At 44.1% G+C, this 113,800-nt stretch overlaps 3 protein-coding genes and 1 long non-coding RNA gene across 12 annotated transcripts; 1 reads left to right on the forward strand and 3 right to left on the reverse strand.

Annotated features, from left to right (window-relative positions):
• Positions 1-18,922: 18,922 nt before the first annotated feature.
• Positions 18,923-39,951, reverse strand: ACBD3 (acyl-CoA binding domain containing 3). 2 transcript variants are annotated; one of them, XM_074863845.1, is made up of 8 exons: positions 39,839-39,951; positions 31,134-31,275; positions 29,958-30,098; positions 29,042-29,200; positions 26,857-27,031; positions 23,251-23,443; positions 21,902-22,186; positions 18,923-21,022 (listed from the first exon to the last, which is right to left on the reverse strand). In XM_074863845.1, exons 1-8 carry the CDS (start codon positions 39,894-39,896, stop codon positions 20,811-20,813), a joined length of 1,365 nt encoding a protein of 454 aa, XP_074719946.1. In that variant the 5' UTR covers positions 39,897-39,951; the 3' UTR covers positions 18,923-20,810. The 2 variants fall into 2 exon arrangements, with proteins under 2 accessions (XP_074719946.1, XP_074719945.1); XM_074863844.1 differs by lacking the exon at positions 39,839-39,951 and adding an exon at positions 39,064-39,345.
• A 5,117-nt stretch (positions 39,952-45,068) lies between these two features.
• On the reverse strand, positions 45,069-66,310 carry LOC141941328 (uncharacterized). Of its 2 annotated transcripts, XR_012628280.1 has the most exons (3): positions 66,183-66,310; positions 48,435-48,542; positions 45,069-45,245 (listed from the first exon to the last, which is right to left on the reverse strand). It is a non-coding gene; the product is annotated as an uncharacterized LOC141941328 (long non-coding RNA). The 2 variants fall into 2 exon arrangements; XR_012628281.1 differs by lacking the exons at positions 48,435-48,542; positions 66,183-66,310 and adding an exon at positions 47,413-48,065.
• On the forward strand, positions 65,602-66,536 carry MIXL1 (Mix paired-like homeobox). Its single transcript, XM_074863846.1, has 2 exons — positions 65,602-65,910; positions 65,991-66,536. The coding sequence occupies exons 1-2, from the start codon at positions 65,602-65,604 to the stop codon at positions 66,417-66,419; spliced, it is 738 nt and encodes a 245-aa protein (XP_074719947.1). The 3' UTR covers positions 66,420-66,536.
• A 2,410-nt stretch (positions 66,537-68,946) lies between these two features.
• On the reverse strand, positions 68,947-108,695 carry LIN9 (lin-9 DREAM MuvB core complex component). 7 transcript variants are annotated; one of them, XM_074863854.1, is made up of 16 exons: positions 108,617-108,667; positions 102,670-102,715; positions 99,144-99,176; positions 98,011-98,105; positions 94,129-94,233; positions 92,059-92,192; positions 88,961-89,086; positions 84,147-84,304; positions 82,956-83,089; positions 81,854-81,973; positions 81,579-81,680; positions 75,858-75,938; positions 72,359-72,484; positions 71,793-71,975; positions 71,586-71,683; positions 68,947-70,333 (listed from the first exon to the last, which is right to left on the reverse strand). In XM_074863854.1, exons 4-16 carry the CDS (start codon positions 98,011-98,013, stop codon positions 70,228-70,230), a joined length of 1,476 nt encoding a protein of 491 aa, XP_074719955.1. In that variant the 5' UTR covers positions 98,014-98,105; positions 99,144-99,176; positions 102,670-102,715; positions 108,617-108,667; the 3' UTR covers positions 68,947-70,227. The 7 variants fall into 7 exon arrangements, with proteins under 7 accessions (XP_074719955.1, XP_074719954.1, XP_074719949.1 ...); XM_074863853.1 differs by lacking the exon at positions 102,670-102,715 and adding an exon at positions 101,743-101,807 and having other exon boundaries at positions 108,617-108,646; XM_074863848.1 differs by lacking the exon at positions 102,670-102,715 and having other exon boundaries at positions 108,617-108,695.
• Between the last annotated feature and the right edge of the window lie 5,105 nt (positions 108,696-113,800).

Here is a 113,800-nt window from a genome sequence, read left to right on the forward strand (position 1 = left end):
GCTGGGGACGAGGAGAACCACCTGAGCTTTGCTCTTCCAGCTTGAGGAAAATGCATATCCATCCCCAAGCTGGAGCTTGTGTGAGTAGATGTCATTTCTCCCTCTGACTCCCATGTCCCTGCTCAATACACCTGAGGGGAGGGTAGTGCTGTTAGTTTAAACTGTTAAACCTGCGCAAGGGGTCTTTGTCTCATGAAGAATGGTAAAAATGGGTAGGAAAAGTGGTGTTTAGTTCTGGGCTTCCAGAAGAGTACACCACCCAGATAAAACAACTTTCTCAGTACTTGAGCAGCAGAGGAGCCTCGTCCCCAGCCAGCCCGGCTGAGGTGGTACCAGTAAAACCTAGAGGTCCCCCTTGATGTAAGAGGTGAGGTCCAGCTGAACCTGGTCCTGCTCCTGTTCCTGCCTGCTGAGAGTGTGTCTGCAGTCAGCTTTGCCCAGGGCTCTGGGGTCACAGCAAATGGTCCCCCTAACCCTGCCAGTGCCCACCCTGTCACCCTCTCGCCAAGCAACTGGGTGATGGCTGCTCCTGCGGGCCAGGAGGTTTTGCGTCTGCAACAACGGCAGGTGACCAAGGCAAGCCCACCTGCAGCGTGCACAGTGTCAAAGCATCACCTACCGGGTACTGGGAAATAGTGTGGAAGGGATGGTGCGGGCTGTGTTTGTGATTTCTGAGCTCTGAAACCCTGTTTTACATCAGTGTTTCTCCACTCATTTTTCTTTGTATCTCTTTTCCCACCACATCCATACTGCTCTTCTTCCCGAGAACAGCTCAGGCAGGCTCTGCCAGGAGGGAGAAATATTGGACACCGTCTGGAGCTTGCTTTTAAGCAAGGTAAACAGGGAGCAGACAAGGTCTGCAGTAAGCTCTTTGGCACCACGTAGAACTGCCTTTATTTAGCACCACGGTGCTGCTGTCATCCTCAGGATGTAGCCTGGCACTAATTGCTTCTTCAGTTGGTTTAGTTATGATATGTTGGTCCCAATATGCTGCTGCTTTTATATCAGTAATGTGAAGATTCACACAGTACCTGTTGCTACATCCCATGGGTGCTGGGAGCTGCTGAACCAAGGTGCCAAATCTCAGCTCCTGAGTGAAACTTAGTAAGATGCTGAGCTATAGCTTTGGGGTGGAGGCAGCCAAAATAAAATTAAACAAGCCTCTACCCATCAGTACTTATACAATGCCGCAGTTGTGACTAGTGCTTCATGGGTTGAGGAAGAGTGTGTTGGAAGTGTTTTTATATCAAATAAACCCAGAACCAAGTACAACAAACCACAGGGTGGAGCAGAATGTGGCGGAGACACAAACAAGCAGAAGATGAGGATTGGGGAAAAGCTGCCTTGAGATGCAGTCAGTGATGGGGAGACAGACACCCAAACTCACCCCGTGAGCCCAGGAACAGGCTTTCCCTTCTGGTCTTGCCCTGAGAATGACTTTCTCAGCAGCTTTGGGCAAGTTGTATCACTTCTGGACTTCCCTTTTCTCTCCTAAAACCGAGGTTGCTGCTTTTATGCCTTTGCAGTGGTGCTGGGAGGACTGTTACTGTTTGCAGCACCCTAGACATGAGGGATTTAGCCCCCAAAATGCACCCTCTTCCTATTACAGGTCCTGTGAAAGCTGGAATAGGTGCTCCACTGTTCGCAGAGCAGGAATTCAGGTAGGACCATAGGGGAGGTCTCTCCTGGGCAGCTTGGAGAGGAGTGCACTCTTGCTGATGGAAATCTGCTTTCAGCAACGTTGCTGAACTCCCTGCTGCTTTAAATGCTAGCCTAGATGTTAATAGTGATATTATTACATTGCTGAAGAGATTCAAACAGCAGGAAATACACCCATGTTATTTAAAGGCAGCTAAATAAGCATATTTTATTTAATAAAGTGTTATAATGCTCTTTCGGCATTAGACCTGTCCTTGGTGTCACCAACGTCAGTTCCTGTGTCTCTGTTGGGTACAGAGCTGTGTGGTGCCGACGTCGGCAGCCAAAATGTTTTTTTTGATGAGGAACCAACATCTTTGGCTGAGGATTTTGGCTCCACTTTGTGATTGCAATCAGCCAGTGACAGTTGAAGATTATGACATTAAAAATATATTTTTTAACTACACTTAATTGATTCTCATGGGAAATCAGCATGCAGTGGGCCATTTACTCTCTATTTATCACTCTACTTTGCTAAATGAACAGCCCTGCTGTCTGCTACTGTATCTCCACTGTGATGGGTGAATCTCCTTGTACCTCAGTGATGCCGGCCTTTGATTTCAGGAGACAGAGGCTAACCCCAGCTGGGACAGTCAGCAGCCACCTGGTTCTTGCAGATGCCACTGGAGGACAAACACTGCTGGATGGTTTCAGTTATTCTGTGGATGCTGTGCTGTACCCTGCATCCCCATATTTCTTACTGCTGCTTTCCTTCTCCTGCCCCACTGCAGCTCTGTCTCGGAAGCCAGAGCCATGTGCGTGTCTCCAGGCTATACATTAAACTAGGCTTTCTGCGACTGTGGCTCTGCAATAAAGAAGGAGGAAAGCATGTCCCTGCTTGACTGATATGTAAAGCAGATGTTCAGTATCTAGACCTCATTTCAGGCAGGCAGAAAAGAGAAGGAAGGAGAAGAGGATGATTTTCTTTCCTCCCTAGCAGCCAATGATGCCCTTGCAAACCTGTGTTTGCGATGCCAGCCTGCAAATTCGGTGTTAACAGCTGTTCTTGATCTGCTGGCTGGATTGCAGGGATGCTACCTCCCAGGATATCTGAGCGTGTGTGAAGCTGGCTCCAGCTGCAGAGATGGAAAGGACTAAAAGGATGCTTTAAAGCCACTGAAGAAATGCTGAAAGAATATGCTGGAAGTTTGGGGGTTATTGGGCTGTGTCACATCTGAGCTGACCGCTTTAACTCCTTCAAGCTAGTCTCCTTTATATTTATTTCTTACAGAAGCAGCTCAGTTTTTCATAACTTTCCTGTCTGAAAGGCTTATTATTATCTGTTGTTGTTATTATTCTCCAAGGTTACACAGCATCTCTGCGGTAGAAATGCAGCCCTAAGAATGAGCTGACCCATCGTGGCTCTTGGTCCCATTTTTGCATCCATCCAGATACCTTTGCCCTCACCCACAGGCAGTAGCAACAGGGAAATGTCTCATTGACAGAGGGATGCAATAAGTGTTATTAATATAACAGGGATTTCTAGGCAGAAAGCAAGAGCTAGTTAATGTGGAAATGTGATCTAGTTAAATGGGGAGGCTAAAAATACCACTCTACCTGGGCTGGACACAGTTAAGATGATGTAGCTTGCTCTGCTTCATCTGAGGGGTGAGGAACAGAGCAGGAAGTTCTCAGCCCTGTGCTTCAGCTAAGAGGTCAGCCTTCCCCTTGCCAGGTTAATCACCCCTTTCCCGCCTTCATCTATGCAAACAGCTGTTAAAATAACCCCTCATGTTCCTATTTAAGTTGTCTTAACTGCACAAATTACTTCTATGTAGGTACAAGAAAGACAGCAGTCAAAATTATAGCCGATGGCTATTTGGAGAGCAGAGCATCCGTGCAGAGGGCTGGTAAATTCTGAGTATTCTGTGGAAGAAAATGGAAGGGCAGTGGTGCTCTTTTCAAGCTGTTCCAGAATAAATCCATCACTGAGAACTGCTTTAATCCGCACGCTTCATAAGGAAAAATTTCCTTTCAGCAGCAGCACAATGGTCACCACAATGGGATGTTAATAGTAAAAACCATCTCAGGGCTGTGCCAGACAGAGTCTGAATTTCACAGGATGCTGCAGGAGTGACAATCACCGGGCTGGTTTCCTCTGCTCGGCCACTGGGAAAATCAAAGAGCATCAGTTGTGGTGGCAATGGTGGAATCTGTTTTAGGTGAATGCTTCAACTTCCCATCATAATAAAAGGTTTCTCCCATACTAAGGTTTCTTCTTAGTCCTATATCCATGTGGAGGAGTGCCACTGGAGCCACGCTGGAAGCACAGCCATGGTGAGAAAAAAAAATCTCTGCTGGTTAATGCAGCAGCTGTTCCTCTTACCAGCAAGGCAAGGATGCGGCAGCACGCTGGTGGGGACCTGGCCAAGTCCTGCTCTCCAGCCAGCACTCCCTTTGCCTCACCTTCAGTGGGACTTACAAGAAAATAAAAGGTTATAATCATCTGGTGAGGGAAGGGCAGGTATTGAAGGGCCATACTTTCTACACATGATTGATGGCTCCAGTCAGTAAGGCTATGCAGCTTCACTGGGCATAAGGGACTGAACTGGATCCCATCAAAGGTGACAAGGGCTCTCTCAGCTTCGGTTTGTTCCCCCATCTCTGCATTTCAGAAAAGAGTAAACATTTTACAAGTTGAAGAAGATGGAAAAGAAAAAAAAAAACCCAAACCCTCTTTGATCAATTACTTTGCTAAAGTAGTTGAAAATTGCTCCTGCCCATTATGCATCTATTCTGGGAGCAGTGATACTGAGGAATGAGGAGTTGGGGTCTGCTATTTGGTGTGCACAGGGGCAGTTTGGGCAGCTTTCCCTTCTTTCAGCAATAAGGCAAAAAGAATTGGGGGTAAAGGACTCATCTGGAAGGAAAGGTGCCCGGGGCGCAGAGTCAATTCAGAGAGGTAATAGAGTGCCTGCACACAGGAAAAAAAGTGATTTAACAGAACACAGGTCTCCATTTCCAAAAGCGCAGAATGCCTCGAGCCTGGGGGGAGGTTTTCACAGGAGCTTGCCCCTTTAGCAGTGCTTCTGAGGGGAGCAGCCATCCCAGCACCTGCCTGGCTGGGCTCTGGCCACCGTGGTGCCAGGCACCGAGTGACAGCAAAGGCTGTGGCAGCTTTGCCACAGCACCCAGTGCTGATGACTCACCTGGAGAAACCAGCAGCTGGGGCTGAAAAGGAGGAGGTGAAGGGATGCGGAGGTGATTTTGGGTAGTGGGGGGAGAAACAGAGGGTGTTTGTTCAGCAGACGTGCTGAGGCTGCCCGGCACAGTTAAAGCTGGATCCCTTCCTTCCTCTGAGCCGGTCTCATCAAATGAAAACAAGAGGCCAGAGGCTGAGGTTTATGGCTGGTATGTCTGAAACAAATCAAAGGAAAGAATATTTGGCTTGTCCCAGTGTGGCAGGGAACATGCCAAGTCTTCTGTGTGGGAGCACGGCTGAGGTGTTGCTGCACACTGGGTTGGGGGTGGCAGGTCCTGGTGGGCAGGGACTGATGGCAACAGCAAAGGACGGGCCAGGAATCACAGGACCAGAGTTTAAAAAACCCCCACAGAATAGGCTACATAGCTCAGTGAGACAGGGTTGGGAAAGCAAAGCTGGATGTCACCCCAGGGGTCTGTGGTCCCGTTTAGGGACCTCCAGTTGCACTGTGCTGCTTATCTCCTGCCTTCCCAGCCCCTTCCCTGTCCTACCTCCCTCCTGCAGCAGAAGTTGGCTTTTCAAAAGGACAGAATTTTGGAGATGAGATGAAAACGGTCTTTCATTTCCTTCCATCTATGTGTGCTCACTCAGTTGTCTGCCTGACTTCCTAAGTCAGAATTTAGAACCTATCACCTCCTCCTCCTACCCCCCCAAATTTCCCTGCCTTGTAATTTGGGTTTTCCCTGGGGATTTTCCTACCTCTTGGCCTGTGAAATTTCCTGCTACGGGCATCACTTGAATTTACACACGCACTGCAAAGGCTGACAAGGGGGGATGAGAAGTGTGGCAGCCATGCAAGGGGGATATTGTTTGTATAAAGCTTCCAGAAATGGCAGCAGAGAGCTGAGCTGGATGGCAGGGATAGCTCTGCAGCCTGATCCCACCACGCTGGGACAGCTTTGAGATGGAGACAGGTACCAGGCTGGGGGAAAACATCTCTCCTCAGGCAAGTTGCTGGAGGAGCAGCAGAAACTCCTGTGCGAGCTGAACCGGACAGAAAGAAGCATTGTCGTGTCTATTTTAGGATTTTTGTGTTGCTGTTCCTCACCATCCTGTCCAAATACATCCCTTTAATGGATGTTGCCCGAGAGGAAGCACATACATTCTCCTGCAAGAGGGTGCCTGTGCCCGTAAGCCTGTTTTCCCAACACTATAAATTGGTCCTATAAAAGATGTTACCTCTCCTTGCCTCTCCTTAATAACTAGGTGCTGTGGCTGTAACAACACTTCACTGCCATCGTATTTTTCACCAGGGCTGCAGTCCCCCCTCTTTTTTCCTCCTGGGTACTGAACAGCTCTCAACAAAACCAGGCAGTTCAGCATCCCAGCACCCCAGTGCTGGTGGCAGCCGCTGGGTAGGGCAGGAGTGGTTGGGCACATGGATGTGCACAGAGGGGTCTGGTGAGCATGCTTTGGGAGGAGGTAGGACGCTGGGCATGGAGGGGAGGGCAGCAGCTGTGGGGCCACATAAGAACTTGAGAGATGGTGGGGTGGCTCAGGTGCTTGCTGTAAGGTCTTGGGCAGCCTTCCTGAGACCCGGCTCCACAGTCACGTGGGTAAAAACACTGTTTTTTCAGACTCACTCCCCTGTGATGATCTGTCACCATGTCACGGTGCTTCGTGGGGAGCCCAGCACTGAGGCAGAGCTGCACTGGAGGTTATGGGTTTGTCCTCAACTCAGCGTTCCTTGTGTGTGAAGAGCATCTTCGCCACCCTCACCAAGCAAAGGCAGTCAGCACATGCCTGGGGGATGGTGCTGCCCCGTGTCAAACAACTTGAATCTTGAGGTGACACAGAGCAGCGAGGGCAACCGGCTGGCACTGAGGCAGCCCATCTCCTTCCTGTTCCAGCCCCAGCATGCTCGTGGAGAGCACCAGAGACCCTGCTGATGGCCCTTGCAACTTGGAAGGGGAGTAGAAAGGGTGATGTTAAGTTTTATTTAAAAATGGTAAATGCCTGTTTCGCCGCCTCAAGTGACCAAGTGGGGAAGTGCTCATCTGCACCCAGTTCCCCCCCACCCACTGCCACTGGGACTACTAGCAAAGTTAGGTCCTCTCTGCATGACAGACATCCAAGTTGTGTCACCTGCTGGATCTTCACGTAGCTGCTACTTGGGGCTGCTCCTCTTCCTCGCACGCAAATCGTGTCTGGAAGTTCACATTTCCAGATTTCTTTTCTCTGAGGACCTCAGAGCCCTTTCACCGAACACTAAAGATGTGCTGTGTGCTCCTTCAAAATAAATGTATTCCTTCGGTGCACAGTGTGTAAGCAGAGTGCAGTATGGTTGCTGAAAATCTGTGCAAATCCAGTATCAGGGCATTGTATATTACAATAATAAAAGTTTAAAATAGACCCTTAGAGGTTATTCTTACAGCAGAAACTTTGAGGTATCCTTCAGTTGCTGGGTAAAGCCTTGGGGGGGACTTTCAGTCGTGGTTCACCTCTTCTTGTCTCACTTGTATGCATGGCCAAGTGCCTTGGAGTAATGTGGGGAGGCTATAAGCTAGTGAGGATTCATACATCTGGGGTCAATTGCATCTTTATACTCAGAAACGAGACTTAAACATGCTGATCCTCTTTGCCGTTCATTGTGTGAAGGAAAAAGGGAACATTTAAAAGGCAACAAATCCTGTCAGCTCACAGATGAAACATCCTGGCCAATAGGTTGAGCAAAACCAAGCAGCTGAAATGTTGTCTCTCTCTCACTTGAGTGTAGATTTTTTTTACAGAAGATACCACCCCCTTCTGATATGTTCATTCCCTCTCAGCTAAGCAGTGACCCTCCTGCTGCAACACTGCAGTAAGCTGCTGTCGACATCAGCCCCCTTGCTTTGTGCTATTACAGTAAAGCATGGCCAAGTATTTGCATGACGGCAGCTTTAATTAGCTAGTTTTCTGACGATGCATATAATCTTGTCATCTTCCTGAAAACTTAATTCTTTAACCCTCCACCCCTTTGTAACTAGCTAAAATGTTAACCATTAGTGCTCTAGGACTTATAAATATTTCTGTGTACAGTAGTGACACTGGGAAAACGCGACGTAGTTGTAGGTATTAGTGCTTCTTTGCCTGTCAGGGTATTTAAGTCTTAGGTGTGGGACGTGGGTGATTTAAATAATTCCCATAGATTCATCAGCTTCCCTTGTCACATGTATGGGGACAGGAGAAATCACATGTACAAGCATGCTTAACTAATGAGCTGTCTAACGAAGCGCCTTCGTCTACGGGCATTAATTGTCTACTGTCAAACAGATCAGGAAAAAAAAAAAGGTATAATCCCATGTCAAAGTTTCGTACTGTGTCCTGCCATCTCTGACGATGGCAGCTGGTCCCACCCCGCACGTGAGAGATGCTCCTAACATCATGTCAGTGTTCAGTGCATTTGTCCACCAGAGAAACGTAAGGGATCCGAGCAAAGCAAACCTGATTAGTAGGAAGCTGGTGAATAATAGGAATCAACTAAAAAACCCCTTTGTAGTCTGATAGGAAGAGGCTCATTTAACAAACCCCAATGAAAAGCTTTAATTCAGCAGCCTTGAGCAGGCGGTCGCCAGCCACACCAAAAAGAAGAAAACAAGGACAAATTTTATATAAGAAAAAAACAGTCACAATTTTTCATAGTTGCATGCACCAAACAGAGGCTTTCAAAAAAAAAAAAACGCTCTGACAACACACCTTTACAACACATAAGGGTCAAATATGTGTGATGCAGGGCCCTGCCTCTGCAGCAGGGCTGGCCAGCCACAGGCACTGCCTGAAGCAAACAGGGCTGCGGGGCCAGGAAACCAATGTGCCAGGCAGTGCTGCTTCCTAACAGCGTGGGTAAATCCAAAAATTTCTATGGAAGCAGGAAAAATGCTACCTACAATTTGCCCGAAACCTGTTCATCGGTCAGCAGCACTTTTGGGGCATGTGAAATGTCACCTGGTGCTGTTGGATGTGGGGAACCACGCTGGGGAGTCACACCAGCTCCTCCCGGCTTGCTGCAAGCAATTAAAAAGTATCTTCTGGGGCTCCAGCATTTTTGTCCCTTGGGTTGGGACCAAGTTATTAACCTGTGCATGATATTTCTCAACCCATAAGTAAGTAACCTGCCTCTCTGTTTTCCTCCTGGAGCAAAGGGGAGTGTTGAAATGAGGGTCCCCACAGGCTCAGAGGGGATGGATGGTGCTGGTGGCTGACTCCTCACCAGGCTGTTGGGAGGGGTTTTGCTGCTGGGGGTGGGGATGTAGCGACACCCGGAGAGCTTGGTCCATCTGTTTTCTAGGGTGTAGCACATATGTGTTTGGCATCCCCAAATCCAGGGCTCTTGACATGTCAGGTGGGATTTTTACTGTGCATTTGGACTGTGAGTTTCCATCTATTTCCCTGTGCTTTAATCGATTTCCATGGAGAATGTCTGGGGCCTCGGCCCTGCTCAGGCCAGGCTGGGCATCTCTCCCGTAAATGCTTCCTGACTCCCTGCGTGCGGGAAGTGGTTTTGGGGGATGTTGAGGAAATTCTTTGTCTCCGCTTCCTATTTCTCTTCCTGCTTGCTCCCTCCCAGCCAGGCGCGTGCGCTGCCGGCTCAGACAGCCTTGTGTTTCCTTGTTTTAGTCCACTTCTGGCCAGTTATACTTTATAACAGATGGAAAATGCTGGTTTTTTAATCGTTGTTGTTAGTCTGGGAGATACCCCGTGCGCTCAGGCATGTCCAGGCAAGGGTGAAGCGCTTCCCTGGCAAAGCATGGTGCCTTTTGGCCAGGCTGCTCCATCCTTCCCAGAGACCAGGGTGGCCCTTGCTCTGCAAAATGTCCTCCCCTTGGGGTGGTGGGGTACAGAGTGGGTTTGGGTGCAGGCTGAGGGCCTGACTCCTTCTACATGGCTAAATGGCTTTATTCCCACAAATAACGGGTGCTGGCAGGGTGCCAGCGCTGCCAAAATTCTGTCTGCTTCTGACACCATTGTGGCTTTTCCTCTGGTTTCCTTTGTTTGGGATTAAAAGGTCAATTACAAAAAAAAGAAATAAAATAACTTTCTGGACTAGCTGGTGCTCTAGAAACACCCCCAAGTGCCTGGGTACGTGTGGTGGGTCTGTAGCCACAAAGAAAAGGCTGTAGCTAACGTTTTCCCACCATGACCTGCTTTTGGCAGTGGCCTGCTCTGCTTGACCTGACTTGCATGATAAGCACTATGCCTTAGTGAGCCAAAAAATAAAAAGCCTTGAAAACTGGGATCCCTTGGTGTCTCAAATGAACCTTTAAAACCGCTGGGCACTTGTCAGGCTGTTGACTCGTGCATCGTGGGTGCAAGTCCAGGTCTCTGCACACCCCCACCAAGAGAAGAGGCTCACCCTGCAGCCCCAGGAGGGCCCCTCTTCCCCTCACCCCAGCTACAGCTGAGGCTGCTCCCAGTTTCCTTCTCCTGCTGTAAAAAGAAATGAAGGTTCAGCCTCGACGATATGTTTTTAGGGTTGGGATTTTTTTAAGCACAAAATTCCTGGGGAAACGTGCGTTTGTTTCCATGAGCTGCAGCACCAGCCACTGCTGAGAGGGCAGCAGCTTCCTGAGTTTGTTCAATAGTCACTTAAGCAGAGTAAGAGCAAGTTCCCCTGCTGCTAAGGCAGCTTTTAAAGAAAATTTCTTTCTTGTTGCTTAAGGTAAGGGAGGGACTTAATTTTCCTCCTGCAGATGCTCCCCCTTGCCTGTGCCCTGGGCCCCGGGCATCGCACTCACCATGTGCCTCTATTGCCTTAACAGAAGCTGCTGTGGCCAGCTCTGGCTCAGGGGTGGGATGGGATGGGGTGGGATGAGATGTGAAATCTATGGCTTCCCTGGTGTCAATTTTAATGAAAGAAAAGAATTTATTTTTCTTTCGACCAAAAGGAGCATCTGTGGGACCAGAAAGCCAGCAGCTATTCCTGGGTACTCGTGGCCTCAAAGGGAGAAAGGGCCAGAACTAAACTGCTTGTTAGGCAGTTATTTGCAGTGCTAGGATGTGGATTTGTGCTATGCAGAATGCATCTGTGCAGGGAGGAGGCTGGCGGCCGAGCTTGCATTGATGGCGATCAGGTAAGTGTGTGCAGCTCTGGGCTGGGAAAAAATGGGCATGTACATCAGTCCCATCCCATGGAGCCAGGAGCATGGCACCAAGCTGCAGCATTGGTGCAGCCCAGCGGGTGCAACCTGCTGCTTCCTTGTGGGCAAAATGTTACAATTCACTGGGAACCTGCTTGGGAATAAAATAAAATATTTATGAAGGGTAGGGAATAACAAGAGGGATGTGTTTGGCAGCCTGATGGCACAGAGCAGTTCGGTTTTATAGCTTATAATCCAGTAGTTACTGTATTGTGGTAGAAGAGATGCTAATGCTGCTGCTCCTCTGCCTCCAGCGCTGCTTCACGCACTGTGAAGCCACCTGAGCTTGTGTGGAAATAGAGCTGGGACGGCCCCATGGCAAAGGGGTCTTACTGTGGCTTGGCAAACCCTGGGCAAGCTCTGCTCCGTGTCTCATCCCCCCCATCAGCACCACAGGCATGCTGGTGACCCCAAGCATCACTAGGCTTGGTATCATTTTGGTGCTTCAACGTCTTCAGCTGAATTATTTTTTTTTCTAAGCATTTAGCCTGTACCTGCAGCTTTGATGATTAGCTGGTTTACATCAGAAATTGGTTAGGCTGAGTCTTTCCATGAGCCAAAAGGAGTCCACAGGAGGCTGATCACCAGGCATCTGCCTTTGCCAGGGGTCTTTTTCATTTCTATGCTCTATATATTGCCCCATGCAAAAATGGAGGATTACAGGGGAATTGGGATGGATAAACTGTGGAGCAACAGGAGGGAACACCAGCAATTTGGTAACTTCTCTCACCTACAGCTTCCCACGGGCTCTGTGGGTCTCCCGTCCATTCTGCCATGTCTCCACATCCCAGAAGCATTCACCTCCCTGCAGCAGACGGGGAGTCCAAGGCAGAGATGGCCAATACTTACTTGCTGGAGTCCAAAATATAATTTACAAATCCAAATTCTTTAACTACAGCCCCATCTAATGGTGCAATCCCAGCCGCTCCCTGTACAACGTTGGTGTCTGGTGGATGGGAAGCCTCCTCTGAGCTGGGGGTTTCTCGCTGGCGTGGCGTCGTGTGCCAGCAGTGCTGCTGGGCCAAATCCAGCCTGCCAAATATTTCTGGTCAGGAACACAGCAGCGGTGGGGGCTGCTGCTGTCACCACACGTGGACATGCTGGCAGCGCTGGCCGTGCCCCAGGCTGCTCCTTGCAACACCAGTATGGGGTTTCCCCCCCCTTTTTTTCCCCTTCCCTTCTCCCATTTTACTGGTGTGAAAAAGCATCATCGCCCACAGCTGCTTTGATGAGGCATGTTGGGCTCTGGGTCCTGTTGCCCGAGTGCGGCCGTGCCAGGCTGGACACTCTGGAGCCAGCCCAGGCGGCTGTTGGGAGCAGCAGGATTTGTGCTGTGGGAGCCTTGAGCTGGCTCTCCCCAAAGGCTCCCCCAAGGTTCTCTTCTGCACCCAGGCCGGCATCTGGCACATCTTTTGCTGGATGCCCATACCAGCACAGTGCCGAGCCAAGGGTACCAGCAGCCTGATGCCACCAGCGCTCCTGCAGAGGCCGTGGGGAAGGCGCAGGGGTGCTCCTCTGTGCATGTGAGCAGCACTGCAATTAAAGGAGAGCAATTAACAGACAGCCCTGTGATCCCTTGTCTGGGGGGTCCCTGCACGCACACAGGAGCACACGTGCACGTCAGCAGCAGCCCCATGGGACACGCCGTCCCGGCCACATGCCCTGACTGCCACGGGGATCGGGACGCTGCCTGCATCCCGGGCGGAGCCACGGGGGCTCAGCTGCCTCCCAGCCCTTTCCAGCAAGGAAAATGGGGAAAATTTCCAGCAATCTCATGGGGCGGTGGGGCTTGTTTTGCAAGGCTGGCTCAATTGGGCTGCTGCCTGGAGGACAGGGCCCTGCACCTGCCTTGTGCCTTGCTGGCTGAAGCATCCCTCTCCCTGCTTCTGCAGGCAGGGATGGGGTGGTGGTGGTACTGGTGCTGGGTATGGGGTTGCTGGTTGGGACAGTCCTGACCCCTAGGTGAGTGTTGCTGCTGCCTTTGGAGGACAGTTTCATGCCAGACAGGTTACCAGCTGGTTTATGGTGGGATTTTTTTTTTTTTTTTTTTAACTGCATCTGCACATGTCTTCAAATGGTGGTGATGGCTGAAACCCAACCCCTGGCGCCAGACACATCTGACCTTGTCATCCGGAGCCAAATCATGGTGTTGAGATGATCTAAAAGCAGGCTGGTAAGCCTGGTTCTGCTGTGTCCACCCCAGGGTGAAGAGAGGTGGGTGGGCAGGAGGCACCCTGCTGCCCTCTGTGATGGTGCGAGGATGCTTTAGCCATATTATCCTCCTTCCAGTGTGCTGGCCCGGTGTTTTACCCAGCCTGTCTGGGTAAGTTCATTAAGGACTTTTAGCTGCTAACAGTGTGGAGATGGAAAATAAAGAGGACGGATGCCCAGCAGGCACCCAGCCGCTGCGCTGCAGCTCCCCCGCCTTAAAAACAACTCCAGGGTTACAGCCAAGAGCGAGGTTTTTCCAGGTCTGGCTGAGAGAAATGCTTCTACCACTAGACAAAGCTGCTACTCCATGCAAGAGTTTTTTTACCCCACTTGCAGTTCTGGTGGGTATTCCCCTTTTCCCCCTCCACCCCATTTCTGCATGCATGAGGCTGTGCTCTGACTTCCCATGCGACACAGTCCCCAAGACCCTCATGCTGGTTGAGTCTGAGCAGGGATGGTGATGTTGGGCGTCTTGGAGAGGCCAGGGGGCATGTGGGCATTGGGAGATAGATGGCATCATCGGGCATCGTCCCTTTGGCTATGAACCGTGCACCATGGTGAGAGTGAGCCCCATCTCTCCCACAGCCCAACCCTAGCTTCAAGTTACACGCTAGCCCACAAAAGTACAGAAATCCAGCAAACCAACAGCGGAGCTTTCTGCTATTTCTCTTTTTTCCACTGTTTTTGGTCTTTGCCCTACCCTTGGTGCTGGGGAGGCGGGGGTTCTCCTACAGCCAGGGCCGGACCAGGCTGCTCTGGTGTGGCTGTGGCTTGTCGGGCTGGCACCTGCTGAGCCAGCCAGCCCCAGCCAGGCTGGGCATGCAGGCAGCTCCCTGCTCCCCTATGGTCTTCATTTGCTTCATGGCTGCTGCAAACCCCACCAGTGAGGCTGGGGAGAGAAACCCATCACACCTCCCTGTGGGCTGGCTGATTTCAGGGGAAGCAAAAAGCAGCTCTTTGTGGGGTCCCTGCTGTAGGGAGGGGAAGCTCGCTGCCCCAGCTCCCTGTTTATCCAGTACCGGCAGGCTGGCTACAAAAGACTACCTGTAAAAATTAGTTTTGGCACAAGCATCCCAGAGAGAGTCTTTGCCAAGGAAAAATATTGTCGATGGGCTCTAGGAAAACAGCATTACTCATCTGGGGGAAAATAACCCAGCCAGGTTGAGCAACCTGCACGGATTTATTTGGTGCAGCTTTATCTCCGACTGGCAGCAGCATGCCTGTGAAAGGATGGTGCTTTTCCTTGGTGTTACCCCATGCCACCCAGCTTGCCTCAGCTCGGGTTGGTGTAGGCTTGAGGTTCCCCACTCCCTGCCGAGGGACGCACTGGGCCAAAGGGGGAATTTGTGGGGCATAGCTGGCTGGGGCAGGGGGTGGTTTCTGTGCTGGGGCCATGCTGGGGTGCTGGAGGTGCTCCCAGTGCTCTGCTGTGCCAGGGCAAAGCCCAGCCCCGGGGCACTGGCTGGGGGAGGCTGAACTTGGCAATGAGCACAGCTGAAACCAGCACTAAAACATTTCCCACCTTGTTCTTCCCATCACTGGGCCTGCACTGAAGTCACTTCCTGTGCATATGAAGCAATCCAAGGCTTAATGAATAAATAATATTTTTTTTAGACATTAAAACCTCTGTTCTCTGCAAACCAGAACCAAATTTGACAAGCATCATGTAAAGCTCTGCTAGTTGCTCTGCACTTGTTCTTGACACAGACTGCAAATAACTTCCTGGTGTTTTACACCACATGTCAAAGACAAGAGCCTGAGAAATCAGATTCAAGTCAGTAAGTGACTGTTGAAGCCCTCCGATGCAAACTATGACAGCACTGCAGAGGGCAGAAAGACATTGCGTGGCTTATATTAGCTTGGAGACCCCTTCTTCTTCCCTGGCGTGGAGCCACACTTCGGCTCTGAGCACCCACAGAGTGCCAGCTGAGACACAAGGACTGTTTTGCTTCATCTGGTGTAAAAACCTGGCAATGAGGAACAGGGTTCATCTCCTGTAAAGCTGAAGTGCCCTTGTCTCGAAGGGGGATCAGGCCTGCAGGGCAGGGGTGCGTGGCCGGGGCAGGCCCGAGCCCTCGCTGCCCCTCGCCTGGGGCAGGGGGTGTAGCAAGTTGCACGGTCTCAGCCCCATGGCTCGGAGGCTGGGCTTGCAGGAAGGGGCATGAGCAGGGGCTTTTCTCAGTGTGATGCTGCAATATGCAATAAATATCAGAGTTTGTGTTAATTTTAATTTTAGTTTGTGGTTATTTCGAGAGTTACTTTTCCCTAGCAAGGTGGTGCATAAGGTCTATCCAGGCAGGTCTAGAAAGTAAGCCTGCGTCACAGCTGACTGCTCGTGGGGTGCAGGACGGGTTTGAAGGCCACAGCTGAGCCAGTTTCATAAGCAGCCGCAGCCAAACAGGCCCGTGCCCAGCTCCGCTGGGGCGGAGGAGGGTTTCACTGGGCTCCCTGCGGCTGTGTGGGCAGAGCTGCCCCTCAGTCTGTGCTGCAGAGTCCGTGGCAGGAGAGGAGCCGTGAGCTGGCCTGGTGGGGTGGCACAGGAGCTCCCATAGCCCTGGGGAAGGGGAGCTGTAAACTGACCAGGCCAAGGGAATCGGCTTTTTTCATCCAGACCATCTACTCTGTCAGGGGAGCAGAGCTGAGGGGCATTTCTGTTCAAATGCACTGTGAAGGGTAACACCAAACCTCCTCTTGGGCCCTGGCACAGACCAGCTGCCAGGTCAGGCGAGAACAGTGACTGTCACCAAGCTCTCTTCAAACAAAAAGGTTGTAACTTGAACACCGAGGAAAACGCTGAACTCAGAAGGAGATGTGGAGGCTGAAATAAGGGATTACTTCCCCAAATCTGACCACCAGTTCGGTGTGCCAGTGTCGAACACCCTAATTGAAAGGAGCAGGTTTCCCACTAGCTCCTTAAAGATGAAAATAGTAGAGGCCAGGAGGAGAAATTGTTATAGCAAACAAGTGTCACCTTGTTTTTCCTCATTCCTTGCAAGTTTCTTATGTTTAGGAAACCAAATGATGGCTGCATATGCAATATCTATATTGCATTGCAATATCTATATCAATACTAATCCAAATGTTTTAATATACTTATTTAAGCCAATCTGACGTTGTTCCAATGAAACACCTTTCAAAGGCCGTTGATGTGCAACTGGCAGATCTCGGATGAGCGGTATTCGGGGAAGGATTTGAGATACTGTTTCATGCTTTGCTTAATCTTCCAGTACGTGGTGCTGGATGTAGCTGAGGTGTGAGGTTAGAAGTTTTATTTTTTAAGCAATGGACCCAAAAGCACATAGCTCACATTTGTAACCTGCCTTATCAAACGGGCTGTCGGTGCAAACACCAGCCGCGTACCTAAGCTGAACACAAGCGAGCTGCTGTCGCAGAGCATGGGAGCAATATTACCGCAGGGACTTGTGCATCTCTACCACAAATTGCTTTCCACCGGCGCACAGTAAAGCAGAGACAAAAGTTTTCCCTTTTGTATGCTGCCTCCCCATGCAGCGAGCAGGAGTGAAAGCACAGACAGGCTGGCATGGAAGCTGAAAGCTCCTGCCACTGAGCTTAGTCTGCAAATGAACTAACAGCAGGAGCTGGGCTTATTAATTTCAACTGTATTGGGGGGCCAGGGGGGGAAGGTGGAATAGGGGAGGGGACATCAGAGCAGGAATAACTAGGAAGTAGCAGCTTGCAAGAGAGAAACTGTAATGTCCACGAATCCTGGGGGTACATGCATTTTAGCTGGGCTCTTGCTCTAGCTGGCACCTTTGAGCAGCACCACGTGTATGGGAGGTGCTGGCCCAGTCCCTGTGGTGTGTGGATGAGGCAGCCAAACGTGGCAGACGAGCTCAAGGAAGGGCAGGAGCTACAGGACCTGAACCCAGAGGCCAGGAACATGAGTCAAACAGGCTGGGAGGGATTAGATGTCTCGAGCAGGCATTTTCCAGCTTTCCCTTGCAGTCTTTTCACTGCAAGTGTAGCAGGGGATGGAAAGAAGAGGGTGGGGATCACAGGATCTGGTGCTAGAAAGAAGAGAGCAACAAGCTGTCAGAAAGCAGCCTTTACATTGCTCTTTTAGATTAATGAGGCTAAGAACTGCCCTGAGCTGTTACTCAGCCTGGAGAGGTGACTAGCACCTCGGTGAAGGACGGCTACTTCGCTTCTTTGTACTTCAACAGATCAATGCAGCCTACTCTGACAATTTCCAAAGCGACTGCATAAATAGGAGGAGGTAAAATGGCTAAACTATCCCTTAGACCTCCTTTGACAGGAAACAACTGATTCTTACAGTCCTGTCCATTACAGTTACTTTATCCATCAACTTCATGGTCGCATCCATCTGCGCTAAATCACACAGTGTTTAATCTGTGCCTTGCAAAGCAAAGTATAAGGCAGAGAGCACTAAAAGCCAAGGGGTGGGGAAAGACAGCAAAGGGGATAGGCAAGAATAATTTCACAGAGCAGCCAAGTGGCTTAATTAGCAAGTTGTTTCAATTGCACTGCTTATCCTTCAGGGACAGCAGAGTCAAGGAAGACCTTGCCTTGGCACCTCCCACGCAACTGCACCAGCAACACCCCTGTTGACAGGACTTCTGAAAGCGTCATTTCTAACAACGGTTTGTCCCTCAGATTATTTAGTTTTTCTCAAAGCACCAGTGTATTTGGAATTGAGCTTTGTCAACCTGTTAATGTTACATCACCTAGATTTATTGCCAGTGACTCGGCTCATTTCAGAAAGCGTTTACGATAACTCTCTTGTGGAAGAGCATTGCCTTAAGTGGGCTGCAAGGAGTACAGCCTGTCACTTTAATTAGAGAAAGGGGAATTTATACATGCATGAGACAGGTAAAATAGGCCCAGCTGGGGTAGGCTTGCTGCTGTAATTTGGTTTTCAATGCACTCGCACGCTCCAAGTGAAACTAGTTTGTAGCATACCCAGACTATATGGTACATTGAACTTCTCAGCGTCTCACTTCTAACCGTGCTGCGCTTGTTTTGTTCTCACTGAAGAGACTTCTGCTCCCCAGAGGAGATCTGGAAGCACGAGCTTGAGAGGCTGCTGTCTGCGGGGACAGATGGGGCCAATGGGACCTGGACCACAGATCAAACTAGTGCAAAACCCACTTCTGGTCTCAGCTCCAGGATAAGCTATGTAATAGTAACAGGTAAGCAGCAAAGGGTAATTTTGGTGAACAGAAGCCTTAGCATAACTTGTCTTTTTGCCTCTAGGTTCTTGCTTTTCTTGTTCGGTCTAAACCATGTGTGGTCCTGCCTGTCTCTTGTCCTTTGGGCCAAGGGCTTTTCAGGACAAGGCAGCCAGCCCCTACCGCCTCTTGGGGCTGGGTTCATTAAACCTCAGGGGGAAAGGTAGGCACTTTTCTCCTAGGCAGAAAAGAGCTTACAAGTTTTAGCTGCCCACATCCAACCCGTTCTCCTACCCTTTCAAAAATCCAACGCAACGATGCTGTTCAAGCTGGGCTCTTCTAATATTGACAGATGGTCTCATCCAGTGAGCTTGTGACATTTCTCATGCAGAGCCTCTGGCCCAAGTGATTTGGCTGCTAAGACCACAGAGTGTTAGCATGGTATTGAATTTTCAAAAATGAAAGGGAAGATGACAAGCTTATCTTAGCTGAATAGCCATACACAGCAATGCCAAGGTTTCCAAATTAATAAAAAGCCAACAGCATTACAGATAAATGTATTTTAATTAGGATTAAATACTATCTCAAGGTATCTTGAAATCGCACTTGTACTGTACTAATCAACAGCCAGAGGCAATAAAAAAAGTCTGAAAACGTAAAAGTTCTAACATCCAACACATGACAGTAAGTGCTGCCATTTAAAGCGACAAACACTGCTCCCAAGAACAGATATTCTTAGAGGAAAAAGTCGTAACATTTTTGTATGGACAAAAAAAAATTTAAATTGAAGACTGGAAGAAATATATTAGTGCCTGCCTTTTTAAAAGTTTTTTTTTTTTTACATTAAATACAGTTTTCTTTAAAAGCAAGGTACTTTCTAAATTCATGGTTTATATACTGTATGTACACAAGAGCAGAACATTTTACAGTTTTTGGATAAAGCAGCACTAACTAGCTATAAGCTGGTATGGTGTTGCTGAACCAAACGCAAGATGACAAGTTAAGCACTCTAGGAGAAGTATCTCCATGGTTGGTATGAGAAAAGTAAAGTATCATGTATGTACAAACTGATTATTCAAACAAACCCCACAAACTCAACATCATTTGCCATGGAACTGTACATGCTGCAGCTAATCAATGGAAGTCTTACTGCAAGAACTGATCTGACGGACTCAAAGTAACCATTTTTCTTTCAGTAACAAAGTGCAATACCCATGCAGAGAGCACTTACGCAAGTCGTCATTGCAACACATCACCCCTGGGGTGCAGGGCTCCAAGGAGAGCAGATTCTTACTGCAGCCTCAAGTCACTTTTCCACTATACAAAATATGAAATGCCCCAACCAAACCATATGAAACAGAGATTAAAGCTACATTATTAAGTATCTGTATGTGCACTCTGGCTTTCTGCAGACAGTTACAGATTAAAGCAGAAAGTTTGCACCCAAGTATCACCAGTTCAGACTAAAATGGACTGGCGGTGATTTCTATAATTAGTGCAACATTAACTCGTATACTTTATCAAAGTGATTTCCTGTTCTTCAGATGCACAATGTGCTTATTCAGGTTTTACAAAAACAGACAAACCAGAACATTGTGCAGAAAACTGGTTTCAGGTTTGTAGATATATATATATGTTTTTTTAAAGTCTACCCCATTAAAAACCCATCAAACTTAGAAATAGTTTGTGCCCTGGTTCAAAGTCAATTGCCCCCCAAAATGACTTCTTTTATTCTAGGGTTAGCAGCAGGGCAGAGAGATTAAGGTGGTTCTTGTTACATATACTTTTAATTATCATTCAGTTTACATCTTCAGAAGAGGTTATTTGCTGTACTTCCAGGATGCTGTTCATCCTTGTCTTAGTCACTACACTGGTTTAAGGAACTGAATGTTTCTTCTTTGAAGAGGACAGAAGCGAGACAACTTGTATCTAAACTGCATCAACGTAAAGTTTCAAGTTTTAATGGTGTAAAAATCTGACATTCAATTACAGTTAAGAGAAACTTGCTACACAGCAAACTGCATCCAAATCTACCAGTTATTGATGGGACCTTTAAATTAACCATTAACAAGTTATTCAAAGCATCCAGACCTGGAAACATCAGATCACCCAGTCAGTGAGCCAGCAACTCCCTCCCCCTTTTTCATGAGGCTTTACAAATGCAACTGATGTGACCTTAGCACTGGAGCCAATGACTTCCATTGGTTAACTCCAATACCCAAACGGGCTAGGGAGATCCTCTGTTAAGCCCAATGCAATATGCATTAGTGTCATGGAGCAGGAAGATCCCAGGGTCTACTTGTTAGAGTTCACACAAACCATACAGATACAGACAGGATAAAACACAGACTCAAAAGGATCCATTATGCTTGAAGAAAATTCCAAATAAAATGACATCTTCTGCACAGCCCAGCCTCAGACACAGCCACACCTTTATCTAGTATAATAAACTCTGTAGTAAACTGTTTTTGACCTCCATAGAGAGTAGGAGTTGTCAAATTTAAGAAGATAAACTCCTCTCCCTGGGTACTGGTGGCTGCCAGCATACACTTCTTCATGACAGTCTCGTCTGTACACAGGCACTATTTCATCTAGCTGAGGCTTGTTGGCATTCTTTTTGGCTTTTTCTTCACTGCTAGTATTTTCTGCAAGGAAAAAAAAAAAAAGGTGTCAGTTAACGAGAAAGTCAGACTGATCTGGAGTGGACAAGGCATTCTTTGTTAGTTTAGAAATCAGATGGGTCGAAGGGGTTCACACCAAGGCTGTGGCTAAAGCATTCAAAAGCAGGAGGAACAGTAAGCATGCTCATTTTATCATGGATTTTACAGTTTGATGTTAAAACTCACCACACCCATCTCCCCAGCACAGCTGGGTTAGTTTGTAGAGATGCCAAGCTCTAATTTTCATTAAGACATTACCCCACATTGACTGCTACTGATCTGACATCCTTACTACTACTGATCACTTAGTAGTAATATCCAGAAGGCTACTGCTTCCTATGTCAGAGCAGTTCCTTCTAAGCAAACCACATTCCAAACCAGTTTTTTCTGATAGTACACTAGACTCCCCTGTAGGTAAAGGCTGTGGCCCATGTCCTAGCCACTATCAGGAATTGCTCTTTTAAGCTGTTTTGCTGAAGACTCAAAGAATCTTCCTCCTTAGAAAAAGTTCATGAACAGCAGGGCAAGAGTTTTCTTAAGGTTTTCAGTGTGCAGATCCACTATGCCCTATTATGGCACAGCTTTCAATCTAGCTTACTGAAGAGCTGAACTGGACAAGAGGGCACACTAAGGAGTAAGTAAAACTTAGGAAAAGGATTTCTCCACTCTCAACTGCTTTAACCTGTGACCAAATGAGGTGACTGAAGTTACTTTCAGAATTACACTTCCTATTCAAAACTGAAGACAAGATTCCAGCTAGATGAAAGTTTGGAGAACTAGGAGTTTACAAAAAACAATCAGTTGGGTCTTCCCCCACGGCAAGCTCTGCAGGACTGGCAGTTTTACATAAATAAGCATGCTTACCTTCTTCTTCATCCTCATCATCACTGGATTCGCTGACATGCACACTGACTGCAGTATTAGGGGAGTCTGTCCATTCAAAATACACCCCAAAACCAATGTCATAATTGTCTGTAGCAAACTCCCAAAAGAGGTAAGACCCCTCTTCATGAGTTGGTACTCTAACTGTAACCACTTCTCCTCGGCCCACTGTGATCACAGAGTCTGCATCCTGCCGGATTTTTTCCTTGAAGTCTTTTATTTGGGGTCGTGTCCACATCGATGGGGCAGCTATCACTGGAACAGAATCTGGAGACAGGGGAGGAAATACTCCAGTTAAGCTTTGTTTCAGTTATTTATGCTGCATATCTAAGTGTGCCTTAGGGGCACTTGAGGACCACAAGCAGAGTTCCTTCCAAGTAGTTTATTTTATTTTTTAACTGAAGAAACATCTTTCACAGCTGAAACTTGCATGAAATGCGGTGCAAATTTAGATAAATCGCTGCACGCTTAAATCCTACCAGTTCACCCATCCACCACATTTAAACCAACAGTGCTTCTGCAGAAAAGACTCAGAAGACAGATGTACTGCTACAGGTGACAGGGTTACACTGGACAGAACTCTTCACTGAAAGGATCTTTAATGGGACAGAACCAGAGCTTGTGGATTTGTCTAGAAATTGTCAAGTATTGACTAAAATAACTGAACATCTCATTATGCAGACAGGGACTGTGCTAGTGGCAGTTCTATACTGGGATCCAAGCAAGTCTTTTGAGGACTACTGATTGCATACTGATGACTACTGAAAGCACAGAGGTAATACCCAGAAATACCAGGGATGAAAGAGCTGCTGGGAGGCTACGTTTCCTGCTCCACTACCACAGCTTCCCAGAAGCTGTCTGAGAAAGGTGGGAAATATAAGCAGACAGCAGTCCGGACTGCACATAGGACAGGGTTAAGCCACAGGTAGGACAGCAGAGTAAGAAGGATTTGGCTTTATTTTAATCTGCAAGGCTAAATCATTCAGTTTTGACCTGAGTTCAAATAAGATTGAACATACTTCTGCACAGAACAGCTTTCTGATAGAACTTTTATGCTCCTTTCCTTCAAGTCACGATTGAAAGGAGGTTCTGGATCCCAATCAATTTGCCTGAAATGCTTTTGCTGTTTCCTCTTTCCCTTCCCCCAAAGCTGGGTTTTGCCTGCACAATATTGTTCTCCGTTGAGAGAAACTGGGCCCAGGAATCAAACCTAGCTCTAGCATAGCCCAATGAAGCCAAACAAAGAGCCGCAGTAGCCATACTTAAGACATCTGACTCCTAAGAAAGGCTTTTGCTATTTATTTTTAATTAAGGCATCTAGCTAGTCCTACCTTTTGGTCCATTCTCCAGTGCTTCTTCCAAAGCCTCTGGATCCAGCTCTTTTTCAGGGCTGTCTGCATGTGCACTGGCCTGCCCATTAATAGATGGGGTGTCCCCTGGGGCAGGTGCATTCACCTTCGATGCAGTAGTCAGAGGTGTCCCTGTTGCTGCCACAACCGCCTCCTGCTGTTTTTGTAAGGCTGCCTAAAATGACAGAAATTAAGTCAAGTAAAACCAAAACCTCCCAAGATGTCTCCCTCTTCCAGCAGAAGGTACAAAGACACTTTAAAGAAAAAAATCTCTCCCTGCACTCCACAAAGAGGCTCGACACAAAAGGCCAGAAGCAGCACACATTAACCAGTGAGAATTACATGTACTTAGCAACAGGGGAAATGAAGTCACTTTGTTCTAGGCTGGTGGATACAACCAGAACAAAAGGATTCAACTTTCAAGTTAATCAGGGCACACACAAAATCTTGCACTTAACTGCAGAAATTCTGCATTTCAGTAATTCATATAATGTTTCTTTCAAAATTGAAAGTGACGACTTGTTTGCTGGTTTTTACCAGTGGGCTGAAAGGGTTCTAGCTCTAAAGAGAGCTGGAAGTATTTAAGGTCTATTAAGTACTTGCCAATTTGCGACTTATCTTGCTCAACAGGGTTCTCTATCAAATCCATGACGCCTGACAAAGGCAGTTATTTAATATGAAAGCAGGAAGTGTAAGAGCCACAAGGACTGCAAGTGGTCTGGGAGAAGAGTTATTAAAGCTCAGAGGTGCTGCTTTTAGAACATGACTTACGTACACTGAAACTCTTTAGATAGAATTTATCACTCTGTCCCTCTGCAAAGGATTAAATACACCTAAAAAGAGATTATACAAGGTAACAACCACCCTTTTGGATTTAAGCAGGATGCATTACCTGCTGAAGCCCCTTTAGCTTCAAGGCTTATTCCCCTGCCCCTAGTTATCAGTACAGAGATTACATAGGCTTTTTTGTTGGGACAGGAAAAAGGTATAATTGACAGAACCACTCTTTAAAGAATAACCGAATAAGCACATGATTTTGATGAATGAATGGGATATAGGTATCCTGAAGGAGTATGAAGACAATGTAGTCAAACGTTACTTAGATTTCAAATCTGAGCAATTGTACAGATGGTGCCCAGATCCACTTTGTACTACAGCAGTTCTATGCACTGAGACAACATAAAGTGGGAAGAACTTTCCTGGAAAACTATTGCATACATCCTTCTCAAAATTAATTGTATCACAAGCTGATCTGTAAGCAACCATGACAGAACAGCATTTTTTAACTACACTAATAGATCCCAAAGTGCCTGAGTTACAGGCATCTGAAAGGAAAGTATTCCTCAGAAGTTTTACAGAGGCTTCCTGAATGTTCAGGGAAGTCTGAAATAGGATTAGACAATTTTAGCTGTTACATGTTTCTTTTTCATCCTTTCCTCTACAAAAGTTGTCCAAACAGAGATTTGAAAGATAAGCTTCACTGTCTGGCAGACTTACTATTTTGTAAGCCACTATAAAGGAAAGGCTGTTTTGCCCAGATCTTGGAGGGCATTAGTCTTCTGTACGTAGAAAGCAGTCAGCCATGATTGAAAGGAGCAGTGCTGACAGCACTGAAGAAAACTGGCAGCAGCGTCTCTGACACCTGTCTCAAGGGAGTAGTATCAATTACAGAAGGCATCAAGGACAAGACTGATGAGGCTATAGCTTTTGCTTACCACTACGACACCAAAGCATTGGTACCAAGGTGGCACTAAGCTTCAAGAGTAACTATAACAGGGTAGGAAGCCTCTGACTTTCCTATAGCACTGCAACTCCATCCAATTGTGGTTTGGCTTGGATGGGACCTTTAAAGATCATCTAGTCCAACCCGCTTGCTGTGGGCAGGGACATTTTTCACCCGATCAGGCCACTCAAAGCTCCATCCAACCTGACCTTGAACACTTCCAATGATGGGGCATCCACAACTTCTCTAGGCAATGTGATCCAGTGTCTGACCATCCTCATTGCAAAACCATTTCTTCCTTATGTTCAATCTAAACCTACGCTCTCTCAGATTAAAACCATTGCTCTTCATCCTGTCACTATAGGCCCAGGTAAAAAGGTCTTTCGCTGTTTTTCTTATAAGCCCCCTTTAAGTACTGAAAGGCTGCAATAAGGTCTCCCTGGAGCCTTCTCTCCTCTGGGCTGAACAACCCCAACCTGCTCAACCTTTCCTCAGAGGAAAGGTGTTCCAGCCCTCTGACCATTTTTGTGGCCTCCACTGGACCTGCTCTAACAGGTCCATGTCTGTCTTGTACTGGGGACCCCAGAGCTGGATACAGGACTCCAGGTGGGGTCTCATGAGAGGGGAGTAGAGGGGGAGAATCACCTCCCTTCCTCAACCACGTGGCCACACTTTTTATGCAGCCCAGGATACAACTGGCTTTCTGGGCTGCAAGAGCCCACTGCCAGCTCATATCCAGTTTTTCATCCACCAGTATCCCCAAATCCATCTCCACAGAGGTGCTCCCAATCCATTCATCCCCCAGTCTGTACTGATATTGGGGACTGCCCCAACCCATGTGCAGGACCTTGCACTTGGCCTTGCTGAACTTCATGAGGCTCACATGGGTTCACATGGCTTCCTCCTTCCTTGGACAGTTCTTTGCTGAGGGCATCAGCCTCATCAAAATACAGATGATTTAACAGGAAATTGGTTACTGAATTTTAAATCTTTAGCTCAAGAACAACAGAACTCAAGCTGGGAGTTATAGGCCATTTAAGATTCAGGTCCTGCCCAGATAGGTCAGACGTACTAGAGTCTGAAGTCTGGCTTACATCTGTTTGAGACAGTTACAGATAGACATCCTTGAACTTTAAGATAGCTTGAGATGGGAATACAGCACATCTGTCAGAGATGCAAGACTCCCCTAAACTGACAAGTAGCCTTTCAAGCCCGAGCACAAAACCCTTGCAGAGGAGTAATGTACTACTGCCACCCATTGCTACCAGAAATATGAAAGTCTGTCCTCCCACCCAAATCACGAGCAGTCTATTGCAGGCAAGTAACTTAATTAGATACTGATGTCAGACAACAGATGCAAAAGGAGAAAAGTCAGTAGTCATCAGGTTGACTGGGAGGAGCAATCTCAAACCCAGTAGTGATGTGAGAGTGCTGCATGCGTGTTCAGCTGGAAATGCATGGCTGACCAAAGCCTGCTGCTCTGCACAGATCTTCAGGTGCCAGACCTACACGGAGAGTCGCTTGCATAGCTTGGTTTGTGCTCAGATGGACTGGTAGGTACTCCCATTAAATTACACATACAATAGATGCTGCAGCAGAGCGCTCCATATTTGGTCTCTCAAGAATAATATCAAACCAAGTAATTAGTAGAGGCTGCTTAGAATTTTCTTAGCTAAGAACTGCTTCAAGAAACTACTCAAAAAGATTAAATAAAGGGACTTTGGTGTTCGAATCTGAAGCCACATTAGTCACTAGGACACTATCCTTATAGCAATTATCTTTTCAAGGAGATAACAGCAGACAAGTTAACATCTCTCAGACAGCCTGGGACACAAAATCTAAGCTTCTCAGCTGGTCGGCCATACCTGTTGCTGTGCAAGCTGGACTTGATACAACTGCTGCATGTATTGTTGATAATGTTGTTCCTGGAGCTGCCGAATTAGGATCTGCTGCTGTTCATAGTTGCCCGGATACTGCTGGGCTGCATACTGCTGGAACTGAATGGCAGTCTGGGAGTTCAGCGCTGCCATTATCTGTTGCCTAGATTGGTGGGAGGAGAGTATGAAGATTACAAGCAGCTGAGGGTATTGGGGAAATCCCTGTACTTAAGTGATTTAAGTGGCCTCAAAGACAGTTAATTCAATTCCTGCAAAAACCAATTAAAACCAATCTACATAATAGAGCAGAACCCAGAGGTAATGCAAATGTGAATTTTGCCTAAAAAAATATGCTGAGAATATGAAGAAGGGAGCAACAATTTCTACCCAATGTTTGAAAACATCATATGGTAAAAAACCAAGAGCTCTTACATAATTCCCAATCTGTAGTCTGGTAAAGAGGTAGTGCTAGAAAAATGCATGACTAAATTTCTCAAACAACCAAGGGGAAAAAAAACCACATTTGGTTCCTCCGGAAAACATGCAGAGAGCACCCTTCTAGCAACCGTTCTACAAATATTGATAAGAACAAACCCTCTGTGGTACAGCACGCCAATGCTCTTTGGTAAATCTAAGAACAACACACCACATTACTATCTTAATTTCCCAGGACAGTATGCAAACTAATATGAAAATCCTGACTGACTGTGGCCTAATTCAGGAACGAAAAACAATGCTGCCAAATAGGGCATCTGTGCCTCCAATAAACACAACTGCTGAAACTTCAGGAGGAACACATGGGTTACTTACGCACAGACTCAGTTTTTCTCCTCTCTCCAAAGGACTAACAGAAGCTGTACAGTAAAATTACTAGCTAGATCCAGGGTTTGTCTCACATGTTATGTCCATCAGTGACCAGCTATTGATGCTTCAGAGGAAGAAAGAAGTATCACACATATGCAGGAGCAATTCTTTCCTTCCCACTCTTCCTTACCCAAAAATCATCCTCTAAAAGCTCCAGTATTAGACTGGTTTAGTATCCTAAAGGGCAGGACTTACTACTCTTCAGCAAACTATGACCAGTTTAGATGCACTTGGCCTGTATATACGTATTCACATTCCTTTTCTGACTAAACTCCTTATCTCTGTAACCTGCTACAAACACTCAGTACACAGCTGCTATTCATGTAAAAAATAATCTCTTAACTCCAAGGCATACCACGCTTCTTGTTACTTAGCACTGTGCAACGTTTTTTATTGTATTCTCTATATTTTACACTCCTCTGGCTCTCGTCATGTTAAACAGTAAAACTTGTGGATTAATTATTTTCTCCCTTCTCAAAACCACTACATAGCAAGCGCAGGATCTACTTCAGAGACATCCCCTGTGAAGACATTTTTATTATGGAAAATGGTTGCTGACTGATGTGGAACAACTCTGATGATTTACTATTCTCTTAAATATTATGTGTGCAAAGCTAGATCCATGTTTTCAGCACCTAGATGCTATGGGAACAATGAAATATAACTAGAGCTGTATATTCTAAGTAAACAATTTAATTCAGGCTACAAACAGAGGTTAAGTGCATTTGAACGTGAGTTTTAGAAATGTGGTAAGATCCAGTGATTGCCAGCATACAAATGAGATCTGCAGACACTTCACACTTCCTAGAAAGGGAGCACCGTCAAGGAGGTAGGGTTAGACTACCAAGTTAGGAAATTTCAGCCAAGCATTCAAAACACCCCACTGAACTGCAGTTATCCTTTTTTCAAGGCTCCATCTTCTGTGAAAGGATAGAAACGTTCAAGTCACAGTTCAAACAACACTTCCAGCTGGACACTTAGCTCTGCTCAGTTGAGTGCGGCATTAATCATTTAAGAAGCAGAGACACAAGTTTTTATGAGGTGCAGCCCTTGAACCCAACAATCTCCAGAGCTTCTCTTTAAAGAAAGCTTCTCTGGCACTTTCATTTGAGAAGGCCACATACAACAACACATTAGAATAATTACTCTCTGCAAACTGTGTCCATCTTAACTAAGGATGCATACATCATTGCCAGGCTCGAGTGCTCTGAACTTCAGGTATTCAATTTTAGCCTAACTTTTTAAACAGTTAGATACAATTGTCTCAAGTGCAAGTAATTTTCTTTGAAGTGTTGTTTCTGTTACTTACTTCTGTTGTTCCATCCGAAGTCGTTCCTCCTCTATTCTCCTCCTCTCTTCTTCTTCCCTTCTCAGTCTTTCCTCTTCTTCTCGCCTACGTTTTTCTTCTTCTTTTTGTAAACGCTCACGCTCCTCCTCTTCACGCCGCCTTCGTTCTTCCTCTTCTCTTCTGCAACATCCACTCAATAAGCTATTTCAGCATTCCTACAATCCTAGGACGAGTTATTTTCAACATGCTGTAACCTGACTTTTGCCTGCCCAATAAGGCTTTTTGTTTGGTATCATCTCCTCCCACTTAAATTGGCCTGGAGAAGTGTCTTATTGGACACAAGAAGAAAACATATTACTGTTTACTTTTACTGTACTCTGCAGTATGACAAGTGTAAACTCTGTATTATAATTTGATAATCATTCTAACCTGTTACTATACTATCTGTAGCAGAGAGCAGTAGAAAAAACTGCCTGGAAACCTTAAACACCTCTTTCAAGCTTCAACATATGTGCAATAATTACATGGATACTATAGTTTAATAATCACATGATATCATGCTATGTAAATGATAGTAGAAGACTGTCAAGTTGCTAACCGATACTAGAAGAGGAGTTTAAAGCACCTGACAGTTTCATGTTCTGCACACGTTTAGTCCACAGACATATTGGGGCAGACATTTTGTGAAGCATGTATTTCTTAAACATCTTAAGATGACAGCATTAGCAAAATTTAAAAAACTCCTTACATTCTAGGTGTCTTCACCTCAGAAACAATCATTCATTACTGGCAAAGTAAAAAGGCTTAGAGAGATCAAATGGTACCACAGCCTCCTAAACTTCAAGCACTTCTCTTCCCAAGACAACTTCAACCCAAGTTAGCTGTGACAAGAGTTATACTCTCAATATACTCCAACACCAAAGGACTCAAACATTACCTTTTCTTTTCTTGTTCTTCTTTCTCTATCTTGTGGGAAGTCACATACGTTGAAAACAAGTGGCAGCACCTATTCAGGAGCTTAACAAATTCTGTCATAGCTTTTTGTTTTGACATGTTTCCAAGGGCAGCCCATTCCTTCCTGAGAGAGAGAAATCAGCTGAAATAACAGAAGACTCAACTCTTTTCAAGTCAGTAGTGAACTCTGAGAACCCAGCAAAGAAAAAAAAGTTGGGACAGCAGGGATGAAACTTCATCATATGCAGTTTCAGAGAACCAACAACTTTTTCCCAAACAGTACAGTGCTCTCTTCTGCCTGCACCAGAACAACTCTTTCAGACATAACTGAGTGCTTCTATGAAATCTCATACATACCATCGACACTACTCAGAATTCTGAACTACGTCCAAAAATTTCCCAGCTACAAATGAACCTGAAATATTTTTTACCCTTCTTCCACTCTAGTTTGTGTAAAAAAAATGGATTCATTTTCCTGGATGAACAATCATGGTAACAACCATCGATTACAATGCTTCAGTTAGTTGAATGCAACAGCCTGGTTCTTCCTAAAGGAAAGCTATGTCCAGCTGGGCAAAAGCAGTGCACTGGGTCCAGCTCTGAGAAGCCAGTGCGGTGTTGCACATCGCCTTCAAACTAGAAATAGCAACAATGAACATCAGAAGTGCAGCCTGAACTACAAGGAATGCATGAGACATGCCAGAGACCGCTCAGATCTCATAAAAATTTACTCAGTTTGAATGCATCAAGTATCTGATTTCAGAAGTTATCTCTGGTATTAGCAAAAGCTACGGTGAATGCTGCTACCAATGGTAAAAGGCTTGGCCTGCTGTAACCCTGGTGTGGAGTTAGGATGAAACACAGGCCTGCCCATTAAGGCACAGCCAACCAAGTCTTAAACTGCTATGAGAAATTGGACTGTTGGCACAGCAGCTTTTCCTAATGTTGTTGAAAAAAACCAATAATCTTGTGTTAGCTCCTTTACTGAACCGTGACTCAGATTTCTAAGATGTATTTGAAGAGACCACTCTCACTTTCCAATACCATACACACATATTGAGGCAACCCACATATTTGTCGTCTTATTGCAGAAATTGGATGATGTTATCTTCAACAGGAAAAGCAGAGTTAAGACCAAGAAGAGCACCAGCCCTTTTACCTTCTATCATTCCCCAGCACATCAAAGAATCCAACTTCAGGGCAAGTGTCAGGGTTGTAAGGTCCTAGCAGAACCTGCTTATGCAGTGCCACAAGTTTGAGCTTTTCTTCATATGTTGGATGAAAGGCTTTGCCATCTTTTTCTGCAGAAAAAAAGAAAATTTCAATGTTGTGATTGAATGATTAAGCACAAGACAGCAAAGAGCATTTTGTATAACCACTACCATGATTTCCCCTGTAAAAAAGGAATAAGAAAGAGAAGTCACAACAGGTTACACAAATTAAGTCATTTCTGTTCAAATAGAAAATAGATCTGTCCAGAAGAAACACATCTACTTCAGCTGCTGAAATTTAATTGTGAAGTGTTTTCCATCATACCATCTAGAGTCATTCATTTATGTGATAACTTACTTAGCTAGTGAGTTATCACATAAATATTTATGTTAATTAGTTGAACATCATACCATATGGATCTATATCTCTGAAATATTTAAAAACCTTAACTTGAATTCAAATGTATCTGCCAAGTCTATTGTAGCGTGGATAGGAAGGATTTTCCACAAAGAAAGATGTGATGTTAACTTTATAAATTGCTCTCCTTTCACGCTCTTCACATTGATGAAAGCAGAAGAAACGTTTAAGGCAAGGAAAACTGCAGAGAGGAAAAATTAGAATTAAGGGAGAGTCTTCCTCGAGGGAATTCGATTGCTGCACTTTGCCAATGCAGCTGGAATAACGCCTCACAATGAAAGGTCTTAGAGGTGACTCCACCAGCACCAGCACGTACAAGAGCTCGGGACATAAGACGCAGGCAACATAAGCCTGAACATAATCAGAATTCCAATGGCTCCACACCAACACCTTCTGAAGTGGTCTCGGTTAGATCCTGCCACACATTTACTGGCAAGAAGAGACTTGCGTTGATTTAAAATTATATATGAATTAGTCAGCTAGGACTTACCTCAGCACATTTAAACTGTCAAAACAAATCAAAGAAACAGGCACTGCTATAAGTAATTACACTACTCATTAAGAAAAGACCTTTTTCTTGAACAGGAAAACAAATAAATAAGCGTCATCTCCTTTTGGAAGGACTGAAATGAGGAAGTTGTTGCCAGAGGTAAACAGTGATTTGGCATGACTGTACTACTAACTGCTCTCCATTTAGTCAGGAACTGCAGGCAGAGCTGCCACGAGTTTCCAGCTCTGCTTTGGAGCAAGTTGTTTACAGCCCCAATATGTACAGTGCAATTCACACCCAAATCTTAGGGCCGACATTTACATATTGTAAAATTGCTCGGCTGATGCTTGTGAACACAGTTATTAACAGGAAAAGAAGCAAATCTCAGAACAAAATGGGGGGGGAGTAAATACCTCTACTATGGCTTATTGAGAAACTCCAAGCAAAAACTTCGGAAACTTGGAAACAGCCCCAGAGGAAAAGTGTTTGCAGGTCACAGCAAGAAGCTGTATTTTTGACAGAGTAAGTTCGGTACATTACTGGACTTCGTTAAAACATCACAAGGAACCACTACATGCATGCCATTTGTTTTGAAGCCAGAATAAAAGAATTAGGAAGGTAAACATTTAATTACTTATTATCCCTTCCTAGACATCCACTTCACTCTTCCAGAATCTCAAGTATTTGCTCTTCTCCCAGTGTCACACAACCTTACAGCAAATATAGCTTCCAGCTTCAAAAACCAGAACCCTTTCTCCACAAAAATATTTATTTCCAAAAATACCTAGTGGGGTGGAGAAGGTGGGGGAATGTAAAGACTGAAGCAGAGTCTACTCAGTGGTATCCAGTGAAAGGACAAGAGGCAACAGACACAAATTGAAATACAGGAAATTCCACTCAAGCATAACAGGTGTCTTTTTTTTTTTTTAACCATGAGAGTGATCAAGCACTGGAACAGGTTGCCCAGAGAGATTCTGACGTCTCCATCCTTAGAGATATTCAAAACCCAAATGGACACAGTCCCAAGAAGCCTGCTGTGAACAGAAAGGCTAAACTTGACAATCCCCAGAGGTCCCTTCCCACCCCAACACGTCTGTGACCCTTAAAAGATGCAAACCACCATGTCCTGGTAAGGTCTCTCCCTGGGTCTCGGGTCTCTGCTCTCAGGCCACCCAAAGAGCCCTTTGGCTTTTCCTCAATTCTTCATACTTCACATTTAACTCAGAATTTGCTTATTTGGCAGCAAGCACTTTCATTAGCCTCAATAAACAGCATGCACTTTGAAATCATACTTAATATCCTGGGGCAGCATGCTTAAAAGCAAATCAATTGATAAGGGTACTACACTGAAATTCTGCCAGGCTTTTAAGTGAAGTACACTTCTCAAGGGGGTCCCTATGGCATAGTTTACCTTGCACAACCTGTATACCTACAGTTGTCTGCCAAAAACCATAACTATTTGCTGTACTAGACTGCAACCTAAGCCAGCTAACATCAACAGTATTTGAACTCATTTCTGAAGAGGGTTAAAGGGGAAAAAACCATCGTTTCCCATGCTATACACAGCACATCTGCATTTTCACAGAACGGAGAATTCAGACCTCAAGCCATAACTGTAGAGAGAAGCCAAAATCTGCATTTATGAAGAACGGTGACCCAAGGGATGAACAACAAACAAGCTAAGTAAGAGAGGAAAACAGACAGATGAGAAAAATATGAGACGGGCATTCAGTGACTTGTAGATAATGCAGATTAGAAGCAAACTCTCAGCAAAATATTTGGAGACAGTCAAGAGTGTGTAGTTGTATACTAGCTATTTTTCAGATGAATTCTTCAGCATGAGCCACACTGTATAATTATCCCAAAGGTTTGGAATTGTTGCCGTTAAACTGAACCAGAGGACCTGAAGCCATCTGCAGAGTCAAATATGCCAAAAAAGAACATTAGTGAGCCCAGACAAGTAGAAGTGCCAAATTTATTCAAGCATCCGTGAACGTACTATTTAAGCAGGTATTACCCACACATCTAATACTGCTGTCAGGAAGCTGAAGAACATCAAAGAGCTCTAGGGAACATATTGAGAAATCCAAAGGACGCACGCAGCAGTAGTACAGCAACTATACAACCCCTCCTATGCCCCTGGTATGCCTGACCCAACAGGGCCACTCAAAGCCTCAGCTTTCTTACAGAAGATTAGGAGGCTTTTTTCCTGACAACACATCAAACCATCGTTCACCCGAAATGGCAATTTCTCAAGTCAACTAAACTCTATGCTTAAGCAGCCACCACTAACAGATCAAAGTCAAGTGGTGATTAAAGGTAAGGTTACATGAACAAAGCAGGCTATGGACCTACGATGCTTTAGGCATTCTGCAGTAAGGGCCCATATATACACACACACATATATACACATGTACTTCACTAATGACATGAAGTAGCTCACCCAGACCACTGAGCAGGACCAGCTCCCACTTACTGCAAGCTCAGGCCTCACTGATGTGTGCCATGAAACCACAACACACCGTCACTGTGTTGTCAACCCTGAAAGGGAAATACCTGCACACCCAGTATCAGCTCTTCGTACTACAGTTCTCCTTGACAGTGGCTACTTTGTTTAGATGCCCACAAAACTGAGATCCACTGAGGGAAACTCAGCTGAATATTCCAGAAAACCAGTACTTAAAACACTAATAACCCTCCTTGCACTACAGGTAATTAACTGTATGCTTGCAGACCACTGTTTGTGTTGGCAGGCAAACACAGTGGGAAGATGAATCTATAACTAGTAATGAAAAGCAGGTAACAGAGGCTTATGTCACTATGTGGCACTGTACCATTGACGTGAATTGGTATAAAACCACAAATTTAGACTCAAGGGAGTTTAAGAAATATGTTCAAGAGACTGTATCATGCAAGATACTGTTAATCCTGTGTAACTTCAGACTTTCTTCCCCTGTAAGAAACATGGCACAATATGCTGCAGCTTCTACTCCAACTTCACCTACTGTGCTCACTCCAAACACTTAATTCCCATGGGATAGCATTCAGCAGTCATCTAGAAAAAGTCAGAAAACAGTTTGCGAAGTGTGATTTGTCACCTCATAGCTTTTAAAAGCAGAAGTCACATATGTTAATGCTATTCATTTGCAAAGTTTTAATGAGCGAGACCAAAACTGAGAAGTGCGAGAACTGAATCAGTGCCTGCAGATCCCAGTACACACTCTTAGACTCCTAATCCTTCTCTCCTGAAGATGTTCTGCATCAACAGACTTACCAACCAGCCCTTCCAATTAAACATGATCAAAGCTCAACTTCACATCAAACATAAGATATGTTATGGGGGTTTTCATATTCTTGAAAACAAGAACCTACTCAACTCGTGAATTACAATCATGCCATCAAATTAGCCCTCAAAAAAAAAAAAAAGATGAGGTTGAACAATTAATTTAGAATGATGTATTACTGAGGTTGAGGACACATTCTTGTTAGGATAAGAGGAAATAACTTCTGAGCAGTCAAACAAAATTAGAGTACTTAACATACCAGGAGAGCTTTTAGATACCAAAATTATATGGTTTGTATACGGTCTACTCAGATGCGCTACACTGCAAATCACTTTAGACCGTGAATGAACACTTCAGGGATGTCATATATTGAAGGCTGGGTGCAATGGTATTTCAATGACAGGATGTGGAAAACTGTAAAGCCAGGTTGATGCTGGAATAGAAATGCTGGCAGGGCTATGCAAGCCACCCCCTCCTCCTGCAGGACACTGCTTACACCTGAAACAAGTTACCTTCACTGGCATAGCTTGTGCCAGGCCAACAAGCAGAATAAGTCATCAGACACACTTCTATTCTACCAGCTGCCCCAGGGCACACAATTACAGATAGTCCAAGAGACAAAGAAACGCACCCATTTCAGTAACGTGACTGTTCCCCACTGTACACTGGATCCAGCACAGCAGAGCAGCTTCTTAATGGCAACCAAAATTCTGGTTGACCTGAGCTAGGCTCGACAGAGCAGTAAGGGAGGCTCTTGTTTCTCACAGAAAAATGGACTGGAACACTGTTAACTATCTGTTTTCTATGCCCCGTTATTCTGAAAAGCTCTCTTCACAAGCCATTATGGATGCTAAAAAAAGCTAGCGCACATCTCCTGCACAGCCCAAGGCCTGACAGTTGAAGTGACCCAGGGTCAAGCATTTTAGATCTGTTTCTGTCTTTATCAGAGACAGAATAAAGTAGCTTTTGAGTCTCTTTAATATCCTAGCCTAGTTTCAGTTGTGTTTTTTCACATTGTTTATACGCACTCCCACCCTGTCTTGTCTTTGAGCAATTCTGTTACATGCAATATGCCACCGCAGACAAGTGTTAGCAGTCACTGTAATAAGCAAATCTGAAGTATTTTGATCAGATTCGACTTTTCTAGGAATAAAGTACATCATGAGTTACAACCAGACAACTCAGTCTGCACACTGAAGCAGAAAGGAAGCTGCTTAACTAGCGACTGCTGCTTGCCCTTCGACCTCTCACACAGGGACTCCTCCAGCATCCCGACCCAAGCTCCTTCCCTCCCAATTGCCACAGTTAATCCCAACACCATCGTCCTCCCAAAAAAGTGCTGCCCTGAGTCACTTGTTTGTTCCACGGTAGCTGTGTGAGTACGTAATATCATACACCGAGGCATGGATATCAACTAGCTTTAAGACAGACAAAGTTTTCCAAAGCCACCCCTCATCTCCGAATCAGCATCGTTTAGAAGAATGATCAGAAACAAGATCTCAGCATTGACCTATTAACATGGATCAACCTTCAGTCCCTCATATATTGCTTCCTGAAGTAAAGGAAGAATCTGTGTTCGTTCCTTGGCATCTCCAAGGCTGCTAAACAAGCATGCCCGCTCCCACAGTTGTTTTGACAGTGGATGCATGAAAATCATTTGGAAACAAGACCAATTATTTTCGGAGCCACACAGATATAGAACAAGCTGACAGAATCAGTAATTCAAGTATTACCAGCTCCTGTAACTCACCATCACATCTATAAATAAAAATCCTCGTGTTATGCCACTTTCAGCAAGAAACTACAGATGAAAATATGGGCAATGCCTTCATGTGACTTATTCCAGCCATAAGGATAGAGGAACGAGGTCTTCATTTGGAAAGTCTGACAACTCCATACAATGCAGAAAATTTTCCTCTTATAAGCAAAACCATGCATTACAAGGAATTGCAGAACATGAAAAAAAGAGCAGCAGTAAGTTGAAACATGTTGAAATCAAGCTTTTAATAAAAGGAAGGCAAGAAAAACCCCACTGTTGAGACAACACAACACAAGGAACTAGAATGTAGACATAAGTAACACTTCCCTGACTTTTCCTCATCCAAGAGCAGATAAAGACAGAACATAAATTACATTAAAATACAAGATATAATAGACATAGCTTAGCAATAACGTAGATAATCTCAATCAGTGTGCAATCTTTACACTGTAAATGCAGGTTCCAGTAGAATATTAAGCCCAAGGCAAAATAAGACCACAGTTGAATGAGACAAGGAATTTGCTACTGAAGAGACATTTCTTTCTGCATCATGTTTTAAGAACAAATGTCATTAAACCAAACCAGAACTCTTTCAAGCAGCTTGTTTTACAGAAAGGAGAAAGAGACAAAAAGTTACAATGCTTCCACAACCTGATATCCAGTTGCAGCAGCTTCTGACACAGAAAAAAAGAAAAGAGAAAATCAAGTCCCTTATGGTTCTTACAGCTTAAAAAAAAAATAACCTCTATATTAACATCCTAACAAAAAAATTGCTTTGTGGAAGGGCATCTGAACAGGGTGAAAGAACGAGGGCTCAAGAAAACTGCTTAGAGCCTTACATGCTCCTAACGACTATTAGGGTGCAAAGCGAAGAAAACGGACAACTTTGTCCTTCCAGCACAGTTTTCATCTGCCAGTACGCTTGCCCTCAGAAGAGACAGCTTTCCTGGGGGGTAACCTAACAACTGACCACCACGAGACTGACCTTTGCCAGTACAGAGTGGTACCCTCCCTAGCGCAGGCACGTCGCCAGACTCCCTGCTCTGTGCCCCGCGTCAGGCAGCAGCCGCCCGAAAGCCAGCAGAGCGACACATCGCTGCGAGGTGCTCAAATGCTGTAGCACAACGTAACGCTACAGTGAACGCAGCTCTTCCTCCAAAACCACACAGTCGATTTCCTCCTCTCGAGGAAAGCAAGCGTGGCAAGGTACCGCCGGCTTCCTGCAGAAGCAAACCTGGCTACGGGGGATCCCAAGACAAACGCCCCAGGTCTGCAGCCTGGGTGTTTCCTGGCTCCCTCACGCAGCCGCCGGCCGGAGTCATGACAGCGCTCGAAGCGGCAAAGCCAGACTCGAAGTTCGCATCCTGTGGAGACGGCAGGACATCTCACACCAGCATCCGGGCTGTCAGCACACTCCACAACGCTCAAGGAGCGCATTCTTCGCCTACGCTTGCAAGGTTTTTCTTCGCGTACCACAAGCAAGAATTATTTTTTCTTTGCTCCGTTTTCAGGGCGGGTGGTGCAAACCCTCGGAAGTGCCTTCCCGGCCCCGCGGAGCGGGCACACGGCGGCCCGGGGCACCCTCCCGGCTCTTCTCCCGGTCCCCCAGCTCGGCTCATCTCTCGCACCGGGAAAAGCGCGTCCCCACAAGCCGCCTCCGACCGCCGTGACACGATGCTCGCCCCAGCTCGCCGCCGCGCCCGGCACACCGACCCCCGGCGGCCGCGGGCGGTGCCGGCGCCGCCCCCCGCGGCTCTCGGGAGATCCGGGGCTCCGCCTGCGCCCCGGAGCCCGGCTCGGCGGGGACGCGGGCGATGCCGGACGTCCAGAGTCTCCCGGGACGCGGCGGCTCTCGCCTCGCCGCCCCGGTCCCGGCGGGGAGGGGTGTGTGGGGGTGTGTGCAGGCCACGTCGCCGGGCGGCCTCACCTTTGAAGAAGCGCAGCGCCAGGCCGTACAGCTCCTCCAGCGCGAAGCCCCAGCGCCGCTCCGGGCTCAGCGCCGCCTCCTCCGCCGCCTCACCGCCGGCCTCCGCCTGGCCCGGGGAACCGGGGCCCGCTCGGCTCCGCCCCGCCGCGGACTCCCCCTGCCCCGGCCGCGCTTCGCAGTGCGGCGCCTCGGCGTTGGGGCTCAGCGTCAGCCCGTCCACCGAGACCTCGAGCCGGTCCGAGCTCAGCACCGCCGCCATCCTCCGCCTCCTGCTCCGCTGCGGCGGCCACGTCCCGACTTCCGCTCCCCTCCGACCCGGAACTTCCGGCCCCGCCCCATGGCCCCGCCCCGCCCCCGCCCGCGGCCGCCCCTCGGCCCCGCCCCCTCGCCCTCCGCCTGACGGCGGCGGCCGCCGGTGCCCTGTGGCCCCTCGGCGCCCCCATTTCCCGCCTCGCGTCCTCCCAGGGCACGGGTCACACCCGCCCGGGCCGGCCTGCCCCAGCCCCTCGCGATGGGGCTGAGGAGCGCCCCGGCCCCTGCCCCGGGCCGGAGGTGGGGCAGCCTCGGCCGGGGGGGAGCCGCCCCCGGGCAGCAGCGCCGCTCTCACCAGAACCGTGTGGGCCGCGTGGCCGGCCCGCGCATCCCAGGGTGCAGGAGGGTACGTCGGTGTTCGGGGGAACTGCCGCTGAGCTCTCCGTATGCGCCTTTTGATTCTCTTAGAGAAGGGAATAATGATTTTTCAACAGCTTTATGTCACAGATTGAAAGCCTTTTGCCCCAGCTGGAAGGTAGTGTGGGGTCTGCCACTGACCCCTGTTCTCTCTCAGGAAACATGCTTCAGGCCTCACGCAGGAAAGGAAAGAAATGAGCCAGAGAGAGAAGAAAGAGTACATTTTACTTCTCCAAGAAGGCAATTACTTCTCCAAGAGCTGTATCTGCAATTAGCTCACTCCCTTGTGACCATGCAACACAGTTCACAATAATACTGTTACCATGTGCTACGCAAGGGGAGAGAGTCGCTCTTGCGCACGGCGCAGGAGGTTTGTTCCCAGCGCAAGCAATCCTTCTCACGGGATTTCGGGAAAGGCTGCATTAGCATGAAATGCTTTTGGTCATGTTTCTCACCCAAACCGACATGCAGACCACACGCCTGGGGAACAGGGTGTCCGTGTCTGGTGGTTCATGAAGCTAATGCAAAAGAAGAGAAGCGCCCAGCTCTGCAAACTCCTGAAACTCAGGGGTGCGTGTGGGAGTCCCCCCTGTCCCCAGTGCTTCGCTCAAACCTGCCGCCCGTTTCTGAGGTTATCTGCAGAAATCGCTCACACCGCCTAGGAGTTTATCTGCTGTCCAAGGGAGTTTTAGATCCCTCTGCTGATCTCTCAGGAATGCTGAAGAGATTTTATTGTCACATTTATAAAGTGATTTGAAGCCTTTGGATGAAAGGGAGAGGAAATGTAAAGCTTAAATTTAAAGTACTTCATTTCCAGTTAGTATTTCTTGAGAGACTGAATGCCACACAGGGTACTGTTTACTACAATTGGGGCAGAATTTGATTCAGATGGTGAGTCATTTAAGCTTCAAAAGAAATTTTACAACCAGTTGGAAATCCTTTGTAGCGTCTTCACTAGTGTTTTTGGTTTTGTTTTTTTTTGATTGAGGATCAAACATAACACCGTATTGTTTACTTTTTCCTGCCAGGGACTGCAGAACAAGGGTGTACTGTCCTCCTGACAGTTGGAGCTCTCCACGGCATGCAGTTCTCCCTGCTGACTCTTTGGTGCTATCTCATGGACCACATTAACAGCAGAACAGATGATTTTATCTCCTCGTACAAGCCTGCACCGTGCTTTACAAGTCTGTCACTTCAGCATGAGATCCAACCTCACTTTATGATTTGTTAGTTCATTTATAAAATCACGTGTATTAAAACGTCTGTTTTCAAAGTTTTGATCTGACACATTTCCCACTTGGCTTGAGGAGTTTGTGCTTCATAAATATTTTCTTATGGCATCAATTCTACAGTTTAATCTATAGTGAGATTAATCTTAAAGTTCCTGTTTTAAGAAACTCTAAATTCTTTATCTTAAAATGCATCCTTAGAGTAAAAGAAACTGAAAGTTCTGACTGATCCCTACTGGATTTGCTGTTTCACCCAAACGGAAGGAAATACTTCATTTTATATACTAGCGAAACAAGAGATGTTTCTGCTTCATGGTAGGAGACTGGCCCGAAACCAGGCAGCCCTTAGTTTGTTTATGTGTTTGCAGGCCAAGCTAAATCTGAGATGCTCCACAAAGCATCTCGCTTGACAAGTTGATTTTGGGAATAATTACAGAAAAGTGGTTTGTCTTCTGACGAGCTCTCTCCCGTATATCATATGTTTGGTCTGTTTAGCAAATGTGAGACTATTCCTCTCTTCTCATGCCAGCTTTGCTTTACCATGCAACAGGCATGTGAGCTGACACCAGCGGGGCAGGTTTCTCCACGAAGTGCAGCATGGTCTCTTGAAGAGGTCCCAGCTGGAGAACCAAAGCAAGATGTCTCTGGTAGTGCTGCGTCTGACCGAGGCATGGCCAAGGCGTAGTGCCGCAGCCCGGTTTGCCTCTGTTTGGGGAGCCACCAGGCAGCTCTGAGCTGCCCTTAGTGGCTCTTCGCCCGCCTTCCCCATAGCACAGCTGTCTGGTGAGCACAGAATGGATGTGTTACATCAACTCTCCGCTGTTTCACGGTGCTTCCGAGTCAGATTTATAAATACAGAAACTTGCCGTTACACTGCGGCGTCAGTAAATGCTGTCATGGGCAACTGGTGGACAAGCTGAGGGCATGATCAGGTATAGGAAGGGGAATAGCTGGGAGATGCTATATTAGAAAAAAAATGGAGGTTCAAATTTCGAAGAGTCAGGAAGTCCTGGTCTGCGATGATGACAAATGACAAAATATTTTTCCAGAAGAGAATTTTGAATTTGCAGAGATGGTTATTTGAGCTACTGTGTAGAATGCTGGCTCACGTGCTACAAAATAAGAGATTCACCCAGAGCTACGTGTCCAGGCAGCCACGGAGCCCTGAGCACATCCTCCCGGCTGCTGGAGGTACAGCTTCTGGGGCTCAGGGCTCGCTCGGGGCCATGGGGAGCACTGCCGGGCAGCGCGGCGGGGAGGCCACCGCTGGCACCAAGCTCTGGCCCTTGGGAGCTGCTTCAGCTGAGGCTCTCACCCTTGACCCCGCCTGACCTATGGCCATGGGCCCCCAGATCCTTGCCTGCACCCCAACCCGCTGGCTGGCACTCCTGGCCCCCTTGGCTCCCTGGCCCTCGGGGAGCAGCCAGCCCTGGATGTTCCCTGGCATGCAGCCACTATGACTTCTAACATCGTCAGTGAATTGCTCATGAATCCTGTAAATGAAGAAATTTTTCCTAAATGATTATGACAAAGAGTTCGCAATAGTTTATGTATTTGAGAAAACCCTTAGCTTAATTCACAAATAAGAAGAAAATGCTAAATTCAGCCAGTAAATTATTCATTTATTTCTTGTAACGTCTGGGTCTGCATGGGAAAAGAAACACAGAAGAAATACAAGTCCCAGAGAGGCATTGTAGTCCAGCAACAGTGCCCTCCACTAAGAAATGTAGACCTAGAAACTTTATATAGAATAAATCAATTATTTAATTCAAGCTGGTGAATGTTTAACAGTTTAAAATACCAACCTACTCATTGCAATTATACAGTGAACCATTAAAGCGTTCATAGAGCACTAGTCTCACGTAAGCAAACGGCTCTTCTACTCTTCCTGGTGTTCGCAGGGACCAGACCTCCAGCCCTTCCTCCCAGGCACCCGTGGGTGCAGCCTTTGTGCTTCCTGCGGCGGGGGCTGTCCTGTGGAGGAGTTCCACTTGCGTGGTGGTGGCTAGCTGAGGAAGGAGCCCCGCTTTGTAAGGGGTGGCCTAATGTGGTGTTTGCTAGAGCAACAGCTGCTAAATATTTGATTGTCTCAAATTAACATCTCTGAGCAGCTGGGTCTGGCACTGTGCTATGGGCTCAGAAATGCAAATCATTCACTGAGAAAATACTGTTATCAGCTTCTCAGGAATGGCTACATTAAATAAACCAGGTGTGAACATCACTCCCAGCCCTAGTGTTACCATACCAGCCCAGAGCTCCTGGAGCTGGGAGGGAGGAGCGTGGACTGCCTGGAAGGAAAGGCTACGTGTATCTCCAGGAGGGTGACCAGGTTAACGGAAGAATTAAATTCCCCACGGTTTGGCGAATGAATTGCATTTGTGAGTAGTAACAGGATTTACCTTTTTCCAGAACTTGACAGTTCTGTTCCTCTTTTTTTACTATCTTCATTTTGCATTCATTAGAGTTGTACTGGCTGAAACAGACCGGGACCAGAAGGAAGAAAGTGTTCAAGTTCTTTTACTTTAAATTACAGTCTTTCTCTTTGTTTGTCTGCCTTTCCTTAAAGGACAGTTACACACTGTTTGGTTAGGAGCTGATCTTACACTGTAAAGCCACCATGGAGGCACTGTTACAGTGTAGTGGACTCCCAACTCTGCTAGCAGCACAAAGGAAAACACATTGGATTAGTGCTTATGTCCCTACATCGCTCTGGCTGATATAATCTACACTAAAGAGTATATATAAATATTTTTGTTTTCCCCTTATAGTTCTCTTGATCACAATAATTTTATAGAAATTGATTTTTATTTTTTTTGGAAGCCTGTTGGAAAATATCTTTGTCCCAGGAGCTACAGTGAATCTGCCAGTGTTGCCCATTTTGGTGACCACTCAACCTCATCCACCACCAAGCTGCTTTTTTGTGGCTGCTTATTGGTTTTCTTGAAGTTTAGGAGCCCAGGATGACCCTACTGTATGTGTGACAGACAGCGGATCTTCTCAGTAACTCTTTAGATGTTCAGGACATGTTAAACTCAAGGGTCACACTCCAACCATTTTTGCAGGCAGAGTGAATTGGGTCTGGACCTACTGGGATTGGCAGATCTGAAGTGCTAAGGCTTGGACCATAGGCCCAAGCCAGAGTTGACCTATAGATGAATCCTGTATATTTTATAACTGATAACCATTGTGCTAACAGGTGTTATACTAAATTATAACAAACCACCTACTCTGATGTAAAAGGTGGAAGTGTTGAAGCCTGAGCAACAGGCCCTGCACCGAAACTGTTAACTCAGTATGTAACCCCTAATGAAATCTGCATGGAGGATGCAGCTACCTTGAATGTATCTTTCTGTTCCTTGTATGTGAATAGAACAGCAGAGTCACGGAGGCAGGTGTCTGTCTCCGAGACCTGATGTGATGAATGTATCTTTCCCTTCCTTGTCATATGAATAGAGTAACAAAGTCATGGAGGCAGGTGCCTGTCTCCAAGACCTGATGTGAGACCTTGTGCATAATCCAATCAGATAAGCAGAGAAATTCCCTTCGTTTCTTCCTTGAGCCCTGGCCAGGCTCTGGGGGGAACCTAATGTGAAATTTAAACCAGATATTTCCGCTTAAAACAAAGGTGCCAGTTATTCTGGCTTGTCGATCTCTGGTATATAAGGCTGGACCCGCTCACAGCGACTTTGGAAGCCTCACCTACGGGTGGACGCACCGCGTAGGATTTCCCACTTGCCGGGAAAGGCTCTCCAAATCCTCGCTGTAACCGGGGCTGCCCAGCCACTGCGGATCCGGATGATGGTAAAGTATGCAAGTGGTGATGGATCTTTCTTAATCCCTGTTCTCTCTCTCAGGTAGTAATGATTTGATGCATTACCCTGTATTTTCCTATTTGTTTAAGTGCACTATTCTGTCTTTTCTTACTGTATGTTTTCTGTATTATTCTGTTATATTATTTTGTTATTTCTAGTAAAATACGCCTGCTCTTTTCACTCTGGTGTCTGAGTTTAATTGATATCCCTGATCAGCAAAACAAGATCTGGGACAACAAAGTGTATAACGGCACCAGAGGATTCACTGAGAAAATTCTCTAAAGACATTTAGATCTGTCCTTTTTCATTAGTACTTGTTTATTCAAATGTCATATGTCTGTGGAGAAAAATAAGCCAGCTCAAGTTTTTATGTTTCTGCTTTTCAGTGAAGCAAGAGAGCACTTTGAATCCACTTCTGCAAGACCTCCACCACGGTCTCCTCTGGATTGAATAGTTGAAGTTTTTCTAAGAACTAAGAGAGAGAAAAAAAAAAAGAGAACAGTAATTTTCCAAATAGAATATGTATGCAGTTAGGGTCGATGCCTGAAAATAACCACAATTCCATTTTCTTTTTCCTTCAAGAGGTCTCCTTTAAAGCATGGTCTAATCTTGCCTGGCACCCAAGAGCAAACAGTGCCGTGTGCTTCACGTCCTGTTGGACAACTCTGAAAGATGGCAGTAGGGTTGCAATTTTGCAAACACCTTGTGGTCCCTTCTGGGACCTCTCTACAGAGGCGTGGGTTAATAGTTGTCTCTGCTTTGAAGTGAACACTGTTCACTGCGCTGCTGCCTTGCATTTATGTAGTAATTTATGGTGACATTCACACTGACTTCTCTAAATTATTACACAGGGTGCAGAATAACAGTTAATCGGATGTAGGGTCTGGCAATACCTTTTTAGCCATGTCAGCAAACACTGCTGAAATCAGGTTTATTGACAGAGTGCTAGAGCGACTCCTGAGGAAACATACACGTGCTAAAGTCCATCTTCACTAAATATTCCCATTTTGACAGACAGCAAACATCCCATAGCATGGACGCAGTTATACCAGCTATACGTGGTCATAAAAGAACAGTTCAGTGTAATAAAATAAGTGATACTAGTTTAATTATCTTATACTGATACGATTGCATCTGCAGCAGCGTAACTGTGTAAACAGTCACACCTTTTACAGGCACACGAGCTGAGAGAAGCAGTACAGCACTGTTACCAAGAAGTCTTTGCTAAACAAGATACGGCTGGAAATTTGAGCACTTCCTGGATTTAACCAACTCCTCTAACAAAGTGATTTTACAGAAGAGAGAACATGGAAATTGATGCAATTAGCAATTGCATTTTTGGCTATCTGCCCAGAGAAAACTGTGAATCAACAGCCAGATGAATGATTTCTGTCCACGTAAATTCAGAGCACCTATGGACGCCCTTTTAAAACACCCCCAGAAGGGAGTGGTACCTCTGGGTCAGGGTCTGACCCCACCTAGCACATGTCCCCAAAGGGGACAGAGATGGTCCCTGAGCTCTGGTGTTCCAGACACATCCTCCTCTGTGCTGTGCTACATACCAGCTTCCTCCCTCCTGCGTCCTTTTGGCTTTATTTCCAAATGAACTGTATCTACCTTTGGGCCTCCAAGCTGCCCAATGGCATGGGAAAGGATAGGCAGCAAGGGGATTTCTTTGCAAAACTGTTTGCTGACCCTCCTGCCTGTCCTGCAGGAAGAGCAAGGCTATGTGTGCAATACGTGGCGCTATTCATCTCACTCCTTCCATTCAGCAAACAGAAGGATAACATACTTTTCAAAAGCATGTGTTAAACCTGTCCCTCTCCACCTAATTATCAGATGCACGCTTTTCAATGGAGAGCGTGCAGCTGGTTCCTATCTGCTCAGCTGTGGCTCTCTTTTTTATGTTGTTGTTTGGGGTTTTTTCTCCTGCTTTGGGTTAAATTGAGAATGAGGTTTCATGAAATGGCTGCTGTCGGAAGGAGCCACCCTGGTCTGCTCCCAGCCACACACCACACGCTGCCATCAGCATCCTTGCTGCCAGCTCTTCCGCTCATCGGACCTCTCAGCAATCCCCTTTACCAAGCAGGCAGAAAACTATTCGCTTCCCTAGGTTAGTTCTCTGCTGGCTTAGAGAGCAGGCCTGGTTCACCGAGGGGTCAGGAAAGCACTGGTGGCAGCAGGAAGGCGCTGCCAGGAGCAGGGAAGGGAGGATGGGAGCAGGTTGTCCTTTCTCGGGCAGCTTGCAGTTTGAGCCATGAGCTAACGCCAAGTAGCGGTGGTTGCACTCCACTGCTGCTCCCAGCTGCCTTCTCCTGCCCTTTCCCTTGCGCTGAATCTAGCGATGGAGTGGCTTCAGGGTGAGTTGATCCAGCTGGCTGATCTGGCTGAAAACTACTCATTTTTATGGCACGGTTAGTTTGCCACTGTTATCAGCCAGATGAACAGATTTGCCCTGTGGTCACACAGCCATTAGATGCAATATAAAGAAAGCAACGTGAACAGGAAACACGGAGAGCAGCTAGATTGTAGGCTGGCTCAGCTGTAATACCAAACTGCACCCTAAGAAGTAGCTACACCAATCCAGCCACCCCGCTGTTACTGGAATAGTCAGATCACTAGACAGTTTGCTTCCCTACCTGTGCTCTTCTGCTCTAATGAACATCTTTTCAGTGCAGGAAGTGTATTTTTATCTCCCTTATTCCATGCGAGTAGAATTACACTCCAGCAGGCAATTCCAACCTCCTCTGATTTGTGGACTGCTAGTGGAGAGGCAGATCCTGCACAGCGGGACTATATCTATTGACTTCCATTCCTTTGTGGCTTTTGTGGACCTTGGAACTTGTTCACAGTGGCAACAACCGTAGGCTGAAATCTATTGCGCAGCAGAACTGCTGAGAATCGCACGGGTCCCATCAGACTGGCAATAGTGTTTTGACATCATTTTCTTCTCTCTTTTTTTTTTTTTTCCTTCTCATCAAGGATAGTAAAATCAGAGCAGATTATGGTGTGTGAGGCTGGTGAACAAAGATGGAAACTTTGAGCTAAAGCCCCCCTACTCCAGTTTCCTAATGAACAGCATAGGACAAATTACTGAGACAGGACCTCCCATTCTCTTCATCTGTGAGCAGGCTGTCCTCAAGGGAGATAAGCAGTAACGTCTTTCCTTACAAAAGTAACGCAAGATCCTTTGTTGCAAGGCAGACTCACAAATCTAAGTTTGTGTATGGGCTGTACTAGTAACTGTGCCTTTTCTTGGCTTGCAGATGTTCCTCTTGGAGAGACTGTGGCTCCTTTCCCCATCACTGTAGAAGACTGTTTTGGTACGATGGGGTTGCAGTGGTAATACTATCTCACAGTGAAATGCAGCCTCCTTCCTTTTATCTCACCCTCTCTCTCTCTCTCTCTCTTTTTAAACTGGCTTGATTCCCAGATCTGGTCCACAGCCCAGCCCCATAAACAATTGAGTCAATACAATTGTCAGGGTGAAGGGCTGCAAGGAGAGGAGTGTGAACAAGGGAGATGGCAAAGGGAGTGGCAGGCAGGATCTCCTTAAGCTGCCAAACCCTCATTTTTCACCAAGCCAGAGTTCAAGACTGGCACGTTTAGCACATTCATAATCTGACCCAGTCCCTTTGGCTTAAAATGTTTATATACACACCTTCTGGTCCATATCTTGCTGATGCTTGAGAGGAATTGCTGCTGAACAGGTCATGTGTTTTTCCTCTTAAACAGGGAGACGGGAATCCTCTTCCTTTCACATGCTCTGCTGCAAGATAATGAAATCTTTGAATGAGGAGGGGAATGATATATTAACATAATTTAAAGTAGTTCTGGAGTAATCTGGAGTACTGGGGACCTCATCACGTATCTATCTCATGTAAAACTGGGTCCAGGATGGCTGCCATGTGAAAGAGTTTCATCAGGGACAAACAGCACAAGAAGTAGAAAAGAAGTTCTCAAAGGAAATGCTTAACCAAGGTGATTACATCTCACCAGCCAGATTTCTGAACCGTATTCCCAGGAAAGAAGTATCTGAATGCCTGATTCAGTGATGATGCTCTCCTACACACCAGTCCTAAAATAGCAGAGGTTAACAACACTCAGAATGTCAGCACTAGGCCCCTGAGATAAAACACTATCATGATGAAAGGAGCAATTCTCTTGTTTCCTTCCGTCTGCAGAATCTGTATAAGCTGGCCTCCACTTAAGGAGCCTCACCAGTGCAATTATGTGAGTTAAAAGCTGGGTCTTTTGCTGACATAGTTACGCTGATAAAAGCCCTCGTTTAGATGTAGCTATACAGACATAGGCAGGAAGAGCGCGTCTTTAACCTCACTGAGATACTTACAGCAAAAAAAAAGTAATAATCTCCAGTACAGACAAGCCCTTAGGCTCAGAAATATGTGAATGTAATATCTCCTTTTGTGTGTTGCTTTTATTACAGGCCTCCATAGAGTGCCCATCATTGTGATTGTCTAGTAGCCTTTATAGAACGGCAAAACAACAATATTTTCCAGCTAGAGGACAGGCTCTGATATTCACAACAGCAACTGACATTTCTTTCCAGATCAAAACCTGGGGAAGGAAATTCCTTGCCAGATGGAGTCCCAAACATCACTAGTAGTGTGCCCAACACCTCCCAGTAACCTGTTAGCCGCGACAGACAGCCGGTTCTTGCTAATTCTCTCTATTCAAAAAGAGGGCAGTAGCAATCTTTGCTGGTTGAACCTTATCGTTGTGGTGGGAAATGCTGCATTCAGGTCAGTGGGTATTCCTTCCAACCCCTCTCACTACATTTTGTGTGCAAAATGTAATTATCTCATGGTTGATCACTTTAACAGAATAATGCAGTCCCCAAGCTTTAGTGGTCATATCAGGAAGGGGCTGGTCCTCATTAGGACTCCCAAATCCCACAAAAATAAGTAAGAGCATCCAATAGGACTGGTTTGATGAAAATAATACTTATTTGAGGCAAGTAATTTAATGCACTACAAAATATCTAATATTTTTTATCTTTTTAAGAGTCACCTAGGAGTCAGGAGAAAAATCCTTCAGAAAGACTACTGGAAAGGCCTGAAGATCCGAAGAAGAAAATTTCTCTAACCACAAGTGAAAGAAATAAGATGTCAGCTTTAGCATCATGTTCATGCAAAAGGATCCAAGTTTTCAATTAATTTTCTTTTTTGAAAGAGATTGTTTTCCTCAACTTGTAAAATATATTAGAGGGAAAACATCTGTTTTGAAAGAAAAGTTCTTTTTTTTTTCCCCAGTGACACACTGCAAGATCTTGCCTTCTAATGCCTTGCAGGAGTTAGTTTGATGATTCCTTCTGACACCCTAAAGCTCCAAGACTCTACAAAGAGGTAGTGAAAGGATTAAATAAATTACTCGGTCACTGTGGAAAATCATAGCCAGGGAGTCAGAACACGAGGAGCCTGAGGTTTCTATGGCTATTGTACAAGAGACAGTTTCATCTTGTCACCCGTGTAGGATTGCAGTACTATTTTCTTTTCTTCTTTGAACAAATGGGCTCATGGCCAATGATTTACCACTCTCACTTCTAGAAGTGTGGAAGCCACTTAGTTGTCGCAAAGCCTCTGACAAAGGTAGACAAAAGCTTTGCAAAAAGTCTCAGCCGCCCCTATTTAGAATGGAGGCTGCTCAATATATAAAGACCTGAGCTCTTAGTTATCAAGGGATATAGTAAAATCCAAAATAATCTGCAGACTAGTAGAGGACAAATAAAGGCTCTGGCTGGGAAGTTACTGAATGGGCAAGGTTTTCCAGTACCCTGTTTCCTAGGTGCCATTAAAAACCCACAACCTTAAATTCCGCAGCAACTCAGCCTCCCCTGTGATACCATTATGTATACATGGCTGGACACAAAAAATGTGCCAGCTCTTACCCAACAGCATATTGCTACATGCTGTAGCATGTAAATTCATCTCTGTCTCTTGACAGAAGTCACCCTTCTTCAGCATCACTTTATTTAAACAACCATACGGTGGCCGTCTGCGTGTGCATTTGTACATACAAGAAACGGCTGCCCCGTCACCTCCTCACCCTGCTCACAATAAACGACCCAGCACCCGCCAAAGTGGGGGAGCCCGAGGGGTTTCCAGAGAGCCAGCAGGGAATGGTGGGCCTGCACTCCCAGCACCATGCCTGGGCCCCAAGGCTGCTCCCCAGCTCCCTCCCAAGCTTGCCATGGGACTGGAGGCCACTTGCTTTCATTTCTGGGTGCCTCCGATCTCCTCATGGATGACGCATCCCCGCTTGGGAGCTGGGTGCAGCCAGTGCTCACAGACACGGCCGAGCCCATCCCGTGGTGCACGCGTTTCTTGTCTGATGCCAAATCGTTCCTCCCATTGCCTAACCGTCCTGACACCTTTGGTAACAGCTGTGTTTGGCAGCCGACCATTTCCTCGCAGACTGGTGAGCTCACCGCTGCTTCAAACCTGTGTCAGAGAAGTTTACACGTCACTTAGGAACACACCGTTCTTCACCCACACTACAAAGGCCCTGTCTGCACTACAAAACAAACAAAATCAACCTGCCTGCAATGCTGCGGCTGCTTTGCACTGCTTAGTCTTGCCGAGGATGCAGAAGGGACCTGAAACTCTGGCTGATCCACTTGACTCTGCGAGGCAGGAGGGTGCTGTCCCTCAGCCTGGCTGGTCCCCACGATGAACCCTTCCGAGTCAGGGCTCAGCCCAGTTCTTCCAGGAACGACTACAGTAAACTGGGCATTTCTGAGACTTTTTCTGAAACTTTTCCTTGTCCTTTTTATGTAGCTGTTGCTTCCTGGACTTGTGTTGTTCAAACTGTCTCATTTGGTTCATTGGATGGACCCCTGGTAATGTCAGCTCACCAGACAGCAGGCCCAGTGACTAAAGGGAAGGGACGGGAAGGGGGAAAGCAAAACCAGAACAGCCAGGCTCCCCTTCTTGCTCTGCCACCCATTGGCTTTCGCATAACTGTAGGCAGGTTCCTCAGCCTTCCCATGTATTAGTAAAACAGAGACACATCCCTGGAAAATGTATCAAGGTCCTCAACGGAAGGAAGTCCACCAAGTGAAATGTGGGATTACTCCTAAATGTTTACTGTTCAGATTTTAGAAAAGAATTGGCTTTACTACAGCATCCACAGTTTCAGGGCTGTCCTTAAGAGAGACCCAGCCGAGACCCCATCTGCAGCACTGTGACGGTGCGTAGCGCTAGCACAATTCCACAGTCGTCCACTTCTCTCTGTTTGCTCTAGATTAATAAATCACTTTTTCTTAAACAGTCCTGCTTTTACGGGAAATTTTGGCCTCGTTAGTGTGTTTTCAAATATATGTTGCCACATGCAGTTAAGGACAAAATTAGGTTTCATATGTTGGACGATATATTGCTGGACATGCCCCGTTGCCAGAGCTCAGTTTATAACTGTATGTGAACAGGATCCAGGAAGACTGCCCAAAGGAAAGGTTTGCTGCTCTGGTGTCACTGTGTAGGGACCGCTGAGAGCACATAGTCAAGTGCTAGGTAGAAGTCAGGCTACATTGCAAAGCCAGATAAAATTACCTTTCTGTTAACAAACTGTGTAAAATTACCCAGTTTGTCTAACCTTGAATTCCTCCAGGTTTCTGGGGAGTTTATGTCCCAAATTACTTGAACTATATAATCAGATGATTGCTATAATACTTTATTTTGGTTGTGTGCACATGAAATAGGGCGGACTGGTAATACACCAGAGACCGTGTAGAGCAGCAGCTGTTACACTTTCAAAGAGCATTACTGAGCTTTTTATAGTTGGCTGCAGTTGACATCACAGCTAAATAGAGTCTCGCTCTAAAATATATTCCACCCAGCCTATGCAACCTTAAAGCCATGCATTGCTGGGAGGAGAGAGGGTCACAGGAAGCAATGCAATACCAGCATGGAAGCAAAAGCCTGGGGATGTGTTGTCTTCTTTTTCCTGTGTCCATTAGAAATGCTCTTGAAAGACTTCCTCAGGAAGAGCAGCTGCCTCTGGAGAAGCATGGCAGGGTGAAATCTCTCATCTCGGGACCCAGCATTCAAATCTGGCCCAGGTCAGTGGTGACTGACAGCCGTAGTGACCTAGGGAGTAGGTAGCTCTCTTAGTGCCTCACAGATGACTGTCCAGACCAGAAGAGGCCAAGTGCTTTTACGCTGTTACCACTGGTGCCACCATGATGCTGCTGGAACCTGGGTAAAAGCAGCTGTGCAGTAAAAACCATTGTTGAGAAGCATCACACAGCCAAGCTCCTTTATGGACCAGACCAGCAGCTTCCAGAGCTTTCAGGAGAGTGCTTTGCACCATACTCACTATTAAGAAAATAACAAAGCTGAATCTGGGGGAAGCTTACCCAGAACTTGAAGGTATGGAGGATAATGAACCCTGTGGATGACATCTGCTGCAGCACAGACCTCTGCATTGCTTGAAATCCTCGCAGCACGGCACACCGCTGCCCTGAGGACCTTCTGCAGTAGCACAAGGGAGAACAGTTTGGGAACAAGTCCCCAAAACCTGAGGATGGGGACTCACCACAGTGATTCAGAGCAACTCCTGCCTGTACTCTGCAATCTCTGTAGCTAACACAAGGGGATTAGGGACTAAGGAAAGAGTTTGGGCTAAGACGGCCCTCCACACTGCAGTGGTCCATGAACTCACCTGGGCTACTATGGCATGTAAAATGCCACATACTTACTTCCCCTGCCTGCTAGAGAGGTACAGGATGAGATACATGATGTGCTTCTTCCCTATGCCTGCCTGGCATTTCCGTCCAGCTAGCAATGATGCCAGCCTGTGGAGCTGAAACCACACATACTAATCAAGTATTTTGCCCCAAAGTATTCAAACTGTTGTGAATTTTTCTGTTTCCATCACCACATCTGTCGGCTGACAACAGATGTAATGATACAAAAATAGGAGCAGCCGCTGTAACTGCTGTATGTAACTGGTTCTCTTCCACATGGGATATTCAGAAGACACTTTTGGTTCAGTTTCTTTCATGGGTGCTGCTCAGGGGACTGCCTGTGTGACACAAGACATGAGAACTAGGGTACAATAAAATAGGGGAGCCTGAAATGCTGATGAATAAAGGTTTAGTGCAGATGTTTCACCAGTGCTGCTTGTATAAGGTCTAGCCCCCCAAACTTCTAAATCCACCCTGTGCTTGCATGTGTCTGAATATACTACTATATTGCTGGACATACTCCCTGTGAATGGCCTGGGTTTCCTGAGGTATCTCTCACAGCTTCACATGCACTGCACCTCTCCTCTGAGTCTGTGACTGAAGATCATTTGGTTTTCAGCTATGGTTTCTTCTGAGATCCTAAAAGACCTCATCAGGAAATATCAGTGTCTTACTCCTTCCCTGACCTGCTCTGTTTCATCTTGCAGGTACCCACTGTCTTGGCAAGAAGTCCATTTAAAAGGCCAAGCCAGGGACGTCCAGCCTACCTTCACGAGGAAAGGCTGAAAAATGTGAGGAGACGGTGCATCACCACCGTCTGAGAGCCCTCCCTGGGGGTTGGTCAGATGGCGTGCCAAAAATGTCACGGGTAGGAGTTACTGGTACAGCCCCTTTCACAATCTGCCACTGTTTACTGTCTCAAGGGTGTGATGGCACAAGCTGACCTTAACATGGACACAAGACTCCTCTATGCTGGAAAATGCATCATCCTCGAGCCAAGTGCATCGGCACGTACCCAGCGCAGCAGCCAGGAATGATCAACGCTGCCTTCCCCCTTCCAAAATGTCAGATGAATTTCTGCTTAAACATGTGACACCGGCAACCACAGAAGTTCTCTCCAGCCTCACCCCAAAGTTGCTGCTGCCTTCTTTATGCTGTGTTCCCCTGCGGCACTACACGAGGGGACCAGCGCAGAGTGTCACACCGTCTCCTCACCAAGGCACACGTAGCCTGTGTGCTTCATGCAGGGCAACAGAGAGCGGTGCCCTACAGCATCCCCACAACGTTACCAGTGCTGCCCTCTGCTCTTCTGCACTGTAATAAAAACACAGTTCTAACAGCAAAATCTCTGTTTTAACAAGCACTGCTTATTTTCTTCAGTAAGGAGGTGGAAAAATAACACTTTGCTATATAGCAACAGCCACACTAGGAGTATTTTGCTAATGTAGTCCACGAACAAATAGGTCTAATGGAGGCATTTCCTCACCAAAAAAGTGCCAGCCAAAGCAGGTACATCCCTTGCTTATTTCTGTTGCGCCTAGCGGAGGCACTGCTAGCAAAGGTATTTTCCACTGAGCCTTCCCCTTCCTATTCATACTGTGCTCAGTGGTCAATTCCCAAATGGCCCAGACTTCACCCAGAAAAAAAAATTGCAATTATCTAAACGATGGCTGTTCTACAAGTGCTCCAAAGAGCACTTCATGACTCCCTTTTTTCATAATTCGTGATTTCTACATGCCTCCACGGAGAAAACCAGCAATCTAGACCCACAGATACAGAGAGGATTTCACAGGAGTGGCTCTCCTTTCGGTGTGAAGAAAGAGTAAGTCTTTCCTACTGTGTGATGTGGTCCACAGTTTCTGCATCTGCTGAAAACACTGGCAAGAGTTTGAGAACTGACCCTGGGAAACGTGGAGAGAGAAAAGAGGTCAGGCAGACCTTCTGCAGCTCTTTGTGCATACGCATTTCACATGGTCCTAAGTAAAATTCCCATCTGAAACCAGCTTTTCTGCTTGGGTTAGCCAAAGGAGTCTGGTGAAGCTGCATTGCTGCAAGATTACATAAAGGCCTGGACAGGAGGAAGCAGGCACGGAGCCTGCTCTGGAACAGGGATCTTCTAGGAACAACCGAGTGTGTGTCTGCCAGCGTGCCATGCACCTTCCCACCGGCAACCGGCCTGCAGGCAAGTTACAGTGGCATTTGATGTATTCGTTTGGACAGCCCACACTTGGCTATACACTGTTAATGGCAACTTGCTGCTGTGGAAAGCTGAAATGCAAAGATCTGTTTGAGCCGAAGGAGGTCAGTGCTCACACACATTCTGGACACTTTGTTAGGACGAGGAAAGAGCACAAGATACAGGGCTTTGCTTGTGTGGGCACCTGTGTGGCTCTTCACATGTCACGACTAGAAATCATCCTGGTCCCTCAAGCAGGAGCCTGCTCCATGCAGCCAGTGGAAAGATCACCATTTGTCTGAAGAGACACAAAATGAAGCTCGGTGGGCAGGGAGGATCACTCCAGTCTGTCAGGATTTTCAGTGTCAGCAGGTTCCCTGTTTCCCCTGGACTGCTCTGTACATGCCAGGACTCCTGCTGCCTTATCTGATAAGAAATACAGAACACAGAGGAAGGACAGTTCAACCAAGAGACATTAATCAAAGGAAACTCCTTATCGTCTCACTTCTGCCCTTTGAAGACCCCAACTTTTTCTATCCTGGCAAGATTTGAGAGAAATACAGCCTTTTTGAAATGTTAGAAAACCATGAACGCTGTTATGCTGGCACTCACCAAGACACGATGTAAAACATCCAGGTGATGCTGTGATTGACATGATATTGTGCCTAGTTTCGCAATTTCCAGCCACTGTCATAAAGACTTTGTCTACAGTCATGCTTCAGGCATTGACAGTGAGCCTGAAGGTGGTGGCAAAAGAGGATAGCAGTGGTGGAACTGCAAACAGAAACCTACACTATGACGCTGCTGCTTTTGATCACTCAGCCTCGCAGCAAACTCTCATCACTCCTTTATACCTTCTCTTACCTCAAAGACCTTAAGACAGCCTCCCAGATGTGAAGACACAACAGCAAAAGAGGAAAAACATAGTCTCATAAAGATACGGGGGATGGCTAAGATGGCAGTAGGGAGCTGCTGCGATCACTGCCGCCTGGAGTCACTCTCGATCTGGGATTGCAGTTGTCTCATTTGGAGTAATAAATGTATTTGCTCTTTGGCATGGGTCCAGCGGCACGGAGAAACTTCCAGGGGGCGTGGAAGAAAAGCTGTCAAGGAGAAAAGTCTTAAATCCCCCAAGTAATACGTGTAAGACAAGCTTGGTCAAATGCAAAGGAGAGGGGAAGGAATCAGAGGGACTAAAAGATAATGGAGAAAGAGATAAAAGTACCAATAAAAGGAAAGAGAGGAAGACCTTTAGACAACAAAGGAAAGGATTAGACTAAGGAGGTGACAAGGGTGTGCCCTTGACAAACGGGGCCAAAGTCAAATAGAAAAATAACCCTGCCAGAAATAAAAGCAGGGGAGCTGAGCTTGAATAATAGGGGAAGAAAAACAGCTGTCATATAAAATGGGGCGAGGGAACAAGAGGCACTTTGAAGGTCTGGGGCAAGAGCTGCCTGAGCAGGGCAGCCTGGGGGGCACCAGTCCTGGGTGGAGGGCAGGGACGTGCCCTAGAGAGTGTGTTTGCAGAGAGGAGTGAGGCAACATGCGGGATGGTATCAGCAGGCTTATCTGGGATGGTTGAGGCGGGAGGATGGGATAGTGGGGGAGGAAGATGGAGATACTTTTCTATGCAAATGCATGGAGCTTCTGTGTGAGTCAGACACCAGAAGACTCTGCTGTGGGCTTACAAAAATCAGGATAACCCACAGAAATAATGCCTACTGGGTTCACTGCGTGGTATTTTCTTCCTTTTTCTTTTCTTTGGTGTGATTTTAAATAGCAAAGAAATATGAGTCAATTCATGCATGGAAGAGAATCACTTCATCAAATGGCAGAGTAACTGCTGCACTCCCCAGCTATGATCACCCAAACCCACTGATTTAATGATCAACTTCAAATCCCCAGCTCAGGTGGAACTTCCCACCTTCCATCTACATGTTAAAGCTGAAAATCTTTCAAACTCTACAGAGGCATGAATATCTTTGAAACACCCCAGAAAAAAATGCCAGAGCAAACCAAAATGGTTTTGTTACAAATGCCACAATACACGAGAGACCAACAGTCCCTCGTCTCCAAAACTAACCAGAAAAGAAGATAAGAAACATGTAGAATGAATGTCAAGACTGAAGCCAAAGCACTGGCCTTGGCATGTGCCTGAGCAGCAGCAGGGAAGCGCAGGGAGGTCAGCTGAAGAAATCTCCAGTCAGTACCACTCAGAGAAGGAAGACTCCTGGGGTTTAATAGCACCAGAGCAGCCAGGGGCAGAGAAAGATAGTGGATCCGTGTTTGTATTGTAACAGGCATCCGACCTTACCGGAAGAGTTCTGGTTCTATGTATTGCCTTCTGGTTTTGAACCTTTGGAGCAAAATTTGCCTCACATTTGGATCCTTTTCTCAATAACCATGAGATATAAGCTTTAACAAAAAAAAACCAAGAAAAAATTTCTCATAATAATCTGTTATTTTCAGCAGCTCATGCACAGATACCAAACACTGCAAGACAGAAACAGAGAATCTTGTGACTGTCATTTGCTAACTTGGGATAGAAGGAAGACCTCACCACGTGCAGGGGATGATGATAACGGTTTAGGAGTCTGCCAAGAAAATGTACAAACCAATGCCTTAACACAGCTTGCTAAGGCCAAGGAGCCTGAAAAAGTTAGAGGGGACTGTTTGGAGCTTTTCTTTCTGTTATTCAGTGCTATTAAAAGAGGATGTGGCCTCTCTGCTATGTATCATCCTGCCTCCCCCTGCCAGCCCTGCTCTGTGTGTGTATCCTGGCTGCACCCTGGAAGGCTGCCTCTCCTAAGTAGGTGCTGTATGAAAAGGAGGTAAACAGGGTCCTGTCTTTCTCCTTAGCTCTTCCGTTCTTATCTTTTTCTTTCTTTGTGGCTTTTTTTGTGTTCATCTGCAGAGATTGAGGATTTTTCCTTTGCTTGTACAGTGAATTAATTAAACGTTACTGGGAGTTCGGATAACCCAGTAATTTTATATATACAACCACTTGCATCGGCAATTGTTATAAAATTCTTCATTAAGGAAAATATCTCTAAGAATGGGATATGACCTTGTTCAGAGCATGCAAGTAAGCAAAGCAACACGATGAGCTCTATTAAATAGAGGCTTTAGGTTCTCTCACTGTACCACCTGCTATAAAATCAGAGAGGACACAGAGATAAATCGCACCAAGGAATTCTTTCAGCTTGCTGCCACAGCAATCTTTGAGGGACTGCCCACCCACTGCAGAAGCAACAGTGAGAGTCAGGTACATGCATGCTGCCATTCTCTGGGTATCTCAAAACTCAAAGGTAGGCTGAGGTTTAACAGTGTCTAAACTCAACCCTAAATATCCCCTGCCCTTCCAGCCAGCCTCTCCTGTCTCCAGGTAGCTTCCTCCCTATTGCCCTTTCCTTTCCCTCTTCCCACCCCCACCATCTGCTCTTACCTCCTGCCCACTCCCAAATCCTTGATCTTCCCCTCCCTCCAAAGGTAGGGAGCCAGCTGCCAGCCATCAGACATAGTCTGCTCTTGTCCCTTTGCTACGTCTAGGTCCCCTCTAAACCTGGGCATCTCACCCCAAATCTGTTCCTGTTGGCATTTAGCAAATGCAGCCCCTTGATCTTTTCATATGCGTTTGCTAGGTTCTTACGCCTCCCCCACAGCCGCTTTCTTCAAGGCTGTGTGTCTGAAGCTCTTATCAACTCCTCGGAACAGAATACACGAATGGCACCACCAGGTCTTGAAGTCACGTCTCGCACCTCTCAGGAAATGGCTTACCCCACCGAGTCACATCCCCCTCCTAAGCACAGGGCTAAAGTCACAAGATACTATTAGTTCCTTGTTGCCAAAACCAGAGAGACACAGCAGTTTAATTTGCAAAGGAAAATAGATCATGCATATATATATGTAATCAGATCCTAGCCAAGCAAGACTGCCATCTTTCAGAGAGAACACAATCGCTTGTCACATCGCATTTATTTTAACCCCGTGGATGATCTGTGCATGCAGCTGTTGGGCAAGACTGGCCCTTACTTTGTGATCTGAAATAACCGGTGGCACTGCAGCTGGGCTGGGCTGCACAAGCAGCGTCCTGCGTTGGGGATTGATGTCACCAGGCTCTGACATCGTTCTGGTTCTCCAGTGCGATGGGCTCCACCACGTATTTCTTACCTGTAGGTACAAAAGCCCTAAAAAGGGTTCAGCTCAGCCTGCTGGCCGCAGATCAATATTCAGAATACTGTGGCTGCACCACCGTGGGTGACGCTGTCAGCTGCACAATGGGGACAGACCTGCTCCTCTCCCTTTCACGCCCCGGCCCCAGTGCCCAGGCACCAACCGGGACAGCCTGGAGTGTGGCTGAGTCACGCTTCTGACCTTGCAGTAAGGCACTGGATCCACCTCAGTGTCTCACAGGTGGAGGCGAGCCTGCGGGACAGAGACAAATACAGCCATTTCGGTTTTACGGCCGGTGAAGCCGCGGCACAGATGTCAGCATTTTGCCTGGCACCACACAAGAGACCAGAGATGGAGCTGTGAATGAACTAGCAGCATCCTCTCAGCCTGCGGCGCTTCACAAAGTCACCGTACTGATCACAGCCGCCACACACGTGCAATGGGAACGGAACAGCCCTAAGCGTGAGCGTGCCATTGTCCGTCCTTCCGACAGGCAGAAGGAGCCCTCCACATCCAGTACACTTCCTGGGCTGACCAGGAAGGCAAAACCCTTCTTCTCTGTAGAGTGCTGGTCCCTGTCTTCAGGGAGGCTGGGATCTGCTCTGGGACTCCCCTAGGAGCAGGGGCTGATGTGCAGGGTGAGGCAGTGAGGACCCCCTCAGCACCCTGCCGGGGCTCTGGTGAGGAGGAGCTCTCATGGACACAGCCAGCCATGCAAGAGGGACAGGCAGCTCAGATCTCTCAAGAATACATTTCAAGACATCTGCAAACTATGCCAAAGTGAGGCCTGTACGCAGCCCACCTTCTCAAGCTCTTCCTTGTTAGAGCCACGAGGACTAAAAACACAAACACTATGAAATGACAACTTTAAATTAAAAACATGACATCGCTGTGAGATCTCAGAACTCTACCTAAAAGCCTGGATGTGCCTCAATATATAGATCTCGGAGTACGTACATTGGGAAGACCTGATAAACCTCTAAAAGCAGTCAGAGGCTGTAAAGAGCTTTGTCACCGTGACTAGAAGCAATCAGAGGGAAATTAAGCATTCATCTAAAGATTTCCTCTTAGGCAGAATGAAAAAACCCTCAAAACCTAAGCCTAGTGTGCATTAATGATTTTTGCTATCAGGGTCCTGCTAGAGAAGCTGGAAATTATACAGCATTTTCATGCCAGCAGAAGCTCTGGAACAAATGTAGTTATGCATGTAACCATAAAAATGTGTCTGGTCTACAATTAATTTTATTTGTGAGATAGTCATACAGGCATTGCTTCTTCAATATAGCTTAAACTTAAGCTAAGTCTTAACAGCAAAAATATGTTTGTTTTTTCTTAAACTTGCCCTAAGTTAATGAAATCAGGTTTGTGTGAGCACTGTTCCTTTTTTGGTCATTCTCCTAATGTAAGCTTTTGAACCTGTTGGCCAGCTTCAGTTAAAACTGATGTAGAAATTGAGACCTCCAAGATATCAAGTCTTTACAAGTTTAGTCAGGGAGACAAGAGACCGGTAAATTTGCACTACTAAAAGCTTCAATCTTAGGTTTAGACACCAGAGAATTCATGATAAAGACAGCCACCAAAAAGAAAAAAAAAAAAATAAGCTTTGTTGGAATGAAAAAATACTGTACAGGAGCTGTTTCCCTGCAGAGTCCTAGAAGGAACAAAGTGATGTGACAAGCCAGAGGAGTCTGAACACAGCAAAACCTGTACTCATGGTTACAAACCACTGCATGGCAAACCCCACTGCGGCTCATCCCCTCCAGGTCGGAGCAGCAGAACTGCTCGTGTGTGTTACTTATCTAAAGGGGCGTGTTTGTTTTGGCAGCAAAGACACGACTGAATGTCACACTGCCGCCTACTCTTGCCGTGTGTTCTGGGATGCTTCCCAAGCCTCAGCTCTTCAAGTCACGTAAGGCAGGATCTTAATCTGCACGTTTAAAAGATGACTTTGTGGCCCTCAACAGCCCGACAGAACCTCCCCAGCTTGATACGCAAAAGGCTGAAAAGCCAGCAGGCCAGCAAACCCTGCACCAGGCCTATCTATTCTGTCATCTCCAAAAATGTCAGTGTTTCAGAGCCTGCCTTATCCTTGCCGGATGCTTGGAGCTGTCAGCGGTGACACAATAGCATGTTCTCCACCCGAAGCTTAAAACCGTGTTCTCACTGCAGGTACAGGCGCATTTCATATTGCGAGAGTCCCCTCGGCACAGGTACCTCAGTGCAGAGGTACTTCCAGCACAGACAACAGCATAAGGAGTTTCTCTCTTGACAAATATGGTGAAGATCAACGTAATCAGCCTCTGAAGCAGGTTGTAATCTCTGTTATCTACACAAGGTAGTCTGCTCTTCCCTCAGAGATAGCGATCTCCATTTTAGCCATCTTAATTTCAAGAAGCAAGTAACTTCTGCATTTATGTCATAGCTTTTGCACCTCCAGGGAAGAAGTAAAATCCCCCTTTCTGCCTAGACAGGACACGAATAAAAGGAAGCATGCAGAACAGGAAGGGACAAAAGTCTGAATGTCTTCCTAAATGCTTCCAGCCCCTACCCAGGTATAACCCCATGCAGATGCTGGCCCCTACAAGGCATTGGAAACCTCCTCATCAGACTACAAGGGGCAGAGCAGGATGTCAAACTTCTCATTGGGGAAAGGAAACTCTGCCGAACCCAGACCCAGTGTTTTTTTCTCGCTGCAGGAGGCACGCTGCAGTACCTCACAGGCATCGCTTTTAGCGCATCGGTGGGATGACACTCTGTGGGAGCTGCGGAGAGGTGTGCCAACGTTGGGAGGGGAGAGAACTGGCAGAAGAAAGCAAAGAGCTGTCTTTCATGTCGTCCTGCTTGCCTAGGAGGAGGCAAAAGCCTCCTACGCTGATCTCCACCTAACAGTGCACTCCTTTACAATTAGAGCCCCGTCCCCCTTGCCTTTCTTCAATCTTCGATCCCTTTCAAGCCAAGCCAATACAGAAGGGTGGCCGCCAGGATCCCACAGAGGAAGTCACCGTGTAATGCTCTGAGCCACGAGAAAGGGAATATATGATTCCTGGGCTCCAGTCTTGCCCCAGAATTGCCCTGCTTTCACGTCCAGCGCATACCACTGGTACGCAGAAGAGGACTCATCACCAAGGTGTATCAACACGCTGGTATGAGCCAGCCAGCCCAGAAAAGGAAACTGAGGCAGAGAGAGTGGAAGCAAACCGAGGTCAGCACCAAAGGTGCGCAGGCAGCAGCGCAGCCAGGCCCCTGCCTACAGCTGCCTCAGCCTCGCACGGGTAAACTGTGGGAACGGCTGCCGGAAAATGAAACCGTCTGCAGCCGGGCAGTTCAGTGACTGGGTGCGCACCCCACACCCCGGAGCCTGTGTGTGTAAGTCTGGGCTGCATTAAGGGCACCGACCATTTTGCCCACACGATCCACTCCCAGCAGCACAGGCACACCCAGCCTGTTGACAGAGCTGCAAGGCACAGCCTTCCCAGTCCCTATTGCAGAACTAGCAGTCAAACTGCACTCATCTACAAGATCTAGTGCAACAAAGTTTACTATGTAGAAGTTATTTTTCTTCCACTGTAACAAAGTGGACTTTCTTTATGGTCTATAAATGTGATACCTGTGTCTCTTAATGAAAACTTTCAGGCCTGGGAAACATCTCCATTGATTTCCTCATCAGGGGAAGTGTTAGCTGCTGTTACGAGATCGCTTTTGGAACACTGCTGGTACCTTAAAGCACAAGGGAACTGAGAGGGCTTTTGGCCCGAAGGATGTCACAGCAGTCAGAGATCAAAGAGTCAGCTCATTTCCAGATTTATGAGTTGGGAATAGGTCTATTAGCTCCCAGCACTGGCTCTTTCCTGAGTACATATTCAATATACATTGATAAAGTAGTTGTCTTAATGGGAGGTCTGACACTAAAAACCACCACACTCCTGGGCAGTCTGTCTGAGTTTTGTCCTCTTCTAGCTCAGCATCAGACCCAGGAGGCAGCAGTCCTAGAAGTACCCCCAGATGGGATCCCCTCATTTCCCTCCTGCTCCACCTGGCAGTGCCCTCTCGGTTGTACAGCCGTCCCAGGGGCTGCTGGTGACCCACGGGCGGGGAATACCGGAGCTGGATTAAAAAAACCCAACAAACCTGCTGTTACTGTACAGTTAATTTAACTTGGATTACTTCCCTGATCACACTGTGGACTCACACACGGCTTAGCAACCCACTCAGCCAAAGGGAAAGCAGCAGGATGGGGGTGAACAGTGGGGGGCCTGTGGTGGCCAGCAGCTACTTGAGCCTGGGCTGCTGAAAGAAAAACACACGTACATGTGTGAAGAAACACATTTCCCTGAAAAAGCTGCTCTCTCTGTCTGGCATACTTAATCCACCTTAATCAAATCCCAGAAACTGAAGTCAATATCCCTATAAGGGCATAATTCAAAGCAGGATTAAACCCTTCAGAAACCTAAAGGATGTCACATCTCTCATTACACAGGAAAGAAAGTTCTGCTTGCACTTTCCAGCAAATGTTATTTGATGCAAAATAGAGTAAAATATTAATCATGTAAATGTAATATGGAGTAACTCCCTTATGGTGCCACCTGTGGCATCTTCTAAATCTGCACAGTATCTGCAGAGTAATTCAACCCTCCCCAAGTCTTTTACTGAAAACCTCAAATAATGCCGTCCATGCTTTCTGGATCACCACTCACCGGTGCCCTTTCTTACCACCGTGCCCTCTCGTTACCCTGCTAATTGAGAACCCTGTACAAGTCTCACGTTTCTGACTGCTGTCTGCAGACTACAGGCCATGATTTCTGGAACAAACGACCTAGAAACTTCATTAAAGAAAGCACCCGGATCACTGCATGCCTGAAAGCACAAAGGTACAAATGCTTTAGGAAGAAACCTTTCAAAAATGGCTTTTAACAACCAAAATACTGTTCTTTCGTGTGAAGTCGCTTTTCATGGGAGACGGGCCCACAAAACAAAACGTGGGCAAACCCTTTCTGAAGAACGCTGTCGAGGGCCGGCACGGGCAAGGTTTCGGCGTGAGTCTCTCTCCAGCTGGGAAACAGTTATCGCAGAAGTGCCTGGGCTGTGCGAGCGGGAGCGCGGAGGCATTAGCGAGTGGGTGGAAAAGGCGAGGACACCAGCGTCTGTCTCTTGCCCCGTCTGAGCTGCTGGGGCCCTCCAGGTGCGTTTAACTCGCATCTTAAAAAGAGAAGAGCTGTTTCTGCAGCAGCGGGCACGGCAGGAGGCCGTCGGCCAGCCGCAGAGCTGGCAGCCAAGCGCTGCCAACAGAGCAGCCGCGGCCGCGGGGAGAGAGCGCTTTTGTTTGAGTGTCGCCCCGTGCGGGATCGCTCACGCCGAGGTGGCCGGCGGCTGGAACACACGCACCTCCGCAGCCGTAGCAGGAGGGAGCAAACCCTGTATCAGTCCAGGTGTTGTATCAGAAACAGCCAGCTGCGGGGCCGGGCCCGACCGGGGCGCAGCCCCCCCACGCCCCGCTGCTTTGCCCGCAGCAGGCGGACGCGGGCCGCGGCCGCCCCGTCGGGCAGGCGTGGGGTGCGGTGCCGGCCCCCGCCGCGCCCCGCGGGCTGAGCGGGGCAGGGGGCGCCCAGGGCGGGCAGCCCACCAGCGGGCCCGGGGGCTCGGCGGGGTGCCCGGACCCCCGCGGCCCCCCTCCCCGCGGGGCCGTGCCGCCTCCCGCCGAACCCCCGCCCCCGCCGAGCCCCCTCCCCGGCTATAAAGGGCGGCGGGCCGGCCCGGGGCCCCTCCTGGCCCGCCGCCATGGCCGCGCTGCGCTTCGGGGAGCCCCCGGCGGAGCCGCCCGCCTTCCCCGCGGGGAGGTGGGCGGGGGGCGGCGGGCCCGGCCCGGCCTCGCCCGCCCTCAGGGCGCTGCCGGCGGCGGGCCGGGCCGGGGGGGCGGCGGAGCCGGCGGAGGGGGCGCCGGCGGCCTCGCAGCGTCGGAAGCGGACCAGCTTCACGGCGGCGCAGCTGGAGACGCTGGAGCTGGTCTTCCAGGACACCATGTACCCCGACATCTTCCTGCGGGAGAAGCTGGCCGACGCCACGCAGATCCCCGAGTCCCGCATCCAGGTGAGGGGCGCCGGCCGCGCCGCGCCGGGCCCGCCCCGCCCCGGGGCCGCCCTCACCGCCGCCCTCCCCTCTCTCCCCAGGTCTGGTTCCAGAACCGACGCGCCAAGTCCCGCCGCCAGCGGGGACCGCCCCGCCCCGGCCCCGCCGAGCCGCCGCCGGGCTACCCGCGGCCGCCCCGCTTCGCCGCCCTGCGCGCCCCGGAGCGGCCCCGCTGCGCCCTCCCCGGCCTGGCCCGGGTCGCCCCGACCAAGAAGGAGGGCTCGGCCCCCTACCAGTGGCCGCCGGCCGCCGCCTTTCCCCCCGGCCCCGGCTTCGAGGCCTTCGCGCCCGGCCAGCACGGCGGGACCGGGGCCGCCCCCGTGGGGGGGCCGCTGCCGGGCCCCTGCCCGCCGGGCCGCGCCTTCTGCGGGCAGTACTCGCCCGTCTCCGACGCCGAGGACACCAGCGGCTACTCGGAGTCGGGCTCGGAGTGGGAAGAGAACGCCCTCGGCGCCCTGCGAGCCCTCTGAGCGCCGCCCGGCCGGGACCCGGCCCCGGCATTCAAACCGCGTCCCCCGGCTTCGGGGCGACGTCCTGCCCCGCCAGACCCGGCCCTGGGGGGACGCGGCTCAGGCGGGGAGCAGCCACGTAACCCCTACCTCACCCTGCTCTGCGACTGTTGCACTTTATCCAGTAGTAACTGATTTTACATATTTATTTAAGAAAGGTACGGGTCAGCTCCATCAGCTGAGGGCATCTTTTTACCCTGTATTTAAAATGTAGCATGTTTTGTACGTCTATTTAACCTTCTTTAGCCAAAAAGCTAACCAAATCCACTGTGTTTTGGGGATGGGGGCTGTCTTAGAAAAGTAGAAGAGTGGGATGGTCTGTTGGGATTTTTTGACTGAGGGGGGAAAAAAAAAAAATAAAGGTTTACATTTTTTGCTCTACTTGTGCGTGTGCTTGGGGCAGGGATGGGGTTTCTTACCTTGGCCAGCGCGGGGTAGAGAACAGAGGTGGCAGAAATCCCGGCTGCAGGTTCTCTTCCCAGGGCCGGGAGGGCCTCGGCTGCGGTTCAGGTGGGAGTAAGAGACCTAAGGGGCCTGAAGCACAGGTTACAAAAACTGCCTTACACCATCTCGGTCGGTATTTGCTTTAGATCTACTCTAAACCATCACCCCCATCCCTGAACGAAAATGCAAATTTGCGGCCTCAGTAATACAAAACCCAAACCCTCAAATCCTTGCCTTGCTCAGACAAAAGCCTCAACTCCTCCGCTTAAGCCGAGGTTAATGTTAAACTACAGAAAAGTAGGAGTGTTTTGTGAACACTGTAAAGGTGCTTTGAATTTGAATACCAGGGACTACACAGAAGCTGTTTACGTGATGGGTAGTGGGCTGGATGGCTCTGCACAGAGAATGCTGGGAACACTGAAATTAGTAGTGATGGAAGCCTCTCCTGTAATTCAGCCAATTTATTAAGGAAGGATATAATTGCTATGTATGGATCTTGAGGATAAGGCCAATTCTTCCTGCCTATGACCTTGCACTTCAGAGCCTTGCAGAGCAAGTTGTAAGACTCCCATGGTGGAGGCGCAGCAAGTGGACTTGGGTACTGAAGGAGCTGTTACGCGGGAAGACCCCAGAAGAGATGTACTTACAGAAGGAGACAGAAAACGAGACAGTAATTTCTTGGGGATGGAGGGTGAATTCAAGCTGACTGTAAGAAACCAAACAAACTTGTTCTGCTCCTGCAGACTTAAGTTAGAGTAGTTGTACTGAGTTCTTGAGATTCCTACTATGCTTAGGCTGCGTTCAGCAGAAGCAGCCAGATTTGTTACTGTACTTCACCAAAACTCAACAACATTAACTTTGACCCAACGTACTGTTAATCGAGGGGAAATGCAGCCTCCTGAAGGGAAGCAGCGAGGAGACTCACATTGCCTGTGGGTGTGGGCCAAATGACATGTGAAAGTACCTGGATACTTATCACAACTTACGTATCCTTCTATTATGTCACATTACCCTGCAATGATTAAAAAACCCACTTCAACACAAAACGTGTTGGAAAGAGCACATTTAAGAACCCACCCGTGAAAACCATCATGCTTACGGAATCAGCGTTGAGATTGAAGCGTGGTGGTTATTACATGGTATTCTGCATCCAGTAAGAAATGAGTTTGTCACGAAAAGCAGGTTCCCAAATCCTCGTTGCCGAATACCGTTCCTGGCAGCGGCACCTGCTGTCTGCAGCTCCTCTCCCCCTCAGTTTGGGGTGCTCGCTATCAGCGGGGCTCAGCCAGCCTCCATGCCTGCCCCAGGTTTCGTCTATCGGGAAGCCCCCTTCCACAACAGCGTTCACACGCGTGCCTAACTTCTCCGTCTGCAAGCGGAGTCCTGACAGAGCAGGAAGGGAGTACGGGGGTTCGTGCAGGCCGCCAGCGAGCTGCTGCCCTCGGCATTTCCCTGTGCTGGTGCCGGCGCCCCTCGCCCCTGCGGCGAGCGAGGCCAGTGCGCGGCGCAGGCAGAAAACTCGGCAAGAAAGGTGAACTGTTCTTCAGCTGCACAGCTCCCTGAACCGCCGTGCTAGCGGGTTTATGAGCAGCAGATGACAGGGATGGGGTGTAAGTAAACAGCAAGGGGACGGCTACTTTCTCCCGAGTCAGCTGTAGATCACGTTAGTTACTGTCAGACTAAACTCATGTGCCTTAAGTCAGGCTTTGGCACCTTTCTCTGTTTAAATGAAAAGGGTGGCGGGAGAGGACCTTTCTGTCTTCTTTACCAAACAGACCGTAACACCACAAACTAATGGGTAATGTAATTGCAAAAGCAATTGCAGAGACCACTACAATGTTCTATTGCATGATGAGAGGCAAATTTCTGTGGGTAACTCAGTAAAATCAGTGTTTAGTGTTATTTTGTAATATCCCTTGTAAAGTTCCCAAATACCTTTTAAAACAGCTACTCACCTTGTCCTCATAAGATTTCATTTTCAGCAATTCTCTTAAAAAATGACCTGAGACCATCTGCAAAAAAGTTTGCATTTTTGTGAAATATATCAACTCTCATAGGTCAATTTATTCAGAGTTACAAATTTCATTGAGAATAAAAGATTTATGCATTTCTCTTAATTAACAGAACAAGTTTAGCTAAATATAAACTCTGCACTAAAGTTTTGCAGTGGCACAATACCAACACAGAATACAGAAGCATCTTTAAACTATACAAAATTTTAAAATTGAAAATAATCCTGTTTACATATTCTTTATACATTAACATATAAAAGACCTCATTTAATGAGGCATCTAAAAGAATCAAAAACATCTCTACAGCTATCTCTGAAAATTCATATCTGGAAACCATTACACAGAAGCTTTACAAGACTATTTAAACAAACCAATACACACTTTTTACAAGATTAACATTCCAAAAGGTACTCATAGGCAGGTTGTCACTTTTTATTTTTTGCAGTTTACCTCACTGGTTATCTTTAATTATAAAAATCTTCCTATTTATATATGTTGGGTATTGTTGGATAACCAGTAATCTAATTTAAGAGTTGTGCAAAACAAACAAAAATTTGGAAAAACGATGTGTTTAACCAGTCATTTATATAAAATACCCACTACAGCACTTCTTTTGCTCCCTGTGAAGGGAAAAAGCCAGAACCAATCTCTTTCTGGAAAGTTACCAGTTACATTTTTATATTCCTTCATTAGACTCCTTCTATAAGTTATGATAAATTAAAAGTTCCAACAAGACACTGACTGATCGATAGACCTGCTCAACGTCCCCAAGTTTACAGCTTCTGTTTGCTGCCCGTATGCTGCTGCTGCTGCTTCTTTAGATCAGGAACACTCAGCCACCGCTGCCACCACGCTACCTGAAGGCTGAAGTGGCAACTCTCAGTACCTACAGAGGAGCGGAGCTTTACATAACAAAGACCTGCCTTGGGGCTACTGATCTGAGCCATTTCCTCTTCATCACTTCTAACATACCAGGAGAGCCAACAGCAAGAGGTGTGCAGAATTCATCTGAACTTTTAAAAACTAAGTTCAAATTATATGAAAGTATGTTTTCAAGTTTATTATAATAAATGCAATTACTAAGAGATTACCAGTTAGCAAAACTACTGTATGTGAATAACAAATGGAGAAATCTAATGTAACGCTGGCCAGTAATGCTGGTTTTCTGAAGAAGCAGATATAATATATTTTAAAGGGTCCTTTCTGAGAGGTTTTCTTTTCCCTTATCTTCTGGCAGTTAGGATATTTGGTGAAGCCTATATAAAGGAAGAGGATTTTCCAGAACTACTTGCTGTACACTTGAAAGGAAATGTTCAGTCTCTGTTGGTGTTATTAGCTGCAAAAGCATGTAAATTTCCCATCTGGCTCAGACCACTCTGAATATGTGCAACATGGATCTCAACGTTATTCTGAAAACAACTACAGGAAGAAAAGAAGAAAAAAAAGTGTTAAACCCCATATTTAAGAGTTGTGTCTGAATATTTCTACAGTGAAAGTCAAGGTACGAACACAGCCAATACAAAAGTTCAGATGAATCAGAGAGCAGCACATACTAATGCAACTTGATAGAAACATATGTGAAAATGGCATTTGCACAAACAGCTGCATGAAATCAGGAGTTACTAACTTGGGTACTTTAAAGAAGACTTTAACGTGAGCAGAGTTAATGAAATAAAAATAATATGAAGAGATGCTAAAATGCCCCAAAAAAGTACGGTGAAATGGAAACATCACCTTCTTCGCAGTGTACATCAACCTTTAGTTGAATCCATTCCAACGTGCAATTTGCAGTGTTGGTTATAGAGAAATTTCACTGATGTTTGGGGTTTATTTTTGTTTTTACTAATGAAAAGTGCTATAAAATGGCATTTCTCAGTAGTTATTTTAAATCAAATGGCCATCCTACTATCTTTGTGAATAAAAAAAATATGTGTGTAGCCTCCCATTGTTATGTAGCAATACGAGTATGGAGGGTATAAGGATATACCTAACATTTAGGTATATTTTCTAAATTATGTAATTTAGCAGCATTATCATGATAAAAAAAATTCTGGTCACAGATTGCTGGAGGCTGCAGTGTGCTTCAGACAAGTATCACCACATTCTTGCTATTTTTATAATGCTTCCTCAAGCACCTGGTTGTGACAACTGTTGAAAAATGGCCCATCTAGACTAGATGGGCCTTTGATCTGGCACAATATGGCTGTTCTTCTGCTTCTTCCTTTAAAAAATTGCTAATGGAAGCTGGTCAGAAGTTGTTATTGTCTCATATGCAGCTTTTCTTATTTACAGACAAGAGATTGAGTAACTATGCAAAAAGAATACTGAAATCATACTGTTCTGTGGTTTAAAGTATTTACTAGTGGGATTTCAAAGTCTGAAAACGTTCTAACTTACTAGTTGTCATAAATGACTGACGAACAAGAAAGTTTAGTTGCTGCATCAATTTAGCACTTTTTTTTTAAAATCAGGTTACTTCACTGATAAGTTCAAACAGAAAACTGCTAATTTCACAATCCCCTTTAAGAAGCCCCTTTTTAAATGGAACTATTCCTATAAGTTACCAGATTAAAACCCTTAATTATAATCAATGTTCACCTCTGAAATACAGTAAGAATTGCTTGCTGGCACAAAATGTGTAATTAAGAATTAAATATTCAAAAAGTAATACCTGATATTTGAGGAGTCTATTGAATTCTTAATGTCATTTAATGAATCTGTTAGTGATTTAAATTCAAAGGAATTCAGATCACCTCCTTCTGCTAGACACTGTAGGAGAAGAAAACAAAGAATGTTCTCACAGTTCGGCACAAAGAAACTGACAGAGCTTTAACACTAAGTATTTTACGGGAGAAACTATTTTTTGCAAACATATTACCTTAATCTGCAGTAATATTGCTGTCAGTCTAGAGATTAGATCAGTTAAATTTTCGCTCTCAACACAAAGCTGTCCTGTTGTCGAGGAATTTGCTTGCCTGACGATCTCCTGAGCCTCCTCTTCACACCTACGCCTCAGATCTGTGGGTTGGTCGGCAGGCTGGAGGCCCTGGTCAGGAGCAAGCTGTACAGATAAAATGAAGAGAAATTAAGAATAAAGATCTCCTTTGCCTTTGGTGTATGTGTGAAGTGACATGTGATTTCACAGAGAGTTCACAGGTATATAGTACGCAGTATTTTTTCTGCATTTATGTACATGTATGTCTATTTCAAAACTGGCCACTGGCATCAGCAAAAGTGTCTGCATTCTGGTGAAAGAAACAGAGACAGACAGACAAAGGCTGCAAGGAGAGAGAGAGAGAGAGAGAGAGGAATCCAATACAGCTATTACTAGTTTCATTTCAAAGTGATACCCGCCCCCCACGCCCTATTCCCAGGAAATTCTAAATTTTTTTTGTACTTAGGTTAAGCAAAACCAAGTACCTACAGATTCCAGCAAAATCTTACCTCATAACAATACTGTTGAACTTTATGCAAAACTTTATTTAAGTCTTTGTTTAGTTGTTCTAGATCTAGAACAATAGTTGCATATCTCCTCTGAAACTCAATGCCTATTGGCATAGAATAGGATTTCTGTGAAAAAGACAAAGCATATTGAAGTTAATGCAACACTGTACGTTTATATCTTTTGAACGCATCAAAAGGAATTTTCACTTGGAAATAACACTGAGGTATTTGAAATCCCAGTGTTTAACAGAAAAATGTTAACATACAAAAGATTGAAATGTAGTATCGCCATTTAAAACTCCAAGTGACAACTGTGTAGTAACTACCATGCTTTTACTCACTTCATAAAGTGCTATGATAATCTGTGGTGTTAAATGCTAGAGAAGATAACTGTGGTCTGACCTGCTTATATCTCCAGCAGCTGGGTATGGCTTCTCTCTAACTGTATGTCCTCCTGTCAGTAGGAGGCCAGTATAGCACAATATGGCCACAACCACCTCTGCTGCAGGATGGGAAGCACAGTTGTCTACTAAGTTAGTGGTCACTTGAGGAGGACCCAGTGCTACACACCTTCTGTTACAGCTAACAATTCTGCCAGAAAAGAAAGTTACTAGAGCTTATATTTGGTAACATAAGTATTTTGGGTAAGCACAATTTTCCACAAAAAACCCACCCAAACCAGAATACAGTGCTTTTTTCTCATATAGTTTTCAGAATGTGTCTCGACACTGTTTGGATGATATCTATGAAACTGAAACAAAACATACAATATATTATAAAATTTCCTTCACAAATGGTCTCTTGCAAGGTAAGCTGGATGTATTTCCACTGCTTCTCAGCCACAAGTCTGAGGTACAGGTACCTCAACAATCAAACCTGTAGCTATGGATTTTACACCACGAGATAAACTGCAAAGTCAAGAGCCTTCATCAGGAGGATCCAGGTCAAAAGCTCAACATCAAGGTTTCAGTTATCAGTTCAGTTCAAAGTTCTCCATTAAACTTTATCACTGAAATGATCTCTAGGGATTTACAAATGTGAATACCAAATAAACAGGACTTTAAACTAACACTGTAACTTCAGAATTCACCTAAGAGCAAATTGGAAACCAGCATAAATTTGATGTACTTCCTGCAGCTCTGGAACACAAGGAAAACATTGTAACCTTCAGACCTTCATCAGTGACTAGCCCCCCCGCCGAGAGCAGACTGTACAGCTCCAGGTTAGCTGTGAAAGCCGCAGACAATTGTGAATTCCCCATCAGAGAGGAAAGACTAAGGGAAATATTTCTCAGCACCAGCACTATTTCTGACCCGGGAGCAATCCAAGATCTGGAAACACTAGCAAACAGCTGAACTGGCAGACAAAAGGTGGACAGCTTTGAGAAGATGGAAACAGATAACATCTCTGTGTCACTGAGAATCTACATGCTTCTCTGGAATGACCAGCATCACCTTTACCTTGTCTTTATTGCAGGTCATGTCAAAAAATGAACTAACCATTTGGATAAACAAATTAAATAAAAAGGATGGCTATCAGAAAAATGTTTACCGTTTTATGTACTTAGTAACTCGTTTATAAGCCTACAATCAAGACTTGTATAGTGATGTCAAGATGCATAACTATTAATAAGCTGTCCTTTCAGAAAAATAAAATAGAAAATGTGCAGTTGTATGTATTAATAGCTCCTCTGAAGGCATCCCCTGCCTCATGTAAATTTATTATTACTGACAGATAATAATGGACTACATTCAGTACCAGTTCTGATTTTGGTCAGTTCTGTTTACTTCTATATTGGATCAGTTGTTTAAAAAAGTCTCCATAAAAGGATTGCTTTAAACCAAACAGTGGTGCTACTCTAAATCACACCTGTACAAATTGTAATCGAAGTCTGACAATTAAACTATACTTGAATGAACTCAAAGGACTCTGTTTTATTCATGTTCAGGTATGTTATTGATGTTCAAGTGGATTGGTGCCAGAAAAAGATTCTTGTTCAAAGAAAATACATTTTAAAGGAGAAACAACATACACTCAGCAGCACAAATGTAGATGGGATTGCCAAGGGACAAAGAGGATTAGAAGACAGCCTAAGAATATGGCCCAATAGAAAGGTATCACGTCCTCTATTTTTATCAGGACAGCCTTGAATAGTAACAGAGGTTGCTTTATGATTGCTGGTTAACAAAGGAAACAGCGCAAGGGAGGACTTTCAAAAGAATCTCAAAGTCCTTATCTAGGCTATAACTGAGCTAAAATATATCAAATCTAACATTTATTTCTAGATCTCCTTCTTCCCTGTTGCTTTTTTGCTCTTTCAATTTTGTGGAATAAGAATATCAAGGAAAATAATAATACAGTTAATTTATGACTTAGTAGCTGAGCGACATGTTAATATCTAGATTCTTGTCAGAGGCAGTATACTGTCATTCCTATGGATTTCCTTATCTATGCAAAAGTACTAATATCTCAGTAAAAACAAAAAGGTTTTTAGTTTGTTTTAAAAAGAGCTGGTAATTTTTCAGTATCATAATTACAGATTGCAGTGGTATGTTTTTGCACACTATTAATATGCAAAATCAAAAGACAAAACATTTGATGCACAGGAGAAAGTAATGTAGCAACTGAAATGATAACAAGGTTTTGAAGAGCAGTACCACAGCACAAAAGAAGAAAATTACAGAGACATAGGGATGGGGCAGTAGGAAGCAGAATAACAATGCACATGTGCACATGATCACTGAAGGGAAGAGGGAAATCTTACCACAATAAATCAAATCCTTCAACATTCAAATATTTTACATGAAAAAAAACAGCTTTTTGGCCCCAAGAAATAAAAAGGACTCCTCTTCCTCTGCACAAACCTTTAACCTTCTGTCTGTACGTTGTAGAGACAACTGTCTGAATGGGTGCTAGCAAAAGGTTGAGACTGATAGCTTTCCACTTTCATGTTGATTGATAGCCATGGGTGGTAGAAAAGGCATTCTTATCATTTTGATTTACTGACTGATGATTAGATAAAGCCTAGCAAGAAAAACTATTCTGCTGCTGCTAATTATGCTGTAGCTGCTCTGGTACTGTAATTTTAAATGCTGGTCAAGGGCACTCAGAGCTTTACATAGAAAATCTCTGAACTGAGTTATTGTTTCAGCCAGAAAGCTTAATAAATAAGTACCTACCATCTGCAAAATAAAATTATGATGAATGTCTTACCATATGAACTTGTACCCAAGGTTCTCAAAGTACATACTATTTCCTTACTTTACGTGTCAACTGACATACACTATCCCGATGTTAACATTCATCAGTTTCCACAGCATGTTTTCAAAAGAGAATATTTGAAACAACTGACCTCTGACTTGTCTTTAAAAAAAATAATTCACATTATAGAAAGCGATGAAATACAGAATTTTATCTAGACTCTGGTTTTAATTGTCTCTATTTGCATTAGCTGTTAAAGCATATCCTCTTTTAAGAACTGAAAAGAGAACATTCTCACCAGCTTTTCTGCTTCTGTATTCATCTCTCTCAATTGTTTGATGTGTTCCTTCTTGATCATAAGGATTTTCGATAACCTGGTCTAAAACAAAGGAACTATTTTTAGAATGAATAGGTCCTTAGTTTTGAAATGCCATAGAAATTCAAGATAATAAAATCTGTATTTCTTTCACATAATTTTAAAATACATTTCTCAGTTGTTCATCAAGTTAAGATGCTGAAATAAAAATTAATTAAACGATGGATTTTCCAGAGATTTTTAAAGCATTTTCAAGTGCCCTAGATTGGAGAAGGATAAAATCCATCAGCTGAAATTCCCTATAGGAAGACTAATATAATTTATAGCAGCTAGAGGCTGAAGAATCAAGAGTCTTCTTTTTTTGCAGCCTGAAGGAAAGCAAAGGGTGTTATCATCATGTACTACAATTAATATCACTCACCTTACCATACCTTTTTTCACACAGTTCTCAGCTTGTTCTCAGCTGTGCCCTTGACCGAGCACCAGCTCTTTGTGCACACTCCTGCAGTAAAACCTGGTATAGAGATTGGATCTATTTTATACAGAACAACTCTGGGCTTTCCATTTCCCTCTTTCATGATGGGAATACCTTGTTTCTGCTGCCCTTGGGACCTAGCAGGCTGAAGTGGAAATCACTGGGAGTGCTCTCAATACACACATCACTCCTAAAACTATTCATAGTCTCCAGGGCCCCGAGAGAAATCCTAGCTCCACTACAACCAGCAACAGTTTTATTACTGATGTAAACAGAGCCAAGATTTCAGGTTTTATAAATTTCAGAGGGGTTAACTGCATCCTAGTAACAGAACATGGGACTGGGAGAAATAGGAACTCCTAGTTCAACATATATCTGCTTATATATAATCCCCTTTGTTGATTTTCAAATTCAGTCTTAACACAGCCAGGTTTCTTGCCCTCACAAATCCTAATGGAAGATTGTTCCAGGATCTCTTTCAGCTAATTATGAATATTCTTTGAATTTCCATGTTAAATGCATTCTTGTTCACTCCACAGTAATTTGTTCTGCCAAAGCTGTTTTTCAGCTAAATATAGGCTCTCCCTCCTTGTATTTATCCCTGTTTATTCAGAGACAGTAAAAGCATCTCATCTCCACCGTTCTTTCACTAGACTAATCAAAACCCAAGCCTTTCCAGTCTCCTCTCCCCAAAAAGGCTCTTGATCTCCTAAACTTTTGTGGACCTTTCTATATCTTTTTTCCATTCATTTTTTCCTAAACGTGAGCAACAGGAAGCCTGTGCCAGCATTCCAAATGAGAGACCTGTAAACTAGACCTGTAAACCAGCATCAATACTTAACTCCTTCTACCACAAATACTTTGCCAGATGCATTTTACGAGCAGATGGCAAGCCATGGTTAGATGCACAGAGGCAATACTGCATAGGTTATCACTTCTCCAATTCTAGCTGCTCATTTCTGTCCTTGTACTATCCCCCAATGACCATGCTGAGCCAGCACTTGCATTTTTGCAGCTACATGAAGAACCCAATCAAGGGGACCAATAATGACAAACCAATAAATTCAGAAAAGGCAAGGAAAAGAAGTTTTAAAATTGTTAACTTGTGAGCTGGGTTATCTCTCTGATCTAGTTTCTAACACTCCACACAAATGCTCGTGTTGGCAAAAAAACACCTGGGAGGAAGGAAAGCACCATACACCATCTGTCACTGCTGCCAAAAACTTACTTGTCAAACTCTGCTGTCGTCACCACCCAGCAACTGCCTAACATGTCTAAGTCCTTCCCCTTCATGAAGCTGGTGAGTCCCCAACTTAATGCAGAATATGTTATTTGTCCCCAAAACTTGCAAGGTTTTTGATGCTTAACTTCTACTTTGATGTCCAGACATATTTCACAGAATCACAGAATCATCTAGGTTGGAAAAGACCTTGAAGATCATCTAGGATGATATTTGAGGATGCAGGGCCCTAGTTCTCCAGCTCGTGAGCTTGGATTTTATATTATATTCATCCTATTCCCAGATATACTCCAGTGATCAAGATAATCTGATTCTTTCTACAAGAAACTCTGACCTTTCACTGTATCTATGATGTCTACCAACTTTCTCTCATTGGTACATTTTATTAAATAGAGTTCCATTTTCATCTGTTGGTATAATCAGTGAATGCTTTAACTCAGTTCAGCCCTATTTTCCTTGAGAAATTCTTGCCTAACAGTCTCATTAAACTGGAAATGAGTTTTTAGTACAATGCCTTTCCACATCAAAAGAGATTAAGAAACAACCAGTATGTTTAGGTTTGTACTTTAGATTTAATTTTTCAGTCAAAAGAGTATTTATAAGAACAAGCATTTCAAAGTAAAGTGTGCACAACTTACTATGGAATATTTTCAAAATTTTCATAAGCAGAAAATAGTCAAAAATCCAGTATCCATTTTCAGATTTTTCCTCCTGCATTTAAATTGAGAAGATCACCCCTTTTTCCACAGCAATCAGGAAGACATCAATTCACTTTTCTGAACATGCTGCATTAACATACTCCCTCTCCTGGACATGCAGCAACCCTGCAAACAATCTGGTTTGTCCAGGATTGTTCCCTTCCCAACCTATTTTTTTTCCCCAAAACAAAACAAGGGGTTGAGGGAGAAAGCTGTACCTGAGCACTTGGAAAAACATCCTCCAAATTTTAATACTGATGAGAATGTAAGAATGTAGTCTTGTCGATTTTGACCTGCAGTATAATCTATGAAATATTTAAGGATACATTACATATTGCATGTAAGCATAAAAAATTTTTATTTTAAAATTTATTACTTGTTTAGTGTTAACTTTATTCTTAATATCATAATGTTAATTTTCGAGCCATTCTTCTCCTAATATGTATGTGTATCCCAAGCACAAATCCAGGCTGGGTGATGAGCGGAATGAGAGCAGCCCTGTGGAGAAGGACTTGGGGATGTTGGTGGATGGAAAACTGACTGTGAGCCAGCAATGTGCGCTCACAGCCCAGAAAGCCAACTGTATCCTGGGCTGCATCAAGAGAAGCGTGGCCAGCAGGTTGAGGGAGGGGATTCTCCCCCTCTGCTTCACTCTGGTGAGACCCCACCTGCAGTGCTGTGTCCAGCTCTGGGGCCCCCAACATAAGAAGGGCATGGACCTGTTGGAGCGGGTCCAGAGGAGGCCACAAAGATGATCAGAGAGATGGAACACCTCTCTTAAGAAAGGCTGAGAGAGTTGGGGTTGTTCAGCCTGGAGAAGAGAAGGCTCCAGGGAGACCTTATAGAGGCCTTCCAGTACTTAAAGGGGGCTACAGGAAAGATAGGGAGGGACTCTTTATCACGGAATGTAGTGATAGGATGAGTGGTATCATTTTTAAACTGGAAGAGGGTAGATTTAGATTAGATATAAAGGAAGAAATTCTTTCCTGTGAGGGCGGTGAGACACTGGCACAGGTTGCCCAGAGCACTGGTGGCTGCCCCCTCCCTGGCAGTGTTCAAGGCCAGGTTGGACGGGGCTTTGAGGAACCTGGTCTAGTGGAAGGTGTCCCTGCCCATGGAAGGAGGGTTGGACCTAGATGATCTTCAAGGTCCTTTCCAACCCAAACCATTCTGTGATTCTATGTCCACAGTAAAAAACAGAAAGAATAGCAGTCTGATGTCAAAACGTAAACTCGTAGAAATTAATATAAAGATTTAGAAAAACTAAGACTCCAGTGTATAACTATGATTAAAATAGTTGTTACAAATCCAAGTGTTTGCTCACAATTGCAAATTATACATAAAGAGAATATCGCTAACATTTATTTGTCAGTGTCTGCACATGATCTTGGCTACGCTTCCTTTTGTTACAAATTAATTTCAAACCTGTAAAAGAGAATTAAGGGTCTGGGTTGAAACCTAATTCAAGGTGTGCTGTATTTTTTCTGCTTTGTCCAAAATAAAGTTTTCCCATAAAATTGTTTATTCATGGTATCATAAATAATTGCCTGGCAATAGTTCTCCAGAAAGTTTTCTCTGAAGCAAACATTTTCTGATCATTTACTTCCCAAATCACCATTAAATCAGAATGAGGGCTTTGACCTTTTTACTGTACCAGTGTATAAGAAAGACTAGAACATCTTTAATCGTCACTTTTAACATAAAAATACATCTGGACTGGTGAATGCAGTGCAATCAATAATCAGTACTCACCAGGGTCACGTATTTCACAACACCAAATTTCAGTACCATCCTTAAACTTCTAATAAAAAAGTTGATGCTTAAAATGCTTAAGCTGTTAGGCTTAAAAATAATGCCCAGTCCTTCAATAGATGTTTTAAGCCTCTCAATTCTTTTATCAAAAGCCTAGATAAATTATTAAGTTGCTCACATAAACAAATGCCAAAAATCTGTGGCTTGATTTTGTTCAAAATCTTTTGACAATCAAGCAAAAATACATATTAATGCAGTATCTTTGTAAAATGCCACCATTTGTAATACAAGCAAGAGGCCTATACTTTTAAAATTCAGATTTCCATATAACGAGTAATAATATACCACCAAATGTGACTGAGAAATCACACATTTTCAGATTTAAAATACAGAAACAGTATCGTAAACAGATCAACTTGGCACACTAAATAGTTGTAAAGCTCAATACACCTTAGTTACCCAGTTTCACTGATCATACTCAGTGACTCAAGTAGGAGGATAGCTGCAGTTACAGTTTAGCAGCATAAACAAAACCTGTATCTTTTGTGTATTTCAATTTTTAACATATTAATCTTATAGCAACTACATCTATTTTAAATTTTCTTAGCTAAGCTAGATGCCAAGCCACCTTTTCAAAATTAGCTTCATACAGTAAGTTTCCCCTAAAAAGGTTAATAGATCATTCTGTCAAAAGTCATTATGTTGAACAGCCAAAATATTAGTGTCACATGAGCTACAGACACAACTTGATTCTTTTGACCAATTACATACACTTTAAAATCTGAGAAGTGTTTAGCAATATTATTTCTCAGTTCTAAACGCAGTTCATTCCAACCTCCTTTAGCATGTTCAAGACAGCTTTCATTGTTAAAAATTCAATCACACATCTTAAAAGCCAACGTGGCAATTACATTCTTCCATCATGCTGAAGAGTAACTTGCTTCCGTGAGTTTTGATATTCAATGAATCTCAGCTTCCTTACATTACTTGTCTGTGCTCTTCTGAACTGGTATACAAAACCCACTACGGAATTCTTTCGTAAAGATGAAGATAAAAAAAGAGTTTTCTTATCTATAACATGTAAGCTTGCTTTCAGGGCAAAGAGTGTTTCTTTTCTTCTCCAAGAGGGTAGGACATTACATAACATAAAATACAATATATGATAATGCACATGGGCAAATGTTCTTTGCATAATGCAAGTATATTTTAAATAAAATTTTAAAAGTCTTAACACAGTACGAAGTTTGCAGGTAGAAATAATATCTTTTTTTAGACCAAGTGGTAGAACTGGGAAAAATAAGACACACTTTTGGAGACATAAGCCCCTCCTGTGGTCTGAAGAGCAGCATATTTCAAAGCTTATGAACAAGTGAGAAAATTAAGAAGGGATGGGGGAATAAAAACCAGTATTATTAATATCTTTTCAAAAGTTAACGTGGATATCACCACATTGGTCATAAATCAACAGAAGGTCATTTAACTGCAGAAGAATTACAGAACAAAACACAACAAAATTAAGAGTTGCAGTCAACACTTACCACTTGAATGAGGAATTCTACTGGAAAACCTCCTAGTGTTTCACTATCTGTGCCTGAAATTTTGCTTTTCCACGAAGATTGTCCTAATAAAGGATCACTGTCCTATACAAGAAAGAACAATTAATTTAGTATCTTATTTTTAGAGGGATTTGCTAAAATTTTTATCTTGCTGAATAACCTCAGAAAATTAATCTCAAAAACTGTTTAAGGTAAGAGCTTCAACATGTATCAGACAATATTTCAGTGATTAATATTATATGAAAGAAGTAACTTACTGTAATTGGAGACTGGAGTGAAGGTGTATAAGGCAATCGGGGAGGGGTCATAAAGAACCTTGAAGGCCGTTGTTTCTGTCCAAAGGCAGCGATTGGCATGGTTTCATGAGGCTCGTTACTCTGCAAGACAGGAAAAGGATATACTTCAGATGTCAGATTAATTAATTTTACACACCTTGTGGAATACATAATTTATTTCTGGAATCTGGACTAGCCATGCCCATCCATGCCCCAGCACAACAATGTTAAAAGATTAACATATTGCTTTTGGGCTAGCAGGAGCTTCAAAATCATATTCCATTGCTGGAATTTTTCAAAGTGTTATGGCATCACATCAAATAAAACCTGCAAGAATATTTCCAAAAACTCTATTGGCAAGTTGTAGACAAATCATGACTGAAAAGGAGTTCAGCAGAGGCTCCAAACTCAGATCATGACAGAGACTAGACAAGTTATGGACCGTTAGTAGATTCAACACTACCCAAGATACAAAACAACATGACGTTCTCTGAAAAGCTTGCAGTCTAGGTCAGGCTGTTTGGCAGCAACAATTTCTGGAGCTCATAAAGTGGTACAAAAGCCTATGAGCTAGGAAATAATCCCAAATTGTTTGACCAAAGCAACATCCCCAGAGGTAGCTTCATTACCTTAAGAAGTTTCAAAATGAGGTTCAATCAACCACAGGCGTTTCCAGACTTTGGCAAATTAAAAAGGGCCAGGTTTTCTTGAATATTTTCTGCAAATTCTGCCAGGATCCCATAGCAGAATTTTCTTTGGGATCTTACATTACTCGTTAGATTTCTTCATATTAAACTCAGGCTATTATAACAACCTATAATAGTAGGTCTAGTAAATTATTCCAACCTGAGCCATTATGTTTTTATCACAGAGGGTTAGCCTGTTCTATAAAACCATAAACAGTAGAAGCTCATTCCCCTGGAATTTCACATGCATCTGTTATTCTTGTTTCTACTTTATGACAATACCACCTGGATGTAATATTTTGAATTTTCTTCTTTTTGATTAAAGCATACAATTGTAGATTTTTAAATTTTATTTTATTATTATAGCTATTTTAAGAATGTGTGTCATTAATACTTACAAGAACTTCATAATCTGGGACTGTGTGTGTTCCAAGACCCGCCCTGTCAAAAGTCACTCTGTATGTAGCATTGAGAGTGTCTACAGCGTCTATTTGTCCAGTGAATAGTCCATCATGGACACCACGCAAACGTGCTTAAAAAAAAAGAACAAAAACCCAAACGTTATAATGCTCTGATACAGTTGAGAAAAATAAACTATACATCTTTTGCAAGTAACCCCTCATATGTATACTTAAAACCCACAGATTAAATACAGAAAAAAAAGTAAACCCAGAAAAAGAATTGTATGCAATACAAATGCTACCCAAATTTTTGTCAAATTTATCTTTGGAAGTCAAGTATTTCCCAAATCTAATCCTTTGCACTACACATTTATGTCTAAATAAAACACTATTTAATATCCAATACCTCCTGACAGACAGATTTTGCAGACAAAAGTAAATTTCTGGATCATTTTGCACACCATTTATCTTTGATCACTTCCACTGAGGACTGTGTATTTAGCAAAAGACAATGAGGAACGCAGCTCAAGGATACATCTCTAGGAGCGTGAGGAGAGGCAGTGTTGTGCATGCCTGCTCTTCAGCAAGAATTAAGGACAGTGTTGCTGAAGAACACAAAAAGCCAAGAGCAGTGGTGGCTTGAGTGGGAGATACCATGCTTAAGTGAAAAGCATCTGGATCACAGACAGACAGGATGGAGGAATTCAAGTTTTTATAAAATTAGACAAAACTTGTGGAATGTTTTTAACAATATTCCTTCCTCAGTTATGCATAAGTTTTTTCAGTAAGGCAATGTCATGTTTAGTATACCCGTCCAACTACACTGCAATATCAATTGTACATCTGTTTCAAAATAGGTATTTTTATAACCTTCAGACAGCACTCAGCTCTTTGCATTTATGCATCTCTCCTAGATTTGTTAGACATACTAGACATAAAAAAAATTTTAAAAAATCTACAATTTGAACAACAGAAACAATAAACCATACTAAGTTTGTACCTTAAAACCTATCACTGTTTTAAAAATACTAGCTAATCTTCACAAGCACCTTCTCAATGAGCTAACAATAAAAACATAAATTTAAAACATCAGAAATTGTAACTATGTGCACTAAGTATATTATGGTTTACTAAAATCTTTGCACAACACTTGGCTGGTTTTTTGTTTGTTTATTTTTAAGAAATTACCTGTAACTTTTGTTCCTATTACAAGCGGTAATGGAATTTCTTCTGGAAGATCTTTGAACTGTGAAATATCTGCAACTTTCCGCTGCTGCAAAAGTCTTATTTTCTGTCGTTTCTGTTTTAATGCCGATCTCTCTTCCTCAAAGAATGCAGAGGAACACCTATAATACAATTAGGTAAAAGTATACTTAAATTCAGCACTGAAAATATACGTATGTGAAGACATATGAAATAAATAGGCATAGTTTATAAATCAGCGAGAAAAAAATGAAAGAGCTTGGGGTGAAGTGTTCAAGAGAAAATGATTTTGTTGAACGGATTTAGACAATCTTACTCCACAGAATTATCACTCCCAAAATAACAGTTTATTTAAAAATAATAGTCAGAAATGCTAGCTGTTACATTAGTATCAGAAGAGCACAACTTTTTCTGCTTATAGGGATCCACCTGGTGTCACAACAAAGCTAAAGCAGGTTGCACATCCAGTCTACTCTGACTAACAGTTCAGTGCATGGAAGGAGGACTTGCTGTGATGACCCTGGCTGCCATCACTTACTGATACGTAGTAGATCTCTTTCACATGTGCTCATTAGCTCAATTCAACTAAGTTAGTATGAAAGGGCACCAGATTCAGAACATAAAAGCCCACTTCTACGTCTCATCTCCTTGCATCTGTGCAGAGTACAACTCAGCCACAACACCTCTATTATGCAGATGAATTGTTCTGAGATTGAAGATAGTAAAAGTACAAATTCGTCTGAACTTGGACTATTGTGTAAAATCAGAAAATCTCTAGCAGTCCCCTCCCTGTTTTGGGGTGTATGTGGCTTAAAATGTAATCTAAAAGATGGAAGACTTAGTCCTAAGGCCCTTACTTGGTTTTTCATTTTCACTTTTAACCTACTGAATAGGCATGATGCATGAGGGAGATTCTGAAAGCATAAAGACATTAAGGACTCGATCCTATCTCTCCTTATTAAAAAAAGTTTTATCATTCTTGTGCCAATGAATCAAGTCTTTTACATAAGGAGTACAGATGCTATTGTACGTCTGCTTAATTGCAGAAGCAGTTATTTATCAAATAATTTATTACCTTTGTTAATTGCTTTACTGCAGTCAAATGCAATTTAAACATTTTCTGTGGAACTCATACAGTTATATATTGATTACTGATCAATAAATGTTCTATTTTACAAGGTTATTTCAGAAGACACTGACAACAACTCTGCTGGTTCACCCTTCTACACTGCAAATTATTTTCTGTTTTAAATCCCTTCAAGATCTTCCTCAGTTATTTATCTCTCACTCAATACTGATCAGTCAGCTCCTATTTCCAAGCCTGCTTCTACTACTCTCTTACTATGTGCCAAAATAAACATTCTTATGTTTTCTTCTGTATACCCCTCGCTCAGAGAGTTCCACAGAGCCATTTCACCATTTTCCAAAATTTCTCTTCCTTGCAGTGTGTATGAGAAGATCGTAAGAATCAAGCTGCCAGGATGCTGAGACCACTTTTTTTCACACCAATCAGCAGCTTCATGCTTGTTTGTCTATGCATACGTCATTTGCCCTTTTATCTTATACATGGTTTCTAAGTTATATGGGGCATAGACCATCTGTTTTGTCCAGTGTGTACAGTGTTAACACAATGAGATCTTAGTCCTAAGCAAAGACTAAAAAAAAAAAAAACAGGAATGAACTGAAGCTGTGATGTAGGTGCAGTAATGCACTGCACTGATGGTTCCTTTACTAGGCTTTCCAATCACTATCCCTGTAAAAGATGTCACTAGTCTTTGTACAGTCTAGAAACCATGTTGTAGATTGAGCAACTGTAGGTGTGTGTTCCACTCACCGGTTTACTACTGAAGAGCAGAATGTGTTTACCTGGATTTCTGTATTGCCTAATGATCCTCATTAGGAATTCAAAATATCTGGAAAGCGATATGGCAGAGAGAGAGAGTGATGGTGGCTGGGAGACTCATGCAAAGCTTATTTGGATATTCTCATTTAAAGATGCTATTTGCTTCATATTTACTACTGGGGAGGAACAAGTGTGAAATAATGCTTGTCACAGGCTGTGAATATGAAGTAGCAAAATGCAGGTCAGAGCTTTTCAATTCCATTGAGGAGAACAGAGTGACTAATCACAGCAAGACAAGAAAGAAAAAAAAAAGACATAATAGTCCTAATTGTGTCCAGGGTCTTGCATCAGGAACATCAGACATCACCTGATGTTCTTTGACCCATGCTCTTAGAAATACAAATTCAAATGCTGATATACTAATCACTGACCTTGGAAGGTCCCTACAACAGCAACTACTGTTTTACCGCTAGCTCAGATGTTCTTAAAAAGTCTCTGTTCCAAATGCTGGAGGTCATGGATGTAGAAAGTATTTGCAACATATTTCTGGCTTCTGTTAAAGGAAATTGCCAACCCCATGTCCCCCAAATGTATTTAATAAAGGTTATCCCATCTTCATGCCATTCCTATGAAAAAAGTAAGATTAAAACTATGGTACAGATCACATTGCAACCTCATTAGTTTTCTGCAGAGACTTTTTAAGAGGTTGAACATTCTTCTCAGTTTCTACCTGTGTTGTGAGAATCTGAACTAACAGAGGAAGCATCACCATCATATAGTGGCAGCACAAGCATATCTGTGCTTAGTTCATATCCATTGCTATTTCACAACTCCAATTACAGTTTATACAGAGTACACAAGACTAACTATTACCTCTTCCTTTTCTTGGAGCATATCTTTCCCCACAGTCTACTGGAATCTTACAAGCTTTGAAGGCTCCCATGAAGAATACTGTTGTGCCAATCAACCACACTGTTGATGGTGTGATAGGACATTTAAAGTAGCAGCAGACATAAGAAAATACTACAATATATTTAAAATAAAATTTAAAAAAAGACAACAACCACGTGCACAGCTATCACACAGAGACACTATTATCCTCTGCCATCAACACTGTGGATGCAAAATGTCTTTTTTTTTTTTTTCTTCCTTCATGGGGAGATATCAGTACTGACATAGTATTTAGCTTACTTGCATATGATGAGGACAGACAGAAGAAATTTCTAACAGAATAGTAATGTTAAAAAACTTTATACTCTAGAGGTACATGAAAATTATTGAAGAAATTAAAAGCAAACAGGAATGCTTATTTTATGTTGATAAAAAAGCAAGAACTTGTAAAGTTTTGGTTAACAAACAAAACAAGACTCTATATCCAGTCAAATACTTGTACTTCAGAATTCAGGTAAAACATCTTCCTGCCCATTTAGACCTGTGGTTCCTTAGGCATGAGTCTCTCTTTTTAAAAAACTAACCCAAACCAAAACCAACACTTCTCCTGCCCTGTCCCACCCCACCCGACCCCACCACCCCCAAAGGAAGTTTTATCAACAGTCCAACAGACTGCTGAATAAGGCAAGCTGATCTTTTATAGTCGTACCCACTTTTGGCAAAAGTCAAATGAGTAAGTGATGATTTAACGTCCAAATACACCATTTCCCTCTCAGTGGGAAACATGATGATAGAGGAATGAAAACCTATCTCAGTTAAGCTCAAACGATATGAACACCTTTCCAAAAGGAACTACTTTTAAGCTGGCTCTGCTGCCTTCCCTTGACTGGCAATTTTTAGTTATGTAAAGCTGTTTATAGGCACAGGAGATGAAATAGCGGCCATCAGACAAAACATAATCTGACTCAGTACAGTGATCTATGAAATGGATTCAGTGCTTTAGTGTTTGTGTTTTCATAAATAAACCAGTCTTTCATTTCTGCAACATTACTTACACATTTTTCTCCTGACCTTACACAATGACAGGATGGTTGAGTTTGCGAGGGACCTCTGGAGGTCATCTGCTCCAACAGCTCCAGCAGAGTCACCTACAGGGAGCTGCCCAGGACCATGTCCAGATGGCTTTTGAGTATCTCCAAGGATGGAGATTCTACCACCTCTCTGGTCAACCTGTGCCAGCGTTCAGTCACCCTTACAGTAAAAAGAAGTGTTTCCTTACGTTAAGACAATCTCCTGTGTTTCAGCTTGCGCCCATTGCCTCTTGTCCTATCTCCAGACAACAGTGAAAAAAGCCTGGCCTTGTCTTCTCTATGCCTTCTCTTCAGATATTTACACACAGAGATGAGATCCTTCCTGAGCCTTCTCTTCTCTAGGCTAAATTGCACAGGTTCTGTGAAAAGGCTGAACTGAATCAGTGGGTTTAGGAATGAAGAATTCTGAATTAGAGAAAGAAACATGCCCTTCATTAAATTCTGGCTGCTTCTCTACAATGTACAATATTTTATGGGTGACTTTCTTTTCTCTCTGTTTTGGCAGCCAAGCCAGGAAAAGTTAAGGATCTATAAAATGGTTTTAAAAAAATAATAAAATAAATGAGATTAAAATGTCCACTTGTTTTCCCCATGAAGAGCTAGTTATAGCCAGAAAAAAAAAAACTTAGTGAAAAATTGGCCTGTCTTCCATGTCAGGAAGCACTGCAGCACAGAAGATACAATAATAATTTCAGCCTATCCTAGCGTGGACACTCAGTTATCTAGAGCGGGAAGAGAGTATTTCAAGTATAGGTCCATGACAACTCCATGGACTGGACACACACATATAAGGAACAGTGTTTGTGGGGGAGCGGGGTGTGTGCTGAGAGAACACCTTTTTGACAAAATGTTTTTCTACTCTCAGCTATTACTTTGCTTTACTACCTGTATGCAAAATTATTTTAGAAGGAACAATTCCAACATCAAAACTACATGTAGTTATTAGTTGAAAAGAAAGAAAAAAAATAATTTACCTCCGTGGTTTTCCCATTAATCGTCTGATTTTCCCCCACTCTACTCTTGTCAATTTTCTGGTTTTCAAATTTGGAAAAGATTCTTTCAGGCATACACAGAAGTCATTATCTCCTTCAAATAGTGGTCTGTTGAAACATAATTGGTCCTCTGTTAACTACACTTAGTAAACTTTTGTCGTGAGATTCCAAAAACCATCCATCATAAGAAATACATTGAAAACGAAAAAAATATAAATTAGTCACATAAACAAGACACTTCTATTCAAAGGGCAAATTTAACCTGAAAAAAATTCAACTGAAAACAGAGACAGAAAGTTTCCAGGACTATTGTTCTATTTGAGCCTTACTACCAGTGATGTTTAAAAATGTTCCTTTCTGTTGTTACTGCAGGGAAACATATGTATTCATCCCACTTTGTAATGTATATAAAGGCACCAAATGAAGCTCCAGCAAAGCCGATGCAGTGTCAGGAGGATACTGCAACACACTGAAGGAAACCATAAAGATATGGTGAGGTATTGAGAATAAAGTAAGGGACAATGTAATACTGAGAAACAGACAGACAGTACCTTTCTCATAAATTCATTCAGTTATAACCCAGATTCTCAACAGAGGGTTCCAAAATACAGGAAATTGAGCCAACTTGTCATTCTCCACAGCTATACAGGTGAGACTTTTATTGTATCATACCATGACTCCATGATGAAGCGGAGGATCAGTATTATAGAAGTGACAGTTCAGAGAACCTGTCTACACAACATATGAATTTCTCTTTGATGCTATGACCTGTCTGTATCTCTGTGTTTTACGACTGCCTTTTACTTTGTAGTACCACATCCTTCTTGGGGTGAAGAGACAAGGGAGTAGCAATGATATGCCCGTCTAATAGCAGGTTAATCATTAAAGACTGTGTGCAACTGAAATAGATCTCACCTGGTGAGAACAAAAGAATAACTGCATCCAAGATAAAGCCACTTTCCTCCACTCTCTGCAGGGTGCTGGAATTTAGAGAGGAATATCCCCAAGCACAGAACAAAGAGGATCTGGGAATCAACACCACTTTCAAGTGAGTTTGTGGGGTGGTGGGAGAGAGGAAAGGTGCATGGAGGTAAGGAGACTCGGGCAAGAGCGGAAGAGAATATTTCTGCAGTAGAAGGATCTGCAGCTGCGGCATGAAGTGAAAAGGAAACCACAAAGAATGATCAGTGAGGTGTATAAGAGTTTTATTTTGTCCAGATTTACTGTTGCTAATGTAAGATATCTGCGTAAAGAACAACTGCTTCGGGGTTTTTTTTTGAGAAAGAGAATCTCTATTTGATTGGTTTTACTATCACTTGTCCCTAAGCAGGCAAACTAAACCCACAGCATCCACAAGATTGGAAGTTCTGGGAAATGGTATAAGCAAGCTACAGCTGCATCTGGTTCTGAGGGCCTATGATCACTAATAGTAATAAGTAGTTCTTTAGAAGTCTCTGCATGTCAGAAGTCAATGGGATTTTACAGAAAACAGTCCTCTGCAGCAGTGTAGAGAGAATCCAACTGAAACAGCTTCAGTAATCTAATAACCATAGATGATAGTTGTAGAAATGAAAATATTTCCAAAACTTATAGTAGACATGGCGGTTAAATTGATGATTTCAATTTCAGATGAGACAATGCGAATAAAATATTTTGAGACTTGTACAGTGAGCCATGTTTTCTCAGTCAACAGTTAGCTCTATGCTTTAAACTTTTTTAAGCTTCTCATCACATCACTCAAAACAACATACATCAAAGTTTTTCTTCCAAAGACATGCAGTTTCTTCATAAACTATGTTATCTTAACATGATCCTATCTCACTAGCATTACAAGCATACATTGGCAACTATCAAAGAGGTTTTCAGAATTACCTGCTAAACTCAAATTCTAGTCTACTAATTGACCTAAAGTTGCACAGACAATTATTTGAGAGTAAACGAAAAGTTCTTGGACTGTTGTAAAAACTGTAATTACAAATGTCACATATTAAAATTACTACTAGGAATAAGTAGGGTTTGGGTTCTTTGTTTGGTTTGTTTGTTTTTGTTTTTCAAATAAGGGGAAAAAAAAGCCTGTAAAGACTACTTCTTTCAAAGGAATTAAATCCTACAGATGATGAATTTAAAACTAAAATGGACATGTAATTTTTCTACTTGTGATGAACATATCCTAAAACGTTTTTCTGTTGCTATGACTGCCTTCTCAGTTAAGGAAAACAGCCACAGTGATTGTGATTAAAATAGGAAGGAAAAACAGTAATTATTTTGTTATGAATAAATCCTGGAAAAGAATGCTTCTTAACTCAGAAGCCATTTTTTAGAATGTTAAATACTAGTGTTTCATCTATTGGTCAATCATGTAGATTTTAAGATTCCATTCATCAATAATGATTTTTACATTTTTAGAATTTTTAGTTTTTCATGATTAGGGACTAAATTTAAATGGTTCTTTTAAACAATTCACACCACCTTGCTAGTGGCATTAAGAGAACAAGTGCCAAAGACTCTGAGGCACAAATTGCAGAAACAGTCTAGGAGATAGATTAGGAGATCCAAGAAGGATGCCGATATCGAGACAACAGCTGAATAGTCACAACCTGGAGCTCTGTTAGCGATCACAATAAAAACAGGATGATGCGGAAGAAATATCCGAAATCAACATTTACACCTTTTAGGGAAGCAGCACCTTACGAAAGCAGTCTCCTTCCCATCCCCCATGTGTAATGCTGATCCAAGGGTTTAAAAAAGTCCAAGTGTTCCAATAACTTTATGCTTAAGACGTTAAAAATATTATGAATAAAATCTTGTATCTGGCAGAGGCAGAGGTGATAAAAAGAAAACTATTTCCATGAAGGAAGGCTTTCCGTAGAAGACCACCCAAGGAACTACCCAAGTAGGGTGCTCAATATAAAAAAAGATAGAGGAAAAAAACCCCCCAAAACAATGAAATAATTTTCAATAACTAATAATTTAAGAATAATCTTTGGAGTATCTAACCAACATACGGAAATTTGCAACTCAATTTCAGAAAATGACTTGTTTCTGTACTAGTAAGAGATAATTATATAAACCAGACATACTTATCTATGTTGGAATAGAACCATTCGTATATGCACCACTTGTGAGCTTTGGGAAGTTTGAGCAGGTTACGAAGCCGTAAGCCAATCTTCTGTGAGGCTTTCTTGTCTGGTGTTGGCATTGTTGTATTAAACTTCTATGTAGTAAAATAAAGGAAACAGTTAAACACAGTCTAACACTCGTCAATAGTCAAATCATTAAAGTACATTTTCTTGATAAAAGTTTGCACGTTAATAATTGTTACATTTTAATCACACGTACTGTTTCATGACAATTTTTTTGTTGCAGATCTATAATAATCCTTACTGCGTTATATCAGCAATGCAATCAAACAGAACAGATGGCAAACTTTAGCAGGATCAATACAACAAATTATCTTTACACAAAGCTCTTCTAACAGAAACATTTTCCAACACTGAAACTACATTATTAGTAACAATGGCATGGCACTAAAGTACACGCAGACTTCAAAAGTTTGAGGCACCACTGAACATTGTCTCGAGTTAGCGTACGTGATATTGTGGCTCAGATGCCAGCAACACCAACTGCCTCATTTGCACTAGTGCTTCTATTCTTGCTAACTCTTCTTAAACTGAGGATGAAACTAGCACAGGAATGTAATACAGCCAAAGCTTCGAGCTGAGTGCCTTCGTTTTAGAAAACCGCAAGAGAAACTAGCATGGACATAAGCAATCAAGTTTTAAGTACATTTGAAAGCTATTTCATAAACTGCAGAAGAGACACTGTCTTAGATTGCATGCATAATACATAGAACTGCGTTTAAACAAGACTGTAGAAAAATAATTCTCTAATTTTGCTCCAGGGATGGCTGTCTTAACTAACAGAAAGAAAAACTTATTTGTGAAAAATAACAGCTTTTTGAGAATATTAGTTTAACTGGGTCCCCATGCCATAATCAGTTGTTACCCTTCCCTAAACACTCAGAAGTATTTTGACCTTCAGCAGCAGCAATAATGGGATAAAGCATAAGGTAGGCACCTTGCTGGCTCCTGCTGCGCTTAACCACTATCTCCTAAATTCAGGTCCCCTCTTTCTCCCACTGGAACTCCAGGAAACAAAGCCTAGCAGGACAGCAAGATCCGTGAGCTACAGCAGCTGCAGTCCCTCACAAATATTTATCTAGCAATCACTTGGACCTCCTGAACCAGACATTGAAGTACAAACCAACCAGGCTTAGAACATTATCCAGGCCTTTCTACTGTTAAGAAATCATGGCAACGAATAGAGAGAAACGTCATGGTCCTCATCTCTGACAAAATGGACCCAGCAAAATGGCAACTGCCAAGTCTTCCCTATTCGACACTGCACAGTACAGTTCAGAAGGCAAGTAAGAACAGTATTGAAATAGTACTTTTTCAGTGTGGCAAATTCAGGCTCATAAGGTGATGGTACAGAGAAGTGATTTGGATGACAAAGGTACTAGAGAGCCAATTCTTTGAGACTAAGAGATGTTGCCCTGTCTAACATAGCAAATAAAAGCTGAGAGAAACTACAGCTGCTCTTTCATGCTATATCAAGGAGTAGACAGTCAAGTGGAGGAGTGGAAAAACAAACTGTTTGAACTGGAGGACATTATTGTTACAGGATTAAGAAGGTATAGATGGCCATGAATACATCTAGGCTACATATCCAGAGCAAGTTCCTAACTGTTGGAATACATTAAGTTCTACAGCAGCCTTCTAAATGATGTAGTTAGTGCAAGAAACCTAGTCATTTTTTAACTGAAGCTGAATATATTTATGCAGACTACAGGATACGATTATTTGTGGGAGCAAGACGGGCAGCTAGTCTGGAATCCTTTCTAGCTCTGTATGCTTATGTCCAGGATCAAAAAGAACAGGTACTCCCATAAATAAACTGAGGAACCCAGTTGTGAGTAAGAAAAATATAAATCTGTTTTGAATTGTGGCTTACTCCTAGCAACAGCTTTCCTCACAAGAATATTCATAAACTGATAATGCAACTTGAAAAGCAAATGTATTCTAGTTTTCAACTAACACAGATAGGCTTGTTCCCCTTTTTGGTAAAAATATCTGCATACACGTAGGTACCTGTGGAACCATCGCAACCTTCTGATTTCTTTTGGGTGACCTTGTGTTTATTTGTCTGTCATCTTCTTCACAGAAGAGTCGACTCCGTTTTGAATTTCTGAAGGGCTGCATGTATCAAAATTAAGAATGAATTACAAGAAAAAAAAAATCTAATTTCTCTGTTCATGCACAGAATTCACAGTGAGAGAAATGGAATGCCTATTCTCTTGCCACCTATTGGTTTTAAGGCACACGGTACACAATAAATAGTGCCTCCTAGCAGTTAGAGATCTAAGGGCTGAGAGAAGAAGGAATTTAAGATTCCAGGCTTTCCAATGCTAACTATAACCCATTACTATACTGCTGGCCCAGTTCCACGGAAGTATTTAGAACCTAACTCCCACTTGTTTCCAGAGGAGTTAGGTGTCTAAACACTTGTGTATCAAAGCTTAAAATAGTCCTTGCTTTGGTTATAAGCACATCTGTTAAACAGTTTGTTCTGAATTTTGGGTCAAAAAAAGTTTATTCAAACAGCGTATTTGTTTTGGTATGTTCTCAGTAAAAACATTAGCTGAATATAATTTTTTTGCAAGGAATTCTTATGAGTCTAATAAAGTGTTGTGGGTTTGTTGTTTTTTTTAACTCACTGAAAGTGCCTACATTGCAAAATGCTAAGAAGCTGAAGTCTGAAGAAACTAAAGCTTGAATAAGTTATGTGAAAATATCAGAAAAGAGAAGAATTTAGAATTTATGCTAACTCAAATTTATTTGTGTGCTAAGATGTTAGAGTGCAAAGAGAAGGCTGACTGAAAACAAGAAACCATATTGCAATGTGTGTCATGAAAAAAATACTTCCACTTAGTTATTCCTCAACATTTCACCCTATGACAAAAAACTTGTGCTTTCAATGAGGACAAAAGAGTAACCTATGACTGTCTCTTAGTGCTGAGAGCAAGCAGCTTTTCCTTCCGTGAAGACTTTGTGGCCCAGCACAGGAGCCAGCCACAACTGAAATGTGTCTCCTTCGCAGAACCCCAAGACTGCACCCTGTAGCGTTCCTTGTACTTCAAGCTATTTACAAAGGTGATGAGTAAAGGCAGAACAAATGCAGATTTCACTTCTTTCAGTACAGATGATGAAAGCGCTACAGATTGATATGGGTATGAAATCTCTAACACCCACAATGTGAAGCATACTGATGACAAAGATAAGCCCTTAATAGGAGTCATAAACAAAAAAGTGAAATAAAACTTCACTAATAAGCAATTACACTTAAGAAAGACATTTAATAAGTTTATGACTGATTAAAGTATCTGTCTGAAAAGAGATATTCTCTATTAAGTTAATTAGTGATAGCAAAAAATCTGTCTGACCCATGCCATGAGAACAGACGGAGCTTTCCCAGGGGAGTGTGCCTTTCTTACTCTAAATTATATATATTTAATAAATATAACTACACAAGTGTATTTAAGTACACTAGTGCCCTGTATGTGCTAGACACCGAAGCACGTTCAGCACACAGAAGAAAACGTCCATTCCTCGTAGACGTTACAAACCAGGAGAGACACACACACTGAACAGAGGAACTATATACTGGCAAGGTAACCAAATGGTGCCCACATCCTATTAACATAGTAATTAGTTTATCATACTGTTATGGATGTTGGTTTTCTCTCTTCACCTAGATACATCAAATGCTTTTCTTCACATGTTCCAATTCACTGAATCTTAAGAACAATCTTAAATTTCAATTACAACACCTTTATGTTCTTTTATAACATCTCTGCCATCCTTGACAAACCATTACCCTAAAAAAGAAAGGTCAGAACTATTCTAACTTCTGAGCAAGAAAACAAATCCACAATCCTGTTTCAACAATAAAAACTTACATTGCAGAACTCCAGGACTTTTTAATCATAGCATTCTGCCCACAGGATGAAGAGCAGGTTCCTGCTGAATATTTGCAATTATATTTTAGTCTTGACATTTGAGACGCTGGGTCCGAAATGTCTATATAGTTCTTCTTGGTTTTATGACACTATACCAGATGAAAAGCACATGCAAACACAGGAGCACAAATGCTAAAACAATTTAGACAAAACTTGAGCTCCTTCAACCTTATGCTAAGGCTATGATCTAGATAAGAGAACTGTTTTACAACCCTCAACAGAAGCTGCCAAATTCTATTCCAAGGAGCTATCCAAAATGATAAGAGTGTTCATCATCCTGGATTGCCAGTGCCTCACATGAGAATAAAATAACAAGTGTTGCAAAGAGGTATCATTCATGTTAGCCAAATAGGTCGGGCATTTTTAGAAAGATTTTTCAACCAACAGTACAACATATCTGCAAAACTTCCAGGGTTCAGGGAACTCAAATTAGTACAGAAGACTATATCACATCTCAGCAACATGGGCCACTGCTAACACATCAGACTATCCTCTGATCTGTCTCCTAGCATTCTACAGAATACTGAGCTACACTCAAAGTTTGACTCCTTATTTTTAATACCTACAGCCAGTATATCTAAAGAGCAACAAAGTTTTCGTACAAATGTTATGGCTAGTGACTTCAGTTCTTTAGCACATGCAGTCTTCTAAGTTACTGGTAAGGCTTGTTTCTGTGAGAAGATGAACATTCCTGGGGAACAGCTGAAAACTGTGACATGAACTGCAGGAACCAGGGGCCATCACAAAGTTCTGGTCACTGTCTGGAACTGCATTTTGTAGACCTTATGTTCTCTAGCATAAACACACAGCAACATGTGCGTATATATATATCTGCATGAATCCTACCAAAATAAATACCTTCTCTGCTAAGTTTCTCTCTACAGGGAGAAGATCACAGAAAAGCTACATATGAGAGATATCAGTCACATTGCTTAATGCACTACTGGATGCTGCTCAGATATTTTGATTATGTGCAGAGCAGGCAAGTGTGATAGTTTTCAAACATAGTGTTTCCATTCCAATAAACAAACAGTTCACAAAAAATAATGATTTGAATAAAAAACAGATGATAGTTGGCAAGTTGGTCGCAATTACTGTAGAAGGCGGCGGCACCAGAAGAATATGGGAGAAAGATCTGCCTAGCAACTGAGACAGTATTTCATATACTCTCCAGGGTGTAGTAAAAAGCGCACACAACATTACAGATGTAGACAAAACAAGGTACTGGGTGCAATATAGCTGGTGGCGAGACCAAACCAAAACCACATCATTCCGTAAGGTAGAGGAGGTTGAAAGCAGTCAAGAAGAACTTGAATGTGATACAACAGGGAAAGAAACAACAGTGGAATATTTCAAAAAGAGAGAGAGAAATGGTCAACCCTAACGCCAGACACATGCCCTTGGAGGCTGCAGGCTCATTAGGTTTCATCCCCTCCCATCCCGTTGTTCTTTAATGTAAGGCCTCCTATGAGACCTCTCAGAATACTACATGACATTTCACTGACACTCCTTTATTTTTATTAAAATCTGCCCCCCAGAAGGCACAATGATGGAAGTGTATTATGACATTTTCCCTTCCTTTATATATCAGTTCTCAGCCATAATTAGAAGTGAGATATTTCATGAGATAAAACAAATGGTTGATCAGAAATGGTGATGCCTAAGTTCCAGGTGGTAGATACAGTACAAACATTTCACACAGCACTTGCTTTAAAAAAAAGAGAGAAAATTATTACAAGCTATCTTGAACAAGGTCAGCAATTTAATTTGTTTGATTATTCATTTATAAAATATGTTTCATCTCATATTCAAACTGTAGACTGCTTGTGAAGGACATAGTTTAATATTCAGAAATTATGAAACTATAACTCTCTGCCAAATTTTTTGATCCTGAAATCTGATTCACTTTATGGTATTTTACCAATCCTGAAGTTGTCTTTTTATTGCTTCTTACCATTTCCACTGCAGAACCAGCATTCTTGCTTTTCCAAATGGGTGTTTTCTGCAGAGAATTATACTTTTCATTCCACGAACTGGATAAACTTCCCTCTGTTGTGAAGAAATCATGTCATTAATATACATAGATCTATGTTTTAACATAACTACTATCCAAAAGCTAGTATAACATCATCAACTACTAACATATTTTTGTTATTTGCAGCATCTTCTTTGGATTCACCTACAAATGGACTTTAGATGTCAATAGTTTTATTAAATTGTTCTGAACACTAATTAAAAAAAAAACTGAAAAAGATTTTCAGTACAAGGAGAAACATGAACAAAACATTTTTTACTCCTGACAACATTTAGATTTCTTGAAACCTCCTTTGCTGGAATCAGTTACTTCCACTGCCAGGTTGACACACACATCTAGACAGCTCTACTGTGGCTGTAACTGAAACCTGGAGAAGGTAAAGCTCTACAAAACCTGGCCTCCTTCTGGTTCTAAAAAATTATTAAGTAGGTGCACACAAACAAGTAAATCGAATTTTATTGAAACAAACCCATATTAGTTACAACATATTCAACAGACCATGTCTTCTTCCTTGTGTAACAGAAGCCTTGTAATATATAAAGAAACTTTTATTATTGGGCAAATTATAAGTATTCAAAATTTGTATGAGTGTTCATGAAGACAATTTCAAAGAAAAAGATATAAGAAACAGATTTTTGATTTAGCCCAAAACTTGCTGACAGAAAACACAATGAGATTGTGAAATTCCTTCCTAATGTAAATTTTGTCACATGTACAGGTCTCGCTAAGAATCCTTCTCCTATCTCATCCTCAAGAGAGGAAAGATTACCTCAATCTTCTCATCAAACCTGACGTCTAGGCAGTACTTGGGAAGAAAAAATGCATTTCAGGAATTTCACCCAGAAAATCAGTGTCTAAATACACCACAACACACATAATTTCAACCACCAAGGATTATTAGTCTATAGAACTAACAAATATCCACAATAAACCCAATCATATTTCAACAAAAATCCTTCTTCAGTGTTATTTTCCAGAACTTTTTGAAGTCAGAAACTAAGTACACCCAAAAGTCAGATTGGGTGCAAGTAAATAACACATTAATTTCTTACCTTTCAAGCTCACGAGTGCTTTTGCTGAAGAACCTGCAATATATCAAAAAGTCCACATAAATCATAAGATATTTTAAACCATACAACCTATGCAGAGTCTACTCATTCTTAATTAATTCTTAGGCAGAAAGTAGAATTTAATACTTTCACAGCTGAATGAGTGAACCCAGTGCACCCTCCATGGCACTAAGTATAGCATTATATGTTTATTACCCAATAAATCTTGAAAGCATATTCATGTTTTGTTTTTTCCTTTAGTTTCACATCTGCAAAACAGCTTCAGATGGCAAGCACTTTTGTTTAACACAGCAAATTCTGAACAAGCTTTATATCCAAACTACATACTTCCACGCAGCTGCTTGTCTAACGCAGTTGCAAATATATTATACAACTGACAAGGAAACTGCAATGAACACTTTTTTTAAAAAAAAATTATTTGTACCAATTCAATATTCTTCAATGCCAAAAATTTCCATGAAGGCAGTAGTTTATGCTCTCTAAGCTTGGTTCACAAGTAGGGAGATGGATAGTTTCTCCCTGGTGGAAGCTCCTTATTCAGAAAGGCAGCAGATTCAGGTGTTATAAATGCAGACAGAATCCTTAGTTTGCTGGAACTGTTCAAATTGTGTAACACATCCATTAAAATTTCAGTGCTCCCCTTCCACTACATCTGTAAACCTCTGCAGTGCTTCTGGGCCAGGAAGAACAAAACTGGGCCTGACTATGGCCTTCATGCTCTGGAATGTTCAAATGTCTCTCTAAGAATGAGCTGTTTGAAGCAACTACAATAGCAGAGGGGAAAGATATTTCTGCATGACAATGCTTCCACAGATTCATGCTTTTCTCTCAAATCAGCTTCATCTTTCAAGTTATGTTCCAGTGTTGCAACCACTCCTTCTTGCATTGCATCCTCTTCTCCCCCTCCTTCAGCTTCTCTTTGGAACTGCTGTTCCAAGAACACTGCTGACTCCAAAGGCCTGGAAATTCCTTTTCTTGTGGCTGCCCTGTATTTAGGTCCCAACCCTGCTAACTTCACAGTCCCAGAGAACCTTGCCTCTAAGAGGATACATTCCAGGGAATATTACAGAGACAAAAAATGAATTACTGTCCCTTTCCAGGGAAACAGAGCACTTTGGTTTGGGGTGGACTGTTGAAGAGAATACAGGTGCAGCAATGGCAAAAAACCCCCTACATTCCTTATTTTTTCATCATACTATTTTGCTGCCATCTTATTATGTCACGTGTTAAAAAAAGCCCAATAAAAAAAGAGAAAGTTTCTATTCTTTTCAAAAAATTAAAAAAATGTTTAAGATATGAAATGAAATTAGTTTTGACTCACTGGTGGTTTAGAGGGCCTCCACCCCTGTATCTCTCAAACTGTTCAAATCTACAACAGCTAACTCATATGGGATTACACATCAAAAACAAGGTGACAAACCTGGGCTACACTGTTGCCCTTCTTGCACATTTCTTTTCTGACACATCACCTTTGTCGAGTTGGAGACCTAACAGCAACTGCTACACGAACATGCTTCTATGATGATTTGATTCATAGCGAATTCAGCTCTTGTAACTAAGCTGTACATTAAAGGTATCACAGGATTAAAGCCTTTTTTTTTTTAAAAAAAAAAGAATTTCATACTAATAATCAGATACTGTACACCGTGCTTGCATAAATACATGGGCACCCTGCTATCAACCAAGAATGCTGTCCTGAACAGGACCAGCAAGAACAGTGAAGAACTAGTGTCACCCCCAAATTAACATAAGTAATGGTGGGAAATGTGTGCAGGGAGTAGTAAGTACAGGCAGTTTAAGAACATGGGGAAAGTACACGTCTTTGGGGATGGAGAGGCAGAAGCGGGGTCATCAGGATTGTCAAAGGGAGGAGATGCTGGCTTTTCAGAATGGATCGCTATTCTAAAAGATCTCAGGCACTTCATCTGTAAGACAAAACATACAGTCATTTTCCTCTTTTTCTGGCCATCTTGCTCATATGTATCAAGTTCAGTCAACTCAATCAAGGCTGAGTATGGCAGCAATGGAAATGAAACAATTTGGCAAGAGGCAGCAAAGCTTTATATGGGGGGTGGTGTGAATCTCATAGCTGAAGTGCCTGAGTGCCTTTGCTAACCATCAAACTCAGACGCTTCACCTGTGAGACTGATGATGGGTCAGCAGAGCAGGGCATTAGATGACTACCATCAGAAACAACAGGTAGAGAAGTGATGCACAGCAGAACGTTACTGCACTGCCTTCTAGCTTTATAAGATTACCACTCCAAAACAGCGTTAGTTGCCAAGGACTTTTCCGCATGGGATAGTTAATCTTCAACAGATGCATGCTAGAATAAGGCTGCTCATTTGTTTTCACTGAACCTGCAACTAAGGTAATGTAACTAGAAAAGGGCATCTTTATTTAGGAATACAAGTGTCCAAGTAAGAAATTCCTGATCTAGGCAAGTTCAAAGTTAAACTAAACTATTTTAATCTAACAAGTTGCAGACAATTATCAACACCAACATTTCTGTTGCTTAAAGCATTAGAATACATGTAGGATATCAAAATGACAGTGGAGATGTCCATAAGATTAATTTTACCTTAAAGGCAACAATGATACATGGGTTTTCTTGTCAAGTTCTTCTATATCGATTTTAGGGGCTACCTGCAACAACATCAAACTTCAAGGAATACAGTCCAACTCTACTGTACATACTACCAGGGCCCCAAAACCAGAAACTAGGATGATCTTCTAAACAATAATATGTTACAATAAAAACCAACCAATATTTAATACAGATAAAAGCATTACAGAAACTATAAATACTGAAAAGTGATTTGGGATAGATTAAGTTTATTAAAACTATCCAAAATTTTAGTTAAAATAATTACTAGATTTATAATATCTCAGCCTCACATTAAACGCCGGTAATTTTGTACACTCCTGTTCTGAATAACAAATATGTAATCATAGGCAATCTTTTTAACCAGCATTTTAATTATAGACATAGAGACTAAAGTAGAATACGCACACATACTTGAACGTAAATACCTATTATGACAGTGACACAGATTTCATTTCTACAAACACCAAACACTTAAAAAACAAATGGGTGGAAAGGAAGAAATAAGGCCTATGCGTCATTTAGAGTATTACAACCAGAATTATTGCCGGCTCCTCCAGGTTCAGAGGATCATGAAGGTGGACTTTCTTAAAACTGAGAGTAGAAAAACCTCAACCGAGGGAGGAAGCACAGCCAGCTCACCACAGCAGCAGCTCAGGAGCCGGAAGACCTGCTTTCAGGATCCTACACTGGCATACTATTCCAGTGCAAACTGTAAGACTGGCTTAGTCTTGTCTCTGTATCCTATTGAGTATTGCTTTGCGTATGTTGTTAGCAAATTAATTACCTGAACACAGTGTTCACACTTGACTAAGTCTGAAAAATTAGGAAAGGATTCAGAACGGAGAAAGATTTGAAGATCTAAAAATATGCCTTATTGCGAGAAAGTCAAGACACTCCAACCTTGTTCTTCCCAAAGAAGGTCAAGATCTGCACTGATCACAAGTATCTACAAAGGAAGATAATTCAGAGAGTAAACATCTCTGCAGCCTTTTTTTACATGGAAAGGCATAACTAGATCTCTTTGTCAGAAAATGACATTGGATAAGTTCAGGTTAGCAATGAATGCAAAGTTTAACCGATTTTATGTAACTGTACCAAGAAGGGGCATGTCGAGCTCCCTGTCATTCAAAATCTTTAAGCCAAGTTTATAGCTAAAAAGGAGGCATGGGACTGATGCACAGAAATTCCAAACACAAGTATCCTAGCATGCTTAATGAAGAATGCAAGACGATTAGAATGGCCTTTTCTGGCCCTAAAAAAAATAATCTGTAAAATATGTGCGCCACAGATGTGCAGTAAAAATAACTGTCTGCTAGATTATCAGGCATTTAATAGTATAATAACAGGAAGCTCATTAGTAACTCAGACTCAGGAATAAATGTATTTATGTATTTTATAACACTTGTAAGAAGTGATTTTCAGGAAGTCCATGTAAAACCGAATTTTAAAAAAAAATCAACATTAAAATAAACTCAAGTTCCACCAAGTCTCACACGATAAGGACCCTGATGTTTCCATGCTAGGCTAGCTAGAAACCCGACCGGCTCCAGTGGCTGCTGGCGCGGGGTCTGGCAGACGGACAGCTCCCCTAGTCCTGAATCGCTGCTCTCCCGGAGTGGCCACCAGGAAGCACGTACAGAAGATTACCACGACGAGAACCTAAAACACCTCCTCTAACCGCTCTGCAAGCAGTATGAACAGACTCAAAAAGGAACTCTGATAGTTTTCCCTCCAAAAAGTATTTCTGATGTGGAGGTAGGCTTTGAGGCATGGGAAAAAGGTACAAAAACTTTTCTCCTTTTCAAAAATTAAAGTCTGGTTTAAGTTTAAAAACAAGCATCTATTGCCTCCCCTCATCTGAAAATACCATAACTGACCAAAAGAGGTAGAGTATAACTGCAATTCAGTATGGGCAGTTGTGGATGCCCTGATGTGTATTTTCAGGACTAACATGAAGCAAAGCAGTTTAAATACAGCTTCTTAACAGCTGATCTTAAATTTTCAACAGGAACACAGATGAGCACATTGCATTTGTGAAAGTGTTTTCAGATTTCTTTTATAATGAATTCCTAACAGCTGGTTACAATTTTCAAAATAAAGGTTACAAGTAACCACAGGGATGTTCCATAGCTACTGATTTTCCTAATGTATGGGCACAAAGGGGCATATCTAAACCAGTATAGAAAATTCTAAGATCCAGATAAGCAATTACATAATGTAAAACCTTTCCTCTCCAGATCATTACGCTATTTTGTCTAAATTCTGCAGAGGTGAGCAGTTATTTTAACATTGGTTGCATGACTACCTCAAAAACCTATGCAATTAAACTACATCGCCGGCACTAAAAATGGTGTAACAGGAAACTCATGGAGAAGAAGGGAAAAACACAAGCCTTTATTATAGATTGAGTCATTAACCCTCCAAGAAATCATCCATCTACACAAGCACAGCACAAGCTGTTTCAGCAGAGGCATCTCAAATTGATTGGCCACTAAAAGGATAGCTTATTCAGGAAAGCTTAGAAAGTAAAAAAGCACACATAAGAGCAAAAAGTGGCTTTGGGTAGCTTTTAAGCTCCCCAAAACTTTGGGCTGGTTGAAAAGGTAAATAAATAAATGAACAATAACTTTTTGCTTCAAGCATGAATCAGTATTTCCCCCATGTTACGAGTCTACTAATAAACTGACATTTGTGTATTTCAAAATCCTAATTTAACTACCGGGTAGAAGTCAGGTTTTCAGCCATGTGAACCCTTTTACAGGACTTGTGCAGACGATAACCACAATACCAAAGCCCTCTTTTTGAAACACTGCATTCTCATGATGGACAATACGCTGATACCATGGTAACATACAATTTCAAAAGGTACGCAGCACAAACAATCCCCAAATTATTAGTTGTGGGTACTATTTAGCAGTCATGAAACTAATCTTGAGCCTTCTCCCAGATGCTGTGATCTCATATAGTTCTGCTGAATTTTTGCCTCAAATGTCCAGGGTACAGTGGTGCTAGGCTCATGGCCCCTTGGGACTGGAAAACGAAAGTGGCAAGAGGTGTGTCACATCCCCCCTCCAGCTATCCAGGAAAGCGCCAGAGCAGAGCTACTGGCTATGCAGGGGCAGGGTGCCTGTGAACCACGCGTAAGGCTGTGCTGGGGGTAAAGGCAATGATTTCTGCATGAAGTGCCACCCTTATGCTGCAGCCTCCATCCACGGGATAAAAGGCCATGCAGAAAGATCCCTGTCCCCCTTCCCTCCTTTTGCCTGTCCTAAAACATAAGCCCCTTAGAAACAGCACCAGCGATGTCTACCAATATATGCTATTTGGCAATATACTACCGGTTTTGGTATTTGCACTGTAAAAGGCTAACACTTTGACCCCATCCCTGCTACAGCCTGGCTTCTTTCTCCGATTCACCTGCCACTTGTTGGTGTTTGCCTATGCACAACACAGAAGCTCTGCACTCCGCAGCAGCTCAGTGGTTTACTCCTGGCGGTGGCCCTGTGCTGATGATCATTGAGTTAGCTAAGCACGCCTTCACTTCTATCAAAAATGGCATGTCACTCTCACTTGTGAGAATGTACAGAGCTGATTCCAGGTGTCGTCCTCATTCAGACTCGCTTGTGCTAAAGAAAGCACCAAGACACAGCTCTGCCTGTGCTCTTGCCTGCAGAGCTCTGCCCCTGCCAGGACTAGGACAGTCGTCCAGCCACATTTGCACGTGTTGTCTGTTCTATCAAAGTCTCATCCCAGCTTTACTGCGTGTACTTTATAACCGAGTAATCCACAAATAAAATTGCCATTACTAGTAACAAGAGACAGGGCAGCATTATGTATGCTCCAATACAATCAACTGTTTTCCTCTTCTGAGACAGAGAGAAATAGCCATCTGGTTTGCAGCAGTAAAACTGCCCACCATTTACCTCCGCTGCAAAATTACCAGGAGATAAGAGGGGTGAAAAAATGCATTGACTAAAATTAGTCACTTATCAGGCACCAACCCAACAGTCAACAGAAACAAATTTTGTCTCCAAAATATAAATCCAATTATTAGTATTGGAAGTAATTCTGCAGTTGGGACTTTTAATATTCTGGAATTTTTCAGCTAGAGGATTTGCCACAGAATTGTTCTTTCTTCACAGCACTTTGCTGCATCCAAGTTTACTATACCCCTCTCCCCGGGCAGCACTAGTAAGAAAAGGCCTCAACTACGAGAAACGCATATAAACTTACACACTGCCATCTTCTTCATTTTTTAGGTTGTCAGTATGAACTCTCTTAGCCGTTTCAAAAGGACAGAATGCCAGCTTTAGAAAAGAATGGAACAATAGTAACTTTAGCATATAAAATAAGCACATATTATGAGACACAGCTATGTGCATCTTCCTCCTGGATTAAGGAATATTTGCTGCCCAGCTGTGTTACAGAACTTGACAGAGGACAAGTAGGTGCTATCAGAATACTCTGGGACAAATTCCACTTAATCAGTTTTCAGAGTTGAAAGTGAAACTGTATAGTTCTTACCACAGTGCAAAATTTCAGTCTTCTTGTCACTGAGCATGCCATGTTTACTTACAATTCTTTTTACGTGAAAACTCACCTACAGTCTACTACTTTACTACAAGCTACGGTGGAGAAAATTCACAGGGATGATACATAAACCTGAAAGCCTGTTAGTTATGAACTATTCTAACTTTTTTAGGAACTTATTCTTACACCGCTATGGAAGATTCCAAAAACATTTTTGCACCACTTACTGTTATTATCCCTTATAAATTAAGTTGCAAACTGAAAGCTGCATGAAGTCAGTGTTAAATCAGTCAGGACCAAGTTTACATCTTCATTTTAAGCACAGGACTGGAAATGAAAGAATTATGTGCAGAGATAGTTACAGTGTAATTTGAAAACACCCAGTTTACCAAAATTGGAAAGAATAGGAATGGAGGCACAAGGCAAACACTCTTTGAAGCCTTCACATTTCTAGCAGTTCACCAACACTACAGAAAACATGAAGCTCCCTGTTTGATGAAAAACCAAAACATCCCCTACTTGTACCAAACTTAGGTAAATACAAAGCATCAGGACAAGGTCAGCACAGCAGAAGCCTATTACCTTCACAGATACACGCACTGTGCGTCTGCTTCACCTGCCGAGCAGATACCATAACAGACACTGCTGGCAAGGGCCTGAAGTACAACCCAGTCCTAAGTGGAACTGTGTCACACTCTATTCCGGTGAGTTACAGGTGAAGCAACAGACCCGTCAAATCTTCCTGATGCCACTGTAGGCAACATAAAGGTGGCAGGGACGAAAAAATTATTTTTCATACTTTACGTTAACTTCTTGAAATACATGGTGTTTTCCCTGGGAGATGGGCAAGGCAAAAGAAGGAACAGTAACTTAAACACTGTCCGTTCTAGTGAAGAGGAAAAGTTGATTCAATAAGCAATAAACCACTACTAATTATTAATTATGGTTGTCTCAGTTGGTCCATGACTTGTGTTAACCAGACCTTAATGCAGTATTGCATACGTAAGTGAGCTGTACCAAATTGAGAGTGTCAGTTCTACCCTTAATTTACGATGATCCTTTGTAAATCTGTTCAGTTAACATGATGACACTGGTCACATAGGGATATTAACCAATTTTTCTCCTGACAGTTGCTGGAGTTGTAACAAAGACTGGCACAGAGTAGTCAGAAGCAAGATTTCAACTCTGAATCACCTCCCTCTGAGAATCTTCTGATATAGAAATAGTTGGTATGTTCATGAACTTCCATGGCAATGCACAAAACAGCATCACCATAAATGTAAGTCTATGCCATTGTGTGCATGTTTACTGAAACTACTAAATGCCCTAGTTTTGTCTTGGCATGTATTTACAGTTTGTAAGAAGACCTATCAAGATGGCGTGGAGACACATTTCCCCTTCTATAACACTCAAGTACCTCATGCATGAATCCATATATACAGCAACACGTGTATCTTTCTCATCTACACCTAAGTTTTTATCTAATCCTTGTGCGCACTGAAAATGACATCCACACAAACCCTATGTAGGTGTATAGGTCTGTATGTATGCAAGCACGTATTTTCATACTGTCTTCCTATACAACTAGCTTTCATCTACTGGCACACAATACAGGGTCTCTGAGCTCTTCCCTCTGCATTTATCAGTGCCCCCTAGATGCAATGTGCATGCCCTAACCCCCCCGGACCCTCAGCGGTGCTCCCGCTGTACACAGCACACACTATGAAAACACAAGCCCTCCTTCCCCCCAGGGCGACAGAAGGGACAGCAGCACTGGGCTACTCACCCCTTCCCCGGGGCAGGACGCTCCTTCCCCCGCGCTGCCCTCGCCCCCCCGGCAGGGCAGGCTGTCAGGTGCGCCCCGCACACTCACGCCCTCCGCTCCCCGCCCGGCTCCCGGTGCCGCGCCCCCGCCCCGCAGCCTGCCCGCCCGGCAGGTGACGCCCGGCCAGCCCCGCTGCCTCACCCGGGCGGGGCGGGGGGCCCAGCCCCGGCACCCCCGAGGGCAACGGGGGTCGCAGCCTCGGGAGCGAGCTCCTCGCCCGTCGCCCTCCCCGCGCCACCAGCTGGGCCGGGGCCTCGCCCGGGAGGGGCGGCGGCGGCCGGGGGTTGGGGGGGGCCGGGCCGGCCCGGTTGCCAGGGAGGAGGCTCGGGTTCCGGCCCCGCACAGCGCCCACGACGAGAGGGAGGGAGGCGGGCCGGCGGCGGGGCGCGGCGCGGGTGTCCCGCCGGGGGAGGGGGGGGGGGGGGGAGGCTGGGGCGAGGGGGCGGCGGTGCCGGGAGGGCGGCGGCGGCAGGGGCACGGGTCGCTACTCACTCTCGTCAGGCAGCTGATCGAGCTCCGCCATCTTGAACGAGCCGCGCCGCTTTTTCAAAGGCTGCCTGGCGCGGTGCATTCTGGGGGAGGAGACGGGGCCTTGCGCGAGGCGGCGCTGCCGCGCGGGGACGGCGCTCGCGGGCCGGGCGCGCGGCGGGCGCGTGCGCGGGAGGGCGGGGGAGCAGCGGGCGTTCGCCGCCCCGAGGAGCCGCCGGCGGAGGGCAAGGGAGGGAAGGGGCGGCGGGCCGCTCGCCGCGCCGGGCCGCTCGGGGAGAAGACAGGGGCTGTGCCCCGGTGCGCTTCGGTGCGAGGGAGAGGGCGACAGCGCCCGGGACACAAACCGTACACTCCCCGCGCGGGCCTCCTGGATCCCGGCAGGATGAGGGGAACGGGCGGCTGGCGGTTCGGGGCGGGGGGTGGGTGGAAGACGGGCACTCGGTCCGAAGGGCCACCCCCAAGTAGCCGTGCTAACTTGGGATTCTTTAAAGAAGCCCTGTATATCCCTCTTCCTTCATTAAATAGTACTTTGCTAAACTGTACTTATTTTCCTTGTCTCCACTTTTCACGGTTAGCTGTCCCCAGCCTAACCAAAATGAGTGCAAAGGTGAGACTGCAGGAGGAGTAAGGGGTAAGAATAAAAAACCCAGCATGACCAGTCCTGGCCCTGTAGTCGTGGTGTATGGCACTCTCCTGAAGGTCAAGGTCTCACTTGTTCTCACCCAGGGCGAGAGCCAACAAACCACTGACAGCAGAGGGTTGTTGCCTAACAAACTCCTTGTCTGGGCCTGCTCTCTGATGCAGTTCCCAACCGTGACAGCTGAAAGCTTTCCGCAAGCAGCAGAGATGGTTTCCTTGCGTAGTCCCCCGAGGTCTCTGCACCACAGTGAATTTTAAAGCTTCTGCATCAAGAAGTCTAAGCGTGGAGATGAAACCACAAACACCTTAAATGCTTATGGGCCAGACTCTACCTGTGTTGGGCTTTAACAACACTACCTACTGCTACTTACACCAGACAAAATTCTGTTTGTTTTTTTTTTTTTTTAATACATGAAAATGCAAACTGAAATTCAAAATAAATTAACAGCATATCTTAGTGAAGGCTAAGTCAGTGTCACATCTTAAACACATTGCCAACAGCACCATGCTGTGATGCAAAATGGATGCTATGCCTGTTTGTTTGCATCTCTGTAAAAGCATCTAGGTGAAACTAAGGATTCTGCAAAACACAAAATTTATATCACAGGACACAGAATAGAGTTAATTTATGTTCTTAATTTGCTGATGAACTCAGATGACTAGGTACTCTAGAACATTGAGAGGATATAGGTCATGTTATTAAACAATTTTAAAAAAATGAAAAAAAAAAAATCGATGCTGCCCTTGTGCTTAAAAGGAAAAAAGTGAGTTTCTAAAAGAAGAAACAAACTGAGCAAAATCCTTTAGAAATTCCCCGGGGCTTTCTAGGTACACTGTAGCAGAGTTTAAAACAAAACAAAACAGAAAAAGTAAAAAGAAAAGACAAAGCCCAGCATGCATTTCCACCCCCTTTTCCAGGTCATTTTGAAAGGCTGTTAAAAGAGCCTTCCCTCCCCTTAGCCCCCAAAGGGCCCAAGACATTTCAGCGAGAGCTTTCCATACTGAGCAGCACAAACCAAAGCAACTACAGTAGAGAGATGCAAAGCACCATAGGCATAACACTAAATAAACTCATAGCAAAAAGCAACAAAATAGTAATGTGCTATTTCAAAGGCAAAAATTATGCAGCATTAAGTGCTGTATGATTTTCCCCTTCAATAAAACACCTCCACCACTCAAAAGGCCTGATGTGGACCAGACCTTCCAGGCTCAGGTAAACAATAACATGTTAGCGACACTAACACTTTTTCTGCATTTCAGCTTGGCTCCCCTTGGTTCCAAGGGTTGTATGTTAATGCTCAACTAAGAGTGGTGACACCGAGACTTCCACAGTTGACAGAAGACACTGATCATCAACGAGATTTTTACTGCTGTGCTTTGTAAACCTTGTCATCAGGTCTCGCTGTGCTGAAAGCAGCCGTTGCCCAGCACCACCCTGATGTCAGAGCTTTCACCGAGGCAAGGGATTTTCAGGAGAGGGAAGAAAAGTTTTCTACAACACAATCACATTTTGCAACAGTCCTTAGAGCCTGAATTTCTAGAAGGAAAATGAAAGAGGGAAAAAGAAACCAAAAAATCCAATGCCCTTCAGGGCTTCTTTGTGCATTGTGATAGAACTACAAAGCAGATGAAAAAGCTAAGAGATTTCCCACCACCCCCAACACCTCCTGTCTATCATCTTAATAATTACCAGGTCAGAAGGTAGAATTCATCCCCCAACAGCATGATGCTGGATACTCCTTCATTTCATTCCAACAGCTGCGTTTGGAAAATGTTTAGCAGAAGCTATTATCTTCACTGTGGTAACAATCAACACTATCATAAGGATTCCTGCTATAAAGGACCTTTTACATCTTGGCCTTTTATGAATGCTGCAGTTATCTCTAATATTCTGGTTTTTCATTTCTCCTGCGCATGCTGTTTCCAAGTCACAGAAATGCAGCCCTGTTTGACAAAGCCACAGACAGTGCTACCAGACAGTATGTGGACATATACACAATGTTTTCAGTGCGCTCTTTTACCATTCTGGCGAATTTGTAGTTTGCACTTGGGTGATGTGGAAGCAACACTACTATTTTGTAAGACAGACACAGTGACCGAGAACATCTGTGCTCATTGCTAACAACCTGCCATCAGGTACTGCTGACTCACCTGCCTGCACAGATGGAGGGAGACCTTTAAACTGGCTTCACTCATGCCATTCGCTTTCCCAGAGGGTCATGTCAGGCAACTGCTCTTAATGGTGTGCGCCGAAATGCTGCAGAAAGCACTTCCGTGCTCCCATTCCTTCTTAATTACTGCAGATGACATTAAGACATGGGTTACGCTACCTACTAATCCACGCATTCAGAGTCTTGTCAGCACGGTGCAGGTAGTGCCATGTCCTGGGGACAGGAGATGGCTAGGGTGTCATTTTCTCACCTCCTCTAGGCAGGCACTGGTAGTAGGAAGAAAAGCACAGACAGCTGGCAGAAGAGTGTGCTCTTCAGTCACTGAAGCACATTCCTGTGAAGTCTGAGTCCTGCTGCATTAATCAGTTATGAAATTAAAATTTGTAACAAGGGGGTGGGGGAAGCAGTAGTTTCCCCTTTCGGATGTTGGTAAGACATTCCTTCTTCTCGCCTTCAGACCATACTTGTGTATCTCTGTGAAAGCAACCCGCAATGCCCACTGACCGGCCCTTCAAACTGGAACGAATGAAAACCAGCAAATCATCTTGTCTGGGATCTACATCTGCCTATCTTCTCATCAGCACCACTGCAGCTCCAAAACGACAATTTCTGGGGAAGTAGCCTGGCATTTATTTGAAAGTAAAAGGACACACAAGCTCTTGGTCATATGCATGTACTCCACAACAGTGGAAACTTTTTTTATGGGCATAACAGAAGGAGTGAGAGTATGATGGACTAAGTTAGACGCCTCACCACATATATAAAAGCAATTTAAGCAAAATACTAAGTGGGATGTAAATTGACCACAAAAACACTTCAGCAAAAAATTATGTCCCCAGAACTCATAGAAGGAGGTCCAGAACAGCTTTCCAGAAAGAAAGCTGAAGCAAAGACCTCAGTAATTACAAAGACTGCATGACTCATTTAAGAACATGTGTACAACTCTTTACGGTATTGAGAAAGTTTGATGTGCCCAGACGTCTTTTTCATACATTTTTTTTTTTGTTTTGTTTTTTGGTTTTTTTTAAAATCCTCCTTTCCTCTGATTAGAAACAGAAGCAGGGGGGATTTCATTAGAGGCTGTACCAACTGATTTAGATTGTTTTATGCCTTAAGTACCAGGTTGGGTGATCTGTGCTGTATTTTTTTTTTCTTAGCCACCTCCTTCCTGCATGAACTCAGGCAAGTCACAAACAATTTACACTGACTGCCAATCAGGAAGCCTAGGCTGGCTTCCTTCAGTTTACCCAATTCATATAAACTGCATAGACTATCTTAACATTTGTGAACCATTGTACAACAGAGCCTCCAGCCACGCTAAATAAAGATAAAATGGTTAAATATTTATAAATTGCTGCTTTTTGTAGTTTAACATTTAGATCATAAGTCATTCCTCAACATCCCTCCTCTGAAAAAAGCAGAGGATGTCAGGGGACCTAATGTCTTGACAACTCATTCCTTTCAAGTAGCTTTGACAGAAATAGGACTACTTATTCATCCAGCTCTGCTTTGTGCACATACTCCAAAAGCAATGCCTTCAGTGGTTGTTACTGCGCTGCTCTTCTCAGCCTGGCCCCAGGGAAAGGCTGTCTGTACACTGGGTCACAGCAGCACCAGCACTTGCTTTCAGAAGCAGGGCTGCTTTGTGATCCAACAAGCTGGCACCAGAAGCAGCACCCTGAATTCACATTCGATTCCACTGCAGGACAGTCACGCCAGGGCTCTCCTATGGTCCCCAAACAGCACCTGTTGCCTCTTCAGAGAGTCCTGTACCCGCTATCTTTTACCGCTGTATTTGCAACGTTAGAGACAGCATGGGATATACCTGATTGTGCTGCAATTATAACTGAGCACTAGACACATCGTAAAACACTCCTTGCGCTACACAGTGCTTACAGCAGGACAAGAGGTCTTACAGCAAAAGGGAACTCTGAGCTACCTCTGGTACACGTGACAGAAGGAACATCAAAAGCATTGACTTTTAATTCTTGGTCCCAAACTGAATGGTAAGATTTTTTTTTGAGGAAAAAAAAAAATTTACCTCAACAAAACTGAACCATTTCTCACGTTTGCTTTCAGAGACTGGCAAGATTATACTTGTCTTAAATGACTGACAAAATGTTTCTGTTGGAAGCGAAACAATGATTAGCCACTGGTTAAGCTACTGAAGAATCAGAAGACAAGGGACACTCTCTTCACTTCCATGAGCATCAACCTCAATTGACTCTTGTGTTCAACTGTCCTCAAGACATATGACTCACGCCTTCCACATTTCCTTCTCTCCCCAACAGCATCTGCTGTTTTCCATCTAGCACTCCTCATCCTCCCCTCCTCACAGGTCCTGGAAACAACTCCACCATAAGCAATTTTGTCTTGG

This window comes from Strix uralensis, chromosome 3 (assembly GCF_047716275.1).
Source record: "Strix uralensis isolate ZFMK-TIS-50842 chromosome 3, bStrUra1, whole genome shotgun sequence".
Classification (NCBI taxonomy): domain Eukaryota; kingdom Metazoa; phylum Chordata; class Aves; order Strigiformes; family Strigidae; genus Strix; species Strix uralensis.

What these genes read in the sequence shown, in the direction of transcription:
- ACBD3 (XM_074863844.1), bottom strand. Translation starts at nt 39,322, where the DNA reads ATGGCGGCGGTGCTGAGCTCGGACCGGCTCGAGGTCTCGGTGGACGGG. An exon ending in GTGCTGGGGAATGATAGAAG is followed by an intron (nt 30,099 to 31,133) that starts GTAAAAGGGCTG and finishes TCTCTCTCTCAG; the next exon opens with GAAGGAATGGGCTGCCCTTG. An exon ending in CTTCGGATGGAACAACAGAA is followed by an intron (nt 27,032 to 29,041) that starts GTAAGTAACAGA and finishes CCACCAATCTAG; the next exon opens with GCAACAGATAATGGCAGCGC.
- LIN9 (XM_074863848.1), bottom strand. Translation starts at nt 108,695, where the DNA reads ATGCACCGCGCCAGGCAGCCTTTGAAAAAGCGGCGCGGCTCGTTCAAG. An exon ending in CGATCAGCTGCCTGACGAGA is followed by an intron (nt 99,177 to 108,616) that starts GTGAGTAGCGAC and finishes GATATATTGCAG; the next exon opens with GTTCTTCAGCAAAAGCACTC. An exon ending in ATACAGAAGCAGAAAAGCTG is followed by an intron (nt 72,485 to 75,857) that starts GTGAGAATGTTC and finishes TCTTTTTCACAG; the next exon opens with AAATCCTATTCTATGCCAAT.
- MIXL1 (XM_074863846.1), top strand. Translation starts at nt 65,602, where the DNA reads ATGGCCGCGCTGCGCTTCGGGGAGCCCCCGGCGGAGCCGCCCGCCTTC. An exon ending in TCCCCGAGTCCCGCATCCAG is followed by an intron (nt 65,911 to 65,990) that starts GTGAGGGGCGCC and finishes CTCTCTCCCCAG; the next exon opens with GTCTGGTTCCAGAACCGACG.